Raw genomic sequence first — 124,054 nt, 5'->3', positions numbered from 1 at the left:
TGACAAAAGTCCCAACCTCAACAAAAAAATCAAAATTGGCATTGAATGCTTTTATGCCACACACACATCATTTGAGAGTAAGAGCAGACTGGTAGGTAAGTTAGAAGCATATGTGTGATGACATGTTCTAACAGAATGATACCTTGAGAGATATTTAAAAATAAGGAGATGAGATGTGATTGCCAACAAGACAACACTCCACCAGAGACTAAAATGACAAAGAATGTTAGCAACTGTAGGTTACTGTACATACTTACTCAAAGAGTAACTTAAACTGTATTTTCAGCTATCAAAGGCCATCACATGACATAACAGCTATAAACAAGAAGTTGTCCCATTATAAGGATGCCCCACTTGCACTATTATTTTCTATGTTTAGTGGACCGTGAAATTGGGGTAAAAACTCTAATATTGCATTAAAACAGACACACAGACCAATAAACTCAGTTGGGCATAGAAATAAAGAGTTAAATGAAGTGAATGTAAGCAGCTATAGGCAGCTATCTACAGCCATTAACAATGAGAAAACCCCATAGCATATAGTCAGCTATAAAAGGTTTGCCTGACGAACAAACACACAGACCAGAAATCTTAATGCCCCTTTACTATTTTGTAGATGGGGCATAAAAAATATGTGGTATGATTGTCAATGAAACAACTCTCCACATTGTGGAACTCCCTCTCGTTTTCAAAACTTTAGATACCAATAATTACAATATTATCAAGAGTTTGATATATTCTAGATATCTCAAATGTTAATGTTCTGTGTTGCTCATTTGCCATTTCTTGTTCCTGGCGCTTCAAAAGTTGATAGCCGATATGTTTCTTCTGTTTTGACTACAGTCCCATTCCCTTTTCACAACTGTGACCTAACAAATAAGACTACAAACCATAACCAGGTTTTTATTAACATGAGCAACACAAGAGGTGCCACATGTGCACCAGGATCTGCTTACCCTTCCAGAGCAATATCAACCCCAAATTTTGGTGGGGTTCATGTTGCTTAGTCTTTATTTTTCTATGTTGTGTTTTGTGTACTATTGTTCGTCTTTTTCTTTTTTAGCCAACGTTTTGTCAGGTTTTTTTAATTTATGCCTCTCTGGTATCTATTGCTCCTCTTCTTCAATAGTATATAACAAACAATGAGAAATTTTAATATTTTTAATAAACTGCTGCATTTAACAGACCAATAATTGATATGAAAATACACAAATATGATTATATACTAAAAATACAAAATCTTTCGTGACACTATTAAGAGGAGATTGTCTAAAAAAATGTACTTTCAATGTATGGCAAGTCGTTATATACTGAATAATTACAAAAGCCTTATGGCAGAAAAACTTAACAGTAAATGCCAAAATAAAATAATTAAATTCTTAGCGTGATACTGTATTAAGTCTTAGAAGATTTCACAAAATGGTACTATCATTATCAACTGGAAGCAAACAAAAAATTGTTTTAAGGTAAGTAAGGGGCATAATATAATTTCAATACATTCAAATTTAACTTGACATGTGTTTCATGGTTCATGAAAATGAGTAAAACAATTTCAAAGATTTGGTCTAGTGTTACTTAAATTTTCATCTGTTAACTTTACTTGTGACAGAAGGACATGTGCATCACTATATACCTCCTTTTAAAAGTGGTGAATACAAAATAATGCATGATGCTGTAGAAGTATTCCTTTTCCGCCCCTTCATTTACTTTATTTTCTATAGATGTAGATTTAACTGCAAGAATGTTTATTTTTACAGCAAAATTATATCAAATTTTTAAAATGTTTCGATGGGGAGATCCCAAGTAGTTAACACTCCTTAGAAAAGAGATCTTTGGGTGAATTTAAATTTTTTTTTTACAGGAGAGCTTACACTAAATCAGGTAGAAGTGATATCTTTGACAAACATGCATTTTTGTTTATCAATTGAAATTAGTATTTTACAGGTTTCTAACAACATAATTATAAATTAAGCAAAAACAACAATCTGGTTATGAAAAAACATTACTTTCTATTGAGATCAAGAAGTACAAAAGCTACATAAAATTTGTTGAACACAATGCCTACAGCTATATAATTACATATGTTTTGTTCCATTTGTTTTATACATGTAATAAAATTTTAAATATTTTTGTGACAATACAGTAATTTTTATCAACTTTATAGATAGAGGATACCTCTTATTTTGCATTCTTAAAAAAACAGCTATTTGAAAAAAATTGTGAAATTGAAGCTTCTTTGGTTCCTAGGTATATAAAAAAACTTTGTCAACTATACATTGATTAATGACATCAGTTAGGTCTTATATTGGCAACTGGGCGTCTTATTGCTTCAAATGACAAAATAATTATGCCAGCTCAAAGTTGACCAAGTATCATTGCATTCTTATGTACAATATTCAACCTTAACTGCAGAAAAGTGTCATCTTTTATCATTATTTACATTTATCTTTTATGAATGTAATATATATAGCCAATGTACAAACAAGTATTTTATGCCCAACAAACATAAATTGACGTCACGAAAGCTTACACGGTTGAAGACCAAATACTTTGATGGAATGATTACGATTGGAATTGTTTCATCGAGGTAATAGGTATATTTAATTTTATTCAGAAAATGAGGATGAGATATTTAAAAAATTTCCATTTTTGTTATTTTTACATAATTCTGTTGTGTTTAAATAAGAGAAAAACAGAACTTTATGAAAACGGAGGACCTCCAAATCGTTAACATGTACTAACATTATTACATAGCATTTTCCTAAACAAACTGGACTAAAACTTGGTAATGAAAAAATCAATAGGCAAACATTATCACTTGGGACTTTTCAATATATAATAAAAACATGGAATAAAAATCTGAATAAACACATATTACATGCACCAATATTAATTATGCAACAACAAAATCTGCACCAATTTGTGACCTAAATGCATATTGTGACTTCTAAAATATATTTTTTTTTCCCTGAATAAATTACAGAATTTCCAAAAGATGCGTTCTATAAGTAAGCATAGCTCTTGAATAAAAATAACAAGAGGAATATTACAACAATAAGAGCCTCCCTATTTTCACAAGTATTTTACACAAAAATATACATACCGGTAATATATAAGTTAACTGAATATTTAAAATTTCACAATACAGTTGCATCTTAAACATATATTTGAGAGCGGTATGACAAATATAAGGTTTGTAATAACTGTAGTGCAAATTTGAGCAAGATGGCAAAAAGGCTTTTAGGAGTGGTTTTTTTTGTATGTTTTTTTTAACTAACTTGAAATAGTACATTAAAATGAAATGAAAATACAAATCATTGTGTTATTTATATTAAATTATAGAAGCATTATACAATTTCCGTTTACTTGTTCATCAAAGCTCATTCATACTTTAATACAAAACTCAGCACACTTCAATACAATGAAATGTATTATCAAAAGTAAAAAGAATGAAATCAACAGCAAAAGCACATACAACGACAACTAAACCAATAATACACAATATAAAAATATTCCAACTACTAATTATACATGGCATTAAAAGTCTCACAACAAAATGTAAGCAGTATTTCCTTAGTTCCAATCTCATTCTAAATCCCCCTCCACACTAAATTTTACCCTTTCAGTGATAAATTTATAGCATGTGAGTTGCATATTGCTAGTTTTAAACTTGTACACATTTACTATCAATAATCATAAGTAAGAAGCAATACTCACATATATACATTCCAGAATTAATGAATTTACAAATGCGTATAAATTGTCACATATTTAGAAGATGTTTAACATCTTGCTTGTGTCATACATGTATATTTAAAAATAAATTAAAAGACGAAAAAATGTGTTACACTCAATTGAAAAAAAATCTCTATAATATTAAACATGCATATCATTATTAAGTAGTCTGTTTCGTTCTTGACCTTTATGCACGTAAAGTTTAAAGGTCACTAACTTCGACAGGTGGAAACATTGGTTCTACTGCCTTTGCGCTCTTCGTCAAATTCAGCAACGATATTGTCATCCTGTAAGTAACGTTACAGTCCTTTAATTAGTGAATAAATCATCCTGGAAAAGAAACACCCACATACATGCTCAGTTAGTTGTTTTAGCTGAAAGCGTAAACTTGGTGATGACTGCTCTAGTATTAATTGTGGTATGGCACGGTATCAGAAGACACTTCTATCAAAAACTGATTTGAGTGGCAAAATGTTTTGAAAGATACTCTGAACAGTTATAAAAAAAAACAAAAAAAAAAGTTTTAAGCATGGTGGGATAAAATCAAAAAGTAATTTCTGAACCCCCCTCCCCATTAACATTTAATTCTGGAACAGCTCTAATGGTACTTTGAGTTTAAGGCAAGAAGAATTTGTTAATGAACTACACTACAATAAGCACAGTTATTCTTAGCATAAAACTGTTTGTAAAAACCTATGCTTCATTGGTTGAATATTGACAACATTGTAGATACCAATTAAACCAGGTGCTCCGCAGGGCGCAGCTTTATACGACCCCAGTGGTCGAACCCTGAACAGTTGGGGTAAATTTGGTCACAATATTCAAGCTTGATACTGTCTGAATTTTGATTGTGATCAATTTTTTGACATAATATAGGTTTTTGCCACAAAATTAATGTGGTTCAAGATCTAACACATCTATTGCACAATACTGTGCAATTGAATATTTCTTATTGAAACTTTTAAAAATTTGAAATTTGAAAAATGTTGAAAAAAAAAAAAAAATCCCTTAAAAAAATGGTAAACTGAGATCCCCCCTTAGAGCAATAACCCTTAAACTCAATCCCATGCTTTCCTTTGTAATATTGAACCTTGTAGTACGATTTCAGAGAGATCCATACACTTAAACACAAGTTATTGTCATGATTGTTTGGAAACTAGAAAATTGCTTCTTTTTGGCCCTTAATTCCTACATATTTTGGGCAATTAACCCAAAACTTGATCCCAGCCTCCCCTTTGTTATATGGTACATTGTGGTACAATTTCAGAGAGATCCATGCAATTACACACAAGGTATTGTCTGGAAACTAGAAAAATGCTTGTTTTGGCCCCTTTTTGGCCCTTAATTCCTAAACTTTGGCCCCATAACCCCTTAAATGAATCGAAACCTTCTACTTGTGATTTTAAACATTGCAGTATACTTTCAGAGCAATTGAAATACTGGTAAACAAGTTATTATCCTGAAACTAGAAAAATGCTTGTTTTGGCCCCTTTTGGACCCCTAATTCCCAAACAGTTCGGACCATCATCCCCAAAATAAATCCCAACCTTCCTTTTGTGGTATTAAACCTTCTGAAAAAATTTCATAAAGATCTATTCACTTAAACTAAAGTTATTATCTGGAAACCAAAGTGTCATCGACGGACGACGACGACATCATACCATTATACGAACCCAAAATTTTTTTGGGGTCGTAAAAAAATAAAAAACTGCTAAATGGCTTTATCTAGAAAACACTGCACACATGAAGTTTTCACAAATACAATTTATACAATAACATCTATGTATGAATTCACAATATGTTTAAAAAAACATGTATCAATTTCCCTGCCCTAGCCACATGTTAAGCTATAATTAGACACACAAAACTAAAAGTTTGGAAAGCAAAAATTAGTATTAGGGTATATCACTGTCAGTTAAAACATGTAAGCAAATGTACCCCATAAATCTGCGTAATGAAAGGCAGTCATGATGTTGATTAATATCCTATTGTTTCATGTGAACGTTTTAGTTCATGTAGGAAATGTTCAAATGCTTTGTGATGACTGTGACACTTTTTATTTGTGCTACATGAAAATGAATAAAATACAAAATTGCAATAAGTGACATTTGTGAAGCCGCACAAAACTCATTAGCTTTTTACAACAAATTACAGTTTATAACATTGTCTTAAGATGATCTAGCACTTGACATAGTCAAGAAACTTGTCTATTTATAAAAATCCGCATGCTGCCCTTTTTTATCTTCATGTTGGATTGCTATCTTCTTGACGTATACCCAGGCCAAAATAATATATATATTAGAATATACATACCAGTATAAAAATATAAAGAAGAATATGAGATGGGATCCCATTTTAATGAGGTTTTCTTTCATGTATGTCTTTAGTTGTTGTCTATTATGAATCTCTGTAGGATCATACATTCCAATATCTCCTGAAGGTTTATTAACTAATCTATAAATAGAAAAGGGAATGCATCAATTAATCTTTTAATAGAAACATTAATATTTTTGTTCCAATTGAATTACTGCAACAATCATTTTTTTAATTTTAAACAAGAATGGGTCCCCAGTACACAGATGCCCCATCCGCACTATCATTTTTTATGTTCAGTGGACTGTGAAAATGGGGGACAATATCTAATTTGGCATTAAAATTTAGAAAGATCTTATCATAGGAAACATGTATACTAAGTTTCAAGTTGATTGGACTTCAACTTCATCAAAAACTACCTTGACCAAAAACTTAAACCTGAAATTTGCACTATCATTTTCTATGTTCAGTGAACCGTGAAATTGGGGTAAAACTTTAATTTGGCAATAAAATTAGAAAGATCATATCATAGGGAACATGTGTACTAAGTTTCAAGTTCATTTGACTTCAACTTCATCAAAAACTACCTTGACCAAAAACTTTGACCTGAGGCAGGACAGGCGGACAAACAGACGGACGGACGGAAGGACAAACAAACTGACACACAGACCAGAAAACATAATGCCACTCTTAGACGGATGAATGAATGGATGCAAAGACCAGAAACATAATGCCCCTCTACTATCGAAGGTGGGGCATAAAAAAACAAATATGTTTAATCCTCTTTCCAACAAAAGTTTAAAGGTATCCATCATGTTTCATCATATCTATGAAGTCTATATCAAAAGGGTTTAACAAACTTATGAGTTCAAGACTAATTATACAACCTGGAAAAATCTTGAAAGCAATAAAACAAACAAAAATGTGTCCATAGTACACGGATGCCCCACTCGCACTATCATTTTACATGTTCACTGGACCGTGAAATTGGGGTCAATACTTTAATTTGGCATTAAAATTAGAAAGATCATATCATAGTTAACATGTGTACTAAGTTTCAAGTTGATTGGACTTCAACTTCATCAAAAACTACCTTGACCAAAAACTTTAACCTGAGCTTCACACTATCTTCCTCTTTGTTCAGTGGACCATGAAATTGGGGTCAATACTTTAATTTGACATTAAAATTAGAAAGATCATATCATAGGGAACATGTGTACTAAGTTTCAAGTTGATTGGACTTCAACTTCATCAAAAACTACCTTGACCAAAAACTTTAATCTGAGCTTCACACTATCTTCCTCTTTGTTCAGTGGACCATGAAATTGGGGTCAATACTTTAATTTGACATTAAAATTAAAAAGATCATATCATAGGGAACATGTGTAATAAGTTTCAAATTGATTGGACTTCAACTTCATAAAAAACTACCTCGACCAAAAACTTAAACCTGAAGCGGGACGAACGAACGGACGAACGAACGAACGGGGGCACAGACCAGAAAACATAATGCCCCTCTACTATCGTAGGTGGGGCATAAAAACTTCTATATATAGCTACTTACTTATAAACTAACCACATCGTTACTGGAGCATACATTAGAAACAATATCCAATGTCCTGTTAATAGTAGAAGAACTGCTAATACACACTGAGCTATAGCCTCCACTAGAACCCACTGCAAAAAGACAAATTATTCACAATTATTATATGAAATTAATTCCTACTATATTGTTTTTGTACTTAAATCTAAACTTGTGACACAAGTTTTAATTTTCCTCTTAGAATTATACTGGAATACAATGAAGGATTTTGAATTAAGTTATCCACACCATAATTAAAATATTCTGTAGCTGTCAAACATATGAACTTGATGAATATCTATAATGTTTGGAAAACAAGTTATTTTGAACAAATATAATGTTCATCAGTTTAAAGATGTAAAAACATGTTAAGAGTCAAGTGCCAAACAGTCTGTGCTTGATCCTAGCATAAACGACATTTATGCATTAGTTAAAAAAAACTCATAATGGATACCAGGACGTGTGTTTCTTCTACATAGACTCATCAGATATGCTCCAATCCAAAAAAGTTATAAAGGCCAAAAAGAACAAAGATGAAGAGCATTGAGGACCAAAATTCCTAAAAGTTTTGCCAAATACAGCTAAGGTAATCAATTCCTGAAGTAGAAAAGCCTTAGTATCTAAAAAAAATTCTAAAGTTTTTTGAACAGTTAATTTAAAAATATGACCATATCAATGACAATTCATGTCAGCATAGAAGTGCTGACTACTGGTCAAAGCAGTAGTGAAGTAACAGTACACAATTATAATATACATACCTTATTCAGTTTATCACAACAATTGGTAGCATTTAGATAGTCACATTCTAAATCTGATAATGTTATAACCTGAATTCTGTCAAGGAAATCAATTTTAGAAAATGCATGTTTTTATTCTTCAACACATGTTAAATCAATCTTTTTAGCTTTACATTTCTTAAAGATTTCCTTTCTTTTTATCTCATTGTTTACTTTGAACTGAAAAAAATATGAACCTGGAGAAATCCTAAATTGCAATTCAACACCTATAGATTTGAGGTACTTCAGTCATTGTCAGTTGTTCATTTTGTGTTGAAAATTGGTGTATGATATATTGGATTTATTTCCATTGAAATTATGAGAGCCTTCTTGAATAAAAAGCATCACTGAGCACAGCCTGAAATTACTACACAGGTCAAACCCTGAACAGTTGGGGCAAATATCGACCCAATTTTCAAGCATGTTACTGTCTGAATTTGGATTGTGATCACATTTTTGACACAATAAAGGTTTCTGACACAAAATAAATGTGGTCAAAGATCTCGAATGTGCAATACTGTGCAATTGAAGATTTCTTCTTGAAACTTTTCAAAAAAAAAATCAAGACAAAAATATGAACCCCTTAAAATGATTACAAAATTAGGAAAACAAATCCCCCCCAACTTTTTAAATTCCACCTTCCCCCCATTGGAGCAATTACCCCAAACTCAATCCCAGCTTTCCCATTGTAGTATGAAACTTTAAGTACAATTTTAGAGAGATCCATACACTGACACAAAAGTTATTGCCCAGAAACTACAAAAATGCTTATTTTTGGCCCCTGATTCCTATATTATAAAATGTCGTACCTTAAGCCCCCCAAAACCTTTCTTTTCTGGTATTGAATCTACATTTGTAGAATTGTAAATTTTCTTAATAAACTAAAAGTTATTGTCCGGACACCAAATGTGTTTTTGGAAGAACATTGATGATGCAGACAACTACACCATCATAGTTCCCATACATGTAAAATTTTGATGTAGAAAATATCTGACTCCATAATGGAAAAGTGATTGTTGTAGACTGTCAACAGAATACCGAATTGATCAAGCAGCACAGATTCTCGGATCAAGTGGCACAGATTCCCAAAGAGAAATATCCCCTATTACAGAAGAAAAATAAATAAAAAAAAAAAAAAAAACATTGGGAAAATTTCATTGTACTAATGAACTCAATGCGACACATGGCGCTAACGGGAGTTGTAAGTTGTAAGTTGTAATGAACTCAAATTCGTGAACTTTTTTTTGGTCACTTTTTTTAATTCCCGCATCTGCGCAGAAATCTACTACCTTTTTCTGGTCTCGTTTGCATGAAACTTTGAGTAAAATATATATTTATCAGTGTATATCAAAAAGTGGATATTATCTGCCTGTCCAAAATAGATGCGCTGCTTCGTCACTTCTCATGCCAACTAACGGCCTCGGAATTATATATATCGGGTATCAATTTGTTCATTTATGTAAGTTTTACCTACCAGTCAGGGGACTTACTTAAATGAGTGATTTTCTGATTTAAGTAACATAATGTCCATAAAAGTTGGAAGTAAGAGTTGTCTTTCTTTAATAATCACCTATTTAAGTAGTACAAATTTATCACTAGAAGTGATTTACTTTTCTTGTAGCTTTAAATATAGAATATCAATGATCCAGGGACTAATTATTTTGCTAAACCTATCAGAACCAACATCTGTGTTGATAGGATGACTGGGTAATTTCAGGTGATGACCTTGTACTGAATCTAGGATAATGACATAAAAATCACTTGTTTAAGTATCATACCTCAATTTCCTTCTCAAAAATCATTTTTTTAATAACCCCCACTAATTTCAACACCCCCAAACAGTGAAATTATTTTTTGCAAACTGTAGAATTTTATTACATAATCTGAAAGATGAAACCTTACACTTTACAGTAAAAATATTCCCACTGCTGGGAAAAACCTGTTAAGAAAGTATCAGTTCATTATGTAAAGCCATTATTGACCTTCTGCTGTTGTTTTTTTCTATGGTCGGGTTGTTGTCTCTTTGGCACATTCCCCATTTCCATTCTCAATTTTATTATAGCATTTTTTTCAACTAAAACAGAATTTACACCTAAATGATAGCATCAAAGAAATAAACTTTGCTACTTAAAAGAAGCAAAAAGTTTATATACCGGTATTTCAGTTTTACTAATGAAAAGATATTATCTAACTATATGTGTTTAAAATTTTGGTAAAACTACAAAATCACAATTTGTGACAAAACTTCAATTTTGCTACTCAAATAAGTGATTTAAAAATCACTGATTTTAATAAGTCCTCTGAATGCCTACGTGCCACCCTTTATTTTCTCATATTTAGACAGTTTTCACAGTGACCCATCGATTCTGGCATTTTAACTTTCTGAAAGATTGTCATGTGATCACGAGCAAAAGTAAGGCACAATGGACCATGGGAGATTATGTATGCAAAGGAAATGACCCTAGGTCAATACCTCGTTCATTTACGATGCAAGTAATCTAAATGTCTGAGAGCTTCTGATTGTTATTGTTGTTGGCTACTAAATCTTAAATACCAATCTCCTATAAAGGAGCTGAAAAATTGTGGTTGGCTTCTAAATGTATTATACCGATCTCTTATAAATGAGGTGAAAAAAGCATAAATATTTGCATATTTGAGTCTCAAGGTCAAGAAGTCTCTCGTAACTTGACGTCCATTCATACATGTGATGGACTGTGAAACTCAGATCAGGAGATTTGGAAATTTTGGTCAGGAGATTAGGACTCAGATCAGGAGGTTTATTATCGACATAAATTTTGTCGTAAATGTAACAGTATGATGTAGAAATGGTGTTTTTCTTCAAATTTCCATCAAATTCACACAAATTGTAATATGTTTGTAGTACCCTTATTGCCTTTCTATTTGAAAGAAAATAAAATATTAAGAGGAAATCTGTTTCTTGTTTTGTCTTGGATAATGTCAATGAATGTTTTTGATATAATTGAGTATTCACTGCTTGCAAATAAATAATATTTATTTATCTTATCTGTATAGGTTTGTATTCATGTCTCCATCTCCTTATCATTGGTAACTGTATAGACAAATAAGAAAGAAATATGCTATACATGTATATTTGCAACATGATAAATTAATAAGAAAAATAACAAACACTAATAATAGTATTGCATGGTTTTTAAGCATTATGAAAGTCATGTTTCTAGAAAACTTAAAAGACTCAAACAATGTAAAATGTTTTGCTATCTTTAGCTAAATCAATTAAATCTTATATACTGACATAAACAATTCTCAATCTCAAGGTTTTACTAGGAATTAACCTAACTAAGATTTATATTCAGTCTAAAGTAAATTGTACATATTGTGTATTCATATCACACAATTTGTAGAGAGACTTACCATATAAACTTCAATTTAATCCTTGAAAAGAAGTCTAGATTGCTAAAATAATTTATAAATTTATATTTTTTATTTGTCCCAAAACATTTAAATTCATTTAATTACCACTTTTATGATAATTTGATTAAAATATTATTCATTTATAGTCTTTTTACAATTTACATTTTTAAAAGCAAAATAACTTAAAACAGGATAAATCAAAGGGAAGTAACCAAATACACAAAGTTTTTATAACACAACAGCAGTTAGCCAGAGGTAAACATCATTGATTACCAGTATGTTTGACACCCAAGCTGTCAAGTGAAGCCATATAATTATACTTCTTTGATTTACAGGTAAAATTTAACACAGGTGTCAATTACACCTGTACGGTAGTAAGAAATTATCAAATATGGCGGCTGAAAATTTTCATTCATGAAATATTTCATACACGGGAGTTTTTTCTCCTATACGGGAGGACGGGAGGAGACCCCTGAAAACGGGATTATTGTACTCCGTTGGGAGGTTCACATGTATGTCCATTTGAAAATAAAAGTAAAAATGTCTGAATCGATGGGTCACTGTGAAAACTGTCTAAATATGGACTAAGGATGGCAGGTAGGTAAAACTTACATAAAACTAGCCGTTGATGATATAGTGTTTACAAAACAAGATGTAAAAAAAGCAGCCAGAAATTCTGTTACAAAAAAATGGCAACGCAGATGGGAAAATAGTGATACTGGACGTCACTATTTCAGATTTCATCCTGAAGTTAACGATCAAGTTAAAAAAGACTTCCCGTCAAAAAAAATGTACAACATAATCAACAGTTTACGAACAGGTTATTCTAAATTAAATGCATACCAATTTATAATAAACCAGCACATCAACACGGAAACCTGTCATCACTGCAAACAAAAAGAAAATGTACAACACTACCTTTTTGAATGTGACCTGTATTCAGATGCCAGAGACAAATTATTTCATCAAATATACTTCATAACAGGACAAATTCCAACAGATCTAGACAATTTATTAACAATCAATTTGCCAAATGCAGAAAATATCAATCAACTATTAGCGGAGTACATAGAGGAAACAAACCGTTTTAGTGGATAATTTGATACAAATTTCTTTAAATTTTTTATATTTTTAATTTTTCATGCCATTTCAATAACCTAATAAACTTTTTTTAAATTTATTTCACTTCATACAATAATTCTATAATATTTTTAAAGCGCCACCTACAATATATAAGTACAAAGGAGAAACTACATTTGTGATAATTATTTTACAAGAGAGGATAATTTACAAGAGAGATTACACTGTCATCACGACAAAGATTGAAGATTGAAGACATAAATGAAGAGATAAATGAAAAATGAACAAATTGATACCCGAAATATATAATTCCGAGGCTGTTATTCGGAAAGAGAAGCAACGAAGCAGTGCATCTATTTTGGACGGGCAAATATCCACTTTTTGATATGGGACAAGCTCTGACGTCCCACAGCCCCAGCTAGTCTGGCAAAACAGCTGTTGGGGACATCAGAGTAATCTCAGACTTATTAAAGTTGTATTGAAATAAGGTGATAAGGCCACAAATTCATTAAATTGACCATAAAACGTTTCTCTAAACCAAACAAGGATTTAAAATAGCACTATTTTAGACAATCAATAAATAACTGGGGTCATAACTTGTGACTTTTGACTGATTTTTTTTTAATGGACAGTTTAAGGATACAAAATAAACAACAAGGAACAACAAAGCTCCTTCATCAATCACAGAAAAGATGAATAACCAGGAATCCACACCCATGCTTTGGTTTTCTTTCGAGTTTTTGTTTAAATTCTCTATCTGATCCCTCTACGAAATTTGACAGGGAACCAGGCCGAATAAAGCCGGTGAACACTGTAAAAAACATTGTTTATCCTAGTACGTAACATAAGTCTCTTTTACTCTATCATGTCTGATGTAAACATATGAATAACTTTATAAAAGTTATAAATTTCTAATACGATTTCCAAATTTACTTTCATGTAGCGTATATATTGAATTGTCGAAGACAGATCATATTTACAGATCATTTTTCAAGAAGGTCACAAAGAGTTATCTCCCCTCACATAGCATTCTTGGCAACTAAAAATGGATCCACTTTTTCTAGCCTACAGTTGTTACAGAAGAAAGAAGTATCAAGAATGTACAGATATATGTACAGAGTTATTAGAAAAGAATCCATATGACCAGGTATAAAGCTAAAACATGTAGTGGGCTTCTGGTGGATAACTGTTACTCCCAGCTGTCACTGGCATAAAATTTAGTAACTTGACTTATCCTGCCTGTCTCTGTACTGACAACTTGATCTTTTATCATAATATTATCACCGATTTTAAACGAAGGGCTATATCACGATTATTCTTAAATTATCGGCTGGTATAAAATAACCTGCAAAGACAAATGAAAGAGCCTCTTTAAGAGGACAAGGAATGAAATGGTCTAAATAGTTAATTATAAGGACGTCTTGAAAAAGGGTGGTAAAGCCAAAAGGGTGTACTGAACACGGAAACACGTGAAATGAAAATCGCAAAAAAGGTAGCACGAAAAAAAAAATTGGGAAAAACCAAGCACAAAAAATAAAATCGTAAATATTCAGGAAAATAGTACCAGAAGTTATTACTCAGCTGTTCTTTGAGATCCTGCATCCATTATTAATGGACATCAAGACCTTTCAGTCACTTTTAAGCATCTGCTACTGCATCTGATTTGGTAAATTATATATACTATTCATAGTAATTTGATGTATCGGATATCTTAACTTCACAAAATTCTGTCACGACAAACAACAGTCATGACGGTAGATTGCCGGCTGATTTGCATTTTCGAGAAAAGAATTGTCAAATAATTAGAGTCATTAGATTGACAAAAACTCAGTGAAAAAGGGTCTTCAGAAATACTGTGAAATTGTTTATTCGCATAGTGCATTAGTGGTATTAACCATATGTGGATTCTAAAAAACTCTCAAGAACTTCTGGATAATTTTAAATTTCAATGTTTTTCTGAAAATAGTTTTATTAAAACTTTTTCAACCCTGTATATATACCACTTTTCCCCCATCATGAAATTGAAAAAATCGTCTAAAAGAAATTTTATAATCCACAATGCTTTCAGCCTAAAAATGGTAGCATATGCTTTAAATTTATTACTTTGGGATACCATACAGCATACATGTATTTTATTGACAGCAAAAAAGGAAACACAGGTTTATACACAGAGGAACAAGTGATCATCAGTTGGAGTATCTTATTGACAACATATTTGTTGAATTTGGAGACAGACTTTTTCAACAAATTGTCGGCATTCCTATGGGAAAAAACTATGACTCTTCTTGCCGAACTTGTCAAAACAAGAAGGTCAAAGAAGCCAGGTCATTTTATTTCACATTCAGATATATTGATGATGTTCTTTCCATTAACAATCCAAACTTTCTTGATTTGGTTCCATTAATATATTCCCCATAACTTGAAATTAAAGAAACAACAAACACCACTTCTTCTGCCTGATTTTTAGACCTATACCTCGAAGTTCAAATACACGATCAACTCAGTACCAGAATCTATGAAAAACGAGACGATTTTAATTTTAAAATTATCAATTTCACCCACGGTCACCTAAGTAGCAACAATTCAACTTCACCTGCATATGAGATATACATTTCCCAAGTTACTCGGTATTCAAGAGCATGCAGCAACTACTCTGACTTTGTTCAACATCACCAGTGTCTGAGCAGAAAGTTGATGAACCAGGGGTGTGTCAAAGAATGTCTGGTCCTTTTTTCTAAAAAGTTGTTTGGAAGGTACCAAGACCTTGTTGATAAATATTCCCTATCAACTTCACAAATAATGCACGATAGTCTTGCTGTATAGATTATGTGTACTGACGTTTTTTGTCATCTTTATAACTGTTATCGTTTTCTTTTATTTTTCGTTATGAATATTTAATACTTTTACTGTTTAGTCTGTTCATATGATGGTATCAATTTGACGTGGGTCTGTATTTATTCATCTCATCAATGTGTTAATGTTCTATGATAATTTCTGTATTCTCAAATGATTCTTGTCATTCGTTTTTGCTTATTTGTTTGTGTGCCTTTTTGTGTGTCTTTCTTGCATGTGACGTGGCTCTGTACTTATACATCCTGTCATTGTCTTATTGTGTCATGGTTAATGTTTGGTTACTAGTACATTGTATATCTGTTTGTTTTTATAGTGATTAAGATACAAACACAACGTTGACTTTACATACCATACATATACAATAGAATCGCAAAAGTAGAAATTCCCAATGGTAACAATATCAATCAATTTCTATCAGATTACGCAAGTTTCAGAAAGTATTATAACACATTGACTTTGAATTAGTTCCATTGTACTTTTATTCAAATGCAGGACAAGCATGAGAAATTAAGAGAACCGACACGAAACACAGAAAATAAATATGGGGAAACACGAAGCACGCACATTGAACCAAACATGAATGCATGAGAAAACGAGAAATAAAACACCAAAACACGAAAATAAGTGAAATAAAAAGGCATCGAAATAACCCTTTACCACCCTCTTGAAACGATATTATTTTTTTTTGCTTTAAATCCTTATTGCGCAAAACAAAAAATAGAAAAGCCTTTCAAGATGTGATAATTCTGTGGATTAGGAATGTATAAAAGGAGGATTTCAGTTAAACTTTTTGATTTTTTTTACTCTTTGATTGTCTATAAGTCTGATAATAATTATAAAAATTAAAAAAATTTCACTATATATACTTCTCCACAAAGCAATGTGCAGTACAAGTGACATAAACTTCAACGTGTTGAAGGCAGTCACTACAAAGTAGAAGTAGATGATTCTTATATTTCCTGGTAATAATACCGTATAGCAGGTTATTTTCGCGGGGTGTAAATTTTCGCTTATTTTCGCAGATAGAACAAAATTGCCGAAATAAATTCCGCCAATTTATATTAAGTGCCCAGGCAAAGGTAAGCTGTAAAAAGATTTCAAGACGCCCTAAACTTAAATTTTTCCATTTTTTGAGTTAGAGCCGATGAAGTTTTCTATAGTTTTGATATAATTTGTCCCAATAGTAGTACAACACACTGTAAAAATTTCATTGAGAAAGTGCAGGTGGGATTTTTTTTTTTATTTATGTTCTAAAAGAAATGCACTACGAAATAATTGTGGTCTCAGACCATATAAGACATTGTAATAGAGCATTTGCTGACAAAATTTGCAGATTTGGAAGAAAAATGGAAAGTGCAGACTTATATAAAATTTATAGCTGTCTGCTATCATTGTCTATTTTAAAACACCTTTTATTTATGCACAGAGCAAAGCACTTAAAATTCTACCTTTTACCTTTTTAAGCTGTGAAAAATGTTGAACTAAATCTACTACTTAGTCAGTCCGTTTTAAAAAATTCTTTGCCAGTGTTTTAGATGGAATTTTGCAGAGGGCACTGTTTAGATGAATGGCACCCTCCCTTGTAAATGTTGTATTAAACTTGATTTAAAAATTAAGAATGGAAATGGGAATGGGAGAAAGAGATAACAAACCGACCACAGATCAGAATCAGCTGAGAGCCACCAATTGATCTTCAACACAGTAGGAAAATCAGAGGCGGGTTTCAGCTGGCCCCTTAACCAAATATGAACTAGTTCAAAGAAAATGGATGTTCAAGACAAGAGTAACAAAGGCTGGAAACTCCAGACTTGAGAGGGGCACACAAATGTAGTAGGATTCAAGTTCAACATGTTTTGTGAGATATCAACCACCCCTTTTGTTTATTATTTTTATTTAAAAATAAATAAATAATTGAATAAATTCATGTGTTTTTCTATGAATTATTCTACTATTTGAATGTAAGTACATGTAGTTGCTTTTAAATAATTTATGTAAGGTAAAATTTGTTTTTTCATCAGGTCAGAGGATTGCACAGAAAAGGCAGAAGGGAGCTATGGCTGCTGTTTTATAGTCTTTATTTTTGGTCTTACTAAGACACTGGTGAAATTATGAGTGTATGTGAGAAACAACATTTCATCTATTTTAAATTTATATAACTAATATTTCAAATTCAAAAATAGAAATGTTTTCAAGTTTCTTAATGAATATTTCAGGCGTCTTGGACATTGAAAACTAGAGCTTTAACAGCGCAGGTTTATGTAGATGAAGTTGATGTAGATGAAGAAGGCATTGCAGAGATGTTAATGGATGACAACTCTATTGCACAGGTGTCCAGACCTGGAACATCCCTCAAACAACCAGGGACAGGCCATGGTGGTCCTAGTCAAGGAGTAAGGTAGGTATCATTATATCTTTAAATTAATATCCAAGTATTTCTTTATTTGAAAAACAATGTAAGAATATATACAAAGATAAATTCTTAACAATATTTTTAAAAGTGTCACTTTAACAGAGATAAGAAACGAAAAATCAATCCTGGTTTTACTCCTTAATGCATGTGATTCACGTCATATTTGTATTCACAAAGGAATTGGACACAAGCTATAACAAGATTATTGACGTCCCTTACCTTTTACACAAAAATATCTTTGAAAATTGGTATCACATGAAATGTGGCATCATGATATCGATTAAAAAATTTATAATTTGGTAAAATAGTCTAATATTACACATTGACATGATAACCATAATAAGAAATGCCATTTAATAACTCAATACTTTTAATACCAGTGATGTGTTTTTACAGACCAATGTCCCAGTCAGGAAGACCTTTATCAGGATTTACCCGCCCTGGAACACAGGGTGGGAGACCAGGTACAATGGAACAGGCCATTCGGACCCCACGTACAGCACATACTGCAAGACCTGTCACTAGTGCCTCTGGGAGATATGTCAGATTAGGAACTGTATGTATTTATTCTGTTAATTTTAGGAACTGTATGTATTTATTCTGTTAATTTTAGGAACTGTATGTATTTATTCTGTTAATTTTAGGAACTGTATGTATTTATTCTGTTAATTTTAGGAACTGTATGTATTTATTCTGTTAATTTTAGGAACTGTATGTATTTATTCTATTAATTTCTTATTTAACTACATGTCAGATTATCTGTGGTAGAGTATGCTTGATAGTATTGTACTAACTGATTTTACTCTCTGTAAGGTGATTATTATCATTATTATTATATTATTATATATCCCTTATTTCAAGATAAGGGAGATGTAGGTTCCATTATTTGTGAGTTCACATTTAGAAAATGATTTTTTCCTGCTATGTTGCTTTAAATTATTGCATTTACACATGTTATTAGTCTTTTATTAGGAATAAGAACAAAGACAGCTACTCTAGTTCTCATGTCTGAAGTTATGTGACTATTATAGTTTTCTGTATTATGTTTATCTGTCTAAATTTCTTATAAAAATATTTGAGAAATTTAAGCGGAAAATTTATCATTACCGTATTTATGTAAAACTTGCATATTATTTCACTAAATTTCTTCACCCCAAAATAATTACTTAAATAAATATCAATTATCACTTTACTTCACTTTAGAGAAAAGTCATGAGTATATCTTAAGGTAATATATAGTTTGCTTACAGTTTTCTTAGAATAAGTTGACTGAATGTTTTATTCATTGCATATAAATGTTTATAGAAAGAAATTTAATTGAATTATTTTGTATTTTAGGCTTCTATGTTGTCGACACCAGATGGACCTTTTATTAACCTGGGTAGATTGAACTTTACAAAGTATGCATCAAGACAGAACTTAGCCAAATCCTTGTTTGAGTATATATTTCATCATGAAAATGATGTCAGAAATGTAAGTTATATTTAGACCAGGTTTCCCTGTCACAAACTATTATATCTTATATAAACATAAGATAAAGATGTCAGAGTGCCTGACACATGTTTCAACAAAATTAGATTATTAAACCTTTATTATGTATACAGGAAGATAAGGTTTGCAAACAAAAATGAAGAAACAAACAAGAAAACACATATATGAGGGTTATGATGTGGGTACCTTCATGACAAATAACGATAAAAAATCTTGCCAAATAACAATAATGGTAATTTTAAGTACATGACGATAAAAGAATCGACTGATTTTGACAAATCACATAATTTTTTTCTCAAAAAAAATGGTAATGATATTTTTTTTTTTAAATCGGTGAATCACGACAAGTACATTTTTACGAATCATATTGAAAATTTTAATTATTTGACGCTTATGGTAGCCAAAAATGACAGTTTGATGCCTGATGCTAGGATTGACAGTTACCCATAGATCTAAAATTGGTGTTTCCCTCCAGGCACTCCTGCTTCTACCATCAATATAAACTGGCCAACACAATTTAACCATTAGTGCTGAAAGAGGCTTAAACCACCAACTGTCAATCCTCACATATACTGTTAACCAGCTAATGTTTGGGATTGATTTATTTTTTCAATTTTCAGAAGTTTGAAAGTATTGTGAATAAAAATTGTCGCTTATATGAAAAACTTGTATCTTTCCTTATTTAACCACATTAAGCAAATTGAAAATTGTGATGTTAAATCATTACAAAGTGGGCTAGAATGGGCCGAACACCAAATTAATTCTCCGTGAAAATAAGTTGAGTTACAGATCCCTTCCTTTATTTAAAAGCACTAGACTTTGCAGCAATAGCTGAAGAAGTATTTAAGACTTGTGATTGATATATGCTCATTCTTTCCTATAATCTTCTATTTAAAGGCACTCGAGTTGGCAGCATTAGCTACAGAAGCATGTCAGTTTAAAGACTGGTGGTGGAAAGTACAGTTAGCCAAATGTTATTACAGGTAAAGGTCTAAAGGATTTTCTTTTGTATAAATCATTCAGTTTAAGGACAGTTTAATTTATTCAATGTTTCGATAAACTTCAGGGGTTGAAGTCATAAAACTTTGCTCAGTGCTTGGAGCACAAAAATCATGCTCTAAACATGAAATCCAGCATTTTGATTGGTTGATTTTCGAGTACAAGTACAAATAACTGACTCGAAAGTTTTATGACCGCAAGGCCTGTAAAAACATTTATTAAAACTCAAAAACTGTATTTGAAGATTTTCAAGAAACTAAATTAATTTACTGTAAATTCAGAAATTATTGACTGCATTTATTATTGTGATTTTGTCATTTTAGACTTAAATGCTATTTTAATTTTTACGATTTCTATAAGGGAAAATCCTGTTTAATTCATATAAAATATTTCAAAATGGGAGTTTAAATTATTGTGTTTACAACTCACATTGTCACATTTTTGCAATAATAAAAACCTTGTCATTTTTTTCGAATTTACAGTAGTTTTGAATTTAGTTTCAATGTATGAATTAGACCCCACTTTTTTTTCTTTGTTTCAGATTAGGAATGTTTCGAGACTCAGAACAGCAATTAAAATCAGCATTAAAACAACAAGACATGGTAGACCCCTATCTGTATCTATGTAAAGTGTATCTCAGGCTTGATCAACCTCTTACTGCTGTAGAAGTTTATAAACAAGGATTGGATAAATTTCAAGGGGAAACAACTCTATTAACAGGAATAGCTAGAATTTATGAGGTAAGATGTCTATTTGTATCTATGCAACATAAAGATATATTGGGGGTTGATCAACCACTCACAATCGTAGAAGTTTACAATCATGGATTAGAAACATTAGTTTTTAGTTAAAACATATTTTTATGGTTCAAAACAAATGGATTAATAGACACAAGTTTTTCAAAGAAATCTTTCAAAGGGAAACAATTCTATTGACAGGTATAACTAGATTATATGAGGTAAGAATTCACTGCTAGTTATTTTCCATAAAATAGTACCTTTGAACATGTGAATTTTTCTGAAACACTCTGATATAAGTCTCAAATGTTATAGAAATTTCAAGCAAAAATAACCAGGGATTTCAGCTTAATGAAACTGCTAGTCAAATTGAAATTGAATTGAATGGATAAGATATATATAAAAAAAGACAATGGGGTATAAAATAATTCAAACAAGAAAACAAACGACCTAATTTATGGACAAAATAATGAGTAAAAAACAAATAGGGTATGTAACACAGCAAAAAACTACAGAATAACAGGCTCCTTGTGACACGAAATATGTTGATGCACTTAAAATACATTAATTTCTGTTCTTCATATCAGAAAAAAGTTAAATCACAAAATACTGAACTCAGAGGAAAATCAATTCGGAAAGTCCATAATCACATGGCAAAATTAAATAACAAATCGCATCTAAAACGAATGGACAAGAACTGTCATATTCCTGACTTGGTACAGGCATTTTCAAATGTAGAAAATGGTGGATTGAACCTGGTTTTATAGCTAGCTATACCTCTCACTTGTATGACAGTCGTATCACATTCCATTATATTGTCACCGATGCTTGAACAAAACAAACAGACACAATAGTCAAAAATGTCAAAAATAGGGGTACAGCAGTCAACATTGTGTTATCATATTAATCACTACAAAAACAACAAATGTAAGGAAGAAGCACACATCAAATTAACATCCTCATTTTGATTATATTATACGATTTTATTTGTCTATGTAAAATGCACCCATCAAGGAAGGAGATTTTTGAGTACTAGTGCAAAATTGCGCGTTTGAAATTCGCACAGGTAGACATGAAATAATTTTGTCGTTCAAAGTATTAGGGGATGCATAAATACAGTCACGCAAAATAGATATAACAAAAACTGACTAAACAGTATAAAGTAATAATGAATAAAATACTAGTGTGGCAGAGTTGCAGTTAGGCCTTCAACATTGAGCAAAATTGAACTTAGGGTCGACATAAAAAAATCAATGAAGGATAAAAAAAACTTAAATTCAAATAGTTTAGGGGTGGGGGTCAAAATTGCTGCAAGCTTTGTTTAATTGACATCGATTTTATATATATCCTTATTTTACATGTGACCCACAAATTAAGTTGCTCAAAGAATTACAAATTTTCCAAAGGGTTGATTGCAGACTTTGATATCATAAAACCTTATGTCACTAAAATACAAGTTTTCCTCATCCTCATAAAGAAAGGAACACTGAAAAAATTATAATTTTCTGCCCTCAGTTCTAAAGACTGTTTTATAAAAAAGCAGAAAAACCGTGATTATGATTAGCACGAAAAAAATATTTTCTGTTTATAGTTTGAGCTCCTGAAGTCTTATTGTTATGATAACACTAAGATGTTCCATGTTGTCGTCAGTATTTTATAAGGTTGCTGTCTCAAATACTTGAACCCCTTTTACCTTATATCAATCACTAGACTTTTTAACTATTTTTTTTCTATTTTTTCCAGGGTTTAAATGAGATGGAAAATGCAGTTAAATTTTATAAAGATGTATTAATGTATGATAGTATGCATGTAGAAGCCATAGCTTGTATAGCAACACACCATTTTTACACAGATCAACCAGAAGTTGCACTAAAATTCTACAGGTATTGTCCTATTCTCCACTTTATGTTTATGACATTAAGATCATATTGAACAAAATGTAGGTGCTTTTCACACCTATGAAAGACAGGACCATTATAACCCAACTTTTAGATCTTCCCTTGAAATGGAGGAAGTTAAGATTCATGGTACTATTATTTTACCATTCTTTTGTCATAAAACTTTAATTTTGCTTAGAAACATAGTCATACAAAATCTGGCAATGTTCATCTGACCTTGACCTCATTTGTATGGTTTTTTGGTCAGCTTTAAGTATTCATGATTTGATCCCTTTCTCAGATACTGCAAGCAAATGACCTTTTCAAACATAAAATATTGTTTAAATTTACAGAATTTAAAAAATTTGCATGTTTTTCCTTGAAATTCATTTAAGATATTTTATTATGGTGTTGTTTGAAAAGTTATATGGAACTGAAAATCTTGTCTTTTTTATCATTCTGCAGCAAATAATAATATTATTAGTTAGAAAATATTAAAACAACAAGCCAATCAAATTTTGATTAAACCATTGTTTTCATAATGATCAAAGACATCCATCTAATTATTAATTTACAATTATATATGATTGCAAGACAATGCAAGCCAATTTCTACTGAAATATTCCCCAAAATTGGATTAATTATCATTTATAATATCTTTATTTAATTGTTTACTTTGATCTTTTCATTAATCCACAATTAATCCTAAATAGTCTCCTAAGTCTTTTTGAGTAGAAGAATTTGTCTTTTGATCTCAAAATTTCTCAAATGTATACTGTGAAAACAGACTCAAAATAGATTTGATAAATAAACGTGACAGTTTGAAACATCATCAGACCTCAGATATTTACTGAACCCACACCAGTTAGTGACAATATAGCAATGGCTGAATCTGCACCAATTAATGACGGCATAGTTATGGATGATACAGTACTACTGAGAAAGCACCTGCTGATCCATGACAGAGCTGTACAACAAATTATTGTACTAGGTATTAAAGTCCTGTAGTCTTAATGCTCAAGTTTTAAACCTTCCCTTGGGGTGTTACCAATGACTTTAAGAGGGTTATATTTTTTTGTCTGCGTCAGAAACAAAATTTCAATGATATCAGTCAAATTATTTTTTTTTCTCCAAAATTTAACAGTATGAGATATGGGGAAATGTTGATTCAGATTTTCTTTTGTTATCTGGTTTACCACAATATTTTTTCATCAAAATTTGGGATCAGAATATTTTTTTAGGAAAAAACCATAACCCCCCCTGAAAAAAAAATCTTTTCTTGTTTGCAACAAATCTTGCTCGTTCCATGATGGAATAAGAACATAAGGAAGATTGCTCTCTTCTTTTCTTAACTTGTCTAAAAATATTTTGTAAGAACTAAACACTGTCCTGAATGAGATCAGTGTAGATTTTAAAAAGCAGATCTATTAGTAATGATATTTTGAGAAAATTAAAACAAGTGTATGATGAAATGATCAACATTTTCACGAATTTTATAAAAAAAAGAAACATTTATTTAAACATATAATTTTTGGAAGATTTAATTTTTTTATGCAATAAGTAAAACAATTTAGACATATTTTAAATTTTGTATCTTATTTTTAGACCGCTATATTGAAAGAGTCAAAGAAAAAGCTGTACATCAAGTTCAGAGAGGTAACAAATCCAGAGCCTTACATCTTTTAAACAGGAAGTCCGTAGCCATTGGTCTGAAGAACACCTATCGTCAGTTTCGTCTCAGAAAATGGTACCAGTCACAAGTTCTTGTAGTGAGCATGCTCAGCACCCTGAGACCCAACCAGGTTACAGTACAACCTACAGAACCTGACACAAACCCAGGGTACGAAGGCCAACAGATGGAGCTGTTTGCCAAATCACAGATGGTTGCTCAGTGTAGTTTTGACCGTGCTGTGTAAGGCTGCTGCAAATATGTGAAGGTGTTAAATTGATATAGTTTTGTCTAGAAGTTGATTAAAGTGATATGAAAACAATGAAATCTGATTATTGAAGTGATATTTTATGTAGATTTGTTAATTTAATACATGTAGTGCTATTTTATTTTGTAATAAAAAATACTTTCTCACTTAAAATTTTGTGTTTTTGTGATTTTCTTATGGGATTTTGCATTCCTTTATTTAGGAATAAAAAAAACTCTTCCAATATTTCTGTTTGTTTCCATTTAGTTTTTATTTTCATGTTGTGTTCTATGGTTAAATGTTCACCTTGTCATGCGGGATCTACTTCCAATTTGTTTGATCATACATCATTATTTATCCATGCATTTGTTTACCCTTAAGGCATCTTCTCCCAATTTGTTTGCTCTTAAGGCATCTTCTCCCAATTTGTTTGCCCTTTAGGCATCTTCTCCTAATTTGTTTGCCCTTAAGGCATCTTCTCCCAATTTGTTTGCCCTTAAGGCATCTTCTCCCAATTTGTTTGCCCATTATGCATACTCTCCCCTATTAGTCTGCCCAATACATCATTTCTCCCCCTTTTCACAAAAATGTTCAATCAGATAAAAAATTCAACAAGAAACAAGACATCTAAATAGATCATAAAATGTGCATTCTTTCTATATCCATTCATTATCATTCAAATATCTCTGAATCAGTTATTTTTTACACCATATAAGGTGCATTGGGCATGTTTTTTTTATATTTTACTCTTGTATATCTGTCCATTTAGTTTCCATTCTCTAACTTTAGTTTGCCTCAACAAAATGTTAGGAAACTTGTACACTATGCTAATTACCACAAAACACAAACCAAGTGTGAATTTGGGTGGCATCACTTTTAAATTTCTAGAGTAATGCCTCTTTAATACAAATGGAAAAATTGTCTATTTATTTAATTCCCTGGTCTTACTTAAGTTTACATAAACAAAATGCTATAGATCTTGTACACAATGCTTATTACACCAAAAACACTGATCATGTTTATATTTTTGTGGCTTCACTTTTACCATTTTTAAATTATACCCCATTACAAATGGGAAAATTATCGATTGTTTCTGTTCAGAAAATGGTGGATTTAACCTGGTTTTACAGCTTGTTAAACCTCTCACATGTATGACAGTTGCATAAAAAAATCCTTTAAATTGGCAACAAAGTGTGAAAAAAACAAACAGAAAAAATTAACTGGAAAGAAGATGTTATTTTAAGTTACTATTTTGTACAAGGTTATTGTTCTTTCAAATTACATTCTCTACATACCAGTATATTATATGTCCCTAGTGTGGTTGAAGGCTGTACAGTGACCTATAGTTGTTAATGTCTGTGTCATTTTGGTCTTTTGTGGATAGTTGTCTCATTGGCAATCATACCACATCTTTTTTATACAGTATATTATTTGCAATTTTATTTCATAGCTCCCATTTATTTCTTCATGTTTTAAGGCCTCAAATAGCAAGTGAAATTACTCTGAAACAATCTGGGTCATGAATTTTAAAGGAAAGTAGGGATTTGATTAAGTTGAAAAAGGTTAAAAATTAGTATGTCTGAATGAAACTATCTATTCAAATTCAAAATTACCATACATTTGTACACACTTTGAATTAGAGCTAATGAAATTTATTAAATATTTGACATAATTTGTTGTAGAAATAGTACAAGCCAATGTAAAATAATATTGTTAAAGGGGCACTAGCTACAAGAAATATAAAAAATCTAAAGTATGATTTTTTTGGTTCAATCATTAATGAAAGTAAAAAAGTGAAATAATTATTCGCTTTTAGCAGCTACAATGGTTCAATTTTGTCAAGATAAGCTAAGAAACACTGATAATGAATTATTCACTTGTAATTGAATAATACGACCTCATTAAATCCATAATTCATGTGAACTTCAAATTAACCCCTTAGCAAGAGATAGAATAACGACCGAATTGTCTGAGTATGGTAATTTAAATTAAAAGAATGTTGACATTGAAAGTGAAACAAAGGAAAATCATTTCATAGACTCATTCGATCAACTAAAATTCATTCTTTTACAGGTAAAAACGATTGTAAACATAAACTTTTAATCTATATTATAAAATAAATGCCATGTAAATTGTTTATTTTAGACTTTTGATAGTTTGGATAAATGTTTTACATTGTTATAAATAAAATATGAGATAAATCAGTGAATATGATTTTGACAGCTAGTGTCCCTTTAAGCGCAGGTGAGATTTTTTTATTTAATTTTTTTTGTCCATAGGAAAGGCCCCAGAAACTAAAAATAAACATTCACAGCCCCAACTGAGCTGCAAAACTAATCTTCACTGAGGCTCACAAAGAGGATAACACAGTGTCATCAATAATATCACCACATCTTCTTAATTTTTTCTCTACTTTAATGTCTTATTGCAATTTCAAGAAAATCTGCTTAGATATATATCATCATGCAAGTTCTTATGCTTTTTGCAATTATTATCAAGTCCCATTATTTGCATTAATAAAAATCATAATTACAGTGTTAAATGGAGCCTTCTAATTAAGTCCCCAAAACATTTGAAAGTAATTTGATGGTCATACAATAACCTCTCAAGATATTAGTGGGTGGCAGCGAGTGAGTACCAGATTGATACTCTACTAGTCTCTAGTTATAAACGTATCAATAAAAAAGTAGAAATAGAATATTTGAATATCAACAAGACAGCAATCAAACAAAAATATAGGTTTCTCAAACTTCAAATAGTTTTTTCTTTCCAGTTTAATTCATTTTTTATAATACATGTACATAGGGTACATAGAATACTTGTATCAAAAACTCTTAGATATGAGGAATCATATAGTCTTCTTCAAAATCCTGTTTTTCTCAGAATCATAATTTTCAAATCATTTGTATTCAGACAAACAACCAGTGTCAATGTCTGTAAAATCCACCGGCTCTCCTAATAATCGTAGAATAAATTTAACAAAAACTTTCATATAGGAGCAGCTAACATGACTCTCTTTCACTGTTCGGTTCTTGACACCTTCGAAAGTGAAAATGTTCAGCCAAGGAAATATGAAAGATGTCAAGTTTTCCTCATTTAGAAATTCTAGCAAAGTATGAAATATCTGTCCTACAAACTTATACAGTTCTTTGTCGTTGTATGACTTGGTATTCATAGCATAAAAATCTGCTTTATAATGTTTTTCTAATACATGAAACATACAATTTTTTAGTATGTAACTTTTTAATATTTCTTTGGCAACAACAGTTTGTTCATCCACTAAATCAGGACAGATTCTATTATCACAGCAGATTTTACATATTCTGTATGCATCCTTTGCAATGTCTGGAAGGGAATCCATGTGTTTTATCTCTGCTTTAAGTGCTGACATCCGCACTTTTTGTGGAGGTAATAATCTTAACTGTAGTTCCGTTTGAATCAGCAGTAATGCTCCTTCCTCCCTTAGTTGCTGGACATTACATGAAAGTTTGTCAATATTTGCATTTCTAGGCCAATATCCCTTCACACAACAGGCAAGTGCTAAGTCAATTGATATGCTCAAGTTTTTATAAAAACACCCAAACCAATACAGTAGAATCTGGCAAGTTGGACTTTCAACTTGGTTAATGAATGTAATATCATAATATCTTATATTTTGACTGAAAATTTCTGGATTTCTAAATACATCTTTCATGAGGGAATTAAATCTTTTCCAAACATCATGGGTGGCGAGATGTCCATTTTCAGTAAACAGACACTGACATTCATGACAGATAAATTCTGATTTTAATTTAAGAACAGCAAATCCACTTTCATCTTTAGTATTTTCAAGATCTATTTCACATTTCTCACTTAGTTTTTCAAGAACACATACAAAATCAAACTCATCAGGAAGGCCAACTTTTGTGTTTTCACGACTGCTACCAGAATGAACCAGTGATAGAGAAAACAATTCATCTCTTATTGATATTTCATGGCATAAATTAACAACAAGATCATTAACTGCTAATCTGATCATTTCAGCTTCTTGTTCAAATACAACAGGTCCAATTCCAGGTGTCTCCAGCAATTTTGATATGCCACTTCCTTGGTAACATTGAAAATCATTGACAAATTGGTTAATATCTTCTAAGTTTGCCAGTTTAACTGTTTTCTTTCGAAACTTGAAATTGATATTGTTTCCATGAACAACCTTGTCACATTTACAGAGTGCTTCAAACATTTCTTTATTTCCACATTCATATGCTTTGTGACATGGGAGATGTCCTAGTGAATCATGGGTAATTTCACAGCCATGATGGAGAAAATATGGAACAATTGCACTCTGTAAATCAAAGTAATTACAGGCTACATGATGTAATACAGAACTGCCATGGTAATCTTTCATATTTACATCAGCACCTGCTGCAAGAAGTTTATCAAGGACTTCAAAGTTATCACATGGAAATGAACCATTTACAATGAGAGGTGTTCGTCCGAATTTGTCCTGAATATTGACATTAGCACCTGATTCTATCAAAATACAAACACTTTTAATGCCACATGTTAAAAATATCGGAGAATCACCATTACAATCTTGTTCATTCACGTTTGCCCCACATCTAACAAGGTATTTGATATTTTGTTCTTCTTCATCCTGAATTCTACATTCATCACTGGTAAAGTTCCTAATTGCACAATGTAAAACTGTTTTTCCAAAAGTGTTACAAATATTTACATCTGCCCCCGCATCAGTAAATAGCTGAAGCAAACTCACTTGTATGGAGTTTTTTGGGTTTTCCATAAAAATATGGAATGGTGTATTCTTATCAAGATTTTGTGACAAAAGAAGCTTTTTTACCAATGGTTTAGGACAATTCTTTGTATTCCCTTGAAGAAGAGTTGTAAAAAATTCTAAATCTTCTTGAAGTTTTACAGAAGCCATATAAACATGTAGAAATGTGTCACCTTTGCAATCTGACACAAATAGATCAAGATTATCTACAATGTTAAGAATATATATCAAATTTTCGTCCGCAGGGTTTTCAGCAGCTAGCATCAATGCTGTAGTCCCAGATTTATTTTGAGAATTAAAGTCTATATTCAGATGTTGATATTCTGTAGCGATCATCATCCAAAATTCTTCATTATTAAACATCATTTGCTCCGTCATAAATATATGCATTAAAGAGTTATTGTCTCTATCCATAAAATCAAAACACTTTTCCAACTTTAACAAATTAGTAACAGTTTGTAAAGATGTTCGATGCAGACTTTTTACTGGTGATAGACCAAAGTTATTTTTGACTGCTACTGTTGCACCATTTTCCATTAATGTTCTCAGTATATCTACACTAGCATTTCCAGAAACAGCCATGTGAAGAGCAGTACTGCCGACATAGTTCCGTGCATTTATATTAGCCCCTCTTTGAATGACTTCTTGTAACAGTGTTAAATCATTTGACTTTATTGCAAGTTCCAAGTCCTTTTCACTATTGCCTAAAGAATTGTTAGTTAATTCCATGTCACATGATATATGACCGTTAACTTACTATAGACATCACATGCACTCTACTACAATCAGACTATGGACATAAGATCTAACAAGTATCCAATCTTAATGAAAATATCATATCTAAATTGTTTCATACCTTGATAGTAATCCATTATTAATCTATTTTAAGATTTAAATTTGGTCTTCCTGGAAAAAGCTGCATACAAAAAAATAAACCCAACAGAAGTACTTAAATGTCTTTAAATAGACAAATCCAAGGTAAACTTTAGTAATGCATAAATGAACGCAAAATGAACAGTTCATTGTAAATATAAATAAAATTTAGCATTTAAAATCAATAAATAACAAAACAGACCATATTATCTATGTCCAATATCTATAAGACAGTTTATTTAAAGAGTTTTTGTAGATTCCTGAATCATTGCATGCATATATATTTCTTTATTCAAACAAATAAATGTTGTTTATTTTTATGTTGTTTAAACTACGGTCCACTTTCTTTATACTTGAACTTAAATGCACTTTTGCTTTTTTCAAAAGCCTGTAGGTTGTCTGGCATATGAAATACTGTCTTCTTGATTTCTTCTGTTCTGGCAGTAACACTCTTGCTGAAGTGGCTGTCAATTTGTGTTTGGCACTCAAATGAACATTTCTGTGTTGAATTGAGGAACAGGTAATAATAGTTACCTGCTCTTTATATTTTTGTACTTGGAAAAGTTTGAGTTAGCTCCCTTTGGTTATCATACTAATGGTATTGATCTTTGTTTTACCTGTTAACTAGCTGTTAGAAATTCTATAAATTATGTTTGCTCCTCACTCAAATGAAGACTTCAATAGTCACTTAATGCACTAGCCTTCAGTGTTAATTATCAGGATAATGGTTTAGTTGGTTTACCATATGGTCTGACTAAGTACCAGTGCTTATAATTATATTGAATTCACAGCCTTGAACTTTATCTATGGTCAGAGTAGGTTATATTTCTTAATGATTTGTAGCTTGAACGATTTTTCATATAATGTTCAATTTAATTATTTACAGTAGAAGATGTCAGGTATATAATGGTAACAAATGTTCTTACACATCAAAATGAATTCAATTTACATTGTCATATCGGGGCCTTTTATAGCTGACTATGTGGTATGGGCTTTGCTCATTGTTGAAGGACGTACGGTGACCCATAGTTGTTAATGGTTGTGTTATTTTGGTCTCTTGTGGACAGTTGTCTCATTGGCAATCCTACCACATCTTCTTTTTTTATATTATCTACTGTGGATATTTTCCATGAAACAATAGAATGTAAATAAGCAATTATTGAAGTCTTGAGATTAAAAACAAAAACTAAAGAAATAATTTCATTAAAAGATTAAAATTGAACATTTGAACCCCTGCTGTGCTTAAATTTTTGTTTGGATAAGAAGGGTGTAAGCTAGGTGTAAAAAGGTAAATAGATTACAGATAAAGGAATATCTATTTTAGGTTATGATATAAGAGTTTAATCTAGACAGTATTAGTCCATGCAGGTTCATTTCAGACAAGTTCCCAGTAAAGTGATCAATAAATTAGATATAATTCTGCTCCATTTGACTACTCTATTAGGATTTTTAAGTTCAGACGAATAAGGAAGGGAAAATTGTGGTTTTATACAGCACTACCAGTTACTTTTTATATTTTAAAAATAATTAAGAGTTCAGTTTAAAAGAGAAATATTTATTATCAAAGCATCAATTTGTAAAGCACTTACAACCCATTTCCTATAATTACAAGTGAGCGGAAGTTGATAGCCTGTCAATTGCACAAACACCCAAGTATTTACATGTAACACTTGTTGTTCATACTACATTTTAGTACAAAAATGATGTTAAAAGTCTTCCTCAATTTAAATACCTACCAATGAGATTGGCTTTATTGTGTAATTAAAAAAAGTGTTATTTTTTCTTAGCAAAGGTGAGGAGTACTTTTGTTATAGACTTTTGTCTATGGAGAGGTCATGCAGGGGTCAAATGGTAAATGCTGTGTTTAAGATTCTTATTTTCCAGTGGACCAGAAATAACTGTACTGTGTCTTTTTTCAAGATTTTGAAATCCCCTTAGTGGAAGTATGGTATTTGTTTTTAGCTCATCCATTCATATGAGTACTCCTAGTGTAGGATTATCTTACTGTGTTGAAGACCTTTTGGTCCGGTTGTTGTCCCTTAGACTCATTCCCTGTTTCCATTCTCTCTATTTTATATAGCTACCATGTAGAATCCTGCTATTATCATCTATCAATATTACATGAATACAGCATTTAACAAACAATGATTCAAACACAGGAAAGAAAAGACATTTCGTGATTTTTTTTCAATTTGTTTGATTCAGGTAAAACACTACTAGTAATTTAGGCTTTGGACATTTTAGAACACCACCTATTGTTTGAGACACCTATTTTTTTTTATACAGACTGTATGTAACTCTAGATGTCCAGGCATGTAGCCAGGAATTTCCAAGGGGGGGTTAGTTGGACTCACAAACTCGACTTTAACAGTCACAATTCGAACAGAACATTGACTTGAACAATGCTTATTTGTTTTCAAGGGGGGGATTCGTCCGAACCCCCCTGGCTACGAGTATGATGTCTTTTGGTTATCTGTGTTGTTGGTTTCTGTATCCTTGATGTTATCCCCTAATTTTGCTGCAAACACAAACTATTGGTAGATAATTTACAAGGGTACCATTTATGCTGCTCAGTATGTCAATTTTTTATGAAGTGATTTATGATGAAGTAGACTGTTGTTTCTCTCTTTTTGTCATTGGCATGAGTTTTCTCCCTTTGGTACCTACTTTTCTGACAATTGCAATGGGTTGATCAGGGATCGGTCTTTTCGTCTCCCTCATATTTACCATTATTTTTTTGTTGGTTGAAATAAAGTTTCCTCCATTTTGCAATTTTCAAAATTGTGGATCATCAAATATTTTTAAGAAATACATCATAAACACAATTTTCAGGTTAAATACTCCATAATTTGGATAAAATTTAAAACTCAAATACCCCCCCCCCTCCCCAAAAAAAAAAAATCTATAGATTTCTATACTATATAACTAAACCATAACTGTTTACAAACTTTAATTTACAGCTTAATAATGAAATATTTGATGCTATCGGACTATATCTTAAGGGTATTAAGGTGAGAGTGTTGGATAGATAAGTGAATCTATACGGGGGTTGTCCCCATATTGACATAGATAACAGGTCGTTAAATGTCACTATACATGTAAATTGAGGAATGATTACTGACCTTATCTCTAACATTATATTAAGTACTGGTGATATTATAACAATAAAGTTATTAAAGGTCATCAGGGTGGAACCAATTAAACTGATTTGGTCCTAATACCTTAAATGGTGATTTTGTATGTAATTTGGCCATCCATCTCACCTAGAAAGAAAACTTTTTAAATATTTCAATTTTTTTCATTAGATTTGACAGGGATGGAATTATATCCATTCTATATACCGCTTAAAATTTAAATGATGTTTAACTTTAATTAAGGTTCTTGCCACCTATTGCAGGTGTTAACGCATAACTGAAATGGATGATATAGACAATCCATTACTAGAAATGAATTCCGATTGTTTTCAATCATACCACATCTTCTTTTTTATATATAAGAAATAAGAACCATAATGATGAAGAACAAATTAACCATTCAAAAAGGATGCAAGCTAACTTATTCCAATTTGCAAAAACATTAAGGAAGCAAATCCTGATGATATCAATCTTGTTAGAAAAAAAACCAATAAGATTCTCCATCTTCAGTTTGTATATTTTGTCTGTTCCAATAACTGTCTTTATGAACAATAAAGCCTGAATTATATAGGAATTGTAGACATCTAAACAATTTACATGTTAACTTTAATAGGTGTTTAAAAGCTATGGCCTGTGGTTATACAAAAAAATGCTAAATTGAAGTTTCAAAATGATTTTTGCTTCAATCTTATGCTATAATGATATTGACCCTTTGGTTATGAAAAATGATCAAGGTAGTTTAGAAATGTTGGGTTGTTGCATTACCACTCTTGTAACTATTAGGCTTCCACATGCTATAAGATAGGAACATTGTTTTATTGCAACTTTAGGTTGGAAATGGTTCATTGCCATTTTCAAAATAAGGAGAATAGACCATGCAAGATTGTCTATTCTAAAAGCTTATAGCTTATTACTATTATGTAAAAGATGACTATTGCATTGGTGTCTCCTGACAGACAAATTAAAGCCATACAATGAACAAGACTGGGGTGCACAAATATCAATTAACATTGAATAATGTCTGAAAAATTTAAATATTAATCAAATCTTTATGCACCACTTTGAGTACTTCAGGCATGAATTTCTGTATAAAAATTGTCCTGATGAAGCCTGCCTTTCAGGCAAAACATGTAGACCATAGCAAATAAAATTGCAGACCATTTGAAGTGTTGTTGTCAATTTGGAGTATTATATTAATCAAATCTGTTATATTTGTTAATGAATAAATTACCGCTTTAAATTTAAATGATGTTTAACTTTAATTAAGGTTTTTGCCACCTATTGCAGGTGTAAATACATGACTGAAATGGATGATATATTACCAATCCATTACTAAAATGAATTCTGATTGTAGTCAAATTCAAAACCTCATCAGAAAGTGTATTTATTTTTCCAGGAAGCAGTATTAATATTTACCAGACAAAATTAAAAAAATTACATATGCAATTAAATGATGCAGGTTTTGTTTAATAACAAAACAAAATCACTTGCTGTTATGTTTGGTAATACTCTCTGTACAAATTGTACTTTTGATTCCCACATACTGATGTAATTATATCAGACTGTACTCTTATAGTCATTGTTGTCACTCAAAACACAATCATTAATCATTTCAAACTGCGAAATGAAATTGGATATGATTTTTTACTATTATTTTTAAAAACAGAAACAGAATTACGTATTATGTATTGTTTGAAAAATTGATTGAGAAAGATAAATTGATACATATTAGTATTCCTCTGTGATAACAAAAGTAAGGGATGTTGTCATGTAGCCTGTGTTGAATTGCATAGTCTAAGTAATGTGTCTGACTTTATTCAGCAACAATTTCTGGAGCAGTCTGGTTTTCCATTTATCTGTGAAATAAAGCACAAGCCAATTTGGGTAATTGCATGAACCCCCTGATGGGTGTATGCTTATATATTGGCGAGTTTTGGATGTGTCTATGGGCCACTCGATATCTCTCGGCCGGAAGTCAGAATAAAATTCTCGGAACGTCTCGAAAGTTTTCAGTCATTTATACAGGTCTTTACAGGTTGTTATCTACGTCTTTGATATGGCCCCTTGATGGCCCTTGACGACGCAATTATATTTGTTTTAAAACGACCACTGTACACTGTGTGTATCTGGGTCAATTATAACGTGTTATTGTCTGTTGTCTCGATAACATGTAAACTAATTATGTTTGAAGATTTAACCACGGGATACTGTGTATTCCATCATAGACTTACAGGAGAGAACATTCTGGTTAAAATATTATATATTAGATCGGAAAACAGAAAGATAATATTCTTATCAAAAGTATTTAATTCAATCGGAATCAAAGAAAAATATACAAAATATATACTGTATTTATGTTTAGGCAGAAACTAATAATGACTGAAATCAGAATATTTTCAGAGTTTCAATTAAGAAATAAGTATGACAAGATTCTCTGCTTTGGAATTTTTAAATATTCATTTGTAAAGGAAACATAAAAATTAAATCTATATAAATTCTTGCATCCTACAAAAAAAATGTGTATAAACAATAATCATCATATTTCTACATCAGTTATTTTATACCATTTTAGTATTTAAGTTTAATGAGTAATAATTATTTTTTCTTTTTTTGTATTGTAATATATCCATAAAACGGAAAGTAAAATAAATGTAATAAATATTTAAATTTTAAACAGTCGTGAATAAAAATACTTGTGTGTTTTCAATTCATAAAGCATGATTTTCAATCCTTGCAGCTCACAACAACCGTAAAAATAATTTACAATAATCAAAAACAAAATTTAATTACAACAATAATGTTGATTATTTTATACTGTTTTAGTATGGATTTAGAAGTCTTTGCTTATATTTTGTATTGTAATATATTCACATAGTGAAATGTTAGAATTTAAAAATAGATTCATTCCATAAATAAAATATCCATCCGTAAATACTTGACGTTCATGTGTATTAATATTATGTATATTCAAAAGAATTTGAAAAAATACTAACAGGAACATTAGTTTATTATAAAATTTTAATTAATTTTTTGTTTGTTTGTTTTAATAGTTTAACCTTATAGCATCTACATATTTGTACTGTGGTACAGTTTTGAAAATTGTATTCATTGTATTGACCCACTATCCTGCACGTCTTGATTCATTCACATTATAGATTACATTTCAAAAACACACTATCAGTTTAAGTTCTCAAAAATTCCGGATAAAATGTCAATGAATCAGGAGTCAAAACATTTAATGTAGGCCGTTTGACATTCGAATTCAACTAATAGATTACGATATGTGATGACGCAAATGCGTATTCTTTTCCTGAGTATCAGTGAGATGTTTTCTATTTATTATTTCGTGCGCTAAAATACTACTTGCATGCAATACTATTAAATTCACTCGTGAAAGCTTATTTTCGTTTTTGTTTTCTAAATTCAGGACACGCCGGAAAGAGCTTTACAATCATGTGACTTTCAAGCACGGTCATCATTACTAACGGTATTCTGACCTCGAGTTGTTTCTCTTTTGTTTCTTTTTTGAGTCACTGTCCTATTATAAACTTTGACCTTTTCGAAAAGCTAAGGATTGTCTACCCAAGGAACAGATTCCTTAACTTTGTAATTTATTTAGCCTTTTAACTTTTTTTTCATTCGAGCGTCACTGATGCTTTTTTGTAGACTTAACTTGTAACTGGCGTACATCATTTTAATTCTGGTATCTTTTTATATCTACATACCCTTTTTATATAAATTGGTTATTTTAAAAGTGTGTACAGGTATTCATAAACTTCTGAATTAAGAAATTCTTCGGCAAAACTAAGTTTCCCTGAAGAATGTTTGAATCAATTTAAGTAAAATAAGGAAACCTTAAAATTTGAGATGTTTTATGAGACCAAAATAAGTCTCTTCATAAGAGTTCCCAATCAATTGCATGCCACAGGTTTCACCGCATACAACATCTAACATGAGTAAAGACAGCTTCAAATACGAGTTGAGAATATAAAGGCATTCATGTAGGAAACAAACTATAAAGTATAAAGATATGATAGATAAAATAAATGCATCAAACATTCCAGATTATAAAGCAAACTGAATGCATAAATTTAAATTGCGATTGGTTAAATTGTGCAATTTGCATAAGTCATCAGGTTAGTAGAAATTATGATTTGTCAAAGGTTTATAATCGGAAACATTATGTACATTCCCAAGTAATAAATAAGATAGTCGAGCTCTAAAATAACTTTTCAAATAGAAGCTGTAAATATATACTTTCAACTGGCTTCTTCTATTCACAGTCAATTATTTCAATTAAAAAACAAACACAAATTCAGCAAAAATCTTTTGGTGACCCACCAGTCAGCAGTCTTAGGTTCATGTATTGCTTTTCTTTTTTTAAAGAAAGCAACTTGTTTTTCACATTGGTTGACCTCTTTGTATTAAAAAAAAAACCTGATATGTTCTTCTGTCCAATCACAATTTAGGTAGTATCATTTTTTTCTTCAAATAAACTTGTTTATGTTGACTTGTTTTCAAATTATGGATTGCGTTCCAGAATTTTAAAATTTATTGCATTTCTGAAAGCTCAAATAAGATATAAAATATCACTATAAAAATAATTCCAAAATGTAACAGACTCTAGGTGAGCATTTGTTTAAAGTAGTTCACTTACAGTGATGACTAGTGTGTCACAATGAGGTTGTGATTTTGAACACCTTCTGTTGCAAGGTGTGTTTGACTCCAATCTTAATTGACTAGTACTACTAGTTTTCTGGCAAAAAGTAGGTGGCTCTCTCTGTGAACTGCAGCGTCCTTCACCACCAAAAGTTTGAATGATTTGGCAAAGAGTCCTGAAGTGGTGCTTAACACAACATTCAATAAATCTATCAATCTATGATGTACATAAAGAATGACTTTCTCCAAAACAAAACAAATTGGGTCTATATAAAACTTTCGAGCATGATTTTTGTACTTAGACTCAAAAATCAACCAATCAAATTGCTGGATTTCAGGTTTCGAGCATGATTTTTGTGCTCCGAGCACTGAACAAAGTTTTATGCCTTCAAGGCCTGATTTAAACAGGATGCTACTCACTCATAATAGTTTCAAGTGAATGAAGGTTTAGGTTAATAATATGTTTCAAATACATTTTGTCTGCTGTAATGTCATCAACATAGATGTATTAAGTATTTTTTATTATTTTATCTTGTATTTTTCAGACGATTATTACAGATGGGTGTATATAATGCAGAATTGTTCAGTAATTTAGGACTATGTTGTTTTTATGCTCAGCAATATGATATGACACTAACATGTTTTGAGAGGGCCTTGTCTTTAGCAGAGGAACAAACAATGGCTGATGTTTGGTTTAATATTGGACATATTGCCTTGGTAAGCTATAGGGAGAACAAAAACATCATTATTGTTAATATTAAACATAACATTGAGAATGGAAATGAGAATGTGTCAAAAAGACAACAATCAAATCAAAGAGCAGACAACAGCCCAAGGCCACCAATGGGTCTTCAACACAGTGAGAAAATCCCACACCGTGATGTGGGCTATGGCTGGACACTTAAAAAAGATTATACTAGTTCAGCAAAAATGGACGTCACAATAAACTCCAAAACATTATAAATAAACCAAAAATTAAAAAAACAAATGTTCAAGACTTATAAAGGCCAGGAACAGGAGCAAAAATGTGGAGGGGTTAAAAATGTTTTGCAAGATCTCAACCCTCCCCAACCAATGAAATTGCCTTGCAAGAGATATTCTTTTGTGTTAGAGAGTATAGGGGACACAAATCTTGCCTGTCAATGTTTTTGACTGACTTTAGTTTTATTTTTATTATAGAGTATAGGAGTTATAAATCTTGCCTACCAATGTTTTCACTTGACTTTAGTTGTATTTTTATGATAGTGTATAGGAGATATGAATTTTGCCTTCCACTGTTTTCACCTGATTTTAGTTTTATTTTTATTATAGGGTATAGGAGATATGAATCTTGCCTACCAATGCTTTCGCCTGATTTTATTTTTATTTTTATTATAGGGTATAGGAGATATGAATCTTGCCTACCAATGTTTTCGCCTGATTTTAGTTTTATTTTTATTATAGGGTATAGGAGATATGAATCTTGCCTACCAATGTTTTCGCCTGACTTTATTTTTATTTTATTATAGGGTATAGGAGATATGAATCTTGCCTACCAATGTTTTCGCCTGATTTTAGTTTTATTTTTATTATAGGGTATAGGAGATATGAATCTTGAATACCAATGTTTTCACTTGACTTTAGTTGTATTTTTATTATAGGGTATAGGAGTTATAAATCTTGCCTCCCAATGTTTTCACTTGACTTTAGTTGTATTTTCATTATAAGGTATAGGAGATATGAATCTTGCCTACCAATGTTTTCACCTGATTTTAGTTTTATTTTTATTATAGGGTATAGGAGATATGAATCTTGCCTACCAATGTTTTCACTTGACTTTAGTTGTATTTTTATTATAGGGTATAGGAGTTATAAATCTTGCCTCCCAATGTTTTCACTTGACTTTAGTTGTATTTTTAGCTCACCTGGCCCGAAGGGCCAAGTGAGCTTTTCCCATCACTTTGCGTCCGGCGTCCGTCGTCGTCCGTCGTCTGTCGTCTGTCGTCCGTCGTCCGTCGTCGTTAACTTTTACAAAAATCTTCTCCTCTGAAACTGCTGGGCCAAATTAAACCAAACTTGGCCACAATCATCATTGGGGTATCTAGTTTAAAAAATGTGTGGCGTGACCCCGCCAACCAACCAAGATGGCCGCCATGGCTAAAAATAGAACATAGGGGTAAAATGCAGTTTTTGGCTTATAACTCAAAAACCAAAGCATTTAGAGCAAATCTGACATGGGGTAAAATTGTTTATCAGGTCAAGATCTATCTGCCCTGAAATTTTCAGATGAACCAGACAACCCGTTGTTGGGTTGCTGCCCCTGAATATGTAATTTTAAGGAAATTTTGCTGTTTTTGGTTATTATCTTGAATATTATTATAGATAGAGATAAACTGTAAACAGCAATAATGTTCAGCAAAGTAAGATTTACAAATAAGTCAACATGACCGAAATGGTCAGTTGACCCCTTTAGGAGTTATTGCCCTTTATAGTCAATTTTTAACCATTTTTCGTAAATCTTAGTAATCTTTTACAAAAATCTTCTTCTCTGAAACTACTGGGCCAAATTAAACCAAACTTGGCCACAATCACAATTGGGGTATCTAGTTTAAAAAATATGTGGCGTGACCCCGCCAACCAACCAAGATGGCCGCCATGGCTAAAAATAGAACATAGGGGTAAAATGCAGTTTTTGGCTTATAACTCAAAAACCAAAGCATTTAGAGCAAATCTGACGTGAAGTAAAATTTATTATCAGGTCAAGATCTATCTGCCCTGAAATTTACAGATGAATCGGACAACCTGTTGTTGGGTTGCTGCCCCTGAATTGGTAATTTTAAGGAAATTTTGCTGTTTTTGGTTATTTATCTTGAATATTATTATAGATAGAGATAAACTGTAAACAGCAATAATGTTCAGCAAAGTAAGATTTACAAATAAGTCAACATGACTGAAATGGTCAGTGGACCCCTTTAGGAGTTATTGCCCTTTATAGTCAATTTTTAACCATTTTTCGTAAATCTTAGTAATCTATTACAAAAATCTTCTCCTCTGAAACCACTGGGCCAAATTAAACCAAACTTGGCCACAATCATCATTGGGGTATCTAGTTTAAAAATGTGTGGCGTGACCCGGTCAACCAACCAAGATGGCCGCCATGGCTAAAAATAGAACATAGGGGTAAAATTCAGTTTTTGGCTTATAACTCAAAAACCAAAGCATTTAGAGCAAATCTGACCTAAGTTAAATTGATTATAAGGTGAAGATCTATCTGCCCTGAAATTTTCAGATGAATCGGACGACCTGTTGTTGGGTTGCTGCCCCTGAATTGGTAATTTTAAGGAAATTTTGCTGTTTTTGGTTATTATCTTGAATATTATAGATAGAGATAAACTGTAAACAGCAATAATGTTCAACAAAGTAAGATTTACAAATAAGTCAACATGACTGAAATGGTCAGTTGACCCCTTTAGGAGTTATTGCCCTTTATAGTCAATTTTGAACCATTTTTCGTAAATCTTAGTTATCTTTTACAAAAATCTTCTCTGAAACTACTGGGCCAAGTTCATTATAGATAGAGATAATTGTAAGCAGCAAGAATGTTCAGTAAAGTAAGATTTACAAACACATCACCATCACCAAAACACAATTTTGTCATGAATCCATCTGCGTCCTTTGTTTAATATTCACATAGACCAAGGTGAGCGACACAGGCTCTTTAGAGCCTCTAGTTATTATAAGGTATAGGAGATATGAATCTTGCCTACCAATGTTTTCGCCTGATTTTAGTTTTATTTTTATTATAGGGTATAGGAGATATGAATCTTGCCTACCAATGTTTTTGCCTGATTTTAGTTTTATTTTTATTATAGGGTATAGGAGATATGAATCTTGCCTACCAATGTTTTCACTTGACTTTAGTTGTATTTTTATTATAGGGTATAGGAGTTATAAATCTTGCCTCCCAATGTTTTCACTTGACTTTAGTTGTATTTTAATTATAGGGTATAGGAGATATGAATCTTGCCTACCAATGTTTTCGCCTGATTTTAGTTTTATTTTTATTATAGGGTATAGGAGATATGAATCTTGCCTACCTATGTTTTCGCCTGATTTTATTTTTATTTTTATTATAGGGTATAGGAGATATGAATCTTGCCTACCAATGTTTTTGCCTGACTTTAGTTTTATTTTTATTATAGGGTATAGGAGATATGAATCTTGCCTACCAATGTTTTCGCCTGACTTTAGTTTTATTTTTATGATAGTGTATAGGAGATATGAATTTTGCCTACCAATGTTTTCACTTGACTTTAGTTGTATTTTTATGATAGTGTATAGGAGATATGAATTTTGCCTACCAATGTTTTCGCCTGATTTTAGTTTTATTTTTATTATAGGGTATAGGAGATATGAATCTTGCCTACCAATGTTTTTGCCTGATTTTATTTTTATTTTTACTATAGGGTATAGGAGATATGAATCTTGCCTACCAATGTTTTTGCCTGATTTTAGTTTTATTTTTATTATAGGGTATAGGAGATATGAATCTTGCCTACCAATGTTTTCGCCTGACTTTAGCCAATAATAATGATCATGCTGAAGCCTATAACAACTTAGGTGTTTTAGAATTAAGGAAAGGCCACATAGATTTGGTAAGATTACTACATGTACATAGTTTATATATATCTTTTTTTTGATGTCTGTTTATATCAAATGTATGGGATTATGTCTAGACGATTTGGTGGTTTTTTTTCCGGGTTGCTTTTAGTAACATATTTTTACATTTTTACTTTTACTCCAATTAAATCAGTTAAGATTTATTAAAAAAAGACCAGAAAAATAAACTGAAGAGCAACAATAAATGCTTAGTTTGTAAAATGCATATTTTAAAAAGTTAAGTTAAAGTTTAAGTTTGTTAGGGACTAAGATGTATTTGGTTTTTTTTAAGGAAAAATATGGTTGGTAAAATTGTATTTTTTTAGTTAGTGTACGGTAGGGTATATTTGGTGTCTATTGTATCCATTGATGCTTTAAGTGATATAAAGCATACACCGTTAAAATGTTTCATGGCTTTATCACATGACAGATGACACTCCTTTGTTGACTGTTTTGGTGACAAAAAATCGTGAATTCAGGATCAATCACTTTGCATTTTATTGAAGTTGTACCAGCCACTGACCAGAAATCATGATTTACGAGATGAAACATTTTGCATATATTTGATGTTGAACCACTGACCACAATTCATGATTTACAGGAATAAACACTTAAAATATTTTAAAACGATTGACACTTGAAGTAAACTTAAGTGACAGCCTTCTTCAGTACTACATGTACAAAATCACATAAAAACTGCTGTAATAAATTATTCTAAAATAACAAGTAAATACATCTAAAGTAATTATCTAATTTGTACAAAGTGATTGTTTTTACAATAAATGTCAATGTATGATTAGTGTAGAGTCAAATGTGATTGCTCTGAATAGCTATTACAATTTATTGCCTTGAACTTTATAGAAAGATGGAGAACATTGACAGGGGTTGAAATTGCAGAAATTGTACCCTTTTCTGTCATTTTAGGGGCGCATTTTAGAATATTTTTTTCACAATTGTGCCACACCAAATTTTTATAATATTTGCGCTTATCCATTTAATAGTCAACTCAGGTAAATATAAGGATAATTTATATCAAGGCATTTATGTATTTCATTTGCACATATTGAAGAGTAAACACTATTTTGTTTTAGGCTAAGTCATTTTTAATGTTGCATCATGGTACAAAGATGGAGTTTAGATTATTTGATGTCAGTAACTCAAATAGATCATTTGATATATTACACTTACCATGATCACTCATTTGACAAATGTTTGATGTCTTTGTGTATTGAAGAAGCCCTCACAAGTAGGATAGGTCGATTGTGATTTTTGTTTTAAGAAAGTTATTATTTGCAAGTGTTTAATAATGGCCCAACAGTTTTTATGCCCCACCTACGATAGTAGAGGGGCATTATGTTTTCTGGTCTGTGCGTCCGTTCGTCCGTTCGTTCGTCCGTTCGTCCGTTCGTCCGTCTGTCCCGCTTCAGGTTAAAGTTTTTGGTCGAGGTAGTTTTTGATGAAGTTGAAGTCCAATCGACTTCAAACTTGGTACACATGTTCCCTATGATATGATCTTTCTAATTTTAATGCCAAATTAGAGATTTTACCCCAATTTTACGGTTCACTGATAGAAAATGATAGTGCAAATTTCAGGTTAAAGTTTTTGGCTTCAGGTTAAAGTTTTTGGTCAAGGTAGTTTTTGATGAAGTTGAAGTCCAATCAACTTGAAACTTAGTATACATGTGCCCTATGATATGATCTTTCTAATTTAAATGCCAAATTAGAGTTTTGACCCCAATTTTACGGTTCACTGAACATAGAAAATGATAGTGCAAATTTCAGGTTAAAGTTTTTGGCTTCAGGTTAAAGTTTTTGGTCAAGGTAGTTTTTGATGAAGTTTAAGTCCAATCAACTTGAAACTTAGTATACATGTGCCCTATGATATGATCTTTCTAATTTAAATGCCAAATTAGAGTTTTGACCCCAATTTTACGGTTCACTGAACATAGAAAATGATAGTGCAAATTTCAGGTTAAAGTTTTTGGTCAAGGTAGTTTTTGATAAAGTAGAAGTCCAATCAACTTGAAACTTAGTATACATGTTCCCTTTGATAAGATCATTCTAATTTTAATGCCAAATTAGAGAATTTATTCCAATTTCACAGTCCTTTAAACATAGAAAATGATAGTGTGAGTGGGGCATCCGTGTACTGTGGACACATTCTTGTTTTGTTCCATTCTTCAAAAGGGTCCTCTAAAAATTGCAAGCTTAAGGCCACCCCTATTTTTGAATATTCAGTATTTAATCAATAGAATGGTACATGTATCTCTTTTTGAAGTGCTCTTTTTCCTATATTGATTTTAATTTGAATTTGATTAATTCCTGAAAAGTGTTGTGTTAAAAAAATGAATAGATTAAAATTATTATTTCCTTCATCCTGTTGTTTTAAATTGTATTCTTTATCAATGGTATGGTATTACTTTCCCTTCTATTGGCTTTCTCTTGGCGTGCAGTTTTCACAAACGCACAGTCTCAGTTTTGACAGGCTAGTGATACAATTAGGCCCATAATAAAAAATACTGTAAACTCAGAAATTTTTGCAAGATTTTTATTTAGGCGAGTATTGCAATCTAAGGAACTCACATTCTTATATCTGATATATATACAATGTATATCTGTATTCAGATTTTCCTGAAATTGTAATTATTTATCTCTCATTTGGGTCCATTCTTCAAAAATCACAATAATTTCTGAATTTACAGAACTTATAAATACAAATGGCATTCTGGCTTTAGCTTGTACAAGATGATATAGCATGATATCATAGCTAAGTGGATGCACCACATGCACATTTTAAAACTTTTGTTTTGTAAGCGGTGCCAAAAACCAAGAATTGTGATGGTACTTTTCTTCAACTTTATTATTTTTTGTTGTTTGTTGGAATATTTTTGGTTAATAACATAACTGTTGAAATGAAATGAACAATCTTTTTTATAAGTTGAAAAAAAGTTTTCCCATACATTTTTAGAAAAAGTTTAATGACCAGAAAGCGTTTTACCTTAATCAAATAAAATTAGTTAGATTACTAAAAATTTGCTTGTAATTTTAAAAGTGGTTCTCCAAATTGACCTTTTGTGCAATTTGTTAAATCTATTTGGAAAAAAATTATAGAACCATTATAAAATCTTTTATTTTCAAACATGAAGCAAGCTGTTTGTTTAGCTTTTATAATGTGTTGATTGATTACTTTTTATTTTTTGTGTAATATTTTCTTCAATTGTGAGTCAGTATTATCCTCTGGCCTTTTTCTCACATATGCTAATTTGATAAAGAATTTTAATAAATCTTTGTCTAAGTTTGTAACAGAGCTATTTATCAACTGTTTTGTGTCCAGTTTTATGTCCTAAGTTTCCAGTTTATAATTTTATATGTCTTCTTGTATATCTATCATGATTCAAAAATACTCTTTCCATTTGATATAAAAAAAAATTTAACCTTTTAACCTTTTGACCTTAAGTTGGGGTAAGTTCAAAACAATGATTGCATCAAATTTTTCCTGTCTAGTTTTAAGGCTTAAGTTCCAAGTTTGTTTGTCTTCTTGTATATTTATCTTAATTCAAAAATACTCATTAAATTTAATATCCTTTTTTTTTGTTTTACCTTATGACCTTTTTAAAGTAGGGTCAAGTTTAAAACATCAAAGATTGCTGTTACAAACATGAAATTCAAACAGTTACATGTACTATCTGTATACATGTAATGTATAACACCATTAAAGGATGTTGATTCATAATAAAACATTAAATATCAGACCGAACCTTAAACTCCTGTCAGACAAGGTCAAGGTGACATCAAAGATCGTAATGACGACATTACTAAACTATAAACGCTGTCTCTTTTGAAATTAAGAACATAATGTTGATATGACGTTACATCACGACCCATACAAAGTGTAACACGGTACATTACTCTTTTGGTAACAAGTATACAGGTGAAAGATTTATTGTACATTTAATACACAGATAGTATTAATTGTTTATGTCAAAAATGCACCTTAAGGCTTGATACTGTTATTTATTGAAATACAGAATATGACTTATTTTATACAAAAAATGGTTTACCAAGTTCCTAATATAGTTAACTAAATTACAATTGGTGCAAGGTGTAAAATGGTAGTCATATCATGAAAAGTAAACATTAATTTGAAATATTAGACAATTTCTTTAAAATCTTGAGAGGTTCTTTTTTTCAAAATGACAGCTCGCTTTTCATTTTTAATTGGTTATATATTTCTGAAAGAAATAATGAAAGAGAAATGCATGTTTTAATAAAAAAATCCTATTTGAAATAAAAGTTGGAACTGTACATAGTATAACCTATGAGCTCAAATAACTGTTTATCTTTTTTTATAAATTGCATGTACTGGTGGTGTTATCGTGACCTGCATTTAATGTATGACTCTTGGTGAAAGTCCTATATTTATCACATTAGATCTACAGATTTTTCTGCTACTTTCTTACGGTCTATTTATTTCCATGGCTTAAGGAACAAGTATACTTTAGTGATACTTGATTTTGTGGTCTGGCCAAACAGAGGCGGATTAAGGGGGGGCAGGGGGCCCGGGCCCCCCTTTTTTGGAAAAAAATTGGTTGCTTATATAGAGAATCACTGAATCGTGACTGGAGCGGGCCCTCTTAGGCAGTCAGTGGGCCCCCACTTATGAAAATTTCTGGATCTGCCACTGCCAAAGTCTGTAATTTGTACTTTGTCAAAGTACAAATTACAGACTTTGGCCAAACCACAAGATCAAGTTTGTTGAAAATTTGAAATCGTAGTTAACCTTTACGAATGACGTCCTTGAAAATTGGTATCTTTACCAATAATAATAGAATCCACAGTTCTTTCTGAAGTTAAATACTAGACTTTGGATGCAGTAGTTTCCTTTGATAACCAAACTTACCACCACAAGTCTTCTTATGAACAGAAAATGTCATTCAACCCCAACCATCTTATATATATATATTATAACCATATGGTTATGAATATTCTGTGTTTTTCAGGCCAGATCCTTTTTCCAGGCAGCTTATATAATAGCGCCACATATGTATGAACCACATTATAATTGGGCAGCATTAGCAGATCAGGTATGTGTGATAATATTAGTGCTTTGATTTTGTTATTGTTATTTGGACCCTTAACAGAGAACACTAAAAAAAATTCAGAATTCCACACTTAAAGCCAGACAATTTACTATTGACTAAAATAATTTCCTAAGTGCAATATTTTCTGAACTATTGCCCTACATGGCACCAACCAGCCAGCTTTTTACTGCACTGAAAAATTGGAAATATTGATAATGTTTCAACTTGAAATTCAATACTCTGTACTGAAATAAAAAACAACAACTTTTAAGTTATTTCTCCTTCCTGACTGAAGAAGCCCCACCCATACAATAAAGTAAATTCTTCTTCTTTAGAATGTTCACAAGAAACATGTTTTATGCTAAGCGTAATTATAAATCATGCCAATTTTTTTATTTTAATAATTACATGTTGCAACTTATTATAATGCATAGTGCATTATCAATGTATCTTCTCTCTTACTGCATAAAATATATCACAAATATATATATAGGTGACGATAAAATAAACAAACAAACAAATGACACACAGAGAGCCTGAGGGTCAAAAGGAAAACTATAAGTTATGTGAATGATATACAAACAAATGGAAAACATCACAACTTAGCAGCCACACCTGGATTCATCTGTCCATATATGTATATAGATATTTTTCACAAAAAATACTACAAGTGACATCAATGTTCTTACCGCATAATCTCCCTAATTACCACAAAATGTGTAAAGATTTGCGTGTTAACTATGGTGGTCAAACCAAATGATGTTGACAGTTATAAACCATATATCTGAAATAACAATTTACTGCACTTTAAAGACATTGTGACACAACAGATTTAGTGCAAGTCACAAATATAATACAAGTATGATTTAGTTTTCTCAAATTTGTAGTGACAATTAATGATGAAAATAGTACTTTATAAATTGTATATGTCTTTTTTTAGATTTTTGATTGTCATGAACTCTGAGTGTCAATTATTAGAATTTTTTTTTAATAACAACTTAATAAGTTTTATGTGTTTGAAAGTGCTTTTCTAGAATAATCTTCATTGGGAAGTCCAAAGCCCAAAATTTGAAAGCCAAGGATATATAAGAAATGAAACACATGGAAAGAAATATGATCAAAAGGGACCTAAAAAATATAAGCCAAATCATTCAGAGGTCAAAAGAGGTGGGAAGACTTTTAATGCCAACTTAGTTTGCAAATACAGGGCATTTTTATACCCTACATTGATTTTGTGGTACCCTGCTTTCCAAATTGTGTTAAATAGCCTATGTCTGCTTAACAAGATGGTTGCGTCATCATATTGCAAAAAAATGGTCTCCTTTGAAAATCACATCATTTGGAATTTGAATACATTGGGACTAATAAAATGGCTGTCTATCCCTTGTGATCTATGTAACATAGTCACTCTTTTTATGCCCCCTCCGTAGCGGAGGGGCGTTTTGTTTTACCCTTCTGTCTGGTACATCCCAAAGTTGGTTTCTGTTCTCTTCCTTTAGTTTGCCTCAACCAAATGTTATGAAATGTTTACTACCACAAAACACAGATTAAGTTTAAATTTTGGTGGCATCACTGTTTTGTCACCAGTAGCAATGTGTTTTTAAGATACTAAACAGTTGAGCAGAGATACAGGACTTTTTATAAGTTTTAGACTAGGAACAAGGAACAAGCCAAGATCAAAAACAAGAGTTTTCAAGGAAATTAAGGTATAACATTTCCCACAAATTTGACCTCACAATTAGCTATTTCCTATTTAGCTGTGGAAATGTATTAAATAGCCATGTACACTAAAGCAGCAAGCAAAAAAAACCATTTAAGATGGGACAGAACTTTTTTCCTCCTTGGGTTAGTGAGATAGATAAAAATTCTTAGCAGCTGATCGAAATATAATGATGGTTGTTTTGGATATAAAAGATTGTGAAATATTCACAGAATATAATCAATGTATTGACCCTTGTTTTAAAGTGCTGTTTATCCTTTGATCCATTCAATATCCTTGTCACATGACATCTGTAATTGTTTTTACTTTGTGATATTGAGTATTTACAACTAAATTTGGTGTCAAGTTTTAAATTGGCACAATCAAACAGAAAACAACTTCCTCGCTTCCTGTGATGGAATAAATGTAATAATAGGGTTGGCGGGTTGATTGTCATCGTTTATACCTTGTTAATTCAAATTATCAGAGGAATACACAATTATGCAATATAAGTGAATTAGTCTCACATTAACAAAGATCTAAAGCTAATAATGCTGAATATAGCCACATGTCTTGGTAAAAATTAATTGATAATTATTGGATTTTCTGTGTTACAACATTCTCGAAAAATATTCAATTATTGCAATAAATCCAAAATTATTATCAAAATATTGGTGACCAAGTTTTTATCAAAGAAAATGTACTTGAAATTGAATTAAAAATGTACAAAAAAAAATGTACTTGAAATTGAATTAAAAATGTACAAATAAAACTAAGCAATTTCTCTTAAAACATTACTTAAATTTATTGGACATAAAATGACCATTAAAGAATAAAAGCGCTGTGTTAAGACTTATTTTTAATCAAGATAAAAGGTTGTTATTCTTTTTTTTTCAGTTTGAAAATGAATAACTTCAAAAACCCCTAATAAATCACATAAAACTAATGAATTTTACTCATCTTAGTCAAATTGATGTTTTATTCTTTCGCTATATTTAGTGATGCATATTATTTCAGTGGCGGATCCAGCCATTTTAAAAAGGGGGGGTTCCCAACCCAGAGTAAAGGGGGGGTTCCAACTATATGCTCCCATTCAAATGCATTGATCGGCCAAAAAAAAGGGGGGTTCCAACCCCCCGAACCCCCCCCCCCCCCTGGATCAGCCACTGTATTTTAGCAGTAAGACCAGTTTACTCTACACAGCATATAATAAGCCTATAAATTTTGTTGTAACAAAATCATTTATATGGTGTCTTTCCAATCAAACCAAAAAATGTGATCTCATGGGTTAGATAATGGATTTTTTGGAATTTCAATAATAGTTTTATGTGAAAAGGGGAGATAAAGCAAAAATTAGCAAATTGAACTTGATGGACATGTATGTGATTGAGTTTGCACGTAACTTGCCCAAAAAATAAAAAAGGGAAAATGTCTACCATGAAGTTAAGAAGAAAAATAAAGAAACTGAAGAAGGCCAATGGCCAAAACGTCTTAAATAATGGTTTATTTCTACAATAATGTAATATATGTTCCCTATTGGTATTTTTAAAATAAGAAAAAAATTAAAATAATAATAAGTTTACCTCTGACCATGCTATGTCCTACCTCTGCCCTTACTATGTTCTACCTCTGCCCTTACTATGTTCTACACTATTAAATTCATTGATAGCTGGTTGTACAGCAGTCTGCACCAAAAACTTTTTCAACTACTAGTCTGAAGGCTAATATTCTGACAGTTTTCTTATTGGGCCAAACAAAGTTTTGCAAAAACTTACTAGTCCGAACCAAATTTGACTAGTCAGGGACTATTGGCTAACCGTGCAGACTGTAGTACAGTGGCAAATATTTCATGCATGTTTAAGACGATACACTAAGAGAATAAGAGAAATGATTTCAATTATAAGTTAACCCTTCTGAAGCACTTCAACAAACAACCACCACTAAACAACAGATTTATTATAGCAGGTTTGACTGTACTGAAAACATGTTCTGTTCCTACATACGGTCAATCAAACAACTTTTAAATATCAAAATCCCATCCAGATGTCGATATAGAAATAAGAAGATTTGGTATGACTGCCAATGAGACAACTCTCCACCAGAGACCAAATGATGTAGTCGTATACATGGTGTCCCTAAACATTAACTTGTGTTCACGGATCATCTAACATTTTATTTTGTAGAACAAAATTTATAAGTAGTGATTACCCAGTGATGTCTATTTTTCCTAAGGTTAATTAAGCATTTACTTGAAAATTGCCTCATTATAGCACATCAGTACTTTCTTTTGAATAATTACATAAAATAGTCTTTTTTATTTAAATGTGATCAATCGGTAAAATCACTTAATCAAATGAATGGGAGGAATATCTTGTCTTTAAAGATACCTCATTAATCGTTAGATTTTTTTCACGGGATGAGAATTTGAATAAGAATAATATTTTTTTTTCACGGGATGAGAATTTGAAAGAATGTTTATAAACTCTTGTATGAATTTGATCAATTTAAAAGATGCTCTCTTCAAAAATGAGTGTCTATTGATTCTTATATCTCTTAGTTAATATAAAATTATTCTTCATAAAGCCTGTTTGTCAAGATTACAAGTTATTTTAATCCATCAAATTAAACAGTTTAATGCATTAAGTTGAAGAATTGTTTGTTCTTACTATTGATGACTCAAACTACTGTCCTGCTGCAGCATTATATGAAACTTATGCCTTGTTTGCTCCATAGAAAATGCAAAGGATCTAAGTGTGATGGGGGATTGGCTGATTTTTGCAAGTGTGACACATGAAGGTCAAATTATTAAACTTGATAAAGGGAATTGAAGTCAGACGGGACACGTGAAATTACAAGCATTATGATTGCAATAAGTGGGATACAGGAATCTGACAAAACAATAGGCTGGATCCAAAATGTTAAAATAGTGCATTAATACTTGAATTCCTGGCATGGACACATTTGATGCATATTCAGTTATGGCATAGTACAATGTCATATTCAGACAACTTGGTAGATTTCCTTGTGAATCTTTATTCAACTATCCATAATTTATATTCTTTTTTTGGTTGACTGATTTCTGTGAGTTTCCCATAGCATTGCATTAACCCTAATCATTTCTGTAAATAGTAAAACGCCTTGAACAACACCTTCACTAGTCAAAGGTTACTATCTTGCATGTTTCTCTTCACCATAACCTATGGCTAGAGAAAATGTTTAGTCTCCTAACTTGATTTTCGATAAAAAGGGAGCAAATGATATAAATTCATGGTTTTTCTAATTTAATTTATAAGGAAAAATCTTATTCTATATATATCAAAATTATTTTTCTTATTTTTCAGTTGGGAGATCTACAGAGCAGTTATAATGCAGCTAAGAGAGCCGTGGATGCGTTCCAAGACCATGTTGACTCAAAAGATTTATTGAAGCAACTGAAACATCATTTTTCATTACTGTAACATTAGTGTCATAATAATCTACTACTGTGATATATTTAATAACTTTATGAAATGGAAATGACAGACTTGGTATACAATTGTTATGTATGTTTTTTTTTACTTGTTGTAGTATTAAATTAAATCTCTTTCTCTATATTGTTATTTATCCGTTCCTGACACACCATAATTGGGAATTTATATGTTGTAAAAATAGTTGAGAACTCGCCTACAGATTTCAGGTAAGGGGAAACATTATCAAATTGCATATTTCTTGTTAAATATCCTTATGTTAATACTTGAGTTTAAAATATTTTTGAAGAAATACAGTGGAAGCTGTCTTATCTGAACCTTTTTTGAATGAAAACCTCATTAATTTATCTCTTTTATTGAGGCCTACTGTAAATATTCTTTAGTAATTTAAACTGTGTAAACAAAACACGGGTATGAGAAGATTTCTAATGTGGACAAAAATCTTCAGTCGTAAAGTGGTCCTGTTTAAATAAGTTTTACTGTAAATTACGCAAGTGGTAGTTATTTTTATATTTCTGCAAAACTTTTTATATTTCTACCTTTCAAGTTTAATTTAAATCTTGTTTAAAAGAAATTTACAATTCCTGTTCTCATTTTAGTTGGCTTATCATACTCAAGAGTCTATCCAGAAATAGTATGTGAATAATTCTTGATTAAGATACAGATATAGTCTTTATATCTTAATACCTTTTATAATTTATGATTTTATTCTTTTTATGGAAAATGATAAGCGCATTAATTTTATTAGTGATAAAAGTAATATAATTTGGTCAGATTTTTATATATAACCATAGATAGGAAGCTTTTTTTTTGTAAAAATAAATCTGAAATTTAACAATTTGTCCACACATTTTAATTATTGAGCTGCTATTTTTATGTATAAACTTATAAGAATTTGACAATTAGGTTTGTATCTTTGTTCTCCTTGTATCTACTTTTACCATGTAAGATCCCCAGGACCAGCTACAATCATGTCTCTTCTATTAAGAAAAGATCATAAACAGGTCAATTGTTAGTTCTTCTAATATCTGAAGAATTTGTGTCTGCCTGTCATTATTCTTCAATTCCAAGAAAATTGGAAGTTGAATTTTCATTTTGTCCCTGTAAACCTATTTAAAATTAAATTCTACATCTTCATGATTGTTTCCCATATTTAATTAATTTGTTTTATTCAGTCTTGAATAATGAGCATTCATAAAAATAAAGTTATCCGCAATTTTTACTCTGCTGGTAAAAAAATGAGGTATCACTCTCTATATTTCAAATAGTGTGAGGGATTCAGAAGCAAATAATGGTCACTTATACTGAACCCTAGCTACCTCTGCTACAAGTATAATAGATTTCAAACAGAATTCACATGTATTGATCCAGAGTGAAAAATGAGCAGACACACATTAAAATTATGCCAAAAGGACACTGACCAATATTTGGTTAAAAAAAATATCTGATCAAATCTTTTATAAATGATCCTATTTTTATGCATGTAGAAATATTTTGCATTGTTTGTAGGCACCCAAGCAATAAACTTGGATTACAGTTGTCTTTTTTTATGAAATTTATCACATGGCCTAAATCTATATAGATAAAAACAATAACATATACATTTATTTATAAGTAGGTATTTAAACATTTGTCAGTTTACCAAATATACTATATAATTTATTCATACTGTCTTGTAAAGTGTGCCAATCCATATCTTGTTTACATGAGTAGTTATGAGAAGGCAGACATAAATTTATTTGCTGTTTGTCACTATCACTTGTGTCCATGAAAAAATACAGCTACTAATTCAGTATAGTTATAAATAAAAACAGGAGTCAAGAATAATGAGCTTTGATATTAACAATCCAGTTACTAGTAAATTGTTGTAAACACCATTTTGTTTCTGATTTAGCCTTGAATGAATGAAAAGTAATTGTACAGTAATTATTAGATAGACAGCACCCTGACAACAGTAGATCATAAAAATTATGGACATCTAGATGTCACCCTATGGTACATGTATTCAGTATAACTATAAGCACTTATAATGTACCAGAAGCTTTAAATTGAGACAATTGTCAACCCCTCCAACTCCAACCTCCAGTTTGAGTAAATGATTTCAGCAGAAACTATAATACAATGAAACCAACTTTAAAGTCCCCCTATTTTAAGTGAAAACTATCTTGTGAGGTCATCTTTATCTTTTCTGCAGTGGTAGTAATACCTATGTATTTTGAACCCATAAATGATAATTATATCAAGGTTTAATATAAACTAGAATAACAAACTTGTCAAAAAAATATACCTATTTTACTACTAACCTGCCCCCAAAAATAGGGTAGGTAGGAAGGCAAACAATTTCAAAAATGAAGAAAACTCTCTACAAAAAATATGTTTGGTTAGCAGAAACACATTTATTTTTATTCAAGCTTCAGACTTTTATACCAAGTTATAAGCTAAAAACATCTGATACTCTAGTATCATTTGAAAAGACTGCATTCGCCATCAAGATATAACGAAGAAAAGGGTAAAAAAGTTGTTTTTAAATGAGACAACATCAGAGATGTAAAAGTTTTATTTTTACTGCAGAAATTATGTAAAATTATTTTGCTTTTTCTGCAACAGGTAATGCACAGCTATGACATAAATCATTATATTATGAATAGTGTGAATTAACCATGGAATATTTAAGATTCTGTTGATATGAGTATGCTTATTAAATGATGCAAGACAATTTTTATGAATGACCTAGTATCTATCCTTTGTTACAATCTGAAGGATTGTCATTTGAAGATTTTTGTTAGTGAGAGTTTTAGTTACAACAAACCATGTAATTTATGAGTGGGTGAAATATTTCTTGCAAACAGTTTTAAAATTGTAAAATGATATTCAAATGTTGAGTCAATACTTCGTAGTAAAAAACAAAATTGAATGGATCAATATAGATGATATAGTGCGACACTCATGAGCAGTCATGCTTCACATACCATCCATAGAAAAATTGAGATACCCCATACAATTTTAAACTGAAGGAAGAATAAAAACCACTAAATACTTTATCATCGATGAAAGTTTTAGTTTTGAAAATATGGTGCAAAACTGAAACTTACTCCTAATGCTGTGTTACAGTTGTGTCAACACAAGTAAAGACAGTTAGGATAAATGTTGGACCAATGGCATTTATTAGCTTTTCTATAAAGTCACATGTAGCGCAAATGATGGACAGGCACAGTAAAAAAATCTATTTTATTTAAAAAAAAAAAAAAACCATGCACCAACCTATGTATCTAGAGATGTGGCAAAATGAATGTACCTCTTCTTTTCATATTTAAAAATAATAGACAATAAACAATATTTATTAGCACAAACACATTTACATTAAATGGTTATGGCATACAGTAATTTATCCTAATGTTTTACGTATAAATTAAAATATTAATGCCATTGATTTGTACAGTTCTTATACTATACAAATGCTTGTTATAAACGCGAATGACAACTAATAGCAAAAGTTCCATGCGCGGACGTCGAAGAAGGCACTTGACGTTGGAATTCCTTTTACAAAACAAAATAACTTCTGATTGGACAACTGCCGCAATGGAATGTTGGGCTATCCCAGTAAATAAAGCTTCTATTCTGATTAACAATGTCTAATTTAACCTTATCTGAGTTATTATTCTTTTTCGAAATATGGTTTCCATTAAACTTCTAAGGTAAATATAAACAACGATTTGATAATTTTTTTGGGAAAGAAAATTAAATGGAAATAGAAAATCTGGGACACCCCAAGTGTAGATAAAAATATCATCCAATCAGATCTAATCTTACAAAAAAGTTTCATGTACATGGTAAGTGCGCTCCAAATAGGGAAGTTGATAAAGTTTGAGTCATAAACTGCGAAATGAATTACGAACATTGTATTGTTTACTTTTAACTTTGGACTTGCTTGAGTGCTTTTTATATCATCATTATCTAGAATTACAACCGGAAATCAAATCAACTTTTGTCAAGTATTAATGAAATGGTGAGTAGACAAAACAATTAGTTCTTTAGTAATAAAGTACGGGATCGGCCATTGCCAGAAGTTTGACCTATAAAAAGTTGTAATACAATCGCTCTATTTGTGCTGTTGAAATATTTATCTGATTTCTCACATATAAGATATAGTTTCGTTTTTAATTGGAAATCGATATACTTTCGTTTTTATATTGGAACAGATGGGTAGCTGAAAATAGAGGAAAAGCCTACTGTGGATTATGTAGTAAAAAGTTTATGTGTACACATCCGTTTTGACCCAGCCTAAAATATTTCCGGATTAGTGTGATTTATTTCTATATTCAAAACCATCAACAAAATGGCTATGGATGGTTCTTGGGAATTAAATATAACAGTGACTGACTTGGCTGTAGAACGGACCCTAAGGGTGACTGGTGACCTTCACATGGGAGGTGTTATGGTGAAGTTAGTGGAAGCTTTAGGTAAGTTGGATACCAGTTGTCAAATAAACACATGGTACACATTAATGCAGTTTCTAGTTCTCGATGAAAAGAATGTAGCTCTTACCACTAGAGTTATTTTCTATATTTATACATATGTAAATGTCAGGTTGAGTGGTGGGACTTCATTTACTTTAGGGGACCCACACGGCCATTTTATACGGATATATATTTACCTTACATGCACTGTAGATCTAACCCAAACACTACCCCTAACCATAATCAAGAGTTAAACAAACCCTAAACATAAACAAAACCCAATATAGTTAACATGGTAAAGGTTCCACTAACGTAAGTGAAAGCAGGAGTGGTACGGAGGCAGAGTTAAGGGGGGGGGGGGGGGGGGGGGCAGGGTGGCCAGCCTCTAATTTTGAGAAAAAAATTTGGCCCCCACTTATGAAAATTTCTAGATCCGCCACTGTGGTACATTGTATACTCCATGTGTGAGGATTAATGGTAAAATGTTACGGTAACCACATCTGTTTGATTGTTATGGAATCTTTAAGCAGATGTGATATAAGTCCTAAAGGTTTCCCACTTAAGACGAAGGGTTCAACCTGTCCTAATGTACAAAAACTGTAGGTTTACATATGTATTTGTTTCAAGAGTCAAAGTTTACATGTTAATAATACATGTATAATTCATGTACAATGTATATATTTACACATGTTTTCATTCATAACATGTATTACATTTACAAATTCCAAATGGAGGAACGGTAAATTTCTGAAACAATACTAGAATAAGGGAAAAGGCTTCTAATACAAAAGAGTCAAAATTGCTCGAACATATCCATGATAACCAAGCTTTAAGGCAGTAGATAAGAGATGGATGCATGGAAAGTTTGATGCAGGAAGCAAAACTTAAAAATAAAAAATATGTACAGAAGCTTTGCCTTGTATCGCTTCCTGTAGGAAGTTTCTAATTTGATTTTGATTTGAACTTATCTATTCTCGATTGATATACATTGTAGATTATATATAAAATATATTAATTTCAATATATTACAATGTACAAAATGTAGCATTTTATTTTATGTTTATTATTTCTCATCTTTTTTACTTTACAAGTTGTTTATAATCATGATAATTGAGTTTGGCCTTTAAACAACACTGCCTTAATATATAGCTTTACCAAAATTAACAATAACGAATTTGTTTTTTTGTGTAAACAAATGTACCAAAAAAGTAGGTACTAGAAATTTCTTCATGTGTAATATACATGTATATAATTTCATTAAACATTGTTTAATTTCCTGATAAACATATGGTCTCCGACATTCAAAGTATAATGATATGTTATTGTAAAATTCTCATCATTTAAAGGTCATTGTACAGGACCAAATAGTATGGATAAATTTTAATTGCTAATTTCAAGCGATAATTACCTCAATCATGAGATATATAAGATAGTGTTATCAACGTAATACACAATGATAGTGGGATATTTAGTTTACAATAACTCAGTGACCCATTAAATGATGCCCATTAGATAAACTATTTATAAAGGATATGGAATTTGGTAGTTACCTATCTTGGCCTATTTATGTGTAATGGACCAAGAAGTTTAAACAAATAGAAATGTTTAGATATGATTTATAGGTCAAATAATAGACATTATATCTTGTATGTCTATTATTTGAGTTGAACTTCCAAGTTCTTATGATTTAATGAGGTGAACAAATGTTTCACGATTATTTTTTTTCATGTTGGATGTACATGTAAGAAACTAAAGTTCAAAATCAAATTTATACAATAAGTGTTATGCAGCTGATGCTCATGCATAAATACGTGTAATTGTAAAATGTAATATTAATATGCACAAATGCATTTCAGAAATATTTGTATACTAGTAAAAATTCTGAATGCATTACTAGTTAAAATTCTAAATGCATTAGAGATTAACATAAATGCAAATTAGTATTTTTAAATGCATTTGTGTACAATGGATGCTCTTGGTACATTTGTTTATCTTCAAGTATCAGTTTCTTTGATGCATCTACATGTACAAATGTAGGATAATGCTATACATTTTGTAACTTACTACAATTATCACCTGAAATTCACTTAAAATTTTGTTCCTTAATCATATTTGTTTGGATTTTTTATATGTCATGAATCACTTTTTTTTAACCAATTCACACTTTGTCATGTCTGTGCCACTTTTAACTTACTTTACTTAATGATACATGTACATGTATGAGGTTGCTGATGGTGGAAGGTTACATGTACATCATTTAGGCTAGCATTTTTAAAAGCACTTGTTGTCAATATTACCTTTATGTCTCAAAAAAGTTTTAGAAGCAAAAAGGATGAAATTTGACATAGAACATTCTGATTTTATTGTGTAACTTTATAATCACTTATTGGCAGGGATGGGCACGATTACTGACAAATGTAATCGATTAATAATCGATTACATGAAGGATTTTTGTGCAGATTACTGTCGATTACTTGAAAAAATGTAATCAATTACAATCGATTACGATTACAGATTACGATTACCCCATCCCTGCTTATTGGATATGATAGAAATGTTTTACAAAGAATCCAATTAAACATAGTATTAGTACTGATTTTTGCGATTAAAAATCAATTTCATTCATATCAAATTCTATTGATTAGATTAATAGCAAGCATTTGATATGATCTAATTTCCTCTGACAATCAATTACACAGCTTAACATTGTTTTTTTGTGCTTCAAACGATAATTCATTATTGAACATTGATTCCTGCTAGATAACTAAACAAAAAGTATGTACATGTAATATTTGAATGGCATTTATAAGTTTCATTTGCCAAATGTCCTTGATATTTGAAATATGGATATTTGAAAATGAATTACAATCTATTGCTTCATAACTTTTGCAAATGCCAGATCTCAAAAACCATCAACCTTTTATTTATTCTGCAAAAATATTGTAGTGGGATATTTTTTAGTTGGTAAAAACCAGTTCGATGAATTTTGGGCCATTGCAAGAAGATAAACAGTATACTTTCTGTAGGCTTCCAATGTAGGAGTAAATTAAAGGTCATTATGTAAAGATCACTTAGTGTTAAGGCAGGGTTTCAAACAAAGATTTTTGCTGGCAAGTCAGTGGATCTGCCATTTCAAAGAACTGATCATGATTACTGAATGCGTCAACAAGCATGAATGTACAAACAAATGCTGTCATATACATGTATGTGCTCATACATGTACATGTAGGTCATAAAATAGTATTTATGGGTTCATTTTTGAAAATATTGTTTGCTTATTCAATATTTCAACAGAATTAAAGTTAGAATTTGGGCGAACATGGATTGGCCACTCATCACGATACATTGAAGGTGGGTGTGGAAATACCAAAATTCACATTTATAGATGTATATGTATTCTACTCTAGTTAAAAAGAGTATTTAAAAATATTGGTTATAGAAATTTGGCCTCAATATTTTAACCTTATTATGTCAACATAGCGGGGGAGGATGAATGTTATACAAAGATTATTTCAGATTATCAGATCTCCCTTATCGTAACATTATCAACAGGAAGGACTGCTGTGTTGTCTGTTTTAAGATTTATAGTCAACAGTTTTTAATCTGCAAATCAATATTTTAAGAAGCTCTCTTGTGAAGAGTAGCGAAAGATTATTAAAAATGAGTGGCATTAATAGAACATCTCTTCTAAAGAGGAGCAAAAGATTATTTTAGATCTAGAAATAAAGCTATCAGTATTATCATTATTCTGAATGAGTTCATCTCCCGATGCTATCACAATCTTTAGATTGTTTGTGTGTTGTTGATATTCTGAATGCAGTTAAAGAACCCTGATGTCCAAGGATGGTATTCATCTTCAAAGGAGACTTGTTCTCTGTAAGATAGTTGTCTGATAAGCAGCAAACATACAGTTCCACATCTGCAATCTCATTTAATTTTTCAATACACAAATTTGCTTGATAGTTTTTATACGACCGCAAATTTTGAAAAAATTTTCGTCGTATATTGCTATCACGTTGGCGTCGGCGTCGTCGTCGTCGTCGTCGTCCGGCGTCCGAATACTTTTAGTTTTCGCACTCTAACTTTAGTAAAAGTGAATGGAAATCTATGAAATTTTAACACAAGGTTTATGACCACAAAAGGAAGGTTGGTATTGATTTTGGGAGTTTTGGTCCCAACATTTTAGGAATTAGGGGCCAAAAAGGGCCCAAATAAGCATTTTCTTGGTTTTCGCACTATAACTTTAGTTTAAGTTAATAGAAATCTATGAAATTTTGACACAAGGGTTATGACCACAAAAGAACGGTTGGGATTGATTTTGGGAGTTTTGGTCTCAACAGTTAAGGAATTAGGGGCCAAAAAAGGGCCCAAATAAGCATTATTCTTGGTTTTCGCACAATAACATTAGTTTAAGTAAATAGAAATCAATGAAATTTAAACACAATGTTAATGACTACAAAAGGAAGGTTGGTATTGATTTTGGGAGTTTAGGTCCCAACAGTTTAGGAATTAGGGGCCAAAAAGGGACCCAAATAAGCATTTTTCTTGGTTTTCGCACCATAACGTTAGTATAAGTAAATAGAAATCTATGAAATTTAAACACAAGGTTTATGACCATAAAAGAAAGGTTGGGTTTGATTTTGGGAGTTTTGGTCCCAACATAATAAGGGGCCCAAAGGGTCCAAAATTAAACTTTTGTTTGATTTCATCAAAATTGAATAATTGGGGTTCTTTGATATGCTGAATCTAACTGTCATGACTGTGTATGTAGATTCTTAACTTTTGGTCCCGTTTTCAAATTGGTCTACATTAAGGTCCAAAGGGTCCAAAATTAAACTTAGTTTGATTTTGACAAAAAATGAATCAGTTAGGTTCTTTGATATGCTGAATCTAAAAATGTACTTAGATTCTTGATTATTGGCCCAGTTTTCAAGTTGGTCCAAATCGGGGTCCAAAATTAAACTTTGTTTGATTTCATCAAAAATTGAATAAATTGGGTTCTTTGATATACCAAATCTAACTGTGTATGTAGATTCTTCATTTTTGGTCCTGTTTTCAAATTGGTCTACACTAAAGTCCAAAGGGTCCAAAATTAAACTTAGTCTGATTTTAACAAAAATTGAAATCTTGAAGTTCTTTGATATGCTGAATTCAAAAATGTACTTAGATTTTTTATTATGGGCCCAGTTTTCAAGTTGGTCCAAATCAGGATCTAAAATTATTATATTAAGTATTGTGCAATAGCAAGTCTTTTCAATTGCACAGTATTGCGCAATGGCAAGAAATATCTAATTGCACAATATTGTGAAATATCAAAAAAAAAAATAATTAGAGTTATCTTTCTTTGTCCAGAATAGTAAGCAAGAAATATCTAATTGCAAAATATTGTGCAATAGCAAGATTTTGTTTTAATTGGAGTTATCTTTCTTTGTCCAGAATCAACTTAAATCTTTGTTATATACAATATACAATGTATATTCACTTTTTACTACCAACTGATAAATTAAAATAATCTTTACCATTCAGTGATAACAAGCAGTTTTTTTACATCTTAATTTTATATTATTGTTGCAAACTCCATTAGAAATTTTAATTGAGATTAGTTTTGGAATAAGGGAAAGGGGGATGTGATTAAAAAAATTGGGTTCAATTTTTCTCATTTGAAATTTCATAAATAAAAAAGAAAATTTCTTCAAACATTTTTTTGAGAGGATTAATATTCAACAGCATAGTGAATTGCTCTAAGAGAAACAAAAATTTGAAGTTCATTAGAACACATTCATTCTGTGTCAACTATTTACAGTGACTTGACTGATAGTGTTGCTATCCAACAATTGCAATTCATTCAAAATTTTGACCAAATTGCAATTTGTTTTATTAAACCAAATTGTTCAACTGGTCAGAAATTTGAACAAATTGTTCAGTCAAAATGTGAAAGTGCAAGGTGATAAAATAAATCATACTTACAATCCTATAAGACTTTAACTCCACTGTGTTGATGTTATATTTAAATTAGTTTATCAATCTGTATAGTTATATATAGCTATTACCATACTAAAGGTGAACTGTTTTATTTGTAATTGCTATAAAAATGTCCAAACTAAGTTTTTATATAGTTTTTCTTTCAAAATGTATTCTATATTCATAAAAATCACACAGTATATGAATAAAAACATCATATTCAGTAAAATAATTTGTAAAATTGCAATATATTTGTAGGAAGGGGAGATAATCTTTTTTGGTTTCAAAAAGTCTTTATTCAAAAGAATAGTATTTTAGGTTATTTTCCCAAGGAAACTTATCAATAGCATATTGTTATTTCACATACAGTTTACTGAATATATGATGTATTATTTTAAATGATATATGATTCTTATAAATATAAAATCCTTTTCGAAAGAAAAACTATATAAAAGCTTAATTTGGACATTTTTATAGCAATTCAAAATAAAATAGTTGACCTTTAGTATGGTAATGGCTATAATATAACATAAATGATATAATATAATTATACCAATTGTAACTCATTCAAAATTTTGACCAAATTGCAATTTGTTTTATTAATCCAAATTGTTCAACTGGTCAAAAATTTGAACAAATTGTTCAGTCAAAATGTGAAAGTGCAAGGTGATAAAATAAAATATACTTACAATCCTATAAGCCTTTAACTCCACTGTATTCAGTGTATTGATATATTATATCATATATGTTATATTATAGCCATTACCATACTAAAGGTCAACTATTTTATTTTGAATTGCTATAAAAATGTCCAAACTAAGCTTTTATATAGTTTTTCTTTCGAAAATATAAGAATCATATATCATTTAAAATAATACATCATATATTCAGTAAACTATATGTGAAATAACAATATGCTATTGATAAGTTTCCTTGGGAAAATAACCTAAAATACTATTCTTTTGAATAAAGACTTTTTGAAACCAAAAAAGATTATCTCCCCTTCCTACAAATATATTGCAATTTTACAAATTATTTTACTGAATATGATGTTTTTATTCATATACTGTGTGATTCTTATGAATATAGAATACATTTTGAAAGAAAAACTATATAAAAGCTTAGTTTGGACATTTTTATAGCAATTACAAATAAAACAGTTCACCTTTAGTATGGTAATAGCTATATATACCTATACAGATTGATAAACTAATTTAGAAATAACATCAACACAGTGGAGTTAAAGTCTTATAGGATTGTAAGTATGATTTATTTTATCACCTTGCACTTTCACATTTTGACTGAACAATTTGTTCAAATTTCTGACCAGTTGAACAATTTGGTTTAATAAAACAAATTGCAATTTGGTCAAAATTTTGAATGAATTGCAATTGTTGGATAGCAACACTATCAGTCAAGTCACTGTAATCACAATCCAAATTTAGAGCTGAATCCAGCTTGAATGTTGTGTCCATACTTGCCCTAACCGTTCAGGGTTCAACCTCTGCGGTCGTATAAAGCTACGCCCTGCGGAGCATCTGGTTCCATGTACAATGGATTATGAATGTATATTAAACCCCCCAAAAATCATAAGGCATGAAAGGGATTAATAAAATTTGAAGTTGGACTTAGAAAACCTGACATGTACACTGTCCGGTAAAAAATGAATATATACTAAAAAGACAAACAACTAATATTCTATGAAAAGTTTGATAAATTGTGTGCACATAATACATATAAAATTTAGTAAATCGTGTGCACATAATACATGTAATAAAAGGACAGATGAAACTTATCTGATTTGAAAGATAATATTTACATATTAACTTTAAATTTATAGATAAACATTTGTACTGGAATCTTGTTTTGGTGTCTTTGAATAAGTCCATACAGGTGTCAAATAAAATTAACTGTACCAATTTTCTTGCACCAGATGCGCATTTCGACAATCCATGTCTCTTCAGTGATGCTCGTAGCCAAAATATTTGAAATCTAAAGCTTATATAAAAGTGTCAAAGACATGATTCAGTCATTCTTGCAGCCTGTCTTAGATTATAGTTGCATTTGAATCATGTAAAAATGTTTTAAATGTTCTCTTAGTTATTGTGCTGCAATTCAAGTTTTGTGTTTATTGGTAAAGATATTTGTTTGCAAGCAGCAACTGTACTATCATGACTGTAGCCATGTAGATGTTGGTTTTATTTTGGTTAATTGTCCTTGGTATGAATTGACCACAAAACTAGACAAGACTTTATGGTATTCCAACCTACCCACTGTTACTACTGTACATGTACATTTGTAATGGATGTAAAGTTTGTTTCATTTGTATAATCAGAAAACAATTGATAGGCCTGAAATAAAATATTGTTTGTTTCCCCAATCCCGACGGACCCTGCAAAAACGGTGCTACTCATAAAATTTTGTTGTCACAGCTAAGTCAAATATTATTTTATTCATTTCCAATTTTTCATGTTTGCTGGATCGACAGTTATTGTTACAGCTTTTTGGAAAAAATAAAAATATTTCCCTACCTACCTACCCACGCCTGGCTTGGCAGGGTCGGGATTGGGGAAACAAACAATATATTAATTTAGACCTAATATATGATAATTTTACAAAATATGAGAAAGAGCAATAAATTATCATCAATGGACTGACTGCTCATGAAATATCGTGAAGAGTCACAATCAAAGCCAAAGCAGAGTGTACTGTTCCATATTTATGTGCAAACCATATATAGTACTAATTCAATTTTCATTAAGTTGTAGATAAGGTAGTATGATATTAGATGCCAAGGTGTGTATATGTAATTGTTTAAATAAATTTTGAACATTTACCAAATTATATTTTACAGATATTGCTATGGACTGGTCAGATCATGCCCTCTGGTGGCCAGATAAAAATGTGTGGTTATCCAGACCTCGAACCACATTAGATCAATACGGAGTAGGAGCCGATGCACGCCTTTTATTTACACCTATGCACAAAGTACTGAAAGTACAAATCCCAGATTTACAAATCCTCGAGCTGAGAATGGACTTTTCATGTAAAGTTTTCTCCGCTGTGGTTCAGCTCTGTAAAGAATTAGGTAATTATCGTTTATCGTTCAGTATGATAATGGATTACTATGATCACTGGCCAAAAATAATAATTGCTTCATACTTCCAGAATAGTTCTGGCATAGTTGAAGTGTATTAAAAACAAACATTGGCTTTTACCAGTTAATATTAAGATGGAGTCTGGGTTAATAGCTTATTAATCCAAATACACTCACAGTACATTTACCTACTAAAGTTGAAATGAAATGCACAGTAGTGAGCTCGAGGTATATAGATATAGGAAGATGTGGTATGAGTGCCAATGAGACAACTCTACATCCAACTAACAATTTCCAGGTATATGTACAAAGTAATTCTGTAAAAAAATTCACTGTTGCTGATGTTTGGTAAATACATTGAAACTGTCTTTGCTGGAAACTCTGAGAATGATCTGTTACAGATTCAGGTGAAAGTGTATATGGTGGAAAGAAAAAAAATTGGCATCATATTATCATGAAATATATGCCTTCTGCTGTTGAGAAAAATATATTGAAAAAAGTGATTGTTGGCAATTTACAGTAAGCAATGACCAATTCAGATGGGACATTCAGAGGATGTACATTCCTTTGATAGAAAAAAAAAACACTTTTTTGGCATCAAATGATCTTGATGTATATTATCATATGATGGACAACTAACCGATTTTTTCATCAATCAAAGTAGGGATATTCTCTTGGTGGTAATAGTATGATTTTGAACCATGTCATGTTAAATAAAATGATCAAGTGATTTTTCCAAACAAACCAATTTACATAAATAATTGGCACAATGAGTGATGAATAACGTTAACTGATTCAACTTGTGTGTAATAAATGTTGCCATACTTTCTGAAATTATGCCTGTGCTAAAAATATCATCATCAAGGATGTCATGATTTCAAAGAATCTGATGCATTTCAAGTCTTCATTAGATTCTTTATATACTGCTTAGTCACTTCTTACTAAACTGGGAGAGGCGTGAGACTTATTTTATATTATATACATTTGGTAGAGTTCACATGTACTTTGAACATATAGAACATTTTTACAATTAGGTTTAAGGTTATTGTCCTCATTCAACAAAAAATAAAATCATAGAAGAAGAATTTATTTTATTCTATGTGTGAGGTTGGGGTAGATTTTCCCCATAATATTAAAAATTTAAAAAAGACTTACATAAGAAAAATAAATATGGAAAACTGAATGGAGATGACTTTGTTATGGTCATTTTATTTAGAAATTGTTGAGGGAAATATTATTGCATTGCTTTTATTTTGTCCAGTTTTCACGTATTTGAATATCCAATTGTGAACAACTCATCTAAATAGGGAATCATAGTTTTAACAAACCACACAACATCTTTTATTAAAATTTCAGGCATAAGACATTCAGAAGAAATGTCTGTAATGAAATATATGGATAAGGATGATTTAAAAAAGAATATAAAGGAGAATTTAAACCATAAGAAAAAGAAACAAGGATCAACAGAAAACCTGGGTGTAAATGGCAATGGAGTACAGTATCATTCTCCTTCTGGGAGCATGGAGAGACTGAGTCCATTCAGTAGAAGTCCTGCAGGACCCTCACCTACAGTAAGTATTCTCCCTCAGGGAGCAATAGAGAGACTTAAGTCCATTCAGTAGGAGTCCTGCTTGACCCTCACCCAGATTAAGTATTCTCCATTGAGCATATAGAGATTGAGTCGAAACAGTTGAAGTCGTGCAGAGCATTTTATATATTTAATAAAATTTAACTGTTGAGTGGATAAAAATGGTATTACAGGAGCTTTGGTGGTGGAATCTGTTTCTCTAATGATTTCTGACGATATGCAGACTATCCTTCTTTTCGAACAATCTGCAAGAAGTTGTGTTCATTTTTCATGACATCATCAGACATGGTTGCCTTTTTTCATGACATCACAATAGGAATTTCAGAGGAAAGCAAGAAAATTTTACATCATAATGAAATTTTGACCAATGAAGAACTGAGATCAAACTAATCACATGTCGATTAAATAAAAATAATCAACAGGTCAGGAAGGGGATAAGTTAGAGAAAATCTTATTTAGATGGACATTTTTTTAATGTAGTAAATGTTCTCAACTAGAGATATTTCATTATAATTGAAATAATACAGTTTTATGCATAACTCTGGTATTATATTCTTTAAAAGTTCAGAAACATGCCATTTAAGGTCAGCTGCTGTCTATCAATATATATATGTTATTGTAACTGCATACTTATACAAGGAGATGTTATTTGAGGTCATCACCTTTTACCTGATCCGTGTCGGATAAAAATTGACCTTATGCAAGTACATATTTACATGTATATTGATAAGAACTTGATTGATTTTGGAACCTTCAAATACAAAAATAAAGATACTTGTTGGTATGATTTGTATAAGGTTTTTACATAATGTATATCGCATCAATTCTCAAACAGTTACAGACTTTGTAAAGAGATTTTTTCCCACCTTATATAAGTAAAAAGATGAACTGATAATTATTTGCATTAGGTCGATTTCTATTCTACGCAGCTCATATGTAATTGTTTTCCCTTTTGCAGAACACTATCGGAAGAACACCAGGATATAATGCTAATAACTCAGTTTCACCTTACAATACATTAAATGCTAATGGAACGTTATCCCCAGGATCTATGTACAGTTTATCATTTGAAAGTGTCATGGAAAATGCCCTGGCAAATAGTCCACAGATCAGTGTCAAGGACGCCGCACAGTACTTACAAAAACCAAAAAATTTGATTGAAAAAGCAAGACAAAACTATGCGTAAGTTATCTTATTTAATGCAGAATTTCTCTTTCTGAAGACACATGCAGAAAATGTGTTGTATCGGTATAGCAGAGTTTACAAAACAATACCCTGGGTATATTGTTGTTGGTCGAGTACCAATTATCAAGAATGTTGTACACATACATGAACTACAAAATTAATGTTCAAACAAGTAAAAAAAAAATAACAGGCTTGACCTATGAACTAAGCAAAACCATGAATACATATCCATGAAAATAAAATGTTTCTTCTTTGCTGAATGATAATGGTATCCATGAAAAAAATATACAAAATAGAATAGCCGTGAAATTTTTTTTCCCTCAATCTATGAAAATTTGTACCCAAGAAAATGAATGAATCTTCAGTACCTGATCAATTCCAAGAGTTCCATGTTGATATATTTTTGTAAAAAATTGGCAAAGTCTTGTTTTGTTGATGTTCAGACATACTATGTCTGTTTCTTGCGAAGGGCTAATAAATCTGTTGAATCTGAGGTAGATTTAGGAGTCTTCTCATCTGAGTCATTGTTATATAACCCTTTATTGGCCACTTTATTCTGCTTTTTGGCAAATTTTGATTCCTGAATGTCAGTTGAAATTGGAAGAATTGCCAAATCAAAGATTTATATGCTGTGAGATGCACTTCTAAAATGTGCCATTTCACTACTTAAAGTGGTGAATCCCATTGGGAGTTGATAAGCCAGAGTATTACACAGTACTTGTATCTAATTAGGTAAATACAGGTAATAAACACTCAGGTAATAGTTTATGGTGTGTGTAATTACCAGATAGATGAATTTAACTTAGTTTTACTGCATGTAATAACAAATTAATTGAAAGTTACACAGGAAATCAAAAGGCTTGTAAATGTGCTTGTTAAATATAAATGTTGAATATCTCTCTCTGTGCGGTAGATTGCCTGAATCTGAAAATTGACAAATGTTGGTCAATATAAGCCCGAAGCAAAGAATTCAACGATATCTAAATGATTTCCATTTATTACATAATTTCTCAAAAAATAGAGATCTTATATGTACCTTAGTATTGCAAATGAAGAAGTCAAAGGTTCCAAAACATTGCGATGAGCTTCTAAAAATAACACCCCAAAGACAAATAATTACAAATTTACTAAATAGTTTTATACCCATCAGCCATATTATGTTATAGAGTTTGATATGGAAAATTCTATTATCGAGAATTTTGCTGAAATGTTATTTTTTCAAATACATGTACGGTACATGGAAACATCTGTGGTTGACTAGATTAGCCTTACTGGTAAAGTGTGTCAGAAATTTGTTGAGGCAATACATGTACTTTAAAAGAGGTGGTTTGTTAATGGCTGTTGCATGTGGACATTTATGTATACATAAAATTGAGAAAGAATAGGGGAATTGTCAAAGCGACAATAACCCGACCATAGAGCAGACAACAGCCAAAGGTCACCAATGGGTCTTCAATGTAGCAAGAAACTCCTGCACCTGTAGTCGTCCTTCAGATGGCCCCTTAAAAAATATGTATGTATATTATCAAGAATCAAGTTGTTTTCATAAGAATAATGTTTTGTGATTGAATTCTTCAAAACTATCTATAAATAAATGGCATATGAATTCTTCAAATATTTACACTTATAACTTAAGTGGATGTTGTAATAACCCCCTGCCCACTCTAAAATCTTACCTAAATTTTTGTGAAAAAGATTTATACTTTTTCCAAGTATTTTGTTAAAAGAAAAAGATTGATTGATTGCTGTTTGGTTAATGTCCAGTGTCAAATATTTCATGCATGTTCAAGACGAGAACAAATTGAACAATGAATATAATAGGTCCAGTAATAGATGGAGGACGTCTGTGATGAAAGTTTGTGGGATTCTGATCACCACTACCTATGTCATGTAGGTATACTGACTTTTAGAAGTAGTTGTGAGGGTTCTTTATATGCAGAGATGGTTGCAATTGCTCGACACAAGGTGTTAATTTAATGTCCCCATTCTGACAGACATTGCTGCATACTTGTACATTCTGCACAGCCAAACTCACACCCCACTTTGACTGGATTTTACGGTTGGTCAGAAATGACCGAAGTGACCATATTTCTATTCCTTGGGTTGACAGAAAAAGATATGACATGTCCACTTCATAGGGTGGACAGAGAAAAACTTCTAGAAGTTTTGCCAACTTTTAGCCTACTCCCACTGTGAAGACTCTTGATTGGTTGGAAATGACATAATCTATTGGAGTAGTACATACATTTTGTACTTATAACAATTTAGGTATGTTTGTATTTCCTGAAAGCAATCAAAACATTTCTACATGTCTGATTACATGTATATCTACGTAATTCTGTTTTTGTGTTCAAAAGCTGGAACTGTAATAGATAATGTTTGTGATTGTGTATATACTGACGGGAACTTATCTGATATGATTATGTAACCATATGTTTTGATAAGAAATTCTGACATTACTTGGCTATCGTAGTCTGGTTGAAGTAAATCATGTACTGGTTTATAAGACAAAATAGTGTGACTTTATCTGACAAGTATTCTAAAATATTTATGTTAATCCTCTGGGGATGAATATATTAAATTTCAAATTAAAATACAGACGGAAAAATGATTTTGTAAATATGTGAAAATATTTTCTAAATGTCATCAGTTTCTCGTCAAACTTTACTTGTCATGGTTAACCATTGGCAAGCCAGTCTAGACCTAATAGTAGACTGTAACAAAATATTGGAATGACTCAAAATTTAATACCAAGAATTTTTAAGAAGGGAACTTCAAAGAATATATTTTAGTTGCCTTAAGAACAGGAAATTGTAGGACCAAACCCTGACTACTTGTTTTCAACTGCTCATTAACACTGGTCATCTTATATAAGTTCAGTTCTTAATTTTAGCTGCAATGGCTATAAATGTCTGAAGGCTTGCTAGCCAACGAAAAATCACCCAATTATTTATTCTGAATTAGCTCAGGGTTTACCTATCTCAATAACATAAAGCTACCAGTTAATTGACTCAGTCTCTTCATAGAGCGCTAATCAGAATCCTGGAATTGTGACTGACACGCTTTATTAGTTAAAAAAGTCCAAGCCCTCAGGAGTAGGAGAGATTGTGATCTATTACAGAATTATTAGATGTTATGATCAGCTCAAAAAACATTTAAAAGTACAGAATAACAAATACATTATATAATGTGTAGGAGATAAGAACATCACATTGTTAAAGTTGCTAACTGTTGTCATACATGTGTTTCTAATTACTGTCTTAAAGTGTTGATTGGCAGTATTATAAAGGCACTTGGCAACAAGAATTTGGTATCTTTTTATGCATAAATTGTAATAACAGTATTTTGAGAAAGCTCTTCCAAAAAACATTTTGCTTGTTAAGAAACGAAATGCATTGATTTGTCATGCAAAAACAAACATCAATTCTCCAGCACCTTTATGCTTTATAAATGTTTTGTCAAATTGAGGGGATTGGAGGCCATAGTTACATGAACTAATTCAAACGTTTTTTTTTTTAAAACGAACTTTATATACATATTTCTATAAACAAGAATGAAGAAAGACATTTTATTGAAATATTTGTAATGCCATTTCTGTACACCACAGATTGACAGTTCAATGTTTGTCACACCAAGTGTTGCTTTAGTAGCATATACATATGGTCAGTTGTCTCGGGGGACAAGTAGCTAATGACAGTGTTAAATGAACACTTTCGTCAGGAGACTAGTAGAACATTGTCCATATTAAGTGATCAAGTGGACAATTTAATCCAATAACTGAACAAAGTCTGTTTAGAGAGATAAAAATATTAGCAATTGAGAAAACAACTGTAAACTCTGATGTATTGTAGAATTGTTCACAAGTCAATTATTTTTTTAGTAACAGAAAAGCACCTTTACTATCATAGTCCCTACATCTGTTAGAGTTAATTATAAAATCAACAGTAGTTAATGTAACATAGTTTTGTTTTTAAATTACATTAATAACAGCTTTATGTACATGTCCCTAAGCCAAGCACTTGAAATGCAGTACTAGTACATGTATAAGTCAAATTTCTGTCTGCCATATTTGTTTTTTATTCATAACTGTAAAAATTAATCAAGTAGTTAGTTTTCTTCATTGATTTTCCACTTAGGCACTACATTAAGCAGTGATATTGTTGGCTTTTTTCAAAACTACCTCTACCCTTTTTTATTGGGAAAATATGCATCATTTTTATCAAATTGGGAAATTTATTATGAAAGATGAATTTGACTGGAACTTCAAAAGACCCCCTTTTGAGAGGTAAACCCTCATTTGAAATTAGACCCCTTATTGTCAGTGATGATACATAAATAGACCCTCAAATCTGCACTTATAGTCATTTTAGGCATGAAAATAGTTTAAATGAGTGTTTTTAAGATTGTATTCATGCACAATTACTACTGAGACTGCACTGTTTGGGGAAAAAGTTGTCTCTTTGGGAATAATTTTAAGCCATTTTTTTTCAAATTTGGATTTTTCTTGAGGGGAAAAAGCCTTTATTCTCCATTAATTTAAAGCAAACAATAGCACTGTTAAGGTACAGGATTCTTCAAATTGTTGAAGGCTGTACAATGACCCTTTCATGTTTGTCATTTGGTGCCCCTTCCTTCCTTACAAGGATGTCTATTTAATAAATATCCATCAAGATGTGGGATGGCATTACAGTGGCATTACAGTGGTAAAAGCTATGGTTCACAAACAATACAAATTACCATACATCCATGTGATCATAACTTAGGAGTAAGGCAATGATATTTTGTGAATATTCTGTTGATATTCATTAAATGACAATACAGTTTTCACAATTACATAAATTTTTGTTGGAAATATACCTCAAAGGATTAATTTCAAATTCAAAACATTGATGAAGTTAGATATAGCTGTTTTCTTCTCTATATTGACGGGTTGTTGTCTCCTTGACTCATTCCCCATTTCCATTCTCAATTTTATATTGATAACTTTTAAGATAAACTCTACAATTGTGCCTATGTTTTGCACCATTCCTTTGTTATTGTTCCCGAAACATACTTACAAGATGACCTTGACTTTTATTTTACATGTATTTCATATTATGTAATACAAAAATGTCATTCAGATTTACATCCGAGCCAAATTAAGTAGAAATATGATATTGGTATTCATAACTGAAATTGATCTAACTATTCTCGGGAATAATGAATGTAACACACGTCAAAATCTTGTTACATAATGCTATCACCTCCCAAAATTCCTCACGATCAATAAATACGTTGGTGTGACAGATTGAGTTTAAAAAAACGTGTTGGTTGTAGATTAATCTGCAGCTATGTGCAGTGACTGGTAAAATTACCGATTTTACATGCATCATGAAATTAGTACTTTGAATCGACAGGGTATTACATATATGATAATGAGGCCTTTTGTCCCTGCAGCTTAGATCTGATAGGGTGTACACATGGTTATAAAAAAAATAGTTACTGTATGTGGTATTTTCTTTAAAGGTTACACAATGTTCCTACTATTGTCAGATGTTATTGCTTTGATTGGAAATTAATAATGTGTATTTGTATGACTTGCACAGCCATTAAGATATGCTCTCAGCAAAGATGTAACTTTCAACTTCTTAAAAAGTGTAGATTTGTTTTTCTTACATGTAGCTCAAATATTCTTATCACTTGCTACTGATTACAAATATGAAATATTCTTGTGGACATTTGGTCCAACACAGCAACAGAACATTATTTTGCAATTATGTTGCACCATAATCCATTGTAGCTAGCAGACATCTGAATGTGCAGTTGTGACAAGTCTGATTAGGGATTCCTCATTAACTGTATAGTGCCTCCTTTCTGTTTGCATCAGAGTCAATCTTTCTCTATGTCATACCTACAAAAAATACTTATAGTATTATAAATCTGAATAATCTAGAAAAACATAAATATGAATTAAAGTCTGGCTTGTTACAGGTTGTGTGTAAACATGTAAAACGATTTGTGAAGTGATCTCTCACATGTATAGAGCATGTCACATTCCAAACTTAACTTATGCATGTCCTCAATCTCACAAAAAAAAAAATTCAAAAAAAAATATTAAAATATTTTATTTCTATTACAGATGGTTAGACTCATCCAAATCGCTGATGGAACAGGGTGTGAGAGAAAATGAATTTGTTGTCGTCAAGTTTAAATACTTCTCATTCTATGACCTGAATCCTAAGGTAAGATTGAATCTCATACCTGTGATTTTTGTGGTCAAGACTGATTGTCCTCAGCGTCACAGCTGGTCTCAGGGGAAAACTTTCATTCAATAGAAAATACAAGGTTTGGGTACATTGTTTTCTTTGTATTCATTCATGAATTTACCTAGATTTGTAAAGAATAGTATCATACAGCTGGGCGTTGACTTGTGCATGGATATCTGTACTTAACATATTGATAGTGTAAATTAAGATTTCTAAAGAACACAGTGTGTGGGAAAAAGCATAAAAATGAAAATTTAAATTGTATTCACATTATTTTGAATGGACAGGTCAATCTTTATGATTTGTGGTTCTCTGAAACTCTAAAATGAAATGAAAAACCAAACTATATGTCACAATCTACATATTTTGGAAAAAAAAACAAGAAAATAAGGAATAAAGTGTCTTCATTCATGACAGGAAACCTCTACATACTCTTTTTTATCAAATGATGAACATTTTTTCCCTGTTCATCTTGCAGTTTTTAAAAGTAATGCACTCATGTGCAGTTCAAGCTTCACTGGAAGTTCAAGAATAGCCCACATCACAGTTTTGATTAAATTCTTTACCAGAATAGATTTGAATAGACTTTACAGCTGTGCATTATAGCACACATATTCATTGTAAGACAAATTAGAGACATCTATAATATTTCAGGGCTCACACTACTTCAGAATTATAGGGAGAAGTGACTTCTCTTTTTGAAACTGATAGGGAGAAGTGGTGAGATTTGAAAGAGAAGTGCTCATTCGCGTGGTGCGCTACAGTGTTTGGATTTTACAATAGTATAAAGGGCCATATGTAAATAATGTTCTTTTTATGTTGTTCAATTCATATCTGAGTAAACTACCAACTAAATATCTAGCACTTAAAAAAAAAATATTTTAAAAAATGTAAAGAAATTATAATATATCAATTACAATTTAATTAAAAATTATCTTGTGTATGAAATTCAGTGTTTTTCATAAAAAAAAATATATATTGATATTAAATAGTCTCAAAGTTAAGCAACTTAATAGTTTGAAACAATCCATAAAAAATATAGGGAATTATATACACCAATCAATTAGATGTAACCAAAAGTCTCTTAAGGCGTGTGGAATGCGTAATTTTTCCCTTTGGGATCAATATTCTTCTGTCAGCTGTTCCATACGTGAGTCCGTAGTAATTATTTAGCCATTATTTGCCTAGAACATTAATTGTAAAATTAAGAAACAATAGCAACATTTCAGACAAAAGATAACTTTATGAGACGTTCAACTTTTTTGCCATTTGTCCTTCTTGGGTAGTTGTTTTATTGGCCATAACATTGCCAACATTATGATGTAAGCTGAATGATGAAAATGAAAGGTACATCCTGGTTATTTTTTTTTTACCAAGAATTCATTCTCTTTCAAAGTATTTAGATGAATCAGCATTTTTAAGCTGTAATTATAAATACATTGTACTTTTCTCAGCTATAAAAATCCCTGATTGATGGTTGCAAATGTTTTCATCATTATATACAATGAAACTGTAAATATAAATTTAGAAGCAGACGCGTTTTCAATGCTATAAATTGTTTCTGTAACAGAAGCTACCACCATTTCATCACATAGTTAGCATACTTTCCTGGCATCATTTGAGATGTACGAAATCTTCAAGTCTCAACAATTCAGCGATCTACAGGTGTTTTTATAAAGCTGATCAATTAGACGGAATAATGAACTACATAGATGTACTTAATGGTTATGATATTAACAGATAAATATGTTAATAAGATGACTAATACGAGGATGTCTTAATTGTTCTTCATTTATAAATATGCTCCACTAGTGTTCGGGGAGGAAATACTTGGCAAGGTTGTTGCAAAAGATTGGAGGAAGGCCAAGCCCCTACTTCAGCCTCGTAACATCCGCTCACAAGTTACGTTTCTGGAACTCATTGTACACTCATCTTTGGTTGTTTATGCTATAAATCAGACAATGTATATTTACTACCTAGGTAAAAACAAATACACAATTTATCATCAATTAACGAAGGAAGAAAAACAGGTGTCTCATGACCTTAGAATTTAAAACAAAATATCTTTTCGTACCTTTGCCTTAAGCTTAAAGAATGATAGCTACCTGAAATATCCTAGTAAAAGCTCTTAATGTTAAAAGTCATCTTTATTTTATATAACAGTGCAGCAAAATAAATTTGTAATACTTAAAGAAAGTTATATAAATTGTTATACTTTGGAAATACTTTAAAGATCTTGACTCATCTGTTCATCTCACACCAAATATTTGTAAAATTCTTTTATTAAAAAAAAAAAAAATCATAAATACTGAATTTGCTTCTGTACTCTTCATGATTATCTAATAATTTTTGGTTTAAAAATAATATACCAGATCTCGCATAACAGGTTTCTTATACTTGCATAATAGTTGAAATATCCATTTGGAATATTCCTGCCCAGATATAAAGAAAAATTAAGGAATCACATGCATAACATTTGAGACGAGATCCACTGCTTTGCATGCATTTAAGACTGACAGTGACAGCCCCTGTCATTGTCACAATAAAAATTGAAGGATATTTTGGTTATATATGTCAATGCTACAGCAACCCAACAACAGTCAATTAAAGAATTTAAAATGACAATTTGAGGGCAACATAGTCTTCAGCATTAAACAGTGACACCTAGGTCAAACCCTAATTAATCTTCTTGTCTAAAGAGGTTAGAAATGAGTTAAACATAAACAATTTAAAGATCTGCTATTAATATTTATTACTTATATCATGTATATTAGGACAAATATGGTATCTATGAAGAATTTCATCAACAAAGATGAGGATATGATAACATATATAATTAATAATCATTGTCACTCATAATTGTGTATTCTGTATGTTTTAATGGTTTAAAGGTATTTACCTTTCTCTTACAATAAAGATCATTGACAAGAAAATGTTTGTAGAATGTTACAAATAAACTTACAGGGAATGTATTCGGGTCAATTGATTTATACAAACAACTACTTCTAAAATGAATAAAATGTCAATAGATGTCATCTGAACTAGACAATTAAAATCTCTCTTAATGAAAATAAAATTAGAAATTCTTTAGACTAGACAATTAAAATCCCTCTTAATGAAAATAAAATTAGAAAGTCTTAAAATTTTTATGAGTACAGGTTTCCTGTGGTATAGCCCTGGAGTTCAGAAATTAATATAAACGTTGTCAATAGATGCCCTTTAAATTAGACAATTGAAACCCCTCTTAATGAAATTGAAATTAGAATGTCTTTAAAATCTTTTGAGTACAGGTTTCCTGCGGTATAGTCTTGGAGTTCAGAAATTAGTATAAAATTTATGAATTGATGTCCTTTGAATTAGACAATTGAAATCTTGTTTAATGAAAATAAAATAGGAAAATACAATTAGAAAATCTATAAAAGTATAATTCCTGAAGACAAGTTGAGTCCTGGAGTTCAGAAATAAGTATAAAAGTTATCAATAGATGGCCTTTGAAATAGACAATTGTAGTCCAGCTTAATGAAATAAAATTAAAAAAATCTAGTACAAGTTCTTATCTTATAATCCTGGAGTTGAGTATAAAAGTTGTATAAAGACCTAGATAATAGACATGAGAGAAGTCAGCATCAGGTCAGGGGGATTAAACCTCTTCAGGTCTTTCTATAGTTCAGGAAGCTCAATGAATTAATTACTTTTATAGGAATATAATCCCCTATATTTGACTTCATACCACTTAGTTAATTAGTTCTTCATCAGGAATGATAACTGAGGCCAGGGCGATAACTTGTAATTAAATTTTAACCATGAAAAAAAATCTACCATGCCAATTTGCCAACAACAGTGCTAGGAGGTAGAAAAAAATGTGTAAATGTATTTGTCTATCAATAAACTGAATGAAGTGACCCAGTTTGAATTTTTTTTTATCAAAACTTAAATGTCTACAAAAATTAGGTTCTTAGCAAAGAATCTAATATTTCACACTTAAATTTCTCTCATCAAAGGCATATTGATATAGACTTTTTGAAATACAAGACTATCTTCCATTTACTTAAGCTTTTAGTGATCACCATTTCATTGAACCAAGTACAATAAGATTATAGGGTAGTAACTTATTTGATCTTAAATATGTATTGTACTCTTGTAAAACATATTGTTGTCCTTTAACCATCAAGATAGTTACTTATTTGGTCATGAAATATACATTCCTATAGTATTCTCAGAAAGTATATTGTTGTTCTACAACAATCAATAAAAGTAAGGAATTTGAGAATAATAAGCTTATCTTATCTGTTTAATTACATCATCCTTCCTCACTATTGGGAGTCTGGTATACACAAAATATTGATTACCAAAAAATTGCTATGTCAGCTTAAAATTTACATTTTTTCAGGCAACACTTATTTACTATATTACATATTCATATGAAAGCTTAGGAATTTTACAACTTCTCCAGGTATATTAAATACAACTTGTTGTTATTAATGTGTTTTACAGAATTTATTTCACTACAGAGAAGTTTTTAAATTCCCTAGCCTTGTGTATCTATAAACAAATTATTTAAATGAAAAAAGGCAGCAGTCGGTCAGTGGAAAGCCACAGGATGTGAAAAATTTAAATTAATTTAATTGGTTAATTATGTATAGATGGAATTTGTTTAAAGAATGCAGAGATGCTTTTTGTCTATAGTTTGATAAAGTTTCTTTTGAAGCTTAATGATAACCCCTCAGGATCTTAACCATTCTATAAATAGAACCAAATATCTGGCAAATGTTGTGAAGAGCGTGATTTGTATATAACTGGTTATCTATAAATTATCCATATCTTAATTACCAATTGCCTAGAAACCACTCTATCATAATTTACAAATTAATAGCTATATTTTGTAAATCTCTGTTTTATCTGTAACACTGTATACATAACTTAGGTGAGATAAGAAGGGGAGATGATTTAGGGATTATCCTCATGGTTACAAAATACTGAGGATTTAATTTTATTTGTGGGGTACTAATTTTTGTGGATTAAGTGTAGGTGAACCACAACTTCAAGTATTTAATTAACTGCTAATTTTCTATAGGGTTGTATGATCTTGTATGGTGAATTGGTCAAACTCATGATATCAAAGTATCTATGAAAATACATGTTTTCCTCAATCATCGACTGTAAATGAATTTATCTCTGTGACCTACATTTGAAACCCTCCCTCCTTGCTTTTCCCCTGTCAAACAATGTTTGCGTCTGTCAAGTTATTTTTTTTGAAGAAAATCCCCCCTTTCTAAATTCCTAGATTCTCATTTTGTTTGAAGTTAAGGATTGAACCTATCACAATTTTTAATAGCTTGAAATTATGACAGGTGCCCATGAGACTCCATTAACCACATATTAAAAAGATATTTTTGTGATATTTTATGATGTGAATTAAAAAGGTGTTTCAGTGAATTCTAGTGCAACTATGTTATTATTGAACATCTGCATTGTAATGTTCAGTCAGCAGTTCTTGGATAACTTATCCTTTTCATAACATCAAACATGTACTATTTATAGAAATAAAGTAGGTCAGGGAATTGAATTTATTAGATTTATAACACGTAAAAATAACTTTATTTTATAGGGAAATCACAATATTTTATTGTAACCATTGAAATTAAATTTATTTTTTCAGTATGATGCTGTCAGAATTAACCAGATATATGAACAAGCCAAGTGGTCACTGCTGTCCGAAGATGTAGATTGCACAGATGAAGAAATGATGATGTTTGCAGCTTTTCAGGTATGTCAGTAAAGTTATTATTGGATGATTTAAGGAACTGATATACATGATATATAGCTAAAGCCAACTTGTTGCTTTTCTGAGTACCATTTACTTGAAGCTCTTGAGGGAATCTGAAGTAATGCTATGGCCTATGGCAATTTCAGAGTTTGCTTTTGATTTTATCTGGAATACTGTACTTAAAACAATATTTTTGGAAATTTTTGAAAGCCAATCATGTAAAAATATGTAGTGAAACAAATACAAAATTTAAAAAAAAAGATGTGGTATGATAGCCAAGGAGACAACTTTCCACTAGAGACCAAAATGGAATTCATTTCTAAAATTTGAAAAAAAGCATTAAACTGTATGAAGCTACAATTTATTTATAGGCCACAATGTCTAGTTATATCATGGCTTACTTAAGTGATTAGATGCACAATTTTTAATTTAACATCTAGAATTAGAGACTGGTATGTCATCTAATATTTACATGGTGGATGTTAGTGTACAATGTAGAGTGCATTAGTACTTATAAACTGGTTCAGAAAATTTGTCACCATGTAATGTTGTATTTGAATTATGCTGTACCATATTTGATCACTCTTTATAAATTTACAATAAATTCAAAATAATAAAAGAATTGTTGCTCTTTTACAGCTACAGGTCCAGATGCAGGCTGGACAGCCACAGCCAAGTGAATCCATGATGGATTCTTCTGCAATGTCTAATCATCTACCAAATGATGACATTGATGCTGATTTAACAAATTTAGAGGAATCATTAGACAGTACAGTGTTATCATCAGCGGGAGATATTACCTCCATTCCCGAACTCAGTGGAAATGTCAGATATTTTAAGTAAGCTTGAGAAATTTCATTTAAAAACTGTAATTTTTGAAATTTTGAAGCAAAAATCCTACAATAAAAAAGATGGCACATTTATAATCACTCAAAAAAATGAATAAAATCATAATAAAAAAAGAGATATTTTTTAAACAACAACAAAAATCACTTTCAATTCAGTTGGATGTGAAAAATATGAAAGTATGGTATTCACAATTAAAACTTGCATTCATAATTTAAGGTGATTGTTATTCTCAAAATTTGTGCAATCCCATTATTAGATCTCACCGTTTTTACCATAAATAGGTGGTTAGCTAGTATAAATGCATGCATGAATTTCTGAATTTTCAGTTAGTAAATCAAAGTAATAAATCCATGCAGATTAACAAATTAAATCACTGAAAAGGAGCACCTGATTGACATCATATTCTCAAGCACTTAAAGTATATTTGGTAGAAACAGAATTAAAGATTGTAGAGAAAACAACTTTAAACTCTTAAGAAATGAAAAAGGGAAAACTGCAATAATAAAAAAGAAAAGAAAAGGGTATTCATTCATGTCACAAAATCAGTGCATGCACAGCAACAACAAAAAAAGTATAGGAACCATGTTTATATAGCTGTTCTCCATCTCAACGTCACAGCAAGGCCTTCAACACAAAGGAAAAAAAAACAAAAAAGTCTCTCATATGACTGTTAGTTTAAGATGGCCCCTAGTACCATTGTGAACAGAATTCTTTGCAAGCTGAGGATCATGCCACAGCTGTAAATTGAATAACAAAGTCATGGAGTTATATCAATAAAATAAATCTGCCAAAGAAATCAAACATGTAAGGTCATAAATTAGCTGAACAATCACACTGTAGAGTGTCAATAAACACAATGTTGGTTTCCATTTTTATTGTTAAATAAAAAAAATGTTTCTTTTTCAGACCAAAGAAATTAACATTGAAGAGTTATAAAAAAGCATTTTGTAGATGTAAGGATACTCACATAGCCTTCTATAAAACAGAGGAAGATTCTAACGGCACACCTGCTATGAAAGTGAATATAAAAGGTAGGATACAGTTAAAGCCATCAGCTGTGGCTTCAACATGGTCAAATTCCACCTGCGACAGATAAAAGGGGGGAAGTGGAGTAACCAACTGTAGTCCCCCAGTTAGTCTTATATAAAATAACTAATAGTGTTTCTTTCATTATATTGACAAAATATCAAAAAAGTAGTTGTCCTGAGTATAGTCATAAATAAATTGGACTCAGAATTCTCCAAATGACATTTAAGGATATGAAAAAAGACATGAAGATGTGAAAAAAAACATAAGGATATGATAATAAAAAAACCCCAAGGAAATGATTAAAAAAGACATCAGGATATAATAAAAATACATTTAAGGAAATGACAAAAAACAAATTAAATAGAAATATATTTGTCAATAGTACATGTATAACAGGCATCAAACATCTGTCATACAAGTGGGAAGTTTAGCTAGCTATAAAATCAGGTTTAACACACCATTTTTGGAAAACACATGAACAAAGTTGGGAATGTGTCATTACTTTTCCTTTCAGTCTGTTTGTTGATATAGTTTGAGTTTTAAAATATGTCAGGTTTTATGAACTGTTCCATTTATGAATTTATCTTTGAGTTCAGTGTTTTTGTTGATACACTTTTTTATAACTAATGATCTTTGACCCTGTAACAATGACAAATTTACATGCCTATTTTATCAGTTCATTTATATGTGAATTTGAGTATTAAACATTTAAAACATCTATAAAAACGTCATAAAATTAAGTTCTGCAATAACAAGAAGTCTGTTATTATAATACAGGTCATATTTACGAGCGGATATAAAAAGGTCATTCTAAGTGCATCATTGATACATGTCAGATATAAACAGGAAAAGATTCAGTTCAGCATTGTTGTATACCTACGTATAACGTTTAATTATGATATCAAATTACGGTTGATCCTGTTAAAATAACAATTAAGTGACACATGATGGTTTCAATTGCCTCTTATTTGTCATACCTCACATTACCTCCTTGTCAAGTGTAAAATTACATGTACTTATCCTTAAATACCAACAGAAGGTATATATGTCTTTCAGGTACACTTTGTAAAATGATAACTAAAGATAGTTAAAATTTATTTTATTCCATAAACTTTCCTCAAATTCACCAAAAACAATAGAAGGTTAATATGTCTTTCTAGTGTACATTGTAAAATGATAACTAAAGATAGATAGAAATCTTTTTGCACATACTTTCCTCGAATTCTAAATACCAATTGAAGGTAATATGTCTTCTGTGTGGCCTTTCTGATATAAGCAATGATTGATAAAAAATGTACTTTCTTCAAATTCTAAAAAACAATAGAAGGTAACTATGTCTTTTTTCATGCTCTTGGATATAAATAATGATTGATAAAACATTTACTTAATTACATGTTCTTTCCTGAAACACAATAAGAATAGAATGTAAATATGTCTTACTATTACACTTTTATTATAGATCTGAAAGTTAAATAAATAAAATTACTAAATTGCATGTACTTTCCTCACTTAACAATAAAAGGTAACTATGTCTCTCTCCTACACTTAGGGATATTTAAAATTGTTTAAAAAAATTTACACATACTTTTCTCAAATACCATTAACAATAGAAAGTATTTACACTTCAGTAAAAGATACCTTATTTCATGCACTTTTATCAAAAACAATAACCAAAAGTGATTAATATGTTTCTCTCCCGTACTTTATGATGACATTTAAAAATACTTTAATTATACATACCAATAACAATAGAAAGGTAATACGTCTTTTTAGCTACTCTTCTTAATAATAAATTTTTTTTGAAAGTTAAAAATTACTTAATAACATATACTTTCCTCTATTACCAAAAGCATTAGAAGGTAGATATGCCTTTCTGGTGCACTTTGTTAAGTAATTACTTAATAACATGTACTTTTCTGTAATACCCTCATATAAGTACATTTCTTTGATGTACTTTGTGATTATATAATGATAGATAAATACCATATTAGTTTCATGCATTTGGATAGAAAATAGCAGAAAGTACTTTTAATCCATTTGAAGAAATGAATATAGAAAAAAAACAATAATTGTTATAATTTGCTTTGATAAATGACTATTACGCCTACTTGTATTTTATGTTTGTTTGTAAAGTATGAAATTACACTCATAAAACAGACTCATGATGAGTTTAGACATCTTTTATTCTCATAAAAGTGGAAATAAGTGCTTATTGCTATATTTAAACCTTGAGAAAGGTACACAGTAAATATTTTAAGTTTTCATGATAAAAATCTGTTTAGTATATGAAATCTTGTTATAGGAAAAATTGTAAGGATTTGTTTCTCATACCCACAAATTGTGCAAATTAATAAAAAGTACATGAGAAAGATGGTATGATAAACATGCATTGCAAACAACCCCCTTACTACTTGAATAAGGCATTTTTTCAGATAATTTGAATAAAACAAACTTGATTTTATTTTCTGATTTATTTTATAGGATGTGAAGCCCATCCAGATCTTAACTTGGCATCTCAGAAGTATGGAATTAAATTATTTGTTCCTGGTTCAGATGGCATGTCAGAAATATGGCTGAGGTTTGACAGTGTAAGTACTATACATTATGTACCAAACAATAGTGTAAAGAAAAAAATGATCTTTTCCTTGCAAGGATTTCTTGATTAGTTATTAATGATAACAAACGCAATAGAATGTACTTCTATTAAAAAAAAGAACATAATAGTAACACACACAAAAAAACAAAACAATAAAAATAAATCTAAAACTTTGTTGTCTACAGAAACACCAGGCTGTTTGCTTCCAAATGTAAGAAAACAATCATTAATAAAACTTAACTCCTCTGATTGGAATTGGAACTTAAACATTTGTTTACTGTGCTAAAGTCTGCATTTCAAAGAACCCTTGAAGCAATCTTTTCATTGTTATTTCGGTGACTTGATGAAAAGCTGAAATAAACAAAATTTTTCTTAATATCGCAAAAATTAATATTGCACTTAAGTCTAAAATAACAAAATCACAATAATAAATGCATGCAATAATTTTGGAATTTAAAGTAAATGAACGGTATAAAATAAACCCACAGTAAATATAAAATACACAATTTAGAGCTGGAAATATTAGTTAGACACCTCTCCCTCTATCCACAAGCTGCTGTCTCATTGGCATATACCACACATCTATTGACAATGTCCATTTGTTTTAACAGGAGGAACAATACTGCAAGTGGATGGCAGCTTGTAAACTAGCATCTCAGGGGAAGACAATGGCCGACAGTTCATACGTAACAGAAGTAGAATCTATAAAGACATTACTAAGTCGACAACAGCCGTCACAGTCACCAGCTCCAGTACAGTTACAGTTTGATGTCAACGTAAATGCTGAAGACTTTGTTGCTCCTCGATACCATAAAAGGATAAAAAATAAAACTGTAAGAATTTTTTTTTTTTTTTTTCAGATTTATCTATTTACAAATTTTATTAGATATTGATGTTTTGATGCAACTTTAACATTGTTTTTATGCCCCACCTACGATAGTAGAGGGGTATTATGTTTTCTGGTTTGTGGCTCCGTTCGTTCTTTCGTCCGTCCGTCCGTTCGTTCGTTTGTCCGCAGGTTAAAGTTTTTGGTCAAGGTAGTTGTTGATGAAGCTGAAGTCCAATCGACTAGAAACTTAGTACACTTGTTGCTTATGATGTGATCTTTCTAATTTTAAAGCCAAATTGGACTTTTGACCCCAATTTCACGGTCAACTGAACACAGAAAATGAAAATGGGAGTTTCAGGTCAAAGTTTTTGGTCAAGGTAGTTTTTGATGAAGCTGAAGTCCAATCAACTTGAAACTTAGTACACTTGCTGCTTATGATATGATCTTTCTAATTTTAAAGCCAAATTAGACTTTTGACCCAATTTCACCGTCCATGGAACATGGAAAATGATAGTGCCAGTTGGGCATCCGTGTACTTTGGACACATTCTTGTTTTTTTAAGTTTTTGTATCACGTTTTCACTGATCATGTCAAAGTTTTATTTCTTTAAACAGTTGGTGTTTGTTTAACCCTAATAAAGAAATCAAAAGTTTAAAAAAAAAAGAGATCTTTTCATGATTTCACATACAATAAAGGTCACCATACGCAGGGATCTCCATGGATGAAAATTGAACCATGGAGGAACTTTCACCATTACAAACCTTGTCTGCGCTGTACAGTGTAGCGCGATCGGAAGTATTTTATCCCTCCATACAAGGAATGGTGAAAATGCTAATTCATTGCTTATTTATTTGAATTTTCATTATAGAATTAGAAGTATCAATATTTTCATTTATTGCGTTTTTAACCATTCAAATGCCAAGTCATCATGCCCCCCCCCCCCCCCCCCCTTAGTCGAGAATGACCAAAAGCTGTCATGAAGGTCCCCATGCAGATTTCTTTTATTTTTGGTAATTGTTATGGGGGTTAAAAATCATCTAATGTGGAGCTTATTTTCGTGGACACTGTCAAATTCAGAGCCCATTACCGGTATGGCTGATTTGCAGCAACAACAAAACAATTCGTACGGGTTATGTAAAAGGTTAAAGAGATTTGTAAAGCAAACGTCGACAAATGAAAAGGTTTTTAATGACTATCTGGAAAAATTGATGCTGTGCAACATGCATCTTTCGAGTCTGAATAGAAACCGGAAACGCGAATGTATCAATTTGATTGTAATATACGAAATGAATTCGGAATTTAGATACGATATTTCTTTACAGGAAATATTTAAGTTTTTACTTTTAAACTTTTTAAGTAATTCTAAATTATCGTTACAGCAGTACTCGAGTTTATTTACGATGAAATAATATTTACTGTTTTGCGTCTTATTTTGTACTTCTTAAAAAAGGGGGATGCTGATTGCGTAAGTCAAAATAAAGCACGTGTTCGACTTGTTAAACTGTTTTCTTTGTAACTGGATTAATTTATTAATTTATTTATTTAATCTAAATGATCATAATCATTTGCTGAAACTTAGTTGATTACTTCGACAAATGGATCGTCTATCCTCAGATAGTATTCTCCTGTTTGGTTTGTTGATCTACCTGTACAAGCTCAGGTACAAGTAATTAGCGATCTTAATCCGGATATCCCTCAGGCGTTAGAACTGTATTGGATTATAACATAAAAAGCCTAAGGCTTATGCAATTACATGCATTTGATTATAATTGATAAAAAAAATGGCGTCGGGCTACAAAAAACGATGAAGTTTTGAACGATGGCGGAAGACAATTTAACGATGGCGCGAGTCATTTGACGATGGCGCAAGACATTTGAACGATGGCGGGGCTCCATCGTTAAACAGGCCATGGAGATCCCTGCATACGGCGTTCAACTATGAGTAAAACCCATCTTTGTTAAAAAAAAATTATACAGGTTACCTTTTAATAATGTAAGAGATGTTTGCTTAAAAATCATCCTGTCAAAAATCTAAAAAGCCAATTTATTCATAAAACAGTTGATATTGAAAAATTCTGATCTATTTATTTTTTTCTTTTTTTAAACTGATATTTGAACTGAAACTTAAATATCAGTTTCATTTGTTACAAATTCTTTTATTTGATATAATCACATTTAAACAAGATGATAACCATATTATTGACAAAGATGATAGAAAAAAGATAAAATCATGTCATGTTATACAATACTATCATGTTACCTTTCAATTGAATGTAGGGAAATTAAATATTAAAACCTCACTCAGTTTAGAAAGCTTGACTTGATCCAGATACTTTTTATTGTTCAGGATGTACTTAGGTGAGGTTTAGGAATTTGTGTCAAATGTTCTGACTTTTTGATGTTTTTTTTTTACGATGCTGAGTAAAATATTTAAAAAATCAAAAATATCTAGAAAACGAGCTCCCTAACCTATCTATGTATTTAGCTTATTTTGTTCTGTTTCTATAGCTTTTCAGACTTGTAGTATTAATTTTTAATTCTAGATATTTTATATAACATTTATATTTTCAGTTAGTACAAAGAATAATGGAAGCTCATTCAAATGTACAGAATTTAAATTTAATTGAATCCAAGATGGCGTACATAAAAGCATGGCAAGCTTTACCAGACTTTGGTATTACTTATTTTGTTATTAAGCAAAAGAACAGTAAAAAAGAAGTAAGTACAATTTACATTTGGTGAGATGGATTATTTTCTAATTCATAAAAAGAAAATGCATGACCAATAATATTCATCATATGAAAGTTTTATAAAAAGAACATAGAAAAAAACATGAACATGGGGTGGAAGAATATCAGGATTAGGCATTATTATGAAATTCAGTATTGGGCCTTTATTTTCACAGGATTTTATGATTTACCCTTATCCAGACTCTGGAATTAAAGATGATTTTTTTCTGGAATCTGGAAAGCGTGTTTTATTTTTTTGTGTGTGTTTGGGATGACACCCTTCCTACCGGGCCTATTGTATGAATTTATGTAAATGAAGATTTGATTTAAAGATCAGAATCTTGAAACAGATGTTAAAATCTCAGTACTGGTTGAAATATGATTTATTTCAATAAATTGAATATGATGGAACACAATTGTGATAAATAATAAGTAAATACTAAATTCCACACATATTCTTTATAATTTTACAATACCTCTGATTGATATTGATCATTGATCAAAACGTTTTTTTTTCCATCGGCACTTTGCATCTGCAACTGCTCCTAAACGAGTGACTGATTTTACGGAAAACTTGGAAAATATCAATAAATACTTAGACAAGCAAGAATGGATCTTGAAAATTCAACTTTTTCTAAATCTGTGACTGAATTTCGCTGCAACTTGGAAATTATTTTAGAATATTGATACATTATACATAAAACTAAGGAAGAAGAATTTACATCTTTTTTTTAAATATTGACTAGATCTAAATGAATTTATGAGAATATTGATACATATAAATCCACAACTTTTTCTTAAACCATTGATCAGATTTCTTTTAAACTTTCTTACTTAATGTTGTTTCATGATACTAGATATACATCCACACTCAGTAATTTTACTTTAATTTTTCAGGAAATACTTGGTGTAGCATACAACCGTATTATGAGAGTAGACATGAATTCTGGTGATGTGGTTAAAACGTGGAGATACAATACTTTAAAATCATGGCGGGTAAACTGGGAAATTCGACACGTAGTTCTTGAGTTTGAAGAAGAAACATTAAACTTTTCAACACAAAGTGCTAGCTGTAAGACAGTTCATGAATTTATTGGTGGTTATATATTCCTTTCTATGAGATCCTCAGACAAAAATCAGACATTAAACGAAGAATTATTCTTAAAATTAACTGGAGGATGGAATTGAAAGTAAAAATTTTAAATGTTTGACCTTAGTGCCTCAGTTGAAGGTCGTTCAGCCATATTGGAAAAATGCAGGGCATTCAGGAAAAAGGAAGGACTTGCTAAGTTAGGTCTGGAAGTTTTAAATTTTTACAATAAAATTATTAAAATGACTATATAAGATATAAATCATTATTCACTATTTATCATACAAACAATCACATCAAATGTGTAAAAGATTATTGATATTGCATGCAGCTGTAGAGAGGAGTTTATAGAAGGTACCGTTGTGATGTTTGTTAGCTGAATTTGGAATGAAAATATTTTACAGATTGTCAGGAAATTATAGATTTGTGTATCATTGTTCTAATTATACTTCCTGTGTTGTGGTCTGATATTCACAAATGGAGCAACTATTGGAATTTTATTTTAGGTTAAGGATGGATTTTTGTTTAATCCAGGCATTGCAAATGTCAAAAAATGTCATAAACACTACCATATATAAATTAATAAAAATGAATGATGAAAATAAAAATCAGAATTGTACTCCAAACGAATTGTTTTTTGAGTTTTTTTGTGAAAATGTTTTAATTTATTTATCTTGTTTCTTTAGCGATTAATGTTTTTGGTAGTCAAAACTTTCCAGGATATTCTCTTGTAAAAAAAAGAAAACTGAGCCACTTTCTTTTCTGCAGTGTTTGTACATACATTCTTGAAGATATTCTTTAAGGAGTAAAAACTTTTTGTCTTTATTTATCTGCTGCTGGTCCATTGCTGGAGCCTTTACCTAACCAGGAAGTAATAAATCGAACATTGATGCACAACCTACAGATGACCTTGATGACTACAGATTTAAATGTTGTACTGTGATAGAAGTTGAATTGTAAAACATGTTCCTTATACTATACCGTAGATAAATACCATAAATATTTTATATAATTTTGTTTTTATGTTTGACTTGTGTTTAGCCTTTTTTCTCTCAGTTTTGGTTTTTAAATTTCAATGTTCAGCAACAATAGTTCCTCAATTTTTATCCAGAAAAAGAACATATTTATACTGTAAACAACTTAACAGATTATTCTGTGAAATTGTTTACAGTATGAATAAAATAATATCTACTAAGGGGAGACAACTTTTATTCAATTTTAACATAATTGGTTCTACGCAGGTCTGTTTTGGTTTATATTTATCAATGAATTTTACACTTATCAACAATGAATTAATTTTAAAGTGCAAAATGATGTACACATCAAAATTGCATTTTTTCTTCAATTTAGAATAAATATGAATTTCACAATAACTATCTCTAAAAATTCTATGACTAAACATCTGCAGGGTTAATGTGTTTATTAAGTATTAGGAATTTAGTAAATGTTTGGCAGAAAATGAGAAATTCTGGACAAATGCCTCTTTTTCAACTCAGAAATGACTTTTCTTATTCTATTTACAAGCTGTTATCTTAAACACAAGATAGTGTTGCTTATTTTTAAAGCTTATTCTCTGATTTTAGTTGACAAACAAATAACATGTACTCTGTGAGAGATGCTGACCTACTGACATTTTATCATGGTATAAACATTAAATGTTTTGTTATTGTTGAATATTTATTTATTTTTGTTTAATGTATTCATTTGACACATTTGCAGTTGCAAATATCATACATGTTATTTCTGTTACAAGTTACCAAAGTAACCATAGTTGCATAACTTAGAAATAATTGAAATATATGGGTAGTGTTATAAAAGAGTCTTAAATCTACTCTAAGGAGTTGGTAACTGTAATTAAACATTAAACCAAATAACCTATAAAAACCTTTCAAAATTAAAATCACTTTTTCTTTTATCATCAGATTTTGCTTTAATTAAATATACATTTCAAAAATACTAAATGATGATTACATAGAATGAAACCAAACGTACATGTATATGGATGTATATTGTTATTATGTGTTGCAACCAAGCATTTAGTGTTCAAACTCATTGCCCTCCTCAATTTTAGGCCATAAAAGTAATACAAATTAAAACTGATTTTAAAACATTAGAAATGATTCTTGGAAAGCAAATAATTAATTTTGACTTGAAGCATCAGTGGATTTTGTGACACCATTGGTGAAATCATTAGTTTATCTAGCTTAATTTACTAAACATTTCTAGTTATTGATAATAAGGAATCAGTCATACCTTTAATGGTGTTAAAATTTTGAACATAACTATCAATAAAAGTACCATTTTTCACCCAGATTAATTGCAAAATATTTACAAAGTACTACAATAAGAAATAAACTGAAAACTTGCATCCGAAACATAATCAGAGTTCATGATGAGTTGTGTTGAAAATATACACCTATCAACATTTTATCACATGTAATGGAATGGGTTTAGTATAAAACATTTCACCATATGTTTGAATCAATGATAAGCTACATCAGGATATTTCAGCAAATAGAGTTGAGTATCGAACAGATAAACTTGAACTCTTCTGTAGTTTTAGAACATTTGTAAGAAAAGGTTGGGGTCAGCATGTTTCCTTAGTTACTTAACAAATAGTTGAAAGAAATAATCCAGTAGATAATATAATATCCAGATACCTTCAGGAATGGACCAGAAACATTAAAATGTAATATCTGGATAATTTCAGGAATGGTCTAGAAATGTTGATGGGTGTAATTTATGGGGCTATTTTGTATATATCAGCATTATATATAAAGTATACAGACCTGTATGTTCATTATCATATAAAACTTTTATACATTTTATGTTGAGATCTCATTATAGCTTTTTTACTTCTGATCAATTATTGTTCATGCACTGTATGTAGCAGAACTTCCTAATGGCTTAATTTGTCTACCTTCATTATGCATTTACATTCAGTTGATTGAATACAAATAAAATATTATGACATCGAAGGGTTGTGTGATGAATTAAAATAACAGTAAAACCTGTCCGAATTAACCCCCTTTAAGGAATAATAATAATCTGTGGATAAATAAGGTATTTGATTTCCACAGGTTGTATTTGTAATTATATTAATCGTTTTTCTTGACACAAAAGTTCAGTTTATACATGGTTGTGAAATTATTTTTAGAAATTTACTTGTGACGTTTCCTTTGTGCGTCAATCTATAATAATAATAATACATGTAATATTAAATTCTTTATTTAAAGAGGGTAAACACAAATCTAGTCGGGTGAAATACAATGTGTGGTATGGCTGTGCTGTTTTTGTGTGCTGACCTAGGTTGTTTATATGTTTGTTTTTATTCTGTGTTGACATGTATATCAATTATTGTCAAGCCTGCAACTTTTGTTGCAGAAAGCTCGACATAGGGATAGTGATCCGGCAGCGGCGGCGTTAGCTAACTTCTTAAAAGGTTTATATTTTAGAAGGTAAAAGACCTGGATGCTTCATCCTTTGCATATAGATGCCTCATGTTACGAAGTTTCCGTCAGTCACATGTCCAATGTCCTTGACCTCATTTTTATGGTTCAGTGACCACTTGAAAAAAGAAGTTCAGAATTTTTGTAATGTTGAATTCTCTCTTATTATAAGTAATAGGATAACTATATATGGTATGTGCGTACCTTGCAAGGTCCTCATGCCCGTCAGACAGTTTTCACTTGACCTCAACCTCATTTCATGGATCAGTGAACAAGGTTAAGTTTTGGTGGTCAAGTCCATATCTCAGATACTATAAACAATAGGGTTTGTATATTTGGTGTGTGGAAGGACTGTAAGGTGTACATGTCCAACTGGCAGGTGTCATCTGACCTTGACCTCATTTTCATGGTTCAGTGGTCAAAGTGAAGTTTTTTAAGTTTTGGTCTTTATCTAATATTATGTGCCAAAGGTCAACTATTTTTGGTGTATGGAAATATATTATGATCTATATGTAATTTGACCATGACCTCAATTTCACAGTTCATTGCACAGTGTTAAGTTTTTGTGTTTTGATCTATTTTTCTTAAACTATAAGTAATAGGTCAACTATATTTTGTTGTATGGAAGCATTGTTAGCTGTCAAGTCTGCCTGGCATGGTTCATCTGACCTTGACCTCATTTTTATGGTTCATTGGTCTTTGTTTAGCTATCTTGGTTACCGTAATGTTAGTATCGAATTCATAACAGTGTGGCTATGGACATTGATTGGCGCACTTTAATATCCCATTGACTGGGACAGATTAGTTGAACGTTCGTCTATAACGCCCATTGCTCACGACGTCCTTAATATAAACATTTAAACCGTGGGGTCACCAAAGGTTCTCAACGCCTATATAAAATAATTCGAAATACTAATCAGGAATTTGTGTTTTGATTTATATTGATTAATTATTAATTAATTTTGTTATGTTTCGACAATCAATTTTCATAAAAAGATATCGCAAAGCCATGTTCTTTCAGAAAAAAGAATGACTTACTGAATGCATGTATTGATTGATTATCTTTTTCAGATTTAACAATTGCGATTGTCGAGTTATGTAATCTTTTAACTTTTATCTGGTCTAATTTTATTTTAGAACGAATGCATAATCCACTTTCAAAAGTTGTGCAAATACGAAACATAAAGACAAAATATACTTCTGCCCTGTCTTTTTCGTACTTGAAAGTTATTGGATAGTAAGAAAGCTATTTGGATTAAACCTTGTGAAATTTGCATGCATTTACGTTATTGTATTGGCAAAATGTATCATTTGGTGTATATAGGAAACTTAAACCGTTCTGCTATACTGCTACTATACTTGTGAAAAACACTTGGCAACAGAAACGCATTCATCTTATCTATATAAAAAAATCGACCCAATTTACATAGAAATGGACGTCTTCGTGCAATTGTGATCGCAAATAAAATATGTTCCGGACCTTATGAGTATTTGGACCATACGTGTATGGTTGGACCATATTAGTATACCCTTATGGTCATGATATATGCGTATGGTCCAAATACTCATATGGTCCGGAACACATACATGATATTCTGTGCGTTGTCGGTCGTCTATTAATTTTTTTCTTTTGTTGATGGATTTGACGTCTTTCTGTGAGTGATTATTTGTTGATGACTTAAAACTTACTTGCAAATAATTTAAAAACAAGACTTGATTTATAAAAATGTCCAAACAAACCATGATTTTTTTGTCGAGCCTGCAACTTTTGTTGCAGAAAGCTCGACATAGGGATAGTGATCCGGCGGCGGCGGCGGCTACGGCGGCGGCGTTAGCTCACTTCTTAAAAGCTTTATATTTTAGAAGGTAGAAGACCTGGATACTTCATACTTCGTATATAGATGCTTCATGTTACGAAGTTTCCGTCAGTCACATGTCCAATGTCCTTGACCTCATTTTCATGGTTCAGTGAGCACTTGAAAAAAAAGTTCAAATTTTTTGTAATGTTGAATTCTCTCTTATTATAAGTAATAGGATAACTATATTTGATATGTGCGTACCTTGCAAGGTCCTCATGTCTGTCAGACAGTTTTCACTTGACCTCGACCTCATTTCATGGATCAGTGAACAAGGTTAAGTTTTGGTGGTCAAGTCCATATCTCAGATACTATAAGCAATAGGGCTAGTATATTCGGTGTATGGAAGGACTGTAAGGTGTACATGCCCAACTGGCAGGTGTCATCTGACCTTGACCTCATTTTCATGGTTCAGTGGTTATAGTTAAATTTTTGTGTTTTGGTCTGTTTTTCTCATACTATATGCAATAGGTCTACTATATTTGTTGTATGGAATGATTGTAAGGTGTACATATCTAGCGGGCAGATGTCATGTGACCCTGACCTCATTTTCATGGTTCAGTGGTCAAAGTTAAGTTTTTGAGTTTTGGTCTTTTTATCTAATACTATATGCCATAGGTCAACTATATTTGGTGTATGGAAATATTTTATGATCTTTATGTCAGTCATGCAGGTTTTATTTGACCCTGACCTCATTTTCACGGTTCATTGCACAGTGTTAAGTTTTTGTTTTTTGGTCTATTTTTCTTAAACTATAAGTAATGGGTCATCTATATATGTTGTATAGAAGCATTGTTAGCTGAACATGTCTGCCTGGCATGTTTCATCTGACCTTGACCTCATTTTCAAGGTTCATTGGTCTTTGTTTAGTTATCTTGGTTAATGTTAAGTTTATGTGACAGTTGTAATAAAGCTTAGCTTTACACCTAGGACTATCAACATAATATCAATGATTAGTATAGAAGGCGAGACATTTCAGCGTGTGCACTCTTGTTTAAACATACATCACATCCATTGCAAAAGGCTAAAATTCGCCAGGTCTTTAATTTCAACTAAGTTAGTTGACTAAATTAATGTTGCGGACCATTTTCCAATTTCCATGCGGTATCCCTATTTTTTTTCTCGCTCATCTTTTATGTTGTTTTTTTTCATCCCAAGACCTCTTGGAGCTTTCATTCTATAAAGTGTGTATTTTGCTAATGGTCGAAGGCCATACGGGGACCTATAGCTTGATAACGCCTGTTGGTCCCTGGAAAGAATGCGTCTGATTGTCTATCACACTTCATATTCTTATTTTAACATGCAGTTATATATGATAAGAATGAAAATTGAATAGTCATTGAGACAAAATCCCCAACCAAAGAGCAAAAAAAAAAAAAAGAAAAAAAAAACCGAAGGCAACATGTAGATCTTTCGTATCAAGGGAATTGCTATAAATATATTTATTTCAGGTAAATAGTATTAGGCCATACTCAAGTTATAAAATAGATCTTGTCGTCAACTTTTGCAACCAGCTTCTATGTTTCTATAATGCACTGTTCATCTTTTTTGGGCTTCGACTTTTCCATTGGACAGACAATTTTGTTTTCGACTGTTTTAAAAAGATGCATTTTTTTTACAAAATCATACAAGTAAGGAGTCTCTGACCTTTGGTAGTGTTGTGTGTTAATTAATGTTTGTTTATTTATTTGTTTAGGAAATAAGTATGACTTACATTTTCACTGAACTAGGACACTTTTTATAATAGTTTTTCGATATCGCTCGGGCAAAAATCAGGGGCGGATCCAGCCATTTTAAAAAGGGGGGTTCCCAACCCAGAGTAAAGGGGGGTCCAGCTATATGCTCCCATTCAAATGCATTGATCGGCCAAAAAAAAGGGGGGTTCCAACCCCCGGAAACCCCCCCCCCTCTGGATCCGCGCCTGAAAATAATCACGAATATAATGCCTACCCATGTTAAAACTACAATAAAGTATAGTTTGCATCAATTATTTCTTGAACCTACCATTTTTTTTTTTGTCTGTGTTGGATTTGTGTGGCATTGAAAAAAACGGGTATAAACTACACAGTGCAGCTTCCAACAAGAATACAAGATTTATTGATTTTCAAAATGCGACCAAAATTAAAAATTTGCTCGCAGCGGAAAAAATTCAACAGTTTGATTTTCATTGAAATAAAATAATTGTTATGATTTACACACCGTTACTTTTTCCAATATAAATATTCGAACTATTTTGTTTGTTGTTTCCTTTATAAATTTACATCATTTTGAAAAAGACCACGCGTCTTCGATATTTAGAAGACTATAAAAGCGATGTTCATTATCTTTCTTCTGCTGTAAGTTTAATTTAGTTGTTTTGTGTCATAATTGCCATCTCGTATGTTTTAAATTTGAATAAAGAAGATTCAGGTTGTCTTATACGTCAATGATACACACAAAAAAAAACGATAACAAATAAAATAAGGTGCAACATTCATTCTCCATGAAAAGAATACATCACATGGATGTAATTTTTGTAAGAAAAATACAAATTTCGTGAGAAGTTGTGTGTTGGACTTGAAGAGCCAAGACAAACTGACAAATATCTGAATGAACGAATCGATTTATGGTATATATAAAAAAAACAAAGCCCACATGGTTAGCATTGAATAAATAGAAGGCCACTCTTAAACGATCACAACGTAGAAGTTTTTGTTCTCAATAAGATATTTTCTGAAATAACGCAGGTCCCTATAAACTTAAAAGTTTTTTTGTTTTTTTTTTTACCATGAATAAACTTTTTTTTTTTATTATTATTTATTGATATCAGCTCTGGACATAAATGATATGTGAAAAGAAAGTTTCATTTTATGTATCAAAATGTGTAACAAATGATTATTTAAATCCCCACTTGAAGGCCTCCCATAGACTGAGTGAGCATAAAATCATCGCCCACGACAAACAAGTTAAAGGTAAACTTTTCAGTACAATTACTAATAAACGTTTTACTGTCGACCACACTGTTATGAATTTCGTTCTAAGTTTATGTGACAGTTGTAATTAAGCTTTATACTTAGGACTATCAACATAATATCAATGATTAGTAAAGAAGGTGAGACATTTCAGTGTGTGCACTCTTGTGTGGTCATTTTTATCAATTTACCGTTTTCAAAAGTATGAAGTATTCTAAATACCAAGGAATTTCTTATCCCAGGCAAAATAACTTTAGCTGTATTTGGCACAACTTTTTGGAATTTTGGGTCATCAATGCTCTTCATCTTTGTTTGTTTTGACATGAGTGCACTGGTGAGTCTTATGTAGACTAAACATGCATCTGGTGTATTTAATTATAAGCCTAGTACCTTTAATAACTATTATCATGTCATAATGTTTTATTGTATTGTTAATTTGTGTATTTCTCTTTCCTGAATGTTTTTCCATTTATTTGTATCGTAGTTCTGTCATGTAATGTTGTCATTTTAGTGTTATCTTTAACATTGCCATGATGTTTGGCTAGCTACAAACCAGGTTCTACCCACCATTATTTTCTTAATATGTCCTGTATTAAGTTAGGAAATGGAAATTGTTATCTTATAGTTTGTTTCTCTGTGTGTTGCCTTGTCATTTGTTTTTTTGTTGCACTTAAGTATTTCTGTTGTTGCCTTGTGTTTCCCTCAGTTTAAGTTCGTAACCTGAATTTGTTTACTCTCAATCAATTTATGACTTGAACAGCGGTATACTACTGTTGCCTTTATTTGCATTAGACAGTTTCAACTACATGTACATTTTAAGTCATGAGTTCCAGTTTTCTTATGTTGTGAATTTAAGGGTACCACACATGTATGGTAAACTGTGGTTTCTGATATTTGGTAACATCTAGATTCGAAGGGATTCAAGGGACATTCAATACAATCTTGTGCTCTTTCACAAATTTTTATACGATCACAAATTTTTTTTATGGCCCAGCCATATAGTTTTACCCTTGTCCGAAATTCTGAAATTTCATCATTTCGTCATTCCGCTACAAACCATTATACAGAGTTTTTTCTAAACGCCTTCAGATATTGGGTTGATTTGTGGTTTGTGAGTTAACCACGATGAGTTAAAGATCAAGTTTAAGTTTTGTTCTTCTCCATTAATTTTTGCAAAAAATAAGGGTTTACAACTTTGAAAATTGTTGAAAATCAGTTATATTGACTTTTTTCTAAACGCTTTCAGATATTTGGCTGATTTTTAGTATGTGAGGTAACCATGATGAGATACAGGTCAAGTTTAAATTTTGTTCCACTTTGCTAATTTTTGCTAAAATTACGGGCTTTGGACTTTGATAAATTGTTGAACATAACAGTTATACAAACTTTTTTTCTAAACACTTTCAGATATTGGGCTGATTTTTGGTATGTGAGTTACAGATCAAGTTTAAGTTTTGTTCCTCTCCATTAATTTTTGTCAAAAATTAAGGGTTTACAACTTTGAAAATTGTTGAAAATCACAGTTATACAGACTTTTTATACGACCACAAAAATTGAAATTTTTTTGTCGTATATTGGTATCATGTTGGCATCGTCGTTGTCGTCCGAATACTTTTAGTTTTCGCACTCCAACTTTAGTAAAAGTGAAAAGAAATCTATGAAATTCTAACACAAGGTTTATGACCACAATGGGAGTTTTGGTTCCAACAGTTTAGGAATTAGGGGCCAAAAAAGGGTCCAAATAAGCATTATTCTTGGTTTACACACAATAACTTTAGTATAAGTAAATAGAAATCAATGAAATTTAAACACAAGTTTTATGTCCACAAAAGGAAGGTTGGGATTGATTTTGGGAGTTGAGGTTCCAACAGTTTAGATTTTGTGAGTTTTGGTCCCAACAGTTAAGGAATAAGGGGACCAAAGGGTCCAAAATTGAACGTTGTTTGATTTCATCAAAAATTGAATAATTGGGGTTCTTTGATATGTCGAATCTAACTGTGTATGTAGATTCTTAATTTTTGGTCCCGTTTTCAAATTGGTCTACATTAAGGTCCATAGGGTCCAAAATTAAACTTTAGTTTTATTTTAACAAAAAATGAATTCTTGGGGTTCTTTGATATGCTGAACCTAAAAATGTACTTATATTTTTGATTATTGGCCAAGTTTTCAAGTTGGTCCAAATCGGGGTCCAAAATCAAAACTTTGTTTGATTTCATCAAAATTGAATCATTGGGGTTCTTTGATATGCCAAATCTAACTGTGTATGTAGATTCTTAATTTTTGGTCCCGTTTTCAAATTGGTCTACATTAAAGTCCAAAGGGTCCAAAATTAAACTAAGTTTGATTTATAAAAAAAATTGAATTCTTGGGCTTTTTTGATATGCTGAATCTAAACATGTACTTAGATTTTTATACGACCGCAAAAATTGAAATTTTTTTGGTCGTATATTGATATGACGTTGAGGTCGTCGTCATCCGAATACTTTTAGTTTTCGCACTCTAACTTTAGTAAAAGTGAATAGAAATCTATGAAATTTTAACACAAGGTTTAGAACCACAAAAGGAAGGTTGGGATTGGTTTTGGTCTTTACATTTTAGGAATTAGGGGCCAAAAAGGGCCCAAATAAGCATTTTCTTGGTTTTCGCACTATAACTTTAGTATAAGTAAATAGAAATCTATAAAATTTTTACACAAGGTTTATGACCACAAAAGAAAGGTTGGGATTGATTTTGGGAGTTTTAGTTCAAATAGTTTAGGAATTAGGGACCAAAAAAGGGTCCAAATAAGCATTATTCTTGGTTTTTGCACAATAACTTTAGAATAAGTTAATAGAAATCAATGAAATTTTGACACAAGGTGTATGACCACAAAAGGAAGGTTGCGATTATTTTTGGGATTTGAGGTCTGAACATTTTAGGAATTAGGGGCCAAAAAGGGGCCCAAGTAAGCATTATTCTTGGTTTTCGCACCATAACTTTAGTATAAGTAAATAGAAATCTATGAAATTTAAGCACAAGGTTCATGACCACTAAGGGAAGGTTGGGTTTGATTTCGGGAGTTTTGGTCCCAATAGTTTAGGAATAAGGGGCCCAAAGGGTCCAAAATTGAACTTTGTTTGATTTCATCAAAAATTGAATAATTGGGGTTCTTTGATATGCTGAATCTAACTGTGAATGTAGATTCTTAATTTTTGGTCCCGTTTTCAAATTGGTCTACATTAAGGACCAAAGGGTCCAAAATTAAACTTAGTTTGATTTTAACAAAAATTGAATCCTTGGGGTTCTTTGATATGCTGAATCTAAAATGTACTTAGATTTTTGATTATTGGCCAAGTTTTCAAGTTGGTCCAAATCGGGGTCCAAAATTAAACTTTGTTTGATTTCATCAAAAATTGAATAATTGGGGTTCTTTGATATGCCAAATCTAACTGTGTATGTAGATTCTTAATCTTTAGTCCCGTTTTCAAATTGGTCTACATTAAAGTCCAAAGGGTCCAAAATTAAACTAAGTTTGATTTTAACAAAAATTGAATTCTTGGGCTTTTTTTATATGCTGAATCTAAACATGTACTTAGATTTTTGATTATGGGCCCAGTTTTCAAGTTGGTTCAAATCAGGATCCAAAATTATTATATTAAGTATTGTGCCATATCTCAAAAACTATTTATGATTATTGCTTAAAACTTTACACATGTCTTTGTTATATTAATCCTAAGATCTGTATACTTTTTGGGGATGATTCAAAATTTCATTTTTGAGTTATTGAGTATTTTGTAAAAAAGGGGGAGGTTTTTTTTACATGTTGTGCCGTATCTCAAAAACGATTTATGATTATTGCTTAAAACTTTACACAATTCTTTGTTCTATTAATCTAAAGATCTGTATACTTTTTGGTGATTATTCAAAATTTCATTTTTGAGTTATTGAGTATTTTGTAAAACAGGGGAGGGTTTTTTACATGTCGCGCCGTATCTAAAAAATAATTTATGATTATTGCTGAAAATTTTACACACTTCTTTGTTATATTGATCTAAAGATCTGTATACTTTTTGGTTTTGATTCAAAATTTTATTTTGGTGATATTTAGTTTTTTGTAAAAAAAAAAAACAGGGTGGGGGGTTTCACATGTCCCGCCGTGTCTCTAAAACAATGTTTGGCTATTGCTTAAAACTTTCTCAGAAACTATTTATGATTATTGCATAAGACTTCCACATAAGACATCGGGCGTATCATGCGCTCATGGCGCAGCTGTTTATTGTAATTTCTGGACCAGAACTTGTGTGTGAGTGTATGGATCGCTCTGAAATTGTACCACAAGGTTCCAAATCACAAAGGAAGTCTTGGAGTGAGATTGGTTGTAATTGCCCCAAACATGCAGGAATATGGGGCCATAAAAGAGAAAAAACAAAGCATTTTTTTAAGACGGCAAAAATATTGGTATGACATTGGCGTCATTGTCGTCGTCCAAAGACATATGGTTTTCACACTATGACTTTAGTATAAGTGATTAGAAATCTCTGAAATTTAGCACAAGGTCCATAAAAGGAAGGTTGGGATTGATTTTGAGAGTTTTGGTCCCAACAGTTTAGAAATTAGGGTCCAAAAAGGGCTCAAATAAGCATTTTTATATTTTGACGTGACGTATTATGGTATACAAATGTCCGGTGTCCGTCTGTCTGTCCGTCCGTCCGTCCGTCTGTCTGTCCGGCGTAAACATGTCGCACCGTAACTCGAGAACGACTTATCTAAAGTTCATGAAACTTAACATAGTTGTTTCTTATGATGGTCAAATGATCTGTATACTTTTTGGTGAAAATAAGATTAAAACTTTTTGAGTTACGGCACTTTGTAACTAAAACAGGGGTGTGTTTTTTTCACATGTCGCACCGTATCTCAAAAACGATCCTTGATTATGGCTTAAAACTTTAAACACTTCTTAGTTATATTAATCTTAATATCTGTATACTTTTTGGTGATGATTCAAAATTTTATTTTTGAGTTATTGAGTATTTTGTAAAAAAGGGGGAGGGGTTTTTTACATGTCGCACCAGATCTCATAAACGATTTATGATTATTGCTTAAAACTTTACACATGTCTTTGTTTAATTAATCTAAAGATCTGTTTATTTTTTGGTGATGATTCAAAATTTCATTTTTGTCGAGCCTGCAACTTTTGTTGCAGAAAGCTCGACATAGGGATAGTGATCCGGCGGCGGCGGCGGCTACGGCGGCTACGGCGGCGGCGTTAGCTAACTTCTTAAAAGCTTTATATTTTAGAAGGTGGAAGACCTGGATGCTTCATACTTTGTATATAGATGCCTCATGTTACGAAGTTTCCGTCAGTCACATGTCCAATGTCCTTGACCTCATTTTCATGGTTCAGTGACCACTTGAAAAAAAAGTTCAAATTTTTTGTAATGTTGAATTCTCTCTTATTATAAGTAATAGGATAACTATATTTGATATGTGTGTACCTTGCAAGGTTCTTATGTCTGTCAGACAGTTTTCACTTGACCTCGACCTCATTTCATGGATCAGTGAACAAGGTTAAGTTTTGGTGGTCAAGTCCATATCTCAGATACTATAAGCAATAGGGCTAGTATATTCGGTGTATGGAAGGACTGTAAGGTGTACATGTCCAACTGGCAGGTGTCATCTGACCTTGACCTCATTTTCATGGTTCAGTGGTTATAGTTAAGTTTTTGTGTTTTGGTCTGTTGTTGTCATACTATATGCAATAGGTCTACTATATTTGTTGTATGGAATGATTGTAAGGTGTACATGTCTAGCGGGCAGATGTCATGTGACCTTGACCTCATTTTCATGGTTCAGTGGTCAAAGTTAAGTTTTTGAGTTTTGGTCTTTTTATCTAATACTGTATGCCATAGGTCAACTATATTTGGTGTATGGAAATATTTAATGATCTTTATGTCAGTCGCGCAGGTTTTATTTGACCGTGACCTCATTTTCACGGTTCATTGCACAGTGTTAAGTTTTTGTGTTTTGGTCTATTTTTCTTAAACTATAAGTAATAGGTCAACTAAATATGTTGTATAGAAGCATTGTTAGCTGTACATGTCTGCCTGGCATGGTTCATCTGACCTTGACCTCATTTTCAAGGTTCATTGGTCTTTGTTTAGTTATCTTGGTTAATGTTAAGTTTATGGTACAGTTGTTATAAAGCTTAGCGTTTTACTTAGGACTATCAACATAATATCAATGATTAGTATAGAAGGCGAGACATTTCAGCGTGTGCACTCTTGTTGAGTTATTGAGTATTTTGTGAAAAAGGGGGAGGTTTTTTTTTACATGTTGTGCCGTATCTCAAAAACAATTTATGATTTTTGCTTAAAACTTTACACACTTCTTTGTTATATTAATCTAAAGATCTGTATACTTTTTGTTGATGATTCAAAACTTTATTTTGGAGTTATTGAGTATTTTGTTAAACTGGGGAGGTTTTTTTTTTACATGTCGCGCCATATCTCAAAAATAATTTATGATTATTGCTTAAAACTTAACACACTTCTTTGTTATATTAATCTAAAGATCTGTATACTTTTTGGTTTTGATTCAAAATTTTATTTTAGTGATATTTAGTTTTTCGAAGAAAAAAACAGGGATAGGGGTTTCACATGTCCCGCCGTGTCTCAAAAACAATATATAATTATTGCTTAAAACTTTCTCAGAAACTATTTATGATTATTGCATAAAACTTCCACACAAGACGTCGGACGTATCATGCGCTCATGGCGCAGCTGTTTATTCTTGGTTTTCGCACAATAACTTTAGTATAAGTAAACAGAAATCTATCACAAAGGGAAGGTTGGGATTGATTTTGGGAGTTTTGGTCCCAACAGTTTAGGAATTAGCGGCCATAATGTCCCAAAGAAGCATTTTTCTTTGTTTTTGCACAATAACTTTAGTATAAGTGAATAAAAATCTATGAAATTTTAACACAAGGTTTATGACCATAAAAGGAAGGTTGGGATTGATTTTAGAAGTTTTGGTCCCAACAGTTTAGGAATAATGGGCCAAACGGGTCCAAAAATTAAACTTTGTTTTTTTTATCAAAAAATAAATTATTGGGGTTCTTTTATTTGCCAAATCTAACCGTGTATTTAGATTCTTAATTTTTGTTCCGGTTTTCAAATTGGTCTATATTAAGGTCAAAAGGATCCAAAATTAAACTTTATTATTTTAACAAAAATTGAATTCTTGAGGTTCTTTGATATGCTAAATCTAAACATGTACTTACATTTTTATACGACCGCAAAAATTGAAAAAATTTTGGTTGTATATTGGTATGATGTTGGCGTCGTCGTCGTTGTCCGAAGACATTTGGTTTTTGCACTATAACTTTAGTATAAGTAAATAGAAATCTATGAAATTTAAACACAAGGTTTATGAACATAAAAGGAAGGTTTGGATTGATTTTTGGAGTTTTGGTCCCAACAGTTAAGGAATAATGGGCCAAACGGGTCCAAAAATAAAACTTTGTTTGTTTTTTTTTATCAAAAAATAAATTAGGAATAAGAGGCCAAAAAGGGCCCACATAAGCATTTTTCTTGGTTTTCGCTCAAAAACTTTAGTATAAGTTAATAGAAATCAATGAAATTTTAAAATAAGGTTTATGACCACAAAAGGAAGGTTGGGATTGATTTTGGGAGTTTTGGTCCCGATAGTTTAGGGGCCAAAAAAAGGTCCCAAATAAGCACTTTTCTTGGTTTTTACACAATAACTTTTAGTATAAGTGAATAGAAATCTATGAAATTTAAACACAAGGTTTTAGACCATAAAAGGAAGGTTTGGATTGATTTTGGGAGTTTTGGTCCCAACAGTTTAGGAATTAGGGGCTAAAAGGGTCCAAATTAAACTTTGTTTGATTTCATCTAAAAATGAATTATTGGGGTTCTTTGATATACCAAATCTAACTGTGTATTAAGATTCTTAATTTTTGGTCCTGTTTTCAAATTGGTCTACATTAAGGTCCATAGGGTCCAAAATTAAACTTAGCTTGATCTTAACAAAAATTGAATTTTTGGGGTTCTTTGATATGCTGAATCTAAACATGAACTTAGATTTTAGATTATGGGCCCAGATTTCAAGTTGGTCAAAATTGGGGTCCAAATTATTATATTTAGTATTGTGCAATAGCAAGAAATTTTCAATTGCACAGTATTTCACAATAGCAAGAAATCTTCAATAGCACAGTATTGTGCAATAGCAAGAACTTTTCAATTGCACAGTATTGTGCAATAGCAAGAACTTTTCAATTGCAAGGTATTGTGCAATAGCAAGAAATATCTTATTGCACAGTATTGCGCAATAGCAAGAAATATCTTATTGCACAGTATTGCGCAATAGCAAGAAATTTTCAATTGCACAGTTTTGAGCAATAGCAAGAAATATTTAATTGCACAGTATTGCCCTGTTTTCAAATTGGTCTACATTAAGGTCCAAAGGGTCAAAAATTAAACTTTGTTTGATTTCAACAAAAAATGAACACATGGGGTTCTTCAATATGCTGAATCTAACCATGTATTGAGATTTTTAATATTTGGGCCTGGTTCTCAAATTGGTCCACATTGAGGTCTTAAATTGAACATTAATTGATTTCATCAAAAATTGAAATCTTAAGGTTCTATGATATGCTGATTCTAACCATGTATTTAGACTTTGGATATTGGACCATAATAGGTAAATGTCCAATTTAAAATTTTTAAGTTTTTAAGTTTCAGAAACCTATGTTTTGTCAACTATTTAATCACAATCTAAATTCAGAGCTGTCTCAAGCTTAAATGTTGTGTCTATACTTGCTCCAACTGTTCAGGGTTCGACCTCTGCGGTTGTATAAAGCTGCGCACTGCGGAGCATCTGATTCTAGTTTCCAGACAATAACTTGTGTATAAGTGAATGGATCTCTCTGAAATTGTACTACAACGTTCTATACTAAGAAGGAAAGGCTGGGATTGAGTTTGGGGGTAATTGCTCATAGGAGGGGTTCAAAAAGTTGGGGAGGGGGATTTTTTTTCCAATTTTTTTTAGGGGTTCATTTTTTATCACCAAATTTTTCAAATTTTGAAAAGTTCCAATAAGAAAGAAAAAAAACCACACTTCAATTGCACAGTATTGAATATATAATAAGTTAATTACAAAATTTTAATTTTCTTTATTAACCAACTAAGTACATTATTGCCAAAAATGACTATTTATTAAAAATTACATATTTTCTGTAATGGCCCTGTTTTTTGGAAAATGACTCTTCAGCGGCATTGTTCCGATACCATTGACCAGAACAACAGGAAGTCGATTATTGCTTTCGCCTACCGCACTCGGTTTCACATTTACTATTTTAACTAACTGGTATCTGCTTGTATTCCGCTACATTTGAACAAAGTGTTGTAGTCGGAAGGGAACCAGTTTAATACTTTATTTTATTTACAACACAAATGTTGACCTGTCCATAGAAAGGCTTGTTTAGTCCGCGGTTTTATTCTCCAAAATTGAATCTTCCAGAGGGGGTGCGGACTAATGAGTACAATAAGCAAGAAATAAGAGAACAAGTTCAATTTCGCGGCGAGGTGGTTGTTTACGTTCCGCCATAATTGATATTGTAGAGGGCGCTCTCATCAATTTTCAAACTAATAATTTTAACTCATCCATATTAATAAGTTATTTCTATTTAATATCAAATTAAAACTGATTAATATAAAAACTAAACCTTTCATTACAAATTTCTCGTTTCTTTTCAATTCATTTGAAATAAACTGGTATCTGCTAGATTGAAACGATCCAAACATAGTAAAAAAGACAACCGTAAACCAGCTTAGAATTTGTAAACTACAAAACGTAATCGGTTATTGTTCATTCAGTTTTGGTGTTTCATACCGACTTATATGGTTTGTATAAGCTTAAGACCCTTCAAACATTAATGTGATAGGTATAATAAAGACTGTTTTACAAGAGGATGGAATTGTTTATTTTCAAAGTCGTATTATAGTGATATCTGTCATGTACGGATTTCTACTCTCACCGGTTAATTTCTTCTTTTACACGTGCTTTTTAAACTTCCTGTTTAAACATCGCAAGTTTCAAAATTGTTTTTTAAGTGAATTATATGGCAAGCCGTTTTGCTATTTATTTTTACTTCAAGATATCTCACAACCTTTATAAGATATCTTATATAGTTTATGAGATATCTTATAAAAACAATTATATAAGATATCCTATAAATTATATGAGATATCTAATAAACTATATAAGATATCTTATAAACTATATGAGATATCTTATAAACTATACGAGATATCTTATAAACTATATAAGATATCTTATATAAAAATTGTTTATAAGACATCTCATATACTTTATAAGATATCTTATAATTTTTAGGAGATATCTTACATAACATTAAAAATATTTTATATAATATAAAAGATATCTCATAATATATAAAATAAAAAATGAAATTATATAAGATATCTTATATCTAAAAGGAGATATCTAATATATAATAGGAGATATCTTATTTAGTTTATAAGATATCTCCTAAAGTTTATAAGATATCTTATATAGTTTATGAGATATCTTATATAGTTTATCAGATATCTTATATACTTGTCTTTATAAGATATCTCATAAACTATATAATATCTTATAAACTATATGAGATATCTTATAAACTATATAAGATATCTTATAAACTATATAAGATATCTTATAAACTATATAAGGTATCTTATAAACTATATAAGATATCTTATAAATTATATAAGATATCTTATATAAAAATTGTTTATAAGATGTCTTATATAAAAATGTTTATAAGATATCTCATATACTTTATAAGATATCTTATTAACTGTAGAAGATATCTTGTAAAGTATATAAGATATCATATAAACTTTATGAGATATCTTATATAACATTAATGATATCTTATATAATATATGAGATATCTTATATAACATTAATGATATCTTATATAATATATGAGATATCTTATATAACATTAATGATATCTTATATAATATATGAGATATCTTATATAACATTAAATATATCTTATATAACATTAAATATATCTTATATAATATATGAGATATCTTATATAACATTAAATATATCTTATATAATGTATGAGATATCTTATATATTAAAGGTCACAGTGGTGGATCCAGCTATTTTAAAAAGGGGGGGTTCCAACCATATGCTCCCATTCAAATGCATTGAGCGGCCAAAAAGGGGGGGTACAACCCCCGGAACCCCCCCCCCCTGGATCCGCCACTGAAGGATATATCTTATATATAAAAGGATATATCTTATATATTATATATGATATCTTATATATTATAGGAGATATCTTGAAATTCGAATAAATAGTAAAACGGCGTGCCATAGAATTAAACTTATTTTAACAATCATGAAGCGTTCTAGAATCACTTTTAAGCAGTTTCTACTTCTGTTTGATGATGGAAAACAGGTTTTCTCAGGAAAATACAGCAAACGATCGCAGAGGATTTGAAATGTACAAGTCAGATCGGCACCTGGTTAAATCGGCATCTAGTCAAATCGGCACCTATTTGAAGTCATTTCGGCATCCAATAATATTTGTAATAATATTTTCTATTAAATATATTAATAAATTTTACCAAGTACATAGTTAATATATATATATCTATATTGTCATTTGTGTATAACAACGAAGCCCTTACCCAAGCATTCGTTTTAATAATGAGACAATTAGAAAAACAAAATGGAAAACAATGAGTCCCTTTCAATAAATCAAACTTTCATGCCAAATAATTAGCAAATTTAAGGTGGTTTTTTTTTCTCAGGAAAGTTTATACAGCATTAAACCAACAATCCTGTAAAATGCTCAACTGGTTAAAAAATGCATAAAGAATATCCAATACCTCATATATATGATTAAAAATACACATTTAGTTGAGAAAAATAAATATATACAAAATGAACATGAACCCCCAAAAATGTGAAAGTTAATATTTTTGGACAATCCCTTCCTTAGGTATTTAACTCTTTTTGCTTAAATACTGAACAAAATTCTGGCAACCCCTCTCTTATTTTTACTCTTTTTGCTAAAAAATACTGTTAAAAATATATATTTAACATGGGTGACGAATTGACTATATCAGGTGTCGATTTAACCAGGTGCCGATTTGACTATATAGGGTGCCAATTTAACCAGGTGCCGGTTTGGCTAGAATTCTTTAGTTTCAGTAGACCTTTGATAACAGTAACAAAAGGATAATTTATCTAAAATTTTGTGGGGAGAAGGGGGTTAAGACTATGTACCAGTGAGAAAGATACAAACCTTTCTACGGTATTTATTTGTACAATTCAGGTAGTCTTGACCTATTCATTTGTCTTAAAAAAACAGCCAGTTGTCATCTTCACTTCACACACACACACACACATACGAATATCAATTATATGCTTACAAGACATATTGCATTGTTAAACTAATTACGGTATGTGAAAATCAAGACTTGCATACAAAATATCCCAATATTAGAGACAGTGGCGTCATTTTTCCTCAGAGTTTTTAGCTCTTTGATTTCTGTAATGGCCCTGTTTTTCTGTAATGGCCTGCCCAGTTAGTCTGTATTAAGCCCAGTTAAGGTTTTTAATAAAGTTAATAAAATTAAGTTATAAAGAGTAAAACATTAAAAAGTTATAAAGAACCATATAAAGGGATCACTGTTCATCCTGTTTTTCAACACATAACTTCTTTCAACTTGATATATTGGATATTTGGTAAATTTAAAGCTTTATCATGGTGAAGTACAAATTAATATTTTCAAATTAAACTGTCATTAAAAGAGTAAGATAGTACATCAAGTCGGTAGCAAGACATATACTTTTGTCAGTTGGTTAATAAATGTATTAAGAAATGGGTGTTTTTATAATGGCCCTGTTATATATCTTCGGTCAGTAATAATGGCCTCGGATGTCTGTAATGGCCCTCGGCGTTGCCTCGGGCCATTACAGACTTCCTCGACCACTATTACAGACCTTGGACATATAACAGGACCATTATAAAAATACCCAATGGGCCATTCTTTATATATTAATATAGTATTGTTTGTTTTGCGCATTACACAAGCTCATTTGCAAATTTACTGTTTAAATTCAATATTGAATGTAGGGTGTCTTCCGCGAATGCCAACATTTTATATGTTACCTATTCCGTATTCCTTGAATGCCAAGAAAAATATTTCAATAGATGTTTATATAATAACAATTGGTGTTTTTATAAGTATTTGACTGTTAAAAATAATTAATGAACTTTATAGAAATGCAATATTTTATCACTTTCTCATAAGGAAAAATAGTAGATTTTAGGGGTAAAATTATTATGAATTTAAAAGAAATAAAGAAAATTAAAACGTTTTATTACTTTTTATAAAAAAAAAAATGTTTGGAAGGAATATGTTAATAACATAAGAAATATTAAAAAAAATTATGAAATTTTAGTTTAATACAATTATTTCAAACTAAATACAGGATATACAGGGCCGTAACTAGGGTTCGAATTCAGGAGAGGCAGGGGTTTGGGGCCACCGATTGAGGCCCATTAGAGAGTCAGTCATGGTCTATCGACTTTTGAAATTTTTGCTAAGTTTTCTTGTATTAGTTTGTGGGGAACCACTAGTGGTAAGTAAATGATAATTAAATGCAGTTGTATAAGCATTGGCATATCTCATTTCAATGGAGATTATTTGGTCCAGCTCCCTCAGTTATGGTCTATTGACTTTGGAAATTTTGCTTAGTTTCCATGTATTAGTTTGTGATTACTTTGGTTTATGGGGAACCCCTAGTCATGGGTTAATGCTATTTGGTATGCAGTTGTATAAGCATTGGTATATCTCATTACTATGGAGATTTTTTACCTAGTCCTCTCTTAGATTACATGTATTAGTTTGTGTTTAGGTTTGTTTAAAGGGAACTACTTATGATAAGTCAATGGTATTTGGTATGCAGTTGAAATTACATTAACACTTCTCATTTCCATGGAGATTGTTTAGCCATGTACCTTCAGTCATGGTTCATTGACTTTGAATATTTGCAAAACTTACATGTTAAAGTGTTGCTATTTTAATTTCAACATTTGCATAATAGAAATTACAAAAAAACTGAGAAATATCTCTTTGTTAACAGTTTATTGATATACATACACTCTCCACTGGCTATATATGTATCTATGATAATCTGTGCTCCATTGAAGAAGTCTCCAAACTGTGCTTCCCATATAATTAGACTCTAAGGGTCATCTATACTCATACCATACTCAAATCCTAACACGGCTTCTTCTGACAGAGAACTGTTAGCTAACTGAAAATAAATACACTAAAATAGTTAGGGGACATCTATACTCATACCATACTCAAATCTTAACACTGCTTCTTCAGAAAGAGAGCTATTGGCCAATTGCAAATAAATAAAGTAAGATTGTTAGGGGCACCTAATACTCTTACCATATGGAAGTTGAAAACTTTACTACAAATGTAAAAATTGAAAGAAAATTGAACAGCAAAAATTACCTTCAAGTAAATATGTATGAAGCAAGAATTTCTAAAGTCAAATTTGAAAAAAAATAAACTGTACATTGTTTGTTAATAGACACTTGCGTAATATCACAATATTTTGATCTTAAAGAACTTCTTATTGAAAGCATTATAAATTGGAATATGTCAAACCCAGTTATCTATATATAGCTAGCTATAAATAAACAATACCAGGAAGGTGTACCAGTTATTGGACATTTTACTTCCCTGTAGACATTCCTTTTCCAGAGCACCAGTAATCAAAATATTTAGGGTAAGAATGTGTTTTTGAGTTTATTGGTATAAAATGAGGAGAAGCAATCCAACAAAACAAAAAAAAAGACATCTGAAAAACAACATATATGATCATCACCCACAGAAAAACTGTTTAAAATCATTCAATCTTCTGAGGTTCAATATATTATTTATTGTAACACCCCTGTTATTAAGGAATGAAAAAAGGGCCCTGTTTTGTTTTAACAATGACAGTATTGCTGTCATAACATTAAATGTAATATTAATAGTTTCCTGTCAATTCTTGTAAGAAGCAACCCTCTATAAAGAATCATAACAGGAAAAGCAAGCTCTAGAATATCAAATAAACTGGGAAATATATACTCTATATGTAAGCTCTGCTGTAATGTTGCTTCACAGAAAGGGACAATTCACAACTGGGAACCTTAAATCATTTGATTTGTCATAAAGGTTTGTTCTCATTTGACCCTAATTGTCAGTGTCTAAATGTGAGTGGTATCCTTTATTTTAGGTTTGATGGGATAGATGTGTTCAACATAGTCACTAGCTAAACTTTGAACTATTTAGTGAGAGGACATCATCTATATATCAGAACTTGAAGTTAAAGGAGAGTGTTAGCTGATTTTCATTTTTCTAAAAGCTCCTGTAAAATTTCTGCCTAAAATGAATAAGGATATGTTTATTCAAAGGATCTATAAGTAAACTGACCACCTCTTCTTATATTTGTATATGGATCATGTTTGAATTTAAGAATCTAATCAGATTGTCCAATTTTAAAATCCTTAATCTGAAAATAGCCATTATAAGTAATGCTACTGTGGATTCATTAATTTTCGTTGGATACCAATTTTCGTCGAATTCGTGGGTACAGGTTAACCATGCATTTAAATGTTCCACGAATTGCATATTTGCCATTGGTTTGTATGCAAACTTTGGCAAAACCACGAAATTAAATATCCACGAATGTGTAAGTTTCCCGCTATCCATGAAAATTGGTAACCACGAAAATAAATGAATCCATAGCATAAGAAATGTTACCACATGGGATATTTTTTATGTTAGTGTTATTTCTCTTGGTCAGGTTCATTCTTGCTGATAATGCAGTTTGTATTTGCCATTTGATATTTTTCAACAAAAAATATGTTTTTTCTACTTCAAATTTCAGAAATTAAAAGAAGAAAAATGGCATCATTAGGTAGGGATTTATGTACCCTCTGTTATGATGATGAAGGAACATCTACAGAAGCTGTCACATGGTGCACAGAATGTGAGGTGTTCCTATGTACAGACTGTGAAAAACATCACACAAAATCAAGAACATCTAAAGACCATAAAACCATGTCAAATAAAGATTACCATAAACTACCAAAATTCATGCTAGAAATAAGTAGCCAGTGCCGAGATCACAAGAAAAAGTTTGAACTTTACTGTTCTTTCCATGCCTGTCCCTGCTGTGTCCAGTGCATCACCGATAAACACCAAAATTGTCAAGAAATGAAGCCCTTGTCCGATATTCTGAAGCAAGTAAAAACATCTGCCTCAATTCAACTTTTTGAAAAAGATTTGAAGAATGTAAAGGAAAACTTGGAGGAGATTATAGAATATTTTAACAGCAGGATAAACACAAGCAACAATCAGAAAACAAAAGCTGTTGAACAAATTCAATCCATGAGGAAGTCGATAGATGATTTCTTAAACAAATTAGAACAAGAAATTCTTGATGAACTAGAATCAAAGCAATCACAGCTAAAATCTAAGATGAACACTTTACTACAACAGGTGAAAATACAAGCCAATCAGATAAGCCAATTGCAAAGTGAGTTTTCAAAAATGACACAATATGCAACTGAGCTCCAAACGTATGTTGGTCTGAGAGAAATTGAAAAAAATACATCACATGCAGCAAAATACATAGATGAACTAAAAAGTGGAGACAATTTTGATGAAAAGAACATAGTGGTAACTATTTCATCTGCCCTGCAATCGATTTTGCAAGAGGTCACATCGCTTGGTGATATACATGTCAATACCAGCCAATCCACTCTTAAAATTAAGGCGGGAAGAAAAGATCAAGCACAGAACTTAGTTCCAATTGTTCATGGAATTGAAGAAATCAAACCCACCATGCTGAGAACTCTGACAATTCCAGAAGATATGAAATCTAAAAGTTCACCTGTCTGTAGGATATTACCTGATGGTAAATATATAATTCTTAATAACTATAACCTTCATACAAATAAAGCCCTACTGCTTTTTGGTAATGATGGCACCTTTCAAAGGAAAGTAATTACATTCACACAACTTCCAATTCAAGCTTGCTTTGTCAGAAATAAGACAGTAGCTGTCATATTAGGATCAAATGAGACAGCACTGGTGGATGTATCAAAGAATGAAATTATCCAAACAATTAAACTTTCTCATGCTTGTTATGGAGTAGCAAGTGATGGTAAAACATTGGTCCTCTATAGTGAAAAGAAATTTACCATAGTGAATCAGGATGATATGTCACAAACAATCTTAGAAGGAGTTAGAGCAGATTGTATTTCATTATTCCAAGAAAACATCTATGGTACCATTTTCTCTGAAAACAAGGTCTGCTGCTACAAAAAAACTGGAGAACCTCTGTGGACATTTCAGCATCATGACATTGACAGTCCAGAAGGAATCGCATTAGACAAGCATGGCTTTGTTTATATAGCTTCTCGTGGAAACAACAACATAGTGGTAGTATCACCAGATGGTAAAACCTGCAAGACAATACTATCAGAGGTTGATGGAATCAATTATCCTGTAAATATAGACATACACAGAGAAACCGGAACGATGATAGTGTCAAGTAAAATAAAGAAAACAAAAGTTGAGGATGATGATAGTGGTGATTATTACCACACAGCTTTTGTCTATAAAATCTATTTGTGAACTTTTAGAGACTTGTATGCAGACAAATCGAGTATATGAAAATAACATGTTTATAAATTCTGATAAAACTAAGAGTATAGTCCTAGGTATAAGACAAAGACTGTGTTACCAACAAGAAGAACTGGTTCTTACAATTGAAAACAAAAGTTCTTCAAAAAAACTATCAGGTGTTAGAATTGACCCTTACCTTTCATCTACAGAGCATACTAATAACTTATGTTCATTTTTGTACAAAAATATACATGTAGTATTTTTGTGATTTTACTTTTTTTTTTATAGTTCTTTACTGATTAGTTATTGTTAATATTGTTAGAAGAGATTGCGCTAAACATTAAAGTGAGAACAATTAAATTGCATAAAAGGGGGACAAGACTTATTTCAGGTGGCATTCTATGTTCAGCCTCAGCACCACTGTTTAAGTAGCTTTGGTTGATGAAACAGAATCGATACATACATGCCTAAATAATAAAGTCTGTTTATACCTCAGTCAACTAAGAAATGCCTGAAAATAACTTATAATGTTAAAGGAAAAGTTACTATAAGTCTGAAAAGTTCTGTGGTGTCCAGTGAATAACCCAGTTCTTCAATAATGCTTTGATTCTTTTACTTCTCATCTTTTTGTTATCTTTACTTGTTTATTTTGGTAAATTAAGGATTTGTGACCTTATTAGTAGTGAAGTGAAGATCACACTTTTTGTCCTCTGGTTTATAAGTATGCTTTATCATATTTTATATGTTGTTATTCATATTTTTACATGAATGCTATTTCATTTTGCAACAAAATACATGTAGTCATAATATAATTGTCGCATTAACAACTGTCATATTCCTGACTTGTTACAGGCATTTTCTTAACCCTTGCCATGCTGAATTGTTTTAAGAACTTGTCTAAATTTCAAGTAATTAAAAAATATGCAAATTATATGCAAATGAGCTGTACCCTGATGCTGATACATATTGATGCTGTTGCATATTTATTGCATTAAATCTAAGATAGCGGATCAAAGGGTGGGGTGGGGTGGGGAAGGGTGTGCGGGAATTTGCCCCAAAATGAGTCCTCATGAGCAAAAAGTGTCAATTTTGACGTTTTTTATTCTTAATCTCGACCCGAAAGTCAAAGGGATGCTAATATATGCATCCAACTGTAATTTACAAGTAAAGTTGATCCCAATTAACACATTTATCTAACCTTAGCCGTATTTGGCACAATTTTTTGGAATTTTGGATCCTCAATGCTCTTCAACTTTGTACTTGTTTGGCTTTATAATATTTTGATATGAGCGTCACTGATGAGTCTTATGTAGACGAAACGCGCGTCTGGCGTACTAAATTATAGTCCTGGTACCTTTGATAACTATTATCACAACAGTTGTTAGTTCAGAATGAAACTGATCTTGGTACATCAGTCTAAAGAAGGTCATTTACACCAAAATTCAAAAGAATCTGTTTTTTACCAATTTTGAACTTTAGCTGGACTTGCAACCGGAAGTAGTCGTTTCCTTGGCGTAGTTTGATAATAAACAAATCAGTAGTTATATGCCTTTGAGTTAACAGTATTTGTCAAGATTTAAGTCCTCATAACTCCGTGTTTCAAACCTCGAAGGTAAGCCCACCCCTCCAAAAAAAAATTTGGCCTTTTTCGATGTTTGAAGTTCGTATCTGAGCTCAAAATGAATATTAAAAGTGAGAAACATGACAATCAATAGTGTCAGATTGAGGAAACGTGCATACACTTCAAACTAAATGGCATTACAGAGGGGGCAAGGGGGGTCCCAATGACAGCAAAACAGCAAATTGATTTGGCTTATAACAGATAACAAGGAATTAAAATGGACAAAAACAGATAACAGTAAATGAAATGTTAAAATAAGTCTGGACCTTGACAAATCCAGTATTTCTTATTACTGGTATAATCCTTTGTAAAGAATTCCATTTTCTATGAACATGTTTTTAAAATTATGTATCTGGAATGTGTTTATTACTCAATATATTTTTATACGCACGTTTACAGGACGCATTATGGAATACTGTTGTCCGTCTGTCGTCAACATGTCAGTCGAATATTAACTCCAACACTCTTTAACCAATTTGCATAAAACTTTTGGAAATTGTTTATATCTATTGACGTGAACTCCCCTTCGTATTTCATAAATTTCAGATTTTAAGTTTCTGAGTGATGGGGTTTTATTCAATAAATTTTTTTTTTTTTTTAGTTTTCTGATAATATCTCAAAAATCCTTTCACAAATTTGCAAGGAATTTTGGTGAATTGTTACTATCTATTGACATGAGCACCCTTTCAATTTTTATAAATTTTAGAATTTACGTTCCCGAGTTGAGGGGTTTTATTCATTAACAAAGGTGGTATTTTCTAGTTTTCAGTCAATAACTCAAAAATGTTTTCAGCAGTTTGCATGAAACTTTGGTGTATTGTTTATATTATATTGACTGAAGCTCCCTTTCAATTTTTATAAATATCTGATATGACATAAAAAAAGTGATCGAATATTTCAAAAAGGGCGACGGGCGTATCATGCACTCAGGGCGTAGATGTTTATTTGTTATTGAATACTTTTTTTCAGCATTTATTTTTATACAGTTATAGAAACTCACATATGCTTGTAATTTAAATAGTGTGTAATAAAATTGAGAATGGAAATGAGGAATATGTCAAAGAGACAAAAATGATATCTAGTAAAATTTCAAGAGCTGTTATGGTATTCAATTCACATAGTTCTTGTGTTTGTTGCTACTAAAAATTGACCTAAAAGAGTTTGAATATATATATTCGCATTCTGACTTTTTCTAAATGCCCATTTAATGAGGTGTGTGTATTTTTCTTAATAAGACTATGAGGCAAAGTGGTCAGTATAGGGTAGAAAAATCAAAAGCACCAATTATAAACATGCAATTTATCAAGTACCTCGAACCAATTTTGACACTCCAAAAGTAATTTATTCCATATTTTCAAAGGCTCAATTTGAACAATTTTTTATCAGGCTATTGATTGGACCAAGTGTACTAGTAAGTAGAATACATAGTTTAGTAGGGGAGCAATGACTTGAAGACGAAATAAATCTTTGTTTGTAATGAGCTATGTGCTGCTATTATATAAAAGGTTAACTGGTTGTAAGGACCTAGTCCTTAATTGAGATTCTTGTCAGATATTCCTGGCCATATGTTTTCCTTTTTTCATATTAATAATTGTTCTGATTTAATATGTTGGTGCGGGAAACAAGGAACATTATCCTCATACATAAAAATAAGATAATTCTAAATACATGTTCCAAAAAAAATGGAATTTATTACAAAGGATAATGAGAGATACTGTAATTGTCCTGGACCTCACTTCTGTAATGGGTATATGTTAATGGAATCCTTCTCCGAATACGGGACCAACATATTACTAGTGGTAGACCCCAATGTCCAATGATCTTCAAATTCTACCGAATATTGGCTGTCAAAAAAAATGCTTACATTCCAATTTTCAATACCAGTTAACAGCAAATACATTATCACAATAACAGATAACAAAAAAAAACTAAAAGCCCAATAACAGCTAACAATGAATAAGACAATAACAGCTTACAGCAAATATATTTTCAGAAAAACAGATAACAAAAAATTAAATTGCCCCATAACAGCATAACAGTTAAACCCCTTGTCCCCCTCATTACAATGACCTCCAAATGAATAGAGCGCCATTGGTGCCAAATAACGTTGGTCTGGGTACGGCCGTAATATATATGTAGAAAATATTAACTATTTGGTGATTTTTTTTAAATGAAGAGTTTAGAACCTAGGTATTGGCACAATGTGATACATGTGATATGAGACTAATCTATGTGTTAAGACATGGATAATATATATTTTTGTTGTATGTTTTAGTTTTCATCAATGAAGCATATAGTTTAATTTCCTGCAAATTTGATGCAAGTCCTATTATGTAATAACAGTAGAAAAATTAATGGGTAATGATACATGTATATCTTATAGTTCCTGATGAAGGTAAATCCAGAAAAGCGCTTCGGACGCAATAAATTATTAAAAGTGTTGTTTTATATTTTTACATTCATAAGTGAGACAAATAAGTTTCATCATAAACATTTAATGACCTCAGTAAAATTATAAAACCTGATACTGTAAATTCAGAAATTTTTGCTTGCATTTATCATTGCAATTTTGTCATTTTATACCAAAATGCTTTTTTCCTCTTAGCGACATGGAGAAAAATCCTGTTTTATTCATATAAAATTACAAAATGCAAAGTTAAATTATGTCGAATTTTTCGTAATAATTAAAACGTTGTAATAAATTTCTGAATTAACAGTAATAACATTTATCATTTTTTTCTAGAAAACTGTATTATTGTCCTTCTGTACAATTCTAAATCTCGGTCTATTTCTGAAATTAATTCTAACATAACTTTAGATTTTTTAACCCTGTATACCACCTTTCCCAATGTGAAATTATCATTTTTTTGAATAAATATTGAACGACAAAATTTCTTTCCATGTGACGTTTACATTTTCTGACATCAGACACGTGAAGCAATGAATGTGTTTTTCTAATTTAAAAGATGGTTTTGTGCTTTTTTGAAAAATTGTTTGTTTTGAGATTGTAACACAGTGAAGACTGCTGTACTCATATTTTAACTTTTATTTATTATGTCTGTTTTGTTCACGCATCGTTGTAAATATAACAAAATTTAATGCGACTGTCTTATAAGTGAGAGGTTTAGAGCTATAAAACTAGGTTCAATCTACCATTTTCTACATTTGAAAATGCCTGTACTAAGTAAGGAATATGACTTCATTTGATGTGTTTTGTCGTTTGATTTTGCCATTTGATGAGGGACTTTACAATCCAATTCTCCTTGGAGCTCAGTATTTTTGTGATTTTTTTTTTTTTTTTTTTTGCAGAAGTTAATAATTACTTTCCCTAATATTGATCATTTTGATCTGTGGTAGATACACATTGCTTTTTGCTATTATTTATGTATCCACTCGATTTGAATTTTTAGTAACCATAAAAATTTGTAGACTACCATGTAAATATTTTTATTAAGCAACTGTAAATAATTTTATTTTGGATGTAACGCGCCTTCTGATTGGCTGGTTTTTTTTGTTATCAGCCCATAGACATAATTTAGTCATTTGACTGTGACGTAATTTAAGTTTGTTCATGGTTTTTTTACCGTTTAAAATGGAATTTAGAATTAAATTATAAGAAATGACTGCAATATTTTCTCTGTCTATTCGAAATAACATAAAACTAGAGGCTCTCAAGAGCCTGTGTCGCTCACTTTGGTCTATGTGCATATTAAACAATGGACACAGATAAATTCATGACAAAATTGTGTTTTGGTGATCGTCATGTTTTTGTAGATCTTAATTTACTGGACATTCTTGTTGCTACAATTATCTCTATCGAATAATGAACTTGGCCCAGTAATTACACTGGAAAATATTTTCAAAAATTTTCAAAAAAATTATGAAAACTGTTAAAGAATGACTTTCAAGGGCAATTACTCCTTAAGAGGTCAAGTGACAATTTTGGTTATTTAACTTATTTGTAGATCTTATTTTACTGAACATTATTGCTGTTTACAGTTTATCTCTATCTATAATAATATTCAAGATAATAACCAAAATCTGCAAAATTTCCTTAAAATTACTAATTCAGGGGCAACAACCCAACAACAGATTGTCCGATTTGTCTGAAAAAAAGTAAAATCACAAAAATACTGAGCTCCAAGGAAAATTCAAAAAGGAAAGTCCCCAATCAAATGGCAAAATCAAAAGTTCAAACACACATGGATAACAACTGTCATATTCCTGACTTGGTACAGGCATTTTCTTATGTAGAAAATGCTGGATTGAACCTGGTTTTATATCTAGCTAAACCTCTCACTTGTTTGACAGTCGCATCAAATTCCATTATATTGTCACCGATGCGTGAACACGATTTTATTTATCTATGTAAAATGCACCCACAAAGGATGGAAGGTTTTAAGTACTGGTGTAAAATTGCGTGTTTGAAATACGCACAGGTAGAGATATTATGAAGTTTGTCGTTCAAAGTATGACGGGATACATAAATACAGTCACGTAAAATAGATATAACAAAAAAACAGAAAAACAGACTAAACAATAAATTAAAGTAATAATAGTAAAACTAAAATAATAGTGTGGTTCAAAGTATGACATCAAATGTTTATCACAATAAACAGACTTAACAGCAAAAGTAATATTAATAAAATAATTTTGTCATTCAAAGTATGACAAGATACATTGGTACAGAGTCACATCATCAAATATTTTTGCCGTTCAAAGTATGATGGGATATAATTTCAGGGCAGAAAGATCTTGACCTAATAAACAATTTACCTCTGTCAGATTTGCTCCAAATGCATTGATTTAGAGATATAAGCCAAAATCTACATTTTACCCCTATGTACTATTTTAAGCCATGGCGGCCATCTTGGTTGGTTGGCCAGGTCATCGGACACATTTTAAAACAAGATATATGAATGATGATTGTGGCCAAGTTTGGTTGAATTTGGCCCAGTAGTTTCAGAGGAGAAGATTTTTTAAAAGAATACTAAAATTTGGGAAAAATGGTTAAAAATTGACTATAAAGGGCAATAACTCCTTAAAGGGTCAACTGACAATTTTGCTGTTTACAGTTTATCTCTATCTATAATAATATTCAAGATAATAACCAAAAACTGCAAAATTTCCTTAAAATTACTAATTTAGGGGCAGCAACCTAAGTTGTCCGACAACTATCCACAAAAGACCAAAATGACACAGACATTAACAACTATAGGTCACCGTACGGCCTTCAACAATGAGCAAAGCCCATACCGCATAGTCAGCTATAAAAGGACCCGATAAGACAATGTAAAACAATTCAAACGAGAAAACTAACGGCCTTATTTATGTAAAAAAAATGAACGAAAAACAAATATGTAACACATAAAGTTTAACAAACGACAACCACTGAATTACAGGCTCCTGACTTGGGACAGGCACATACATGAATAATGTGGCGGGGTTAAACATGTTAGCGGGATCCCAATCCTCCCCCTAACCTGGGACAGTGGTATAACAGTACAACATAAGAACGAACTATAAAAATCAG

At 31.2% G+C, this 124,054-nt stretch overlaps 5 protein-coding genes across 7 annotated transcripts; 3 read left to right on the top strand and 2 right to left on the bottom strand.

Moving 5' to 3' along the window:
* Positions 1-3,274: 3,274 nt before the first annotated feature.
* Positions 3,275-13,678, bottom strand: LOC143069701 (protein cornichon homolog 4-like). 2 transcript variants are annotated; one of them, XM_076244471.1, is made up of 5 exons: positions 13,523-13,678; positions 8,389-8,457; positions 7,613-7,725; positions 6,049-6,189; positions 3,275-4,065 (listed from the first exon to the last, which is right to left on the bottom strand). In XM_076244471.1, the coding sequence occupies exons 1-5, from the start codon at positions 13,595-13,597 to the stop codon at positions 4,035-4,037; spliced, it is 429 nt and encodes a 142-aa protein (XP_076100586.1). In that variant the 5' UTR covers positions 13,598-13,678; the 3' UTR covers positions 3,275-4,034. The 2 variants fall into 2 exon arrangements, with proteins under 2 accessions (XP_076100586.1, XP_076100584.1); XM_076244469.1 differs by having other exon boundaries at positions 3,275-4,022.
* Positions 13,679-13,869: 191 nt separating this feature from the next.
* On the top strand, positions 13,870-53,609 carry LOC143069700 (tetratricopeptide repeat protein 8-like). The gene is made up of 11 exons (XM_076244468.1): positions 13,870-14,026; positions 17,946-18,127; positions 18,539-18,698; positions 19,481-19,615; positions 20,531-20,616; positions 21,174-21,372; positions 23,113-23,252; positions 39,148-39,319; positions 43,114-43,236; positions 48,241-48,324; positions 53,362-53,609. The coding sequence occupies exons 1-11, from the start codon at positions 13,925-13,927 to the stop codon at positions 53,476-53,478; spliced, it is 1,500 nt and encodes a 499-aa protein (XP_076100583.1). The 5' UTR covers positions 13,870-13,924; the 3' UTR covers positions 53,479-53,609.
* LOC143069697 (uncharacterized) lies at positions 27,633-30,804 on the bottom strand. The gene has a single exon (XM_076244465.1). It carries the CDS (start codon positions 30,663-30,665, stop codon positions 28,062-28,064), a length of 2,604 nt encoding a protein of 867 aa, XP_076100580.1. The 5' UTR covers positions 30,666-30,804; the 3' UTR covers positions 27,633-28,061.
* A 69-nt stretch (positions 53,610-53,678) lies between the features above and the next one.
* Positions 53,679-93,887, top strand: LOC143069698 (fermitin family homolog 2-like). 2 transcript variants are annotated; one of them, XM_076244467.1, is made up of 13 exons: positions 53,679-53,696; positions 57,687-57,947; positions 66,760-66,993; positions 68,359-68,573; positions 69,549-69,772; positions 75,894-75,996; positions 81,680-81,787; positions 82,427-82,626; positions 83,543-83,667; positions 86,147-86,253; positions 86,873-87,094; positions 89,662-89,808; positions 90,717-93,887. In XM_076244467.1, exons 2-13 carry the CDS (start codon positions 57,824-57,826, stop codon positions 91,005-91,007), a joined length of 2,100 nt encoding a protein of 699 aa, XP_076100582.1. In that variant the 5' UTR covers positions 53,679-53,696; positions 57,687-57,823; the 3' UTR covers positions 91,008-93,887. The 2 variants fall into 2 exon arrangements, with proteins under 2 accessions (XP_076100582.1, XP_076100581.1); XM_076244466.1 differs by lacking the exon at positions 53,679-53,696 and adding an exon at positions 57,317-57,493.
* Positions 93,888-115,172: 21,285 nt separating this feature from the next.
* Positions 115,173-116,909, top strand: LOC143066870 (uncharacterized). Its single transcript, XM_076239680.1, has one exon. The coding sequence runs from the start codon at positions 115,173-115,175 to the stop codon at positions 116,907-116,909; it is 1,737 nt and encodes a 578-aa protein (XP_076095795.1).
* The last annotated feature ends 7,145 nt before the right edge of the window (positions 116,910-124,054 follow it).

This window comes from Mytilus galloprovincialis, chromosome 3 (assembly GCF_965363235.1).
Source record: "Mytilus galloprovincialis chromosome 3, xbMytGall1.hap1.1, whole genome shotgun sequence".
Classification (NCBI taxonomy): domain Eukaryota; kingdom Metazoa; phylum Mollusca; class Bivalvia; order Mytilida; family Mytilidae; genus Mytilus; species Mytilus galloprovincialis.
The sequence above is the reverse complement of the archived record's forward strand: the minus strand, read 5'-3'. Positions and strand labels throughout refer to the sequence as shown.

Bases quoted from the DNA above. Each gene is read 5' to 3' on its own strand.
- LOC143069701 (XM_076244469.1), bottom strand. From the start codon at position 13,597: ATGGGTGTGGATTCCTGGTTATTCATCTTTTCTGTGATTGATGAAGGA. The intron at 7,726-8,388 runs GTATGTATATTA...GTCTTTTTGCAG, and splicing joins GTTGTGATAAACTGAATAAG to TGGGTTCTAGTGGAGGCTAT. The intron at 4,023-6,048 runs GTATGTATATTC...CGTTACTTACAG, and splicing joins TTCTTTATATTTTTATACTG to GATGACAATATCGTTGCTGA.
- LOC143069700 (XM_076244468.1), top strand. From the start codon at position 13,925: ATGGATCCACTTTTTCTAGCCTACAGTTGTTACAGAAGAAAGAAGTAT. The intron at 20,617-21,173 runs GTAAAGGTCTAA...TCTTTGTTTCAG, and splicing joins TTAGCCAAATGTTATTACAG to ATTAGGAATGTTTCGAGACT. The intron at 43,237-48,240 runs GTAAGATTACTA...TGTGTTTTTCAG, and splicing joins GGAAAGGCCACATAGATTTG to GCCAGATCCTTTTTCCAGGC.
- LOC143069697 (XM_076244465.1), bottom strand. From the start codon at position 30,665: ATGGAATTAACTAACAATTCTTTAGGCAATAGTGAAAAGGACTTGGAA.
- LOC143069698 (XM_076244467.1), top strand. From the start codon at position 57,824: ATGGCTATGGATGGTTCTTGGGAATTAAATATAACAGTGACTGACTTG. The intron at 86,254-86,872 runs GTAAGTACTATA...TTGTTTTAACAG, and splicing joins TATGGCTGAGGTTTGACAGT to GAGGAACAATACTGCAAGTG. The intron at 87,095-89,661 runs GTAAGAATTTTT...TTATATTTTCAG, and splicing joins AAAGGATAAAAAATAAAACT to TTAGTACAAAGAATAATGGA.
- LOC143066870 (XM_076239680.1), top strand. From the start codon at position 115,173: ATGGCATCATTAGGTAGGGATTTATGTACCCTCTGTTATGATGATGAA.